Genomic DNA, 144,179 nt, shown 5'->3' with positions numbered 1-144,179 from the left:
CTACGGGACTCCTGCTTATATAGAGGCTGGGTCACATTCTGCACTGGCCAATCACAACCATGCCATTAATAGGCATGGCTGTGATGGCTTCTAAGGGCATACGAGTTAAACGCTTGTTGATTGGCTGCCCTGCAGCCTTTTAAAAAGCACCATTAAATCACCGAACCCAAACTTTTACTGAAATGTTCGGGTTCGGGTCCAGGTCCAAAAATCCAAAAGTTCAGTACGAACTTTAACCTTTAGCATTTATCAAAACTTGCATTCTCCCATAGACAGATATTAGTGTCACAATTGCTTTTTTAGCTTCTGTATGAAAACAGCAAAGAAGGCACAGGGGCACTTATCAATGAAATCATTGATTGTATTAATTAATAGTATCCCTGCAGGAAACTTATGAAGCTCACAGGCTGGCCTTGCTAACAAGCCTTTGCACAGCCTGAGAGAAGGCTAACAAGGATCGCTGAATGCAGGGGGGAGATCAAAGCAAGTACTAATTGGCTAGAGATCCAGGCTGCTCCTGATTTGCTGAATTGTGTTAACTTTATTAATAAAAAATTATATTTACTTTTGGCTGCAAAGAGTGAGATTATATAACTAATGAGCCAGGAATTCACAGAACTAATACCCACTGCTCAAATGTTTTTTTCCCCCACTTATTTTGAAACATTTTACCAATATTTTTATCATTTAATTCCTGAACTTGGATAATCAATGTATTATGTTACATCTTTATAATTAGTACGGTATCGACTGTAGCCATGACGGGGGTACTGGTTATGTTCACTCGACCCTTCCCCCCATTAACCCTAACTCACCCACCCCCTTACATTCCTAAGTTCCCACCTTAATTCAATAATGACACAGACACCACATTTTGGATTAATATGGCCACAGCAGCCTTTTATTAACAAACATCCAAAAATAACCTTTTTTTAATACTAACATTATTAACCTGTACCAAATGTTCAGTCACCGAGGGGGAGGTCCTTGAAGCCCCAAAACCACTGAATAATCATATCGGGGTGAGCCAACTTACCTCCAGCCGTTGATCGCTGGCTCGGAGGCACCCCTGCCGGCTCACCCCAACAATTCAGCCACAGCCGCCCACCAACCAATGGGAGTCCAGCCCCCACCGTGGGGCCCTCCCATCCTCATCACCTGATAAACTCACAAACTCCAAGGACCTACCACCGCCCATGCCGCCGTGACAACTACCCCCAGCATGCCCCCCAATGCAACCCTCAAAGTTGCACGTCCCCAACTGTACCCAGCAAACCCAATGCTCCCTTTCTTTCCTTTATTTTTTTTTTTTTTAGACCACTGTAGCCACCTGCCACAAAAGAAGGGGAGGGTGGGTGGGAGTTGTTTCTCCTCACAAAATGGCCCCTCTTACCGGGCACACTCCTCTCATAAACCCCATAACTCCTCCCCAATCCCCTACAAATCCACCAATCCCCACCCTGGGTCTCCTTAAACCACCCCCGTCATGGTTGCCTCCCCCTAAGGCTATAGCCCTCAGTCCGGCTTTACTTGACGGGGGTACTGGTTATGTTCACTCGACGCTTCCCCCCATTAACCCTAACTCACCCACCCCCTTACATTCCTAAGTTCCCACCTTAATTCAATAATGACACAGACACCACATTTTGGATTAATATGGCCACATCAGCCTTTTATTAACAAACACACAAAAATAACCTTTTCTTAATACTAACATTATTAACCTGTACCAAATGTTCAGTCACCGAGGGGGAGGTCCTTAAAGCCCCAAAACCACTGAATAACCATATTGGGGTGAGCCAACTTACCTCCAGCCGTTGACCACTGGCTCGGAGGCACTCCTGCCTGCTCACCCCAACAATTCAGCCACAGCCGCCCACCAACCAATGGGAGTCCAGCCCCCACCGTGGGGCCCTCCCATCCTCATCACCTGATAAACTCACCAACTCCAAGAACCTCCCACCGCTCCAGACGCACCGGCTTGACACCTTAAGCCTGTGCATCCCTCCACACACGCACAGCAATCTCCATTCCTTCCTGCAATGCTAAGCACCACATGTCCAAACCCAGAGCATTGAGATGTACCCCGTCACTACGCCAAAACCCCCCAACCCCTTTCTCAAGCTCCCTGTGTCGAATCAACAAGGTCCCATTCCTAGACATAACCCTGCTAATGGCCCTATTAACTTTCACTCTGGCCTTGTTGATACCGTCAACTGAACGTGCCCCTCGCCGCACCGTTCTCGGAACGATGTCTGACCAAACCGTTACCATTTTTGGAAACATCGCCCATAACCGCAGCAAGTCAAATTTCATGTCCCGTACTAGCTTCCTAAACGGCCGGGCAGCCAAATCATTACCTCCCACATGCAAGACTAATACATCCGGGGCCCTATCTTGCTTGACATACCTGTGAAATTCTGGTAAAACCCCGCTTCATATCATGCCGCGCCGACCTATCCATCTCACCACCGCCACCTCCTGAGCGAAACCAAGCTGCTGACCATCCTCTGCCCTGAGAGCACCCCAAAAAACATATGAGTGCCCTAGAACCCAAATCAATGCTGGCTCCGAACCTGAAATGAGAAAACACAGAAAAATACCAGGAGTAAACGCCACCACCATAGATAAATAAACATATCTGAACAACCGTAAAATCACTCCCCCACCTCACAACCACTCTGGCCGGACATACGAATGGCACCGTACAGATTCCCACCTCCCTATCCTCCTGATAACGTTGTCCCCCAAACCCCATGAGAGAAACGACCCATCCTGATGAACCAACAACGGAGACAACACCGTTCCCACGTCCGGACAATATGCCCTCATGCAACGCACCGGACACATTAAACAGTCAGGGATCTCAAACAACACTACTCTGCGACCTCCCCCTTCCACATCTGTTTTAGATCGTCTAATAACGAATTCTACCCTGTCCGAAAAAACATCAACATTATCTCTCAATAAGCCTCCCACTCTATGAACAGAAAGACAAACTAACTCCCACAACCGCAACGCCCCAAAAAACGGCAACGAGAAAGCCAAGCGAAATAAACGCGCCTCCCTCAGTGAGCTACAGACCCCGTCCAACTGCTCACCTAACTGCAACAGTAATGCGAAAGATACAGGCCGCCGATCATCACCTCCCCCCTTTTCCCGGCGCCAACCCTTCAAAGCCCTCGCTACCAAGAACGACTTAGTTAAATCCATCATCTTTCTGACCCGAAAACCAAATGCTAACCCCACCAGACAATCATTTATTTTCGCGACAGACCAACTCTCATCCCTACAGTGGCCTATAAACAACAGCAGAGCAAACTCCCAATCTCCCTCTCCAGCCCCTAAGCTACCCGTCCACTCCTCCCACCGATGCCAAGCTTTCGAATACAGCTCCCACGTACCAGGCGCCAGTGAAGACCGGATAAGACCCGTCACTGTAACTCCAGCACTTCCCAAAGACAGGTTGGACACTCCAGCCCCACTTCCGCTGGCCCTGGAGCCAGCTGACGGAAACGGTCCCACTGCGAACGAGAGAGAGCATCAGCAATGCAGTTGTCAACCCCAGGCACATGAACCGCCACTACCTATGCGTTAATTGACAAACACTCCAACACCAACTTCTGCAACAGCCGATCTACCAATGACGAAGAGGCCGACAAACCATTAATCGCCTGAACTACCCCCAGGTTGTCGCAGTGGAACCGGATTTTCTTATTCCTAAAAACCCGCCCCCACAACATCCCCGCCACCACTATCGGGAAGAGTTATAACAACGCCAAATTTTTAGGCCAACCCCTCAGAAACCAACTGTCCGGCCACCTCCCTGCACACCATTCCCCCGCACAATAAACCCCAAATCCACAACCCCCCACCGCATCTGAAAACAGGTCAAAATCGAACAAATCCACCATCTCGTCCATGAACAAGGAGCGACCATTATATTTTTCCAGAAATGCACTCCAAACCAACAAGTCATTAGCTGCAAGTACTAGCTTCAAGTACTACATTAAGTACTAGGAAAGAGATATTGCAGGAGACAAGAAGAGATTCCAGAGATACTGCAAGAGATTGGCTTAGAGTCTCCAACTGGCTCATCTGTGTTGTTTTTGCTGATCATTGCTTGAGAAGAGGTAAAGGAATTTGGTCAGCTGTTTGCTATTGTGCGTTTGCTAATGAGCCTAGCTCACTAAGGTGTTACATTTGTTGCTGGGGGAGGAGTTTGGGAAGGAGTGTGTGTATATATAGAGACAGACTCATTAGCTGGCCTAATTCATTAGCTGCAAGTACTAGCTTCAAGTACTACATTAAGTACTAGGAAAGAGATATTGCAGGAGACAAGAAGAGATTCCAGAGATACTGCAAGAGATTGGCTTAGAGTCTCCAACTGGCTCATCTGTGTTGTTTTTGCTGATCATTGCTTGAGAAGAGGTAAAGGAATTTGGTCAGCTGTTTGCTATTGTGCGTTTGCTAATGAGCCTAGCTCACTAAGGTGTTACATTTGTTGCTGGGGGAGGAGTTTGGGAAGGAGTGTGTGTATATATAGAGACAGACTCATTAGCTGGCCTAATTCATTAGCTGCAAGTACTAGCTTCAAGTACTACATTAAGTACTAGGAAAGAGATATTGCAGGAGATAGTCAGGAGGTAGGCTGGAAGGTGGAAACAATACAAAAAGGTAAGATTTGTTTGATTTAAAGTTACAAATTTATTTTTATTTTTTTATTTTTTTCTCCTCTTTAAAATGGCAGACTTGGTTCAGTGCAGGAATTGTTGTGCATTTATTTCATGTTCCACTCTTTGGAGATTCGGATGCTGTCAGATCTGTAGACAGTTCTCCTTACTGCAGCAGGAAATTGCATTTTTGAAAGCTGAAATATTTAAATTATCTGTTAAACAAACTCCAGCTAGGACCGCTGCAATGCCACTGCCACAGAGGACCCCCAGAAATGGCAGATGGGTTACTGTAGGTTCTGAAAGACTTAGAGTGGTGGATAGAAGACATGTCCCACAGTCGGTGGTTCTCCATAATTCATTTGCAGCACTCTCAGAATGTAAGGACAACATGGATATGGACTCAAGCACAGAGGGTGAGAAACCATCGACTCCTATGTCTAATGTATGCAACAAAAAAGATAAAGTGAAGTCTCAAAGGAAGCAGCTGTTGCTGGGTGATTCAATCATAAGAAGTGTGGAGCTTAAAGAAAATGGTTTTGTGAGATGTCTCCCTGGGGCTACTGCTAGAAGAGATAGAAGACGTATTATTAATATTGTTAAGCAAGCAAAGCAGGAAGGGGACGTGGATGTTCTTGTCCATCTAGGGACAAATGACCTGGCTTGCAATGAAGTGTCAGAGGTGAAAAAATCTTTTATCACACTTGGTAATGACGTACAGGATTTTGCATCCACCATTTCATTTTCTGAAGTTCTGCCTGTGCATAATGTTCAGAATGATAGGCAGAGGCGCATAAAGGAGTTCAACATATGGCTTGGTAAATGGTGTCAAGAGCAAGGATTTGGCTTTGTTTCTCATGATAGCTCTACTTGGAATAGAAAGGAACTGTACAAAAAAGATGGCTTGCATCTTTCTCTCAAAGGAACAAATGTACTTAGTGAACAACTCCAAGAATTTGCGAAAGAGTATTTAAACTAGTAAGGGGGGGCAAAAGAGTGAAAATAAAAGAGTCCAATTGCCCCCCGAAACAATGCCAGAACAGGTCAGAAGCACAGAGGTTAAGAAATGATAAGCTCAGAGTCCTGTCTACAAATGCTCGCAGTTTAGGTAAAAAAATCAATGAACTTGGGTCAATAATGGCATCTGAGAATGTAGATTTAGTGGCTGTTACGGAGACATGGTTTAATGAAAGAAATGACTGGGACATAACCATACCAGGGTACTCTTTATACAGAAGAGACAGAGAAGGCAAGAAAGGAGGAGGAGTGGCCCTGTATGTGAAAGATAGCATTAAATCTAACCTAATACAAGTTGGTGAGGCCAACATAGAGTCAGTTTGGGTTACGTTGCAGTTTGCTAACCATGCAGTAACTCGTGTAGGTGTGATATATAGACCACCTGGTCAAGTTAAAGAACTAGATGATCTACTAGTTGAAGAAATAGCTAAAATGACAATGAAAGGAGAAGTTATCATTATGGGAGATTTCAATCTTCCAGATATAAACTGGAAAACCAAAATAGCAAGTTCTACCAGGAGTACAGATATTCTAAATTCCCTACTGGGGTTATCTCTACAACAAGTGGTTGAGGAGCCAACCCGGAGGGAGGCCATTTTGGATTTGGTATTCACAAACGGGGATTCGGTATATGATGTCATTGTAGGCGAAACCTTGGGATCTAGTGATCACCAGTCAGTGTGGTTTAATATAAGAACTGTGAAAGAGTCCCACCACACAAAAACAAAAGTTTTAGATTTTAGAAAAACAGACTTTTCAAAAATGAAATTAGTCATAAATGAGTCCTTATCAGACTGGAACGGATTACATGGAGTCCAGGAGAAATGGGACTACTTAAAAGGTGCATTATTGAAGGCAACAGAAAATTGCATTAGACTTGTCAGTAAAAGCAAAAAAAGGAGGAGACCACTGTGGTACTCAGCAGAAGTGGCCCAAATCATTAAAAATAAAAAGCTAGCATTTTGTAATTATAAAAAAACCCAGAGCAATGAAGATAAGGAAATCTACAAGATTAGGCAGAGAGAGGCCAAGCAAGTTATAAGAACTTCTAAAGCGCAGGCAGAAGAAAAACTAGCTCAGTCTATGAAAAAAGAGGATAAGACATTCTTCAGATATATAAATGAAAAAAGGAAATTAAAACAAGGAATAACTAAATTAAAAACAAAGGACGGAAGGTATGTAGAAGAGAATAAAGGGCTAGCCGACTGCCTTAATGAATACTTCTGTTCAGTTTTTACAAAAGAAAAAGGAGAAGGACCTCCACTAGAAAGAATGACTAATAAATCGTTTGATGCATGTATCTTTACAGAGGAAGATGTTCTAAGTTTGCTGTCTAAGGTGAAGACAAATAAGTCACAGGGGCCTGATGAGATACACCCAAAATTATTAAAAGAGCTTAGTGGTGAGCTGGCAAAACCGTTAACAGATTTATTTAACCAATCATTAGTAACAGGAGTCGTCCCGGAAGATTGGAAATTGGCAAATGTCGTGCCCATTCACAAGAAAGGTAGTAGGGAGGAATCGAGCAACTATAGACCAGTGAGTCTGACATCAATAGTAGGCAAATTAATGGAAACCCTATTAAAGGATAGGATTGTGGAACATCTAAAATCCCATGGATTGCAAGATGAAAAACAACATGGGTTTACTTCAGGGAGATCATGTCAAACAAATCTTATAGATTTTTTTGACTGGGTGAATAAAATAATAGACGGTGGAGGTGCAGTAGACATCGCATATCTAGATTTTAGTAAGGCTTTTGACACTGTCCCACATAGAAGACTTATCAATAAACTGCAGTCATTGAGCATGGACTCCCATATTGTTGAGTGGATTAGGCAGTGGCTGAGTGACAGACAACAGAGGGTTGTAGTCAATGGAGAACATTCAAAACAAGGTCATGTTACCAGTGGGGTTCCACAGGGATCTGTACTGGGACCGATTTTGTTTAATATCTTCATAAGTGATATTGCAAAAGGCCTCGCTGGTAAGGTTTGTCTTTTTGCTGATGACACAAAGATATGTAACAGGGTTGATGTTCCTGGAGGGAAACGCCAAATGGAAAAGGATTTAGGAAAACTAGAAGAATGGTCAGAACTCTGGAAACTGAAATTTAATGTGGATAAGTGCAAGATAATGCACCTGGGGCGTAAAAACCCAAGGGCAGAATATAGAATATTTGACACAGTCCTGACCTCAGTATCTGAGGAAAGGGATTTAGGAGTAATTATTTCAGAAGACTTAAAGGTAGGAAGACAATGTAATAGAGCAGCACGAAATGCCAGCAGAATGCTTGGATGTATAGGGAGAGGTATAAGCAGTAGAAAGAGTGAAGTGCTTATGCCGCTGTACAGAACACTGGTGAGACCTCACTTGGAGTATTGTGCGCAGTACTGGAGGCCATATCTCCAGAAGGATATAGATACTCTAGAGAGAGTTCAGAGAAGAGCTACTAAACTAGTACATGGATTGCAGGATAAAACTTACCAGGAAAGGTTAAAGGACCTTAATATGTATAGCTTGGAAGAAAGAAGAGACAGAGGGGATATGATAGAAACTTTTAAATACATAAAGGGAATCAACTCGGTAAAGGAGGAGAGCATATTTAAAAGAAGAAAAACTACCACAAGAGGACACAGTTTTAAATTAGAGGGGCAAAGGTTTAAAAGTAATATAAGGAAGTATTACTTTACTGAGAGAGTAGTGGATGCATGGAATAGCCTTCCTGCAGAAGTGGTAGCTGCAAATACAGTGAAGGGGTTTAAGCATGCATGGGATAGGCATAAGGCCATCCTTCATATAAGATAGGGCCGGGGGCTATCCATAGTATTCAGTATATTGGGCAGACTAGATGGGCCAAATGGTTCTTATCTGCCGACACATTCTATGTTTCTATAAGTCCCCCTTTAGCTCCCGCCCCAGCCTAATGAAATGATGGGGCGCCTGAATCCCTGCCGTCGCCCCCGCCAACCGTCTGCTGAAAATCCTGCCTATGGGCATAATTCGACACGCAAAATTAAGCTTTCCCAGAAGCGACTGAATTTTTTGCAACCGCCCTGCCCGTGCCACTTCCTGTTTCAAGTCCACTAACTTATCCAGAGGAAGCCTACATTCCATGCGCTCAGAATCAATTTAGTCATAGGGCCACCGTCTTCTCCCTAGCTAAAGGAACCCCAAACAACCCGAACAACCCCTCTAACGTGTGCAACAACACCGAACAAACCCTTGAGTCCGTAGGGCCGACGCAAAGAAAATCGTCCAGGTAGTGGATAACAGAATTGCACCCAGACAAATCCCTAACCGCCCATTCCAAAAATGAACTAAACATCTCAAAATATGCGCAAGACAATGAACAGCCCATCGGTAAACACCGATCCACAAAAAAAAAACATTTAAAAAACAGCCCAATAGGTGCAGACTATCAGGATGTACCGGCAAAAGCCTAAACGCCGCCTCGATATCGGTCTTTGCCATTAGTGCTCCCGGAATTTATTGACCTCCTTGTTTGGGACCACCTCCAACGGGGACACACGCAAATCCAACAAGGGTGGCCCCGCAAAAGAGCCAGCCATCCTACCTAGTCTAACCTCCTTTTCCAACTTCTCCGTAACCACCCCCGGGTGCTCAATTGCCGAATGCAAATTTTATGTAACTAACCTAGCGCCAGACGGAACAAACGGGAAAACCCAACGCAAATCCCTCCCCTAGCATCTCCGCGGCCTTCCTGTCAGGATACCTATCAAGATACGGCTCCATCTTTTACAGACGATCCGACGTCTCCCCCTTTTCCAGACCCCTCCCCGCCTTTTTGCCTGCCGCTCCTAAAACACTGTGCCACCCTGTGCAAGCCCCCGCAGTTGGAGCACTCATGCTTAAACTTGCACTTGGCCCCAAACTTACATCCACCCTCATTGAACAGGAAGCACAGTCCTTTTGCGGATGCTGCCGCAAAACCCGACTGCCCTCCACCCCCGGCCTCCCCCCGAAAGGACTGCCCTGATCTAAACGGTGCCGTCACTTTTAACCACAAGGCAATATCACTAACCGCCGGGGGATAGACCGCCGCGGCCGGGATGCCGTGGGCGGAGGCAAGACAGGCACCTCCGCCGCCCCTCTCAGCAGCTCTTGCACCCGCTCCTGGAGCCATCCCTCGCCACGCTCCGCTGCTGCCGCCCGTAACTCTGCCAGCAAGGCCTCCATCTCCGGCGAGCACAGTTGTTTCTCCAGTTGTTTCTCCTCACAAAATGGCCCCTCTTACCGGCCACACTCCTCTCATAAACCCCATAACTCCTCCCCGATCCCCTACAAATCCACCAATCCCCACCCTGGGTCTCCTTAAACCATCTCCCCCGTCATGGTCGCCTCCCCCTAAGGCTATAGCCCTCAGTCCAGTTTTACTTAACTGCAGTACACTGTAACGTATTCAAGTGAAGGTGTTCACATGCAGTATTTGTTTAAATTTTTTATAAATTATGTCAATTAAAGGGGTTTTCCCATATTTTAATAGTGGTGGCGTATTCTTAGGATAAGTCATCAATATTAGATTGACAGAGGTCCTAAATCCCTTACTCCCCTGATCAGATTCCCTGTAGCAGCTGCATTATCTCTGGGGCTATTCATTCACACAAGAACTACAGCTCCGTCCATTTCTGCAGTGGATAAAGTTGGTTACTGCAGTGAAATAGAGCAGTATTGCAGTAATTAGATCTGCCCACTATAGAAATTGACAGAGCTGTGTAGTAATGATGCTTACTTCCCGCGCCAGAGCTACTGCAGCTGCTGCAGAACAGTTGATCAGTGGAGGTGCAGGGTGCCAGACCCTGCCAATCAGATACTGATGGCCAATTCTGAAGGTAGGCCATCATTATTTACTATTAACCCTTTAACCCACCATGCTGTAAATATATGGCATGGCAAGATGAACATTAGTGCACCATAATATATATTTACGGCATGAAGATGGCATTGGATCAGCGAGTGCCAGCTGTAACATGCAGCTAACACCATGCTACAAAAGCCGAGATCAGTGCTAGCACCAGTTCAAGGATGTTTAATTCCTAAGACTCGGTGGTCAGTAGTGATTGCAGCATCTAAGGGGCTTACAGGGGGAGCTGTCTCCCTCTCTCCATCTACAATGCGATTGCAGGGTCCCGATGGTTTCTATTAGAGATGAGCGAATTTCTTAAAAGTTCGATTTCGTTGATTCGCCGAATTTCACAAAAAAATTTGCTTCATGAAGCAATTTTTTTTGTAAGTAGCAGGTGCAATGGCAGGGAGCTGTGATAGTGCCGCCCCGTCACTGTACCACTCAGATGCCATGTTCATACATGATCGCGGCATCTGAGTGTAAAATTAACAATAAAAAAAACTATTAAATCAAACTTACCGCTTCCATTTTCTTGCAATGGTCCTGCTGCCGCCATCTTGCTTGAAGATCTCGGCCGAAATCCTGTGCGGCGAGAGATTACGTCATCACACAGGCTTGCGTGGTGCCGTTTGAGGTAAGTTTGAATGTATTTTTTTTTTTACTGTTTCAGGTTAAATCGATTAGCTGACAGGAAGCACGAGAAAATTCTGCTTCTAGGCGAATTAAATTTATCCTGAAATTCGGATCGAATTCCACTTCGTGGGATTCGATTCTGTCACGGACGGGGGTAGGGAAGCGTGCACCCCTGACTGCCACCCACGCCTCTGCCCCTACCTACTTGCATGATCCGTCCTAGGTAACTGGGTGCAACTGGACAGCAGTCCCTAACTTAAGTAAGTGGAGGGGAAAACAAGAGACAGGACAAAGAGAACACAAAGCAAGTCAAACCAGCAGAAGTCAAATACCAGGAAGTCAAATTAGTACAAGGGAGCAACAAGAGCGAGTCCAAACATAAGCCGAAAGTCAGTACCAGGAGATCACGACATACAACAGGGGATGAGCAGAACCAAGGTCAAACGAGCAGAGCCGAGGTCAGGATTCAGGAGCACAATGCCAGGAATATAGGAGCGTATGAAGACCTTAATCACAGGCAATCTGTGGCCAGCAGGCTGCCTGTTTAAATAAGGCTGGTGACGTGGCCAGCATGACGTGGCCAGCATCACGTGACTCACAGCAGTCCAACTCAGCCGAGCACCGATTATCATTATCGGCGCTCAACTCCCCTGTTGCTTGCCTGCTGCCATGGAGACGAGGACGCAGGCTACGTCATTGCCCCTCTCCTTGCGCAGGTTGCCGGCGGTGCTGCGAAGGAAGCATGCGCCGCCTGCCCCTCGTTACAGTACCCCCCTTCTACAAGGGGCCACCGGACCCAAAGTCATAGGATTAGGTTTCTCCGGATGAGCCAGATGGAACCTGTTCACCAGTCTGGCATCATGTAACTTACTGATCGGCACCCAAGACCTCTCTTCTGGACCGAAGAGACAAAGCTGAGGCGAAACGCACGTCGAGGTTTTCTGGCGGACCTGTACTGTTTTCTACCCCTAATCATGCCTTGTGGTATGTACTGCCTATATTTATTAGGCTTTTTGTGACTTATTTTATCATATCATTTGTGGCCTCCCTGAATTTTCTGTAGGGGATTTTTCTTTCTTTTTTTTTTACTTTTTTCTTCTTCTCTGTTTTCACTTGTTTTTGTTGTTCTCCTGGTGTCTTATCCTCTGCTCTCTCCATTTTATCATTCTCCCCATCCCATTATTATACTGTATATTAAATAATTTTTTGTTGCCCTTGCTGTACCATTGCTTGGGGTTAACATCATGTATTAGTGTTATTATTCACTCCCTAGCTTTGTATTCTGTATGGGGATATACCTATATTGTGGGACATACATAAGAGGCTGGCCACTATGTGTTATTTATGCTTTATAGTGCACATATCTATATCTTGATTACGCTGGACATGTGTAACATCTGTTTGAGGGTAGTAGCAGCATAGGTTAGGTGATTCTGACACCTTTTATACATCTGTTGTTTCCTCTTCATTCTTACTTTTATATTGTGATATGCTATGTATATGGACTTTTTATGCAATAAAATGGATTTATATTTTTTGACTATTTTGGGCATGTGTCATTGTTTGTGAGTGAACAACATTGTAGGTATATGTTGGTTATTGCAGTTATGCCCTGATTTAATTTTGGTATATTGAGGCCTGTTTTTGTTTTGTCCTTTTAAATCAATATTAGTAAACCAACAGGCCCCAAGCACCTGATTGAACAGGTCTGGAATCAATGGTAAGGAAAAACAGATTTTTAATAGTGATTTTGTTTAATTCCCTATAATCGATACAGGGTCTCAAACCTCCATCCTTTTTCTCCACAAAAAAGAACCCTGCCCCCATAGGTGAAACAGAGGGTCTGATATGACCTTTTAATAAACTTTTTTTGAGATACTCCTTCATAGAGATTCACTCAGGACCGAATAAATTCTAAATACGGCCCTTTGGAAACTTAGATCCTGCAACGCGATTAATAGCACAATCATATGGTCTGTGGGTTGGCAGCTTCTCAATATCAGATGAGGAAAAAACACATCAATAAAGTCACAAATGTGCGGAGGGAGGTTTTTAGATTCAATCTTGATTCCAGCCTGGACAACCGGTAAACAATAGGAAAAACATTTAGGACCCCACTTCTCAACTTTGCCAGTAGCCCAATTAATGACAGGGTTATGAAGTTGAAGCCATGGCATGCCCAAAACCACTTCTACAGGTAAGTTCTCTAATACAAGAAAAGAACAAATTTCGGTGTGACAAACCCCCACAGTAACCTCAAGAGTACAAAATTTGACTGTCCCACCCACCAAAGGAGTAGAGTCAATGGCAACTATGTGGATGGGGTTAGGAAGAGCCAACATGGGTATTCTCATAGAAAGAATTAATTTATAATCAACAAAACTAGAGGCGGTGTCACGAGGGTATCAAGAGCCACGTCTGACTCCGTTATACCCGGGGTCAGGAAGTCGCAGCGGGTGGCTGCGCGCTCTATAGCTAAAGATCATGGTGTTTCTTAGTTATTGTTTTCTGTGTTTGCCTTGCTATCCTTTTTGTCTCTCTCAGGGATCCGTAGCTTCTCCTCCTCAGCTGTTTCGTGTCTGCCACTCCCTACCTCCTTATATTCTCCCCTCACACTTCTCTAGTTGCCAGTTATAGAGCTTCCTGCCTGGACATCTATACTGACCCACTGGAGTGGTTAATCCTGGTTGTTGTTCCTGTGTGCTACCCTCCGGATCCCTGTTGGGCTTATTGTTGTCTCCTGTTGTCACCCACCTGGGATTATATGTTGAGTCTGTGTTGTCTGTCCTCCCCTTGGTGTTTTCCCTTAGAGCTAGTGGTGCGGACTAGTGTTCCCATCGCCCTGTTCACTACCTAGGGCTCAGCTCAGGGAAAGCCAGGGCTTTAGGCACGTGATCGGCGTACGGGTGAGGAACCCGTCTAGGGACGTCAGGGCAGCCAGGTGCCAGCCGCCAGGTGAGTCAGGGGTCACCATCTTCCCTCTCACTTGGGCAGGGCCTTCCTTGTTCCCTCCCTCTGTGTCACGTATGTGATAGCCACGCCGACCGTGATATTATAACTGGCCATTACTTTTTGAGAAAAAAAAAAAATTATATAATTTTTTATTTGTTGTTTTTTTTTCTCTACTTAGAATCCAATATGGATCCTATTGATGCCTTGGCAGAACAGCTTCAAAGCCTGTCTTTGGAGGTGGCAGGATTGAAGGCGTCTGTTCTCCAACAACAGCAGCAAATGCAGCAGACCGCACCCCCAGCGGTTGCTATGGGTAACCAGGTTGTCACTGAACCCAAGGTTGCTCTTCCCGACAGATTTTCTGGGGGAAGGGACAAATTTGCAACGTTCCGTGAGGCCTGCAAATTATATTTTAAGTTGCGCCCTTACTCCTCAGGTCATGAAGAACAGCGGGTTGGGATTGTCATTTCCCTGCTTCAGGGGGATCCGCAATCCTGGGCGTTCTCGTTACCCCCTGGTTCTCAGGCTTTTCGGTCAGTGGAGGGATTTTTTGGGGCTTTGGGTCTCATATATGATGACCCTGACCGAGTCGCCCTGGCTGAGTCAAAGTTACGGAGACTCCTACAGGGAGATCGGTCAGCAGAGGAATATTGCTCAGAGTTCCGTAGGTGGGCTACGGATACTCAGTGGAACGACCCGCCTCTCAGGAGTCAGTTCTGCTCTGGGTTATCTGAAAGGGTTAAGGATGCACTGGGGCTGTATGAGACCCCCCTTTCCCTTGATGCTGTTATGTCCCTCTCTATCAGAATAGATAGACGTCTTAGGGAGAGATCGAAAATTCCGGAGCAATTGGTTACCTCTCCCAAGCAACAGTCAGTCTGTACTGACTTAGATGAGCCTATGCAGCTAGGAGGAACTTCTCGTCAGGTCCGTCCTCCCGAGGTTCGCCGTAGGGGGGGGGCTTGTTTTTTCTGTGGGGGGAGGGGTCATTTCATTAATGTCTGTCCCTCCTTTCTCAAAAACAAAAGACCGTCGGAAAACTACTAACCCCGGGCTGTGCGGAGGATGTCAGCCGGGGGGTATACGTTTCCTCCATACGAACATCTCAATTTGTGTTACCAGCGGTCATTGTTTTTGGTGTTAAGACGGAGTCTATTTCTGTTTTTCTAGACAGTGGAGCAGGGGTAAACTTGATTGATGCCCATTTTGCCCGCACTATGGGTTTGTCTCTCTGTACGCTGCAGAGACCTATTCCCGTATTCGCTATAGATTCTGCTCCTCTGTCTCAGAGAAACCTCACCCACATTGTTCGTAATTTACACCTTCGGGTAGGGGACCACCATAATGAGTGTCTTTCATGTTACGTTCTGGAGGGCCTTCCCTCTCCGGTGGTATTGGGTCTTCCCTGGTTGGTAGCGCACAATCCAGTGGTGGATTGGCAGGCCAGGGAGATATTGGAGTGGAGTGAGCATTGCAGAGAGAATTGCTTAAATAACAATTGCTTAATCGCCTCCATAGCTTCCCTACCTACATTTATTTCGGACTTTGAGGACGTTTTTTCTGAAAAGGGTTGTCAGAAACTACCACCTCATCGTCCTTATGATTGCCCGGTTAACCTGATTCCCGGGGCAAAATTACCCAAGTCCAGGTTGTATAATCTTTCGGGTCCCGAGAGACAAGCCATGAAAGATTATATCTCCGAGAGTCTGGCTAAGGGACACATCAGACCCTCTTCTTCACCCGTGGCTGCAGGGTTTTTCTTTGTTAAAAAGAAAGATGGGGGCCTGCGTCCTTGCTTAGATTTCCGTGAGTTAAACCAGATAACCATCCGTGACCCATACCCTCTTACTCTCATTCCTGACCTTTTTAATCAGATTGCGGGTGCTAAGTGGTTCTCCAAACTTGATCTTAGGGGGGCCTACAATCTGATTCGTATCAGGGAAGGGGATGAGTGGAAGACAGCTTTTAACACCCCTGAGGGGCATTATGAAAATCTTGTTATGCCTTTCGGTCTGACCAATGCCCCTGCTGTCTTCCAACATTTCGTTAATGATATTTTTAGTCATCTCATCGGCAGGTTTGTAGTCATATACCTAGATGATATCTTAATTTATTCGGCTGATCTGAAAACACATGAGGTGCATGTCAGGCAAGTACTGCAGGTCCTACGGACGAATAAATTATATGCGAAAATTGAAAAATGTGTCTTCGCTGTTCAGGAATTACAGTTCCTGGGATATCTATTATCTGCTTCAGGTTTCCGCATGGATCCTGGGAAGGTCCAAGCAATTTTAGATTGGGATCTTCCTGAGAACCTTAAAGCCCTACAACGTTTTTTGGGTTTCGCAAATTTCTATAGAAAATTCATTAAAAATTATTCAGTGATCGTTAAACCCCTTACCGACATGACTAGGAAGGGGACGGATTTTTCCAAATGGTCTGACGCCGCTAAAGATGCATTTTCCTCTCTAAAGGAGAGGTTTACCTCGGCACCTGTTCTAATTCAACCTGATGTCTCCCAGCCTTTTATTGTCGAGGTAGATGCGTCAGAGGTGGGAGTGGGAGCTGTATTGTCTCAGGGTCCGTCTCCTGGCAAATGGCGTCCTTGCGCTTTCTTTTCCAAAAAATTATCTTCTGCAGAGAAGAATTATGATATTGGAAATAGGGAACTGTTGGCGATTAAACTGGCGCTTGAAGAGTGGCGTCACTTCTTAGAGGGAGCAGTCCACCCCGTCATGGTGATTACGGATCACAAGAACCTTCTGTACCTAGAATCGGCTAAACGTCTCACCCCTAGACAAGCTAGGTGGTCGCTATTCTTTACCAGATTTAACTTTGTAATCACCTATCGTCCTGGGGCAAAAAATACCAAGGCAGACGCATTATCTCGTAGTTTCCCTGGAGGGGGTAATGTTTGTGATCCGGTACCTATTTTACAAAGAGGAGTGGTTGTCTCTGCTGTACACTCTGTTCTAGAGGGAAAGGTGTTAGAGGCTCAGGGGGACGCCCCGGCCTCTTGCCCCTCAGAGAAATTGTTTGTACCGTTAAACCTGCGTCTTGAATTATTAAAAGAACATCATAATTCGGCACTTGCTGGACACCCGGGTAGTAAAGCAACCTTGGAGCTTTTATCTCGTCGTTTTTGGTGGCCAAGGTTGCGTCAGGATGTAATGGATTTCGTGTCTACTTGTTCTACTTGTGCACGCGCGAAAGTCTCTCATACACGTCCAGCAGGGTCTTTATTGCCACTTTTCATTCCCAATAGGCCATGGACACATCTGTCTATGGATTTCATCACTGACTTACCGTTGTCGGCGGGTAAAACAGTTATCTTGGTAGTAGTAGACAGGTTTAGCAAAATGGTACACTTTATTGCGTTACCCGCACTTCCTAATGCTAAAACTCTTGCTCAGGTGTTTATCAGTGAAATCGTGAAGCTTCACGGGGTCCCTTCCGATGTGGTTTCGGATCGGGGAACCCAGTTTATTTCTAAGTTTTGGAAAGCTTTTTGTTCCCGTTTGGGGGTTCACTTGTCCTTTTCCTCAGCTTTCCATCCTCAGTCGAATGGACAGACTGAGCGTACCAACCAAAACCTAGAAACATATTTAAGGTGTTTTGTGTCTGAAAACCAAGAGTTGTGGTCATCATACTTACCGTTAGCTGAGTTTGCCATAAATAATCATTATCAGGAGTCCACCGGCAAGTCACCATTCCTTGGTGCATACGGTTTTCATCCCCAATTTTGTACTTTCAAAGAGGGGGGGTCTTCTGGGGTTCCCGAAGAGGAAAGGTTTTCTTCATCTCTTTCATCGGTATGGCAGAAGGTGCAAGTTAACTTGAAAAAGATGAGTGGTAAATATAAATGCATGGCCGATAAGAAACGGTCGCCAGGTCCGGACCTAGGAGTGAATGACTATGTGTGGTTGTCTACTAGAAATATTAAGTTGAAGGTTCCTTCTTGGAAACTGGGTCCTAGGTTCATTGGTCCCTATAAAATAGTAACCATCATTAACCCTGTGGCTTTTCGCCTGGAGCTACCTCAGACTTTTAAGATCCATAACGTCTTCCATAAATCGTTACTCAAGAAGTATGTTCCACCTCTAGAACCATCGCCGCTGCCACCTCCTCCTGTTATTGTGGATGGTAATCTGGAGTTTCAAATAGCCAGAATTGTTGATTCTCGTTGGGTCCGCCGCTCTCTTCAGTATCTTGTGCATTGGAGGGGTTACGGTCCCGAGGAAAGAATGTGGGTTCCAGCGTCAGAGGTAAACGCCAACAGGTTAATTCAGACTTTCCATGCCTCTCATACGGAGAGACCTGGTCCTGAGTGTCCGGAGGCCCCTCGTGAAAGGGAGGGTACTGTCACGAGGGTATCAAGAGCCACGTCTGACTCCGTTATACCCGGGGTCAGGAAGTCGCAGCGGGTGGCTGCGCGCTCTATAGCTAAAGATCATGGTGTTTCTTAGTTATTGTTTTCTGTGTTTGCCTTGCTATCCTTTTTGTCTCTCTCAGGGATCCGTAGCTTCTCCTCCTCAGCTGTTTCGTGTCTGCCACTCCCTACCTCCTTATATTCTCCCCTCACACTTCTCTAGTTGCCAGTTATAGAGCTTCCTGCCTGGACATCTATACTGACCCACTGGAGTGGTTAATCCTGGTTGTTGTTCCTGTGTGCTACCCTCCGGATCCCTGTTGGGCTTATTGTTGTCTCCTGTTGTCACCCACCTGGGATTATATGTTGAGTCTGTGTTGTCTGTCCTCCCCTTGGTGTTTTCCCTTAGAGCTAGTGGTGCGGACTAGTGTTCCCATCGCCCTGTTCACTACCTAGGGCTCAGCTCAGGGAAAGCCAGGGCTTTAGGCACGTGATCGGCGTACGGGTGAGGAACCCGTCTAGGGACGTCAGGGCAGCCAGGTGCCAGCCGCCAGGTGAGTCAGGGGTCACCATCTTCCCTCTCACTTGGGCAGGGCCTTCCTTGTTCCCTCCCTCTGTGTCACGTATGTGATAGCCACGCCGACCGTGATAGGCGGAACCCAAGTCAATAAAGGCCTCCCCAGTACCCTTACTGGAACCAAAAGAAATCATCGCTGGTACTAATAGTTATTTCTTTACCACCTCTGGAAGTACCTTATCCTTGGAAACATCTGGTTTGGGTGACCTTCCAGAAGGAGGGACCTTGGGGCAATGTCGTACCCAATGGCCGAAGTTGCCACAATATAAACATGTACCGCGCTGGCGACGTTGGTCTCTCCTCATCATGCCAAGTTGCATGGGCTCATCCAAAAGAGTTTCCGCCTGGACCCCCACAGGAAAGGAGTCAGGTTTTGGTCGTAGCCTGTGGAAAGAACAGATGCTCCCACTGACGTTCCCTAATGCATCTGTCCAGTCTCACAGCAAGTCATAATTTGTTCTAACTGTGTCAGGACAGGGGTAGCTAAGTAGCATGTCTTTAAGACTTTCAGAGATTCCTGCCCTGAACTGACATTTCAGAGCGGGCTCATTCCAGCCCAAGGGAGCACACCACTTCCAAAATTGAGTGCAATATTCCTCTACAGGTCGGTTTCCCTGGGTGAGGGATTACAACTGGGACTCAGCCACGGTCGCCCTATCCGGTTCATCATAGAGGATACCCAGACCCTGAAAAAATGCTTCAACATACATAAGACACGGGGTGCCAGTGGGCAGGGAGTATGCCCATTTCTGTGGGTCACCTTGTAACAGAGAGATAACAATCCCCACTTTTTGCTGTTCGGATCCAGAAGAATAGGGGCGTAAACGGAAGTACAACTTACAGCTCTCCCTAAATGCAAGGAAACATCTGCGGTTCCCCAAAAACTGATCCGGCAACTTAACATGGGGTTCCATGTGCTGTACGGAAGGAACCCGGTACAGGTAGGGTCTGAGCAGATTCCTGTTGCTGTAATCTTTCCCCTAACTCCTGTATAATTTTGCGCAAGGTTATGGACCTGATCAGTGAGCACTCGCATCAGGTCCATAATGTAGGTGGGCCTGTGATTCTGTCACGGACGGGGGTAGGGAAGCGTGCACCCGTGACTGCCACCCATGCCTCTGCCCCTACCTACTTGCATGATCTGTCCTAGGTAACAGGGCACAACTGGACAGCAGTCCCTAACTTAAGTAAGTGCAGGGGAAAACAAGAGACAGGACAAACAGAACACAAAGCAAGTCAAACTAGCCAAAGTCAAATAACAGGAAGTCAAATCAGTGCAAGGGAGCAACAAGAGTGAGTCCAAACACAAGACGGAAGTCAGTACCAGGAGATCACGACAAACAGGGGATGAGCAGAAGCGAGGTCAAACGAGCAGAGCCGAGGTCAGGATTCAGGAACACAATGCAAGGAATAGAGGAGCGTATGAAGACCTTAATCACAGGCAATCTGTGGCCAGCAGGCTGCCTGTTTAACCACCTCCGGACCGCCTAACGCAGGATCGCGTTCCGGAGGTGGCAGCGCTGCGCACAGTCACGCATATACGCGTCATCTCGCGAGACGCGAGATTTCCTGTGAACGCGCGCACACAGGCGCGCGCGCTCACAGGAACGGAAGGTAAGAGAGTGGATCTCCAGCCTGCCAGCGGCGATCGTTCGCTGGCAGGCTGGAGATGTGTTTTTTTTAACCCCTAACAGGTATATTAGACGCTGTTTTGATAACAGCGTCTAATATACCTGCTACCTGGTCCTCTGGTGGTCCCCTATGTTTGGATCGACCACCAGAGGACACAGGTAGCTCAGTAAAGTAGCACCAAGCACCACTACACTACACTACACCCCCCCCATCACTTATTAACCCTTTATTAGCCCCTGATCACCCCTGATCACCCCATATAGACTCCCTGATCACCCCCCTGTCATTGATTACACCCCTGTCATTGATCAACCCCCTGTAAAGCTCCATTCAGATGTCCGCATGATTTTTACGGATCCACTGATAGATGGATCGGATCCGCAAAACGCATACGGACGTCTGAATGAAGCCTTACAGGGGCGTGATCAATGACTGTGGTTATCACCCCATATAGACTCCCTGATCACCCCCCTGTCATTGATTACACCCCTGTCATTGATCACCCCCCTGTAAAGCTCCATTCAGATGTCCGCATGATTTTTACGGATCCACTGATAGATGGATCGGATCCGCAAAACACATACAGGCGTCTCCCTGGAGCCTTCCAGGGGGGGTGATCACCCCATATAGACTCCCTGATCACCCCCCTGTCATTGATCACCCCCCCGCCTTGTCATGCTGCATTCAGATGTCCGTATGATTTTTACGGATCCACGGATACATGGATCGGATCCGCAAAACACATACGGACATCTGAATGTAGCCTTACAGGGGGGTGATCAATGACAGGGGGGTGATCACCCCATATAGACTCTCTGATCACCCCCCTGTCATTGATCACCCCCCCTGTCATTGATCACCCCCCCCTGTCATTGATCACCCTCTGTAAGGCTCCATTCAGACATTTTTTTGGCCCAAGTTAGCGGAATTATATTTTTTTTTTCTTACAAAGTCACATATTCCACTAACTTGTGTCAAAAAATAAAATCTCACATGAACTCACCATACCCCTCACGGAATCCAAATGCGTAAAATTTTTTAGACATTTATATTCCAGACTTCTTCTCACGCTTTAGGGCCCCTAGAGTGCCAGGGCAGTATAAATACCCCACATGTGACCCCATTTCGGAAAGAAGACACCCCCAGGTATTCCGTGAGGGGCATATTGAGTCCATGAAAGAATGAAATTTTCGTCCCAAGTTAGCGGAACGGGAGACTTTGTGAGAAAAAAAAAAAAATATCAATTTCCGCTAACTTGTGCCAAAAAAAATTTTTTTTGATGAACTCGCCATTCCCCTCATTGAATACCTTGGGGTGTCTTCTTTCCAAAATGGGGTCACATGTGGGGTATTTATACTGCCCTGGCATTCTAGGGGCCCCAAAGCGTGAGAAGAAGTCTGGTATCCAAATGTCTAAAAATGCCCTCCTAAAAGGAATTTGGGCACCTTTGCGCATCTAGGCTGCAAAAAAGTGTCACACATCTGGTATCGCCGTACTCAGGAGAAGTTGAGGAATGTGTTTTGGGGTGTCATTTTACATATACCCATGCTGGGTGAGAGAAATATCTTGGTCAAATGCCAACTTTGTATAAAAAAATGGGAAAAGTTGTCTTTTGCCAAGATATTTCTCTCACCCAGCATGGGTATATGTAAAATGACACCCCAAAACACATTCCCCAACTTCTCCTGAATACGGCGATACCACATGTGTGACACTTTTTTGCAGCCTAGGTGGGCAAAGGGGCCCATATTCCAAAGAGCACCTTTAGGATTTCACAGGTCATTTACCTACTTACCACACATTAGGGCCCCTGGAAAATGCCAGGGCAGTATAACTACCCCACAAGTGACCCCATTTTGAAAAGAAGACACCCCAAGGTATTCCGTGAGGGGCATGGCGAGTTCCTAGAATTTTTTATTTTTTGTCACAAGTTAGTGGAAAATGATGATTTTTATTTTTTATTTTTTTTTCATACAAAGTCTCATATTCCACTAACTTGTGACAAAAAATAAAAACTTCCATGAACTCACTATTCCCATCAGCGAATACCTTGGGGTGTCTTCTTTCCAAAATGGGGTCACTTGTGGGGTAGTTATACTGCCCTGGCATTCTAGGGGCCCAAATGTGTGGTAAGGAGTTTGAAATCAAATTCTGTAAAAAATGACCAGTGAAATCCGAAAGGTGCTCTTTGGAATATGGGCCCCTTTGCCCACCTAGGCTGCAAAAAAGTGTCACACATCTGGTATCTCCGTACTCAGGAGAAGTTGGGGAATGTGTTTTGGGGTGTCATTTTACATATACCCATGCTGGGTGAGAGAAATATCTTGGCAAATGACAACTTTTCCCATTTTTTTATACAAAGTTGGCATTTGACCAAGATATTTATCTCACCCAGCATGGGTATATGTAAAAAGACACCCCAAAACACATTCCTCAACTTCTCCTGAATACAGAGATACCAGATGTGTGACACTTTTTTGCAGCCTAGGTGGGCAAAGGGGCCCATATTCCAAAGAGCACCTTTCGGATTTCACTGGTCATTTTCTACAGAATTTGCTTTCAAACTCCTTACCTCACATTTGGGCCCCTAGAATGCCAGGGCAGTATAACTACCCCACAAGTGACCCCATTTTGGAAAGAAGACACCCCAAGGTATTCCGTGATGGGCATGGCGAGTTCCTAGAATTTTTTATTTTTTGTCACAAGTTAGTGGAAAATGATGATTTTTTTTTTTTTTCATACAAAGTCTCATATTCCACTAACTTGTGACAAAAAATAAAAAGTTCTATGAACTCACTATGCCCATCAGCAAATACCTTGGGGTCTCTTCTTTCCAAAATGGGGTCACTTGTGGGGTTGTTATACTGCCCTGGCATTCTAGGGGCCCAAATGTGTGGTAAGGAGTTTGAAATCAAATTCTGTAAAAAATGACCAGGGAAATCCGAAAGGTGCTCTTTGGAATATGGGCCCCTTTGCCCACCTAGGCTGCAAAAAAGTGTCACACATGTGGTATCTCCGTACTCAGGAGAAGTTGGGGAATGTGTTTTGGGGTGTCATTTTACATATACCCATGCTGGGTGAGAGAAATATCTTGGCAAAAGACAACTTTTCCCATTTTTTTATACAAAGTTGGCATTTGACCAAGATTTTTATCTCACCCAGCATGGGTATATGTAAAAAGACACCCCAAAACACATTCCTCAACTTCTCCTGAATACAGAGATACCAGATGTGTGACACTTTTTTGCAGCCTAGGTGGGCAAAGGGGCCCATATTCCAAAGAGCACCTTTCGGATTTCACTGGTCATTTTTTACAGAATTTGATTTCAAACTCCTTACCACACATTTGGGCCCCTAGAATGCCAGGGCAGTATAACTACCCCACAAGTGACCCCATTTTGGAAAGAAGAGACCCCAAGGTATTTCGTGATGGGCATAGTGAGTTCATAGAACTTTTTATTTTTTGTCACAAGTTAGTGGAATATGAGACTTTGTAAGAAAAAATAAAATAAAATAAAAAATCATCATTTTCCGCTAACTTGTGACAAAAAATAAAAAGTTCTATGAACTCACTATGCCCATCAGCGAATACCTTAGGGTGTGTACTTTCCGAAATGGGGTCATTTGTGGGGTGTTTGTACTGTCTGGGCATTGTAGAACCTCAGGAAACATGACAGGTGCTCAGAAAGTCAGAGCTGCTTCAAAAAGCGGAAATTCACATTTTTGTACCATAGTTTGTAAACGCTATAACTTTTACCCAAACCATTTTTTTTTTTACCCAAACATTTTTTTTTTTATCAAAGACATGTAGAACAATAAATTTAGAGCAAAATTTATATATGGATCTCGTTTTTTTTGCAAAATTTTACAACTGAAGTGAAAAATATCATTTTTTTGCAAAAAAATCGTTAAATTTCGATTAATAACAAAAAAAGTTAAAATGTCAGCAGCAATAAAATACCACCAAATGAAAGCTCTATTAGTGAGAAGAAAAGGAGGTAAAATTCATTTGGGTGGTAAGTTGCATGACCGAGCAATAAACGGTGAAAGTAGTGTAGGTCAGAAGTGTAAAAAGTGGCCTGGTCTTTCAGGGTGTTTAAGCACTGGGGGCTGAGGTGGTTAAATAGGCCTGGCTGGTAAGTGTGTCTGCTCATTTGCATATTATAAAAGTTATTTTTTCTCAATAACGGTGGCACACAGTGAGATGGCACTAATATAGTTATGTTCATGAGACATTAGTAAATCACTAATGTCAGGTTAATAACCATTTTCCTGCTGACAGAAACCCTTTAACAAGCTCTGTCTCTAATACTACCATATGTAAAGAAGCTATCCTATAAGTCTCAACCTTTTGAACAGGCCTTGACACATGACTTGGACAATAATTAAGCCAGCATCTCACAAACACCTGCTGAGTCAAAACCATCACTACATCCTCAACTGAACTCCTTCGGTGAGGGTACAGTTTCAAATATTGGTTTATTTCTTGGGGTTTCCACTGTACTGGTACCTCCAGGGTGTTGCAAGTTTGACATGGCACCCAAACCTATTCAAATAAACTCTGGGTTCCAAAAGTGCTTCCTCCCTTCTGAGCCTTGCTGTGTGCCCAAAAGGCAGATTACAACGATAGATAGGGTATTGTCATACTTGGAAGAAATGATGTGACAATTTGGCATTCTTTTTTTCCTGTTATCCATTGTAAAAATGAAAAAAAAAAAAAAAAAAATGAGCTAAAACTACATATTATTGTTAACATATAACTTTTGATTTTGATGTCCAAGTCCTAATAAATTCTATAAAACACTGGGGTTTAAAATGCTCACTGCATGCCTATATTATTTCCTTGAGAGATTTAGTTTATAAAACGGGACATTTTTGGGGTGTTTCTTATGTTTAGAACATCAAAACCACTGCAACCTGAAATTGTAACTGTACAACTTCCTCAAAATTCACAAGGTGCTCCTTCAATTATGAAGCTGTTTTTTTAGTCAAGTAATACTTTAGGGCCATGTAGGGTATATTTAAAAAAACTGGAGAATGAGGGTGATAAATGTGTAGTATTAGTTCTATTTTTATCACCTGTTGTGTTAAAAAAATTCTAAAAATTTAAAATCTGCAAGAAAAAAAAACAACAGCCCTGTTTAAACTTCAACTCCCTTTTTCATGAATTCCTGTGAAACACTTTTAAAAGGGTTCAGTTTTTTTTTTTCTTAACCACTTCCCATCTGGGCCCTTTGCCCCCTTCCTGACCAGGCCAAATTTTGCAAAACTGACATATCTCACTTTATGTGGTAATAACTTTGGAACGCCTTTATTTATCCAAGTCATTCAGAGATTGTTTTCTCGTGACACATTGTACTTCATGATAGTCATAAATTTGAGTCAAAATATTTCACCTTTATTTATGAAAAAATCCCAAATTTACCCAAAAATTTGAAAAATTCTCAATTTTCTAAATTTCAATTTCTCTGCTTTTAAAACAGAAAGTGATACCTCATAAAATATTTATTATTTAACATTCCCCATATGTCTACTTTATGTTGGCATCATTTTGGAAATGTCATTTTATTTTTTTAGGACGTTAGAAGGCTTAGAAGTTTAGAAGGAATTCTTCAAATTTTTAAGAAAATTGCCAAAATCCACTTTTTAAGGACCAGTTCAGGTCTGAAGTCACTTTGTGGGGCCTACATAGTGGATACCCCTATAAATGACCCCATTGTAGAAACTACACCCCTCAAGGTATTCAAAACCGATTTTACAAACTTTGTTAACCCTTTAGGCGTTCCACAAGAATTAAAGGAAAATGGAGATCAAATTTTAAAATTTCACTTTTTTGGCAGATTTTCCATTTTAATCAATTTTTTTCTTTAACACATCGATGGTTTACAGCCAAACAAAACTCAATATTTATTACCCAGATTCTGCGGTTTACAGAAACACCCCACATGTGGTCATAAACTGCTGTATGGGCACACGGCAGGGCGCAGAAGAAAAGGAACTCCACATGGTTTTTAGATGCCATGTCCCATTTGAAGCCCCCTGATGCACCCTTACAGTAGAAACTCCCAAGAAGTGACCCCATTTTGGAAACTAGGGGATAAGGTGCCAGTTTTATTAGTACTATTTTTGGGTACATATGATTTTTTGATCATTCATTATAACACTTTATGGGGCAAGGTGACCAAAAAATTGGTTGTTTTAGCACAGTTTCTATTTATTTATTTTTACAGCGTTCACCTGAGGGGTTCAGTCAAGTGACATTTTTATAGAGCAGATTGTTACGGACGTGGCGATACCTAATATGTATACTTTTTCTCATTTATTAAAGTTTTACACAATAATAGCATTTTTGAAACAAAAAAATTATGTTTTAATGTGTCCATGTTCTGAGAGCTATAGTTTTTTTATTTTTTGAGAGATTTTCTTAGGTAGGGGCTCATTTTTTGCGGGATGAGGTGACGGTTTTATTGGTACTATTTTGTGGGACATACGCATTTTTGATCACTTGGTGTTGCACCTTTTGTGATGCAAGGTGACAAAAATTGCTTGTTTTGACACAGTTTTTATTTTTTTATTTTTACGGTGTTCACCCGAGGGGTTAGGTCATCTGATATTTTTATAGAGATGGTTTTTACGGACGCGGCAATACCTAATATGTATACTTTTTTTTATTTGTTTCACTTTAACACAATAATAGCATTTTTGAAACAAAAAAATTATGTTTTAATGTGTCCATGTTCTGAGAGCTATAGTTTTTTTATTTTTTGAGAGATTTTCTTAGGTAGGGGCTCATTTTTTGCGGGATGAGGTGACGGTTTTATTGGTACTATTTTGTGGGACATACGCGTTTTTGATCACTTGGTGTTGCACCTTTTGTGATGCAAGGTGACAAAAATTGCTTGTTTTGACAATTTTTTTTTTTTTTTTTTTACGGTGTTCACCCGAGGGGTTAGGTCATGTGATACTTTTATAGAGCTGGTTTTTACGGACGCGGCGATACCTAATATGTCTATTTTATTTTATTTTTTCTATTTTTAATTTTTTTTTTTTATTCCTTACTTGGGAAATTTTTTTTTTTTACATGTGAAACTTTATTTTATTTTATTTTTTCAACCCTTTATTTTTTTTTATTTTTTTTTACACTTTTCGTCCCCCATAAGGTCATACAAGACCTCTGGGGGACATTTGCTTCACTTTTTCTTTTTTTTTTCACAGTTGATTTCTCCTGTAACTGGGGCTGACATAGTAGCCCCAGTTACAGAAGAAATTCACCCCTATAGAGGCTGTACAGCAGCAATCCTGCGCTGTACAGCCTCACAGCAGGGCTGATCGAGGTCTGTGAGAGACCTCGCACAGCTCCTGCACACTCCGGTCACGGCGGTCACATGACCGCCGGGCCGGAACAGGAAGCGCACAGCGCTTCCTTCTCTGCAGACACAGCGCTCGGTGAGCGCTGTGTCTGCAGCGATCGTGAAGGCAGGGACACCTGGGCACTGTCCCTGCCTCCTCTCTGGGTTGCCCTGCTGTCACTGACAGCGGGCAACCCGATCAGCAGCTGCACGATTAGCGTGCAGCTGCTATTTCTGACAGGACGTTCTAAAACGTGCTGTCAGAAATAGACGTCCACCCATAGGACGTTTATATCCTATGGGCGGACGTGAGGCGGTTAAAGGGGGCCATTTGTGGGGTGTTTCTAATATATAGACCTCTCAAAGCCATTTCAAACCTGATGTCACCGCCAGTTCTGAGGTCTGTTAGACGTTCTTCTCTACCTCTTGCATGAGGTTCTTTGTTTTGTTTTCACTTTGTCATCTCCTTTCCTTCTCCCAGCTGTCACTAATTTACACTAATTGTCTCCCTTTATATTCCCTCCCATACTGCCTCACTTTGCGGTTTATACTTCTTCCTGGATGAGTTGTTCACTGCTGGAGGCTCCTACTTCTGATTCCTCAGATAAGTCCTTTTCCTTTATTTGTGTTCTAGGTGACCCTGACTCCGTCCGTATTAAGTGCAGGTAGCCGGTGGTCGTGTTCCCTCACTATTATAGGGTTTTCAGGTGTCACACATTAAAAGTTACGTGGGCATGCAATCGTCTACCATAAAGACCTTTGCATGGGCATAGCAGTCAGGGAGAGCTCTAGGGGTTTTATAGGGCTCACCCATATGCTCCTTAGTTTGTGATCAAGCCAGTCGGATGTTTATTTATAAGTTCCAGTTTTCTGCATCACCATCCGTAACATTATAAACCGCCATAACCGTCTTAAGCATGGATCCGGTTTCAGCCTTGATTGACCGCATGCAAGGTCTTTCGCTGGAGGTAGCAGATCTCCGTAAAACTGTGTCTCAGTTTCAGGTGACCAGTTCTGCTGGCGTTCATGGAGTTTGGTCCGAGCCTAAGATCTCGCTTCCGGATACGTTCTCCGGGGGTAGTGAAAATTTTGTTCGCTTTAGAGAGGCTTGAAAATGAGGATGAGGAGCAGAGGGTGGGGATCATCATCTCGCTGCTCAGGGATAACGCTCAGTCTTGGGCCTTTTTGCTGCCGGTGGAAGCACGGCCCCTCCGATTGGTAGATGAATTTTTTGTAGCCCTGGGGCAGATATATGATGACCCGGATCGTATTGCTCTGGCTGAATCTAAACTGCGTCTTTTATGCCAGGGTAAACAGTTCGCAGAGATATATTGTTCAGAATTTCGGAGATGGGCAGCTGATACTAGTTGGAATGATGCTGCACTCCGAAGTCAATTTTGCCATGGTCTTTCGGATAGATTGAAAGATGCATTTGCTTTTCATGAGAGACCAGCCTCGTTAGAATATGCCATGTCTCTAGCTGTTTGTATTGACAGGCGTCTTAGAGAGAGAGAGGAGACTACTCCTTCCTGTCATATTCAGTCCAAGGACAGTTGGGCTGTCTCATTTAGTGCGCAGGGGTCTCAGTCTCTCTCAATCCCCTCTGAGGAGGAGGCCATGCAGCTGGGTTTGCTTGCCTCTGATAGTAGAGAATTCAGCTCTCAGAGGAGGGTTTGTTTCTGTTGTGGGGGTATAAATCATTTGGATAATGTTTGCCCCTCTAGGAGATTCATGGAGTTTTCTGAGGGTAATAAAAGAAAAACAAAAAGAAAAAAACCCTCTAAAAACTTTCCATTTGCTACTATTGGCAAGGTTGATGCGGAAATTGAAGGTTTGCCGTTTACTTGTAGTTCCCGTTTTCTCCTACCTGCCAGGGTGGCGCTAGACAGCAAGAACATTGTTTGTGAGATTTTTGTAGATAGTGGAGCAGCTGTCAATCTCATTGATAATCAATTTGCAATAACGCATGGTTTCCAGGTATGCACTTTGTAAAAGGATATACCTGTTATTGCTATCGATTCCGCTCCACTATCGATTCCGATCCACAAAGATCATTAAAGGGCATAGTTCACAATATCGGTTTGACTGTGGGTGACGCTCATGTTGAGGATATGTCATGTTTCGTCTTAAGTGGATTACCTACTCCTCTAGTGTTGGGGCTACCCTGGCTCACTAAACATAACCCCACCATTGATTGGCAAGCAAGGCAAATAAATGGTTGGAGTGAGTTTTGCAGAGAGAATTGCCTCACGGTGTCTCTTTTAGAGGTTTCTACCAAGACTGTGACATCTTTTCTCTCAGAATTTTCAGATGTGTTTTCCGAGAGTGGTATCCAGGAGTTGCCCCCGCACCGGGAGTACGACTGCCCTATTAATCTCATCCCAGGCGCCAAACTGCCAAAATCACGTTTATACAATCTCTCCCAACCTGAAAGAGTCGCTATGCGTACTTATATCTCTGAGAGCCTGAGAAAGGGACACATCCGACCCTCGAAGTCACCTGTTGCCGCTGTTTTTTTTTTTGTTAAGAAAAAAGATGGTTCTTTAAGACCTTGTCTGGATTTCAGGGAGCTGAACCGTATCACGATTCGTGACCCATATCCGCTTCCTCTGATCCCGGACCAGTTTAACCAGATTGTTGGGGCTAAAGTTTTTTCTAAGTTGGATTTAAGAGGGGCATACAACCTGGTCAGGGTCAGGGAAGGGGACGAATGGAAGACGGCCTTCAATACCCCTGAGGGTCATTTCGAGAATTTGGTTATGCCCTTTGGTTTGATGAATGCTCTGGCCGTCTTCCAACATTTTGTAAACAGCATTTTTTATCATTTAATGGGGAAATTTGTACTGGTGTATCTTGATGACATTTAGATTTTTTCTCCTGATTTCAAGACTCATCGAGACGTCAGGTCTTGCTGATTCTGCGGGATAATAAATTGTACGCTAAACTGGAAAAATGTGTGTTTGCGGTTTCGGAGATTCAATTTCTTGGTTTTCTTCTCTCCGCTTCTGGTTTTCGCATGGACCCTGAGAAGGTCAGAGCTGTGCTTGATTGGGAGCTTCCTGAGAATCAGAAGGTGCTGATGCGGTTTTTGGGTTTTGCCAATTATTACAGAAAGTTCATTTTGAATTATTCCTCTGTTTTTAAGCCACTCACTGATATGACTAAAAAGGGGGTAGATTTTTCTTCATGGTCGGTAGATGCGCTTAAAGCCTTTTCTACTATCAAAGAGAGTTTTGCTTTCGCTCCCATTTTGGTACAACCTGATGTCTCTCTACCGTTTATTGTTGAGGTGGACGCTTCTGAGGTGGGTGTGGGTGCGGTCTTATCTCAGGGTCCCTCTCCTGCCAAATGGTGACCGTGTGCCTTTTTCTCAAGGAAACTCTCCTCTGCAGAGAGAAATTACGATGTGTGAGATAGGGAGTTGTTGGCCATCAAATTAGCTTTTGAGGAATGGTGCCATTGGTTAGAGGGAGCCAGACACCCTATTACCGTGTTTACAGACCATAAGAATCTGGCCTACTTGGAATCGGCCAAGCGTCTGAACCCGAGACAGGCCAGTTGGTCTTTGTTCTTTTCTAGGTTTAATTTTGTTGTTATGTTCCGCCCTGGGGTTAAAAATGTGAAGGCGGATGCCCTGTCACGTTGTTTTCCGGGAGGGGGGAACTTTGAAGACCCAGGTCCCATTTTGGCTGAAGGGGTGGTCGTCTGTGCTCTTTATCCTGATTTGGAGGCAGAGGTTCAGGCAGCCCAGGCAGAGGCTCCTGATCTTTGTCCCCCTGGGAGGTTGTTTGTGCCTCTCGCTTTATGACACAAGGTTTTTAAGGAGCACCGCGATACTGTCCTTGCTGGGCACCCGGGGAGTAGAGCCACAGTGGATCTCATTGCTCTGAGAATCTGGTGGCCGGCTCTTTGTAAGACGGTTGAGGGTTTTGTGGCAGCCTGCGAGACCTGCGCTCGTGCCAAGGTCCCTCATTCACGGCCATCAGGTTCTCTCCTCCCGTTACCCATTCCTTCCCGTCCTTGGACGCATCTGTCCATGGACTTCATTACGGACCTGCCTCGTTCCTTGGGGAAGACTGTGATTCTGGTAGTAGTGAACCGTTTTAGCAAAATGGTGCATTTCATTCCCTTTCCTGGGTTACCCAATGCTAAGACGCTGGCGCAAGCGTTTGTTGATCACATTGTTAAATTGCATGGCATTCTTTCAGACATCGTTTCTGATAGGGGCACGCAATTTGTTTCCAGATTCTGGAAGGCCTTCTGTTCTCGCTTGGGGGTTCGGTTGTCGTTCTCTTCTGCTTTTCACCCGCAGTTGAATGGTCAGACCGAACGCGTCAATCAGAATCTGGAGACATATCTGCGCTGTCTTGTGGTGGAGAATCAGGAGGATTGGTGTTCTTTTTTGTCCCTTGCTGAGTTTGCTTTAAATAACCGTCGCCAGGAGTCCTCTGATAAGTCACAATTTTTTGGTGCATATGGGTTTCATCCGCAGTTTGGGACATTCTCTGGAGAGGGGTCTTCTGGTTTACCTGATGAGGAGAGATTTTCCTCGTCTTTGTCATTTATTTGGCAAAAGATTCAGGGTAATCTGAAGAGGGTGAGTGAGAGATATAAGCGTGTGGCGGATAAGAGACGTGTGCCTGGTCCGGACCTGAATGTGGGTGATCTGGTGTGGTTGTCTACAAAGAATATCAAACTGAAGGTTCCCTCCTGGAAGTTGGGTCCTAAGTTTATTGGGCCTTACAAGATCTTGTCCGTCATCAATCCCGTTGCCTTCCGTCTTGATCTTCCTCAGACTTGGAATATCCATAATGTTTTTCACAGGTCCCGATTAAAACCTTATGTCCAACCCACTGTACCCTCCTCTTTGCCTCCTCCTCCGATTGGTGTTGATGGTAATCTTAAATTTCAGGTCTCTAGGATTGTGGATTCTCGCATTATCCGTGGTTCTCTCCAGTACCTCGTTCATTGGGAGGGTTATGGTCCTGAGGAGAGGATGTGGGTCCCAGTGGCGGACATTAAGGCCACTCGTCTCATCAGGGCTTTCCATAGGTCTCATCCTGAGAAGGTGGGCTCTGGGTGTCCGGAGTCCACCCGCAGAGGGAGGGGTACTATCACCGCCAGTTCTGTGAGAAGGTCTGTTAGACGTTCTTCTCTACCTCTTGCATGAGGTTCTTTGTTTTGTTTTCACTTTGTCATCTCCTTTCCTTCTCCCAGCTGTCACCTATTTACACTAATTGTCTCCCTTTATATTCCCTCCCATACTGCCTCACTTTGTGGTTTATACTTCTTCCTGGATGAGTTGTTCACTGCTGGAGGCTCCTACTGCTGATTCCTCAGATAAGTCCTTTTCCTTTATTTGTGTTTCCTTACTGGCTTGATTCTAGGTGACCCTGACTCCGTCCGTATTAAGTGCAGGGAGCCGGTGGTCGTGTCCCCTCACTATTATAGGGTTTTCAGGTGTCACACAGTATAAGGTACGTGGGCATGCAATCGTCTACCATAAAGACCTTTGCATGGGCATAGCAGTCAGGGAGAGCTCTAGGGGTTTTATAGAGCTCACCCATATGCTCCTTAGTTTGTGATCAAGCCAGTTGGATGTTTATTTATAAGTTCCAGCTTTCTGCATCACCATCCGTGACACCTGACCAGATCCTCCACCTACAGAGCTGTGTAGGGGGCAGGGACTCATTACGGACCTGCAATCGTCTACCATAAAGACCTTTGCATGGGCATAGCAGTCAGGGAGAGCTCTAGGGGTTTTATAGAGCTCACCCATATGCTCCTTAGTTTGTGATCAAGCCAGTTGGATGTTTATTTATAAGTTCCAGCTTTCTGCATCACCATCAGTGACACCTGACCAGATCCTCCACCTACAGAGCTGTGTAGGGGGCAGGGACTCACTACACACTACAACTGGCACTTGCATATACTACACATTGGTGAGCGTTTCTGTAAGGCTGCTCAGCCATGATGACATATCATAGGCAGGATCACATCATTACCATCTATTGTAGAGCAGTATAGTGTGTAGTGAGGATCTGTCCCTTTATTGCCCAAAGCAACTCTGCAAGTGGTGGTAACCAGGCAAGTTGGACAAGTTGCTGCTGGTAGTCACTATAAATCATTCCCAGAGAACCCCCTTAAGGGGTTAAAGTACTGTAAAACCTCTTTAAATAGGAGCATTTATTAATATTTATTAATCATTTTAAACAAATATTATGTGTATGCCTTCACTTAGACATAATACAGTGCATTGCAGTTATTGCTACAAATGATGCAAGGAACACACTGAGATTTTGCATGTATGTATACAAGAAATTATCAGAGCTTTATTTTACTTTTTTCTGACGTAGTTGTACACACAACAGATGCAAAAATGACCAGGGCATAATGCTTGGATCTGAAATGGGTTTTCCGGGATTTTTATATTGATGACCTATCCGCAGGACTGGCACCTGTAACGGGGTTCCGAAGGTGCACTCGGTCCCCCATTTCCCGCAGAACTGTTGCTTAGCTTTGGGAATGAGGATCTGTGTTTGACCTCATTCCCAGGGCGGCTTTACTAGCTGGGTGGCTCCCGGCTCCTAGTCTGCCTTGAGCGCCGAGCTGATCACTCGGTGCTCGACTAGTTGGTCTGTCGGTCATGTGACGCTGGCCACGTCACATGACCATCACTCCCCACTATAAATACAGGCAGCCTGCTGGCCACAGGTTGCCTGTTAATTTAGGTTCCACCTGTGATTTGGTCTTTCCTGGCGTACTTACCTCCTGCTGAATTCCTGACGATCCTCTGCCTGCTCCTTGTGTACTTTGCTGCTCTCCTGGTATTTGACCCCGGCCTCCTCCTGACGATCCTCTGCTGACTCCTTTGGTACTTCACGTCTCTCCTGGTATTTATGACCCCGGCTTCTCCTTACAATTCTCTGCTTGCTCCATTTGTACTTTGCAGCTTTCCTGGTATTGACTCGGTCCGTTCACGTCCTGTTGTTTGTCTGGCTGTCATCCCTGCACTTATTCCAAGTTAGGGATTGCCGTCCAGTTGTCCCCTGTCATTAGGACTCGCGAGGCAAGTAGGCAGGGCCAGGGGTAAGGGTGGAGCGCAATGGTCACTTCCCTCCCCTCTGTGTGTGTGTACGCGACCGTTACAGCACCCCTGCCAATCAGCTGGTTGAAGAGAAGGCTACACTCCGTGTGAGCACAGCCTTCCCTTCATTGTTTACCTGCTCTCAGGGTTAATTACAAGCCACCCCATTCACTTTTATGGGACGGCTTGTTCTTATTCAAGTGTATAGGAACAACCTGTTCCATAGCAGTGAATGGGGGTGCTCATTTTCGTGGGCGATCTGTAGTTTTTACTGATACCATTTTAGAATGTGCGTGACTCTTTGATCACTTCTTTTAACAATATTTGGGAAGGTAAAGCAACGAAAAAGCTGAAAATTTCAGGTTATGGTGTTCACTGTATGGGGTAAATGTAGTTATATTTTAATAGTTCAGGCATTTTTAGACATGGCGGTTCATATGATCATTATTTTTTATTGTTTATTTTTATGTTTATCATGGGAAAACGGGGTGATTTCAATTATAAATTTTTAACATTTTTAAAAAAGTTTTTTTTTTTTTTTAAGTACCCTAGGGGACCTGAACATGCAATCATTAGATTGATTCTCCTTTCCACTATTGTGATTTCTTATGGTAATATAGTGTATGGTACAGTAATGTCACGAGGGTGTGACGACCTATCGCTGACCCTGTTGTGGCTGGGGTCAGAAGTTCCTCAAGAGATCCCTCCATTACCCAGTGGTGGGAATAGATTCCGGTCCAGGTTTTCCTGCTTAGGTTTGCGATCCTTTTTGTCCCGTTTAGGAATCTGTAGCTTTTCCTTTCAGCTGTTCTCTGTCACTCCTGGCTACTATATATTTTCCCTTTCTGCTTCCCTTGTTGCCAGATATAGACCTTCTTTCCAGATCTTCTATTCTGTCCTCTGGTGAAGTTGCTGTGGAGCTGTTGGAACTGGTGCTGTCAGATCTCCGGTTCTCTCCTGTTTGTCTCCCTTTGGGGATTGTTTGTGGTGTTTGTGTTGTTTGTCTTTTCCCTGTTGTTACCCTTGATACCCTAGGTGTCAGTAGTGAGGACTAGTGTCCCACCTCCCTACTCACTACCTAAGACTTATTTCAGGGTAAGCCAGGGACGAGGCACGTGATCAGCGTACGGGTGAGCAGCCCGTCTAGGGACATGAGGGCAGCCAGGTGCCAATGCTAGGTGAGTTAGCGGTCACCACTTCCTCTCCCTAGTGGTAGGGTACTCCCCTCCCCTCTGCACATCTGTTACCTGCCTAATCAGGCGTAGTATTTAAATTCAGTATAGTTCAATACAGCACTCCAGCCTATTACCACCAACTTGACTGACCTTATTAAGGGGAAGCTGCCTCAGATGAAGTGGTTATAGCTGGCCATGGCATCTGAGGGGAGAAATGTCTGCAATCGGCTATTACCCTCAGGTGTCTGCTATGTGAAACAGCAGGCACCCAGTGGCTATAGCTCCTGCTCTGGAATGGGCCCCATATTTAAAGAGACGACATCCACTGTACATGTGCGGTGCATGTTGTCAATGAGTTAACGTCTTAAATAGCAAACACTTGTACCATGGCTACATACCCTAGAAGCAGTTGTCTGCTGCCTCACATTCCCCTTCAAATAGGGCCAGACAGGGACTGTCGCACTGGCATTTTACAAACAGGAACGCCCCTCAATGTGTAGTGAATGTAAATTATGTTTGTGCGCCCCATTCCAATTCAACCTCCCACTTCTGCTCCAGTGCTAATGCCATATTTGAATGGATATTACATACAGGAGCATAACTGTTACATCGCCATGATGACTTCTTTCAGCCATGTCCTGTCTCTACAGAGTTTGCCACACTGGAATCTTAAATCCCTCACTTTTCAATCTTACTCCCTCATGCGGATCCAAAAGTATTATCCTGATGCTACCGTTAATACTGTGCCTGCTGTGTACCCAAATGGTTCCAAATACTACACTTAAAAAATAAAAATACCATACAGATAGTCCCCTACAAACTTATGGTGCCTCCAAAAGTCCCACCAATTATAATTCTTTCCCAGAATAGTGATAATGCTCCCCAAGAGTGCCTTCATTAGTAGTAATACCCCCATATTATGTTGAATATTAATAATGCCCTCAGAGAACCCCAAGTAGTAATAATGCTCCTTAGCACCCTCAGTAGTGATAAAGCTCTCAAAAGTGCCCCCAGTAGTAATGAGGCCTCTCCATAAATCCGCTTGTAGAACCCCCAGTAATAATAAGGCCCCACTATAGTGCCCCCGTGTTTATAATGCCTTATGTAGTGCCCACATAGTTATAATGCTCCCCTATAGTGATCCAATAGTTATAATGTCCCCCTGTAGAGCCCTCAGTACTTATAATATCCCCTGTAGTGCCCCCAGTAATTATAATGCCCTGTATATTGGGCCAATACTAATAATGTCCCCCTGTAGTGCTCCAGTATAGTGTCCCTAGCAGTGCCCCCAGTAGTTATAATATCCCCACCGTACTGCCCCAGTACTTTTAATTTCCCCCTGTAGTAACCCTCAACAACAAACGACACTGGCCACTTTTAGTATCATATGTATTTCAATTCATTGTCATAATATATCCTACAATCCAGAACTTGCAACATACATCTTAAAACCAATATTCCACAGTCCATAAAAAAGTGCATAGACAAAAGTGCTGTGCTATTGCCATATAAATATCAGTTCAGATGCGGTGCAGGCTGGCACAGTAGTGATAATGGGAGATTTTAACTATCCAAACATAGAATGGGAACATGGCTCTGCCTCTGCTGCAAAACTGAGAAAATCCCTCAACTTTTTGCAGGATAATTTAATGGGCCAGTTTGTAGAAGAGCCTACTAGAGGCGATGCTCTTCTGGATCTAGTAATTTCTAACAATGCAGAGCTTGTGAGAAATGTCACTGTCCATGAAAACCTTGGTAACCGTGACCACAATATAATTATATTCCAACTAAACTGTAGAAAAACAAACTTCGGTCGGTAGGACAAAAGCACTTAATTTTAAAAAGGCGAATTTCCCAGGGTTGAGTGCTGCACTTCAGGACATAGACTGGCTGCAACTATTGTCACTTAAGGACACTAATGCTAAATGGGAGTGCTTTAAATCTACTTTGTATATTGTTAAATACATTCCTAGAGGTAACAAGTACAAGCGATTAAAATTAAACCCCACATGGCTTACAAATAGTGTAAAAAGTGCAATCAATTACAAAAAGAGGGCCTTTAACAAATCTGAGGGGTCAGCTGTAACCTTTAAAAGTATAAAGAGCAAAATAAATTATGCAAGGGGGTAATAAATAGTGATGGCCGAACATCTGCCGGGACGGTTCGCGAACGCGATCAAATGTTCGCGAACCGCAAGTTCGCGGTGGGTCCCATTCATTTTAATGGCAGGCGAACCTGAAAAACCTTCAGTTCATATTTGCAGCCAAGAAATAATTTCTACAAGGGCACAAATAGTCCCACAACATGGACAGTGACATACCAGATGTATTATTCAAATTTGCGATCTTCATTCATTAATTTTTTCAATGCGAAATATCGGCAATATAATTTTTGCTTACGCGCATGCGCAAAGTCACTATACAGTACCCAAATGCACTATAAAGAAAGTATATTGTTATATAACACCCCGCTTCAATCAGTTTTTTTGGGGGACGACTGGTATATCACACCAGTAAAAATTATTTGTTCCAATAACGCTTGTCCCTCTATATACCTGCAGTATCGCAGCAGAACCGCATACAACTGCCGCACAATACAAATGCACTATAATATACTTTCTAACATAGAAAGTATATTATAACATTGTATAAGGAAAGCAATCCATTAGAATCTACATAAAGATAAAACGTAACCTTCAATAATGTTACTATGAGGGTCCATTTACACGTCCGTAAGTGTTTTGTGGATCCGCAAAACACGGACACCGGCAATGTGCATTCCGCAATTTGCAGACCGCACATCGCCGGCACTATAATAGAAAATGCCTAATCTTGTCTGCAATTGCAGACAAGAATAGGACATGTTCTATTTTTTGCGGAAACGGAAGCACGGATGCGGTAGTGCGGATCCGCAAATGCGGATGCGGATCCGCAAATGCGGATACGGACAGCACATTCCGGCCCCATTGAAAATTAATGGGTCTGCACCCGTTCCGCAAAATTGTGGAACGGATGCGGACCCATTTTGCGGACGTGTAAATGGAAAAGATATCCCTCAAAATGAAAATAAATAAAATTATTAAAGTTAAGCAAAAAGCATAGATGTGGTAGGCAATAACGGCACTAAATCAGGTGCTCGGCGGCACCAAATCAGAAACCATATGTCCTACCACAATCCGGGGGGTTCCAGTGCACATCCATGAATCCATGAGTCCATGTGCTGAAATGTCTCAATTAGCTGTCCTGTACCACCTGATGGATGTGTCATGGGTCAAAGTTCTTCACAATGTAAAAGAATATGGCGGGCGCGAATATCTCCATATGTTCGCATGTTCGGCGAATCGCGAACACGCAAAGTTCGCCGCGAAATGACCGCCGGGCGAACCGCAAGGCCATCTCTAGTAATAAAATCAGCAAAAATACACAATGAAATACAGGTTGCCAAAGAAAGTAAGAACAACTCCAAAACATTCTTCAAATACATAAATTCAAAATGTCAGAACATGTAGGACCTCTAAATGATGGTAATGAGGTGTTGGTCACTTGGGATGAAGAGAAGGCAGAGCTCCTAAATGTTTTTTTTAGCTTTGTATATACAAAAGAAGAGAGGGCATCTCATGAGGGTGGTGCCACTGGTGTAAATACCTCAAATAACATACTTACCTGGCTGACTGTAGATATGGTACTTAATATGTAAAAAAAATGTAAAGTGAACAAGGCCCCAGGTGCAGATGGATTACACCAGGAGCTCAGTTCAATTATTTCTTTGACTCTGTTTATAATATTTATAGATTCTTTAATGACAGGCATTGTACCAAGAGACTGGCGCAAGTCGAATGTGGTGCCCATTTTCAAAAAAGGTGCTAGGTCTTCCCCAGGAAATTTCAGACCGGTAAGCTTAACATCCATAGTGGAGAAAATGTTTGAGGGCCTTCTATGGGACTACATACAGGATTATGTAACTGTTAATAATACAATAAGTGATAGCCAAAATGGTTTTACTAAGAACAGAAGCTGTCAAACTAAACTGATTTGTTGTTATGAGGAAGTGAGTAGAAGCCTGACCGGAGGGATGGCTGATGATATTGGACTTTGCAAAAGAATTCAATACTGTCCGGAACAGACGACTAAAGGGTAAATTAAGATCTATTGGTTTAAAAAATATAATTTGTAATTGGATTGAAAATTGGCTTCAGGATTGTATCCAAAGAGTTGTGGTCAATGATTCCTACTCTGAATGGTCCCCGTTTATAAGTGGTGTACCCCAAGGTTCTGTGCTGGGTCCGCTATTCTTTAACTTATTCATTAATGACATAGAGGATGGGATTAATAGTTCTGTTTCTATTTATGCAGATGACACCAAACTTCGTAATTAGTGTTGATCACGAATATTAGAATTACAAATTTTTATTGCGACTATTGGCACTTTGAGAATTTGTGAATATTTAGAATATAGTGATATACAGTATATTCGTAATTTCGAATATTCGAGTTTTTTGTTTCAATCAGTACACATGATCCCTCCCTGCTTCTAGCTTGTGGGCCAATGAGAAGGCTGCAATATCTTTGACTTTAGGAGTAGTGTTGATTGTGAATTTTCGTAATGCGAATTTTCGTAATGCAAATTTAATTGTGAAAACTCATATATTCTAACCCCCAGGCATTCCCATGGTGACGGGGACGCTTGTTGGGGAGGAGTATGCCAAAGTGGAACAACTGTACAGTTAAAAAAAAAAAAAGCCGAAAATTCAAAAAAACTAATATATTAGTTTTTTAGAATATTCGTAATATTCTAAAACAAAAATATATAGCATTATAGCAAATATCAAAAAAAAAATCTCATTGATTCTCATTATGAAAATTCGCATTACGAAAATTCTCATTGCAAAAATTCACATTACGAAAATTCGTAATCAACACTGCTCCTAAAGAGTATTCCAATTTGCGAATATTCGACGAATATTCTACAAAATATTCACAAAATATCACAAATTCGAATATGACCCCTGCCGCTCATCACTATTTGTAATACAGTCAAGTCTATGGAAGATGTTGATAAGTTACAAGCTGACTTGGACAAACTTACTGTTTGGGCCTCCATTTGGCAAATGAGGGTTACTGGTTGAGAAGGATCTGGGTGTATTAGGAGATCATAGACTAAATAACAGCATGCAATGCCAGTCAGCTTCATCTAAGGCCAACAGAATTTTGTCTTATATTAAAAGAGGTATGGACTCGCAGGACAGGGATGTAATATTCCCACTATCCAAAGCATTGGTATGGCCTCACCTGGAATATCCCTTTCAGTTCTGGGCACCAGTACATAAAAAGGATGCCCTGGTGTTAGAGAAAGTGAAAACGAGAGCAACTAAACTCATAAAGGGCCTGGAAGATCTTAGCTATGAGTAAACCCCCTCAAAAAACAAGGGGTCACTCCCTACGCTTGGAGAAAAAAAGATTCAGTCATAAGAAGCGACAAGCATTCTTTAAAGTAAGGGCTGTGAATCTCCGGCGGAGCTGGTCACAGCAAATACAGGAGATGGCTTCAAAAAGGTTTAGATGACTATAATTAGGGATGAGCGAACCCGAACTGTATAACATTTTCGCAAAAGTCTGGGTTCGGGTTCGGTGTTCGGCGCTTTCTTGGCGCTTTTTGAAAGGCTGCAAAGCAGCCAATCAACAAGCGTCATACTACTTGCCCCAAGAGGACATCACAGGCATGGCTATGATTGGCCAGTGCAGCATGTGACCCAGTCTCTATTTAAGCTGTAGTCACTCTGCTCTGATCAGTGTAGGGATAGGATGCAGCTGCTGCTGTTAGGGCCAGATTAGGCAGGGATTTACTTACTGAAGTGATCGATGTACAGCTGTGTATCATTCAACCTCTGCTATTCAATTGCTCACTGTTTTAAGGCTGCCCAGAGCGTTTTTCAGTCACTTTTTTCTGGGGTGATCGGCGGCCATTTTGTGTCTTGTGGTGCGCCAGCACAATCTGCCAACAAGTCCATTTAACCATCAATAGTGTGTTTTTTTTTTTTGTTTTTTTTTTATGCTATATCCTACATCAGGGGCTTGGTTGTGCTTGCTATTTTATTGAGGGGTGAAATTATACAATTGCCAAAATAGCAGTACCCTAAATCTGGTGTTTCAGCTGTGGCTAGCCAATTGCAATACTGTCTGCTGTCTGGCAAAGGATATATTTTTTTCTGGGTTGAAATACAATTCCCAACTTAGCAATTCCCTAAATCAGTGGTTTCTGCTGTATCAGGCCAAGTTTAAATCTATCCATAAAAGGGTATATTAGATTGAAGATGCGGATAGGGTCATTCTCAATAACTTCAAACGCTACCGTGCATCTCCAATTCTAATTCTGTCCGTAAACGTATACCTGTCATCCACCGCCTAAATACTAGGCCTACAATTTATATTCAGCTAAATCTGTGGTTACTGCTGTGCCTGTATTAGTGTAATATGGTACCTAAGTAGATAGCCAGATAGTGTTAGGTGCCTGTAAAAAAACGCCTGAATTTGAATTCAATACATTGGGCCAAATAATTTTTTTCTTATTGTGGTGAACGGTAACAATGAGGAAAACATCTAGTAAGGGACGCGGACATGGTCATGGGGGTGTTAGTAGACCCTCTGGTGCTGGGAGAGGACGTGGCCGTTCTGCCACAGCCACACGTCCTAGTGTACCAACTACCTCAGGTCCCAGTAGACGCCAGAATTTACAGTCATATTTGGTGGGGCCCAATGCCGTTCTAAGGATGGTAAGGCCTGAGCAGGTACAAGCATTAGTCAATTGGGTGGCCTACAGTGGATCCAGCACGTTCACATTATCTCCCTCCCAGTCTTCTGCAGAAAGCGCACAGATGGAGCCTGAAAACCAAGCCCAACAGTCTGTCACATCACCCCCATGCATATCAGGGAAACTGTCTGAGCCTCAACTTATGCAGCAGTCTCCTATGCTGTTTGAAGACTCTGCTGGCAGGGTTTCCCAAGGGCATCCACCTAGCCCTTCCCCAGCGGTGGAAGACATAGAATGCACTGACGCACAACCACTTATGTTTCCTGATGATGAGGACATGGGAATACCACCTCAGAACGTCTCTGATGAAACACAGGTGCCAACTGCTGCGTCTTTCTGCAGTGTGCAGACTGAACAGGAGGTCAGGGAGGAAGACTGGGTGGAAGACGATGCAGGGGACGATGAGGTCCTAGACCCCACATGGAATGAAGGTCGTGCCACTGACTTTCAGAATTTGGAGGAAGAGGCAGTGGTCAGACCAAGCCAACAGCGTAGCAAAAGAGGGAGCAGTGGGCAAAAGCAGAACACCCGCCGCCAAGAGAGTCCATCTGCTACTGGCCACCGCCATCTGGGACCTAGCACCCCAAAGGCAGCTTAAAGGAGTTCCCTGGCGTGGCAGTTCTTCAAACAATGTGCTGACGACAAGACCCGAGTGGTTTGCACACTGTGCCATCAGAGCCTGAAGCGAGGTATTAATGTTCTGAACCTTAGCACAACCTGCATGACCAGGCAACTGCATGCAAAGCATGAACTGCAGTGGCGTAAACACCTTAAAAACAAGGAACTCACTCAGGCTACCCCTGCTACCTCTTTTGCTGCTGCCTCGGCTTCTTCCCCCGCCTCTGGAGGAACGTTGGCACCTGCCGCCCAGCAAACAGAGGATGTAGCACTAACACCACCACCTCCGTCACCAAGCATCTCAACCATGTCACACGGAAGCGTTCAGCTCTCCATCTCACAAACATTTGAGAGAAAGTGTAAATTCCCACCTAGCCACCCTCGATCCCTGGCCCTGAATGCCAGCATTTCTAAACTACTGGCCTATGAAATGCTGTCATTCAGGCTGGTGGACACAGACAGCTTCAAACAGTTCATGTCGCTTGCTGTCCCACAGTATGTTGTTCCCAGCCGCCACTACTTCTCCAAGAGAGCCGTGCCTTCCCTGCACAACCACGTATCCGATAAAATCAAGTGTGCACTGCGGAACGCCATCTGTGGAAAGGTCCACCTAACCACAGATACGTGGACCAGTAAGCATGGCCAGGGACGCTATATCTCCCTAACTGCACACTGGGTAAATGTAGTGGCGGCTGGGCCCCAGGCGGAGAGCAGTTTGGCGCACGTCCTTCCGCCGCCAAGGATCGCAGGGCAACATTCTTTGCCTCCTGTAGCCTCCTCCTCCTCTTCTTCCACCTGCTCATCCAGTCAGCCACACACCTTCACCACCAACTTCAGCACAGCCCGGGGTAAACGTCAGCAGGCCATTCTGAAACTCATATGTTTGGGGGACAGGCCCCACACCGCGCAGGAGTTATGGCAGGGTATTGAACAACAGACCGACGAGTGGATGCTGCCGGTGAGCCTCAAGCCCGGCCTGGTGGTGTGCGATAATGGGCGAAATCTCGTCGCTGCTCTGGGACTAGCCGGTTTGATGCACATCCCTTGCGTGGCGCATGTGCTGAATTTGGTGGTGCAGAAGTTCATTCACAACTACCCCGACATGTCAGAGCTGCTGCATAAAGTGCGGTCCGTCTGTGCGCGCTTCCGGTGTTCACATCCTGCCGCTGCTCGCCTGTCTGCGCTACAGCTTAACTTCGTCCTTCCCGCTCACCGCCTCATATGCGACGTGCCCACCAGGTGGAACTCCACCTTGCACATGCTGGACAGACTGTGCGAGCAGCAGCAGGCCATAGTGGAGTCTCAGCTGCAGCACGTACGGGTCAGTCGCACTGCGGAACAGCACCACTTTACCACCAATGACTGGGCCTCCATGCGAGACCTGTGTGCCCTGTTGCGCTGTTTCGAGTACTCCACCAACATGACCAGTGGCGATGACGCCGTTATCAGCGTTACAATACCACTTCTATGTCTCCTTGAGAAAACACTTAGGGCGATGATGGAAGAGGAGGTGGCCCAGGAGGAGAAGGAGGAGGAAGAGGGGCCATTTTTAGCACTTGCAGGCCAGTCTCTTCGAAGTGACTCAGAGGGAGGTTTTTTGCAACAGCAGAGGCCAGGTAAAAATGTGGCCAGACAGGGCCCACTACTGGAGGGCGAGGAGGAGGTGGAGGAGGATGAGGATGAAGCATGTTCACAGCGGGGTGGCACCCAACGCAGCTCGGGCCCATCACTAGTGCGTGGCTGGGGGGAAACGCAGGACGATGACGATACGCCTCCCACAGAGGACAGCTTGTCCTTACCTCTGGGCAGCCTGGCGCACATGAGCGACTACATGCTGCAGTGCCTGCGCAACGACAGCAGAGTTGCCCACATTTTAACGTGTGCGGACTACTGGGTTGCACCCTGCTGGATCCCCGGTACAAAGACAATGTGCGCACCTTACTTCCTGCACTGGAGCGTGATAGGAAGATGCGCGAGTACAAGCGCACGTTGGTAGACGCGCTACTGAGAGCATTCCCAAATGTCACAGGGGAACAAGTGGAAGCCGAAGGCAGAGGAGGAGCAAGAGGTCGCCAACGCAGCTGTGTCACGGCCAGCTCCTCTGAGGGCAGGGTTAGCATGGCAGAGATGTGGAAAAGTTTTGTCACCACGCCACAGCTAACTGCACCACCACCTGATACGGAACGTGTTAGCAGGAGGCAACATTTCACTAACATGGTGGAACAGTACGTGTGCACACCCCTCCACGTACTGACTGATGGTTCGGCCCCATTCAACTTCTGGGTCTCCAAATTGTCCACGTGGCCAGAGCTAGCCTTTTATGCCTTGGAGGTGCTGGCCTGCCCGGCGGCCAGCGTTTTGTCTGAACGTGTATTCAGCACGGCAGGGGGCATCATTACAGACAAACGCAGCCGCCTGTCTACAGCCAATGTGGACAAGCTGACGTTCATAAAAATGAACCAGGCATGGATCCCACAAGAACTGTCCATCCCTTGTGCAGATTAGACATTTATAACTACCTCCCCTTAACCATATATTATTGTACTCCAGGGCACTTCCTCATTTAATCCTCTTTTTATTTTCATTTTACCATTATATTGCGGGGCAACCCAAAGTTGAATGAACCTCTCCTCTGTCTGGGTGTCGGGGCCTAAAAATATCTGACAGTGGCCTGTTCCAGTGGTGGGTGACATGAAGCCTGATTCTCTGCTATGACATGAAGCCTGATTCTCTGCTATGGGACCTCTCTCCTCTCTCTGGGTGTCGGGGCCTAAAAATATCTGACAGTGGCCTGTTCCAGTGGTGGGTGACATGAAGCATGATTCTCTGCTATGACATGAAGCCTGATTCTCTGCTATGGGACCTCTCTCCTCTGTCTGGGTGCCGGGGCCTAACAATATCTGACAATGGCCTGTTCCAGTGGTGGGTGACATGAAGCATGATTCTCTGCTATGACATGAAGCCTGATTCTCTGCTATGGGACCTCTCTCCAATTGATATTGGTTAATTTTTATTTATTATATTTTTATTAATTTCCCTATCCACATTTGTTTGCAGGGGATTTACCTACATTTTGCTGCCTTTTGCAGCCCTCTAGCCCTTTCCTGGGCTGTTTTACAGCCTTTTTAGTGCCGAAAAGTTCGGGTCCCCATTGACTTCAATGGGGTTCGGGTTCGGGACGAAGTTTGGGTCGAGTTCGGATCCCGAACCTTTCCGGGAAGTTTGGCCGAGCTTCTCGAACCCGAACATCCAGGTGTTCGCTCAACTCCATTTATAATTCAAAATAACAGTGAGGCTTATGACAATGTATATACATCTTGCTGTACACACCCTTTCCTTTGGCCCAACTACTTTTTAAAAGGAAGATGGACATTGATCCAGGGATCTGTTCCATGGATCAATATACTGTAGCAGGATTACAGGTTGGACTTGATGGACATTTGTCTTTTTCCAACCGTAACAGCTATGTAACTATCAGTGGTGTACCGGGGGGGGGGGGGTCTGCCACCACAGGTGCCGGCTTTCAGGGGGTGCCAGAGCCTAGAAGCAATGAGCGCTTCCATCAATATAGATGGTCCTGTCACTCAGCTCCCTGCGCTATGTCTCTCCCGCACTAAATGGTGAAGCAGGAAGACTTCTCCCCGCTCCAGATCGTGCTACCGTCCTGTGTGGGCGGAGCCTGCAGCCCAGAAATCTGCATAAGCTCTGTCCACACAGTGCTGCAGAGCGATCTGTGTCTGTAGGGGAGAGAGGATTGTGAGCTTCAGGAATGGGACAAGTTGAGTAGGTACTGTTTTTTATTTATTTATCAGAGGGCATTTCTACCATGGTGGGGGCACAGAGGGTATTTCTACCATGGAGGGGGCACAGAGGGCAAAAATTACTACAAAGGGGGCACAGAGGGAATTATTACTACTACAAAGGAGGTACAGAGGGAATTATTACTTCAAAGGGGGGACAGAGGGCATTACTACTACAAAGGGGGCACAGAGGGCAATACTACTACAAAGGGGGCACAGAGGGCAATACTACTAAAAAGGGCATTACTAGTATTAGGGAGGCACAATGGGCATTACTACTATGGAGGGGGCACAATAGGCATTACTACTATAAATGGGATACAATGGGCATTAAAACTATGAAGTGGGCACAATGGGCATTATTACTATTAAGGGGTCACAATGGGCATTACTACTATGAAGGTGCACAATGGGCGTTACTACTATGAAGGGAGCACAGATTGCATTACTACTTGGGCACTGAGTGGGCATTAATACTATGAAGCATCACAGAGGGCATTATTACTGGTATGTGGGCACAATGAGGGCATAATTTCTCTGAAGGGGCACTGAGAGGGCATTACAACTGTGAAGGGGGCACAGATAGGGCATTACTACTTTTAAATGGGCACAGAGAGGGCATAACTACTGTGAGGGAGGCACAAAGAGGGCATTACAACTTTGAAGGGGGCACAATGAAGGGATAAGTACTTTAAAGGGGCACAATGTGGGCATAACTACTGTGAAAGTTGTAGAGTGAAGGCATAGCTACCTTGAAGGGGCACAATATGAGCATAACTACCATGAGAGGGCACATATCTGGACAAAACTACTGAGAAGGTTGTACAATGAGGGAAATACTACTAAAGTATTGGTGGGGTGTGCCAGAGAAAGGACCCGCCCCGGCTGCCAAACACCCTAGGCACGCCACTGGTAACTATGTAACCTGCGCTGCCTAGTGCCGTAGCCTATGTGAGTGAACTGCATGGCCAGAAATCATCAGTTCCCATGCCCTGCTGCAATATTTAACTGTATTGCCGTTCTGAGTCCGATTATACAGTTGTGCTACGGCCACTATTTTCAGGACCCTGGGCAAAATATCCAGGGCCAAATCCCCAGATGTTTTAGCATAGCCTGTGTCAGTCCACTCTGACACAGCCCCAGCTAACATTTGACAAAATTGCAAGATGGGCAGTCCAGCCCTGCCTTAAAATGCACTGCCTATCTAGCTGGCATAGGATAAAACGAGGTAGGCCACAGTCCTTTCAGGATGATATCTAAGGTCAGCACTGTTCACCTGTGTACAGTGTATACTATAGCCACAGTACATAAAGTGCTGTATGGATGTGTGCATGGAGAGAACCACAGTTCTCCATATATCATGTTCCCAAGAACTCAAATTGGCAATCATATTGCAGTGGAGTCAGGGCCGGTTTTACAGAAAATGTGGCCCTGGGCAAAATCAAAAGCGGAGCCCCAAATCTTGTAATAATGTACTAACAACACAGTTACATTCTGTTGATTCTGTCCCTCACTCACAGTTACACCCTATGAAGCTCCTCACACAGATCTGCACCCCTAAGCCACATGTCCCCTCCCCTTACAGCAATGAGTTACAGCTATACTGTAGCAACGGAGAAGGTCGTCATACAACATGTACCCCACGACTACACTGCACACAACTAGACGCCCCTCACATGGCCCCCTTCAGGCATACACAATCCCTCTCTCTCAAAGTACCTGGACAAGCTCCAGTGTCCATGCATAAAGAAAGCTCTTTCCTATACACATTTGGTCACAGCGGATCTATACGACATCCGCCGTAAATGTACAGTGCATGTCGGGTCTTTAAAGATGGTGCTCGCTCTGGAGAGGAGCAGTGGCCATAGCAGCCAGGTGCCTGCTGTTTCATACAGCAGGCACCAGCAGCCAATGTCCATGATCTGCGGTAATGCTGACTGTGGACATTTTACCACTCAATCAAATGTCTCCACGGCATCTGAGAGTGTGAAAAAACTGAAGCATAGGTTTTCTGTTCAGATCAGCCTGTACTAGGCTTCCAGGCTCATTATTAGTATATCCCAGTTCAGGCTGCTAGGTGGCAGTACTGAACTGTGATATAGTGATTTCTATACAGAATAATGGAGCAATTTCTATTATTCTGTATAAGTTGCAATCTAATGACTGCAAGCTATAGTCCACTTGGGGACCTAACAAAAACTAAAAAAAAAAAAAAAAAAGTTTTTAAAATATAAAAATTTTAATCACCCCCTTTCCTCAAAATAAAAGTAAACAAAAAAATATTGGGCATTGCCGCATGCGAAAATGTCCGTATTATTAAAATATAAAAAAGTCAGCCCATATGGTAAATGACGTAACAAAAAAAAAATTAAAAAGGCCAATTCAACGTTTTTCATCACTTTATCTCCCAAGAAAATTGAATAAAAAGTGATCAAGTTCTAAACACCCTGAAATGGCATTTTCAAAAAGGACACACCTCAGTAGACATAACTATAAAAAAGTTATGGGGGTCAGAATATAGCAATTAAAAGAAAAAATATTTTTTTCAAAAGTGAGTCTTGAATGAGGCTAAACTTGATTCAGTGAATGGGCCTATATAAGTTCTAAATGGGGGTGCTGTTAGGGTTGCCACTAGTGTTGAGCGAGAATGCTCGGCAGAATATCAGTTCGGCTCGAGCATTTCTATGCTCAGCACATGGCGGTACTCGGCCGAGTACCGCATGTGCTCGAGCGCAATCTTCGGGTCTCCTCCCTGCATGTTTCGCAGTTGCTAAGCAGCCAATAAATGTGCAGGTATGTACTGCCCTCACTGTAATGCCAGTAGCCATGTTGGCTACTGGTATTACAGAGGTTGGCTGGCCGGAACACGTCTTCGGAAGAGCTGAGGATAGGAAGGGACAGAGAGTGTAGGGAGTGTAATCGAATATTATAAGTGTACAAAAACATTTCAGAGACCCAAAAGTCCTTGCAAGGACTATTGTGTGTGACAGCAGCAATATATTTTTGTAGCACAACCTGCACTAAATTGATCAGTGTTAGGGAGAGCTGTGCAAAGAAAGGGACAGACAGTGCAGGAAGTGAAATAGGAAGGTTTTTTTATACAAAAACTTTTCAGAGACCCAAAAGTCCATTTAAGGACTATTGTGTGTGACAGCAGCAATATATATTTTTAGATATACCGTGTAATGGGCCGCTGCGAACAGTTAAATTATCCGCTCCACATCAAATGTTTAAAGTGTGCGCATCCCTAAAATGAGTGACATCCAGTGCAGTTTTTCCGTAGACGGTGTCCCCTGCGGACAGTTAAATTATCCGCACCATATCTCTTGTTTAAAGTGTACGCATCCCTAAAATATCAGTAAAATCCAGTGCACTTTTTACGTAGAAGGAGTCCCCGGGCAGACAGTTAAATTGTCCGCACCAAATCTCCTGTGTAAAGTGTGCACATCCCTAATATATCAGTGACATCCAGTGCAATTTTTCCGTAGACGGTGTACACTGCGGAAAGTTAAATTATCCACGCCACATCTGCTGTTTAAAATGTGCGCATCCCTAAAATATCAGTGACATCCAGTTCACTTTTTTCGTAGACAGTGTTCATTGCGGACAATTAAATCATCCTCGCCACATGTCCTAGTTAAAGTGTGCACATCCCTAAATTATCAGTGACATCCAGTGCAGTTTTTCCGTAGATGTGTCCGCTGCTGATAGTTAAAATATCCGCGCCACATCTGCTATGTAAAGTGTGCGCATCCCTAAAATATCAGTGTCTTCCAATGTAGTTTTTCCCATAGATGCTGTCCGCTGCGGACAGTTAAATTATCCTCGCCACATATCCTGTTTAAAGTGTGCACATCCCTAAAATATCATTGACATCCAATGCAATTTTTCCGTAGACGGTGTCCCCTGCGGACAGTTAAATTATCCGCGCCAAATCTCTTGTTTAAAGTGTGCGCATCACTAAAATATCATTGACATCCAGTGCAGTTTTTCCATAGATGTCCCCTGTGGGCAGAAAATTTGTCCGTGCCACATCTCCTTTTTAAAGTGTGTGCATCCCTAAAATATCAGTGACATCCAGTGCACTTTTTCGGTAGACGGTGTTCGCTGCGGACAGTTAAATTATCTGCGCCACATCTCCTGTTTAAAGTGTGTGCATTCCTAAAATATCAGTGTCATCCAGTGCAGTTTATTCCATAGATGCTGTCCGCTGCAGACAGTTAAATTATCCACGCCACATATCCTGTTTAAAGTGTGCGCATCCCTAAAATATCAGTGACATCCATTGCACTTTTTCCGTAGACGTGCAGCATCCCACTCAGGACACATGGGAACTGCAAAATTACTGTAAAACGACATTATCCTACTGCATGTCATTTTGTATTGCAACACCTGTTGTATCCCTGTTCATAGGCTGGTCTGGTGTAATTTATACATCCCAACACTAGATGGCGATAGCACTTAGGTCATATAAATACCTAGGTCAGGCCTAGTGAGAGGGGTCAGTTGTTGTTGAGGAGTAGTCAGTTGGTAGTAGAAGTAAAGTGAGAGTAGCAGAGGCAATGTCATGGATGAAGTTTGCAGATAGTTGGAACTTATTTATAAACGAGCGACTGGCTTGATCCCAAACTAAGGAGCTTATAGGTGAGCCCTATAAAACCCTAAGAGCTCTCCCTGACTGCTATGCACATGCAAGGGTCTCGATGGTAGAATCTCAGAGCAATGAGATCCACTGTGGCTCTACTCCCCGGGTGCCCAGCAAGGACGGTATAATGGTGCTCCTTAAAAACCTTGTGTCATAAAGCGAGAGGCACAAACAACCTCCCAGGAGGACAAAGATCAGGAGCCTATGCCTTGGCTGCCTGAACCTCTGCCTCCAAATCAGGATAAAGAGCATAGACGACCACCCCTTCAGCCAAAATGGGACCCGGGTCTTCAAAGTTCCCCCCTCCCGGAAAACAACGTGACAGGGAATCCGCCTTCACATTTTTAACCCCAGGGCGGAACATAACAACAAAATTAAACCTAGAAAAGAACCAAGACCATCTGGCCTGTCTTGGATTCAGACGCTTGACGGATTCCAAGTAGGCCAGTATCTTATGGTCGGTAAACACGGTAATAGGGTGTCTGGCTCCCTCTAACCAATGGCGCCATTCCTCAAAAGCTAATTTGAAGGCCAACAACTCCCTATCTCCCACATCGTAATTTTTCTCTGCAGAGGATAGTTTCCTTGAGAAAAAGGCACACGGTCGCCATTTGGCAGTAGAGGGACCCTGAGATAAGCCCGCACCCACACCCACCTCAGAAGCATCCACCTCAACAATAAAAGGTAGAGAGACATCAGGTTGTACCAAAATGGGAGCGGAAGCAAAACTCTCTTTAATACTAGAAAAGGCTTTAAGCGCATCTACAGACCACGAGGAAAAATCCACCCCCTTTTTAGTCATATCAGTGAGTGGCTTAACAACAGAGGAATAATTCAAAATGAACTTTCTGTAATAATTGGCAAAACCCAAAAACCGCATCAGTGCCTTCTGATTCTCAGGAAGCTCCCAATCAAGCACAGCACAGACCTTCTCAGGGTCCATCCGAAAACCAGAAGCGGAGAGAAGAAAACCAATAAATTGAATCTCCAGAACCGCAAACACACATTTTTCCAGTTTAGCGTACAATTTATTCTCCCGCAGAATCAGCAAGACCTGACATAGGTGGTCCCGGAGAGTCTTGAAATCAGGAGAAAAAATCAAAATGTCATCTAGATACACCAGTACAAATTTCCCCATTAAATGATAAAAAATGCTGTTCACAAAATGTTGGAAGACGGCCAGAGCATTCATCAAACCAAAGGGCATAACCAAATTCTCGAAATGACCCTCAGGGTTATTGAAGGACGTCTTCCATTCGTCCCCTTCCCTGACCCTGACTAGGTTGTATGCCCCTCTTAAATCCAACTTAGAAAAAACTTTAGCCCCAACAATCTGGTTAAACAGGTCCAGGATCAGAGGAAGCGGATATTGGTCACGAATCGTGATACGGTTCAGCTCCCTGAAATTAACAAAAAACAAAAAAAAACAGTGGCAACAGGTGACTTCGAGGGTCGGATGTGTCCCTTTCTCAGGCTCTCAGAGATATAAGTACGCATAGCGACCCTTTCAGGTTGGGAGAGAATGTATAGTCGTGATTTTGGCAGCTTGGCGCCTGGGATGAGATTAATAGGGCAGTCATACTCCCGGTGCAGGGGCAACTCCTGGACACCACTCTCGGAAAACACATCCGAAAATTCAGAGAGAAAAGATGGCACAGTCTTGGTAGAAACCTCTGAAAGAGATGCCGTGAAGCAATTCTCTCTGCAAAACTCACTCCAACCATTTATTTGCCTTGCTTGCCAATCAATGGTGGGGTTATGTTTAGTGAGCCAGGGTAGCCCCAACACTAGAGGAGTAGGTAATCCGCTTAAGACGAAACATGACATATCCTCAACATGAGCGTCACCCACAGTCAAACGGATATTGTGAACTATGCCCTTTAACGATCTTTGAGAAAGTGGAGCGGAATCGATAGCAAAAACAGGTATATCCTTTTCCAAAGTGCATACCTGGAAACCATGCGTTGTTGCAAATTGATTATCAATGAGATTGACAGCTGCTCCACTATCTACAAAAATCTCACAATGTTCTTGCTGTCTAGCGCCACCCTGGTAGGTAGGAGAAAACGGGAACTCCAAGCAAACGGCAAACCTTCAATTTCCGCATCAACCTTGCCAATAGTAGCAAATGGAAAGGTTTTAGAGGTTTTTTTTTTGTTTTGTTTTGTTTTTATTACCCTCAGACAACTTAATGAATCTCCTAGAGGGGCAAACATTAGCTAAATGATTTATACCCCCACAACAGAAACAAATCCTCCTCTGAGAGCTGAATCCTCTACTATCAGAGGCAAACAAACCGAGCTGCATGGCCTCCTCCTCAGAGGGGATTGAGACAGACTGAGACCCCTGCGCACTGAATGAGACACCACCACTGTCCTTGGGCTGAATATGACAGGAAAGAGTAGTTTCCTCTCTCTCTAAGACACCTGTCAATACGAACAGCTAGAGACATGACTGACTCTAACGACGCTGGTCTCTCATGAAAAGCGAATGCATCTTTCAATCTTTCCAAAAGACCATGGCAAAATTGACTTCGGAGTGCAGCATCATTCCAGCCAGTATCAGCTGCCCATCTCCGAAATTCAGAACAATATATCTCTGCGGAGTGTTTACCCTGGCATAAAAAACGCAGTTTAGATTCAGCCAGAGCAATACGATCCGGGTCATCATATATCTGCCCCAGGGCTACAAAAAATTCATCCACCGATCGGAGGGGCCGTGCCCCCACCGGCAGCTAAAAAGGCCCAAGACTGAGCGTTATCCCTGAGCAGCGAGATGATGATCCCCACCCTCTGCTCCTCATCACCAGAGGAATGGGGAAGTAGGCGAAAATGGAGTTTGCAAGCCTCTCTAAAGCGAACAAAATTCTCACTACCCCCGGAGAACGTATCCGGAAGCGAGATCTTAGGCTCGGAACAAACTCCATGAACGCCAGCAGAACCGGTCACCTGAAACTGAGACACAGTTTTACGGAGATCTGCTACCTCCAGCGAAAGACCTTGCAAGCGGTCAATCAAGGCTGAAACCAGATCCATGCTTAAGACGGTTATGTCGGTTTATAATGTCACGGATGAAGTTTGCAGATCGCTGGAACTTATGAATAAACGAGCAACTGGCTTGATCTCAAACTAAGGAGCTTATAGGTGAGCCCTATAAAACCCTAAGAGCTCTCCCTGACTGCTATGCACATGCAAGGGTCTCGATGGTAGACGATTGCATGCCCACGTACCTAAGTCTGTGTGACACCTGAAAACCCTATAATATTGAGGGGACACAATATTATAATACAGACGGAGTCAGGGTCACCTAGATTCAAGCCAGCAAGGAAACACAATAAAGTAATGGACTTATCTGAGCAAACAGCAGAAGCAGCCTCCAGCAGTGAACACTTCTCACAAGAAGTAGTATAAACCGCAAAGTGAGGCAGTATGGGAGGGAATATAAAGGAAGATGATTAGTCTAAATAAGTGACACCTGGCAGAAGGAAAGGAGATGAGAAAGTGAAACCAAAACAGAGAACATCATACAAGAGGTAGAGAAGAACGTCTGCCAGAGCTTCTCACAGAACTGGCGGTGACAGGCAATGGTTACTCTGAGGCTACACACCACACATTAGTGGGTGAAGCTAAAGGCAGAAATGAGGTAGAGCCAAGGTATGAGGCGCAGTAGAGAGCTTTCCTCCTGTGACCTTCTTAGATCCCAGAACCTACAACCAGAGGATAGCGTTTTCGTCCCTGGAGAAATTTAACCAAGCTAAGGAGAGACATCGGTGATAACAGCCATTACTAAAGGCTTAATGGTCACCTTTGCGAATGGTGGAGGACAATCTAGCTACAGGCAGCCTCACCATACTTTGAAGAATACAGATTAGCTACCTGTTTTTAACGGCTTGGAAGATACAGAGACAAAAGGACTAAGCATACCAAATACGCATTACAGGCAACCTCACCAAATAGCTCTGGTTTACTAGGGACCTAAAGCAAAGTTACCTACCAGAACTACTTCTACAAAACCTTCACGCTAAGCTAAACCCAGTCAAACCTATTAACAGTGGATGAACAGAATTCCTTAAAACTGCAAAAGACTGTATTCTGTCTGATGTATATGCTGCAACGGGAACCAACACCAGTAAAAGTTGTGAGTTGTATCCTACCACTGTCTACTTCATTCTTACCACTGGTTGTACCACCATTAACGGTACTGGCGTCACGACAAATACCATCAAGGGACTCAGCCGCAACAAGCACCCTAAGCACCCCTGACATCAAGGGCACCTCAACCTCCATCTTGGCTGATGCTCCCCTACCACAGAGTGTGCCCCTGAGGATTTCGTGCTGTCTTCCTCAACACTGTGCTGCCAGCCCAGGGAGGCTTTCTGCTAACCGTGAGTAAACTGATGAACTGTGTTGTTATTTGGCCCCTCATCGGCCCACCATGAACCTCACGTGCTGCCCCTGTGGTTCTGGCTGTCTGCAGACGTGTCAGCTGCAGACAGTTTAATTATCCGCACCACACCTCCTGTTTAAAGTGTGCGCATCCCTAAATTATCAGTGACATCCAGTGCAGTTTTTCCGTGGACGGTGTCCCCTGCGGACAGTTAAATTATCCACGCCATATCTCTTTCGTAAAGTGTGCTCATCCCTAAAATATCAGTGACATCCAGTGCACTTTTTCCGTAGACTGTGTACACTGCGGACAGTTAAATTATCCGCGCCACATCTCCTGTTTAAAGTGTTCGCATCCCTAAAATATCGGTGAAATCCAGTGCAATTTTTCAGTAGACGGTGTCCGCTACAGACAGTTAAATTATCCGTGCCACATCTGCTGTTTAAAGTGTAAGCATCCCTAAAATATCAATGACATCCAGTGCAGTTTTTCCGTAGACTGTGTCCCCTGCGGACAGTTAAATTATTCGCACCACATCTCCTGTTTAAAGTGTGCGCATCCTTAAAATATCTGACATCCAGTGCAGTTTTTCTGTATATGGTATTCTCTGCGGACAGTTAAATTATCAGCGCCAGATCTCCTGTTTAAAATGTGCGCATCCCTAAAATATTATTGACATCCATTGCACTTTCTCCTTAGACGGTGTCCGCTGCAGACAGTTAAATTTAACCGCGCCACATCTCCTGTTTAAAGTGTGTGCATCCCTAAAATATCAGTGACATCCAATGCACTTTTTCCGTAGACGGTGTGCCCTGCGGACAGTTAAATTATCCGCGCCACAACTCCTGTTTAAAGTGTGCACATCCCTAAAATATCAGTGACATCCAGTGCATTTTTTCCATAGATGGTGTCCGCTGTGGACAGGTAAATTATCTGCGCCACATATCCTTTTTAAAGTGTGTGGATCCCTAAAATATTAGTGAATTTCAGTGCAGGTATTCCTTAGATGGTGTCCCCTGTGGACCGATTAATTATCCTTGCCACATCTCCTGTTTAAAGTGTGCGCATCCCTAAAATATCAGTGACATCCAGCGCACTTTTTCCATAGACAGGGTCTGCTGCGGACAGTTAAATTATCTGTGTCACATCTCCTGTTTATAGTGTGCGCATTCCTAAAATATCAGTGACATCCAGTGCAGTTTTTCCATAGACGGTGTCAGCTGCAGACAGTTAAATTATCCGCACCACATCTCCTGTTTAAAGTGTGCACATCCTTAAAATATCAGTGACATCCAGTGTACTTTTTCCGTAGACGGTGTGCCCTGTGGACAGTTAAATTATCCGCGCCACATCTCTTTTGTAAAGTGTGCGCATCCCTAAAATGTCAGTGACATCCAGTGCATTTTTTTGGTAGGCAGTGTCCGCTGTGGACAGTTAAATTATCCGCGCCACATCTCCTTTTTAAATTGTGTGCATCCCAAAAATATCAGTGACATTCGGTGCAGTTTTTCTGTAGACTGTGTCCCCTGCAGACAGTTATATTATCTGCACCACATCTTCTGTGTAAAGTGTGCGCATCCCTAAAACAAAATTACATCCAGTACACTTTTCCATAGACGGTGTCCCTTGTGGACAGTTAAATTATCTGCACCACATCTCCAGTGTAAAATGTCCGAATCCCTAAAATATCAATGACATCCAGTGCAATTTTTCCGTAGATGTGTTCTGCTGCGTACAATTAAATTATCTGCGCCACATCTCCCATGTAAAGTGTGCGAATCCCTAATATATCAGTAACATCCAGTGCAGTTTTTCCGTAGACAGTGTCTCCTGCGGACAGTTAAATTATCAGGGCCACAACTCCTGTTTAAAGTGTGCGCATCCCTAAAATATCACTGACATCCAGTGCACTTTTTTCGTAGACAGTGTCCAATGCGGACATTTAAATTATCCACGCCACATCTCCTGTGTTAAGTGTGCGCATCCCCAAATTGTTAGTGACATCTAGTGCACTTTTTCCAAGGACAGTGTCCCCTGCGGACAGTTAAATTATCTGCGCAACATCTTCTGTGTAAAGTGTGTGCATCCCTAAAATATCTGTGGCATCCAGTGCACTTTTTCCGTAGACGGTGTCCACTGTGGACAGTTACTTTATCAGTGGCACATCTCCTGTTTAAAGCGTGTGCATCCCTAAAATATCAGTGACATCGAGTGCTCTTTTTCCGTAGACTGTGTACCATGCGGACAGTTAAATTATCCGCGCCACATCTCCTGTTTAAAGTGTGTGCATCCCTAAAATATCAGGCACTCTCCCATAAATGTCTGGTCAACACAATCCTCACTGCCGGGGATCACATAACTAATTAGCACGGAGGAGCCTCGTTGGTTATTGGAATAAACCAGACAAATCGCTCCACCAACTCGGAAACGCCATGCACCACCACCCACAGAATCGAGAAAGAGCTATCAATCTGTCAATCCTTTCCATGGCCGGGTGAGGTTTGCCGTAGTGAGTCAAATTAAGCCACAGGCTCCACTCCTGGTGGTGTCCTTCCGTCAATTAGTTTAAGTTTCAGCTTTGCAACCATACTCCCTCAGGAACCCAAAGACTTAGGTTTCCCGGAAACTGCTCGGCAGGTCATGGATATAACACCGCAGGATCGACTGTCGGATCGTTTTCAAACCTTCGAATTTCGTTGTTGATTAATGAAAACATTCTTGGCAAATGCCTTCACTGTGGTTCGTCTTGCACCGGTCCACGAATTTCACCTCTAGCTGCACAATACGGATGCCACCGGCCGTGCCTCTTAATCATGGCCCTTTTTCCGAAAATCAACAGAATTTTTGGCAGAACTTGCACTTTATATACAAGTAAACCTACAGGAAAGAATGTTTCCTATCAATTTTTCCTCTAAAATCGATTTCATCTTCGGTTTTGTGTGTATAATTGTCAGTCTGTAAAAGTGGCTAGCTAATCGGACAACGTCGCTCCCAGCAGCGACCTGGGAGTCCAAGATGCATCCAGACATCCTCCCCATGCTGTTCCCGAACCATTTCGGTGGTGTTTCCATCAATTTCTGACATTTTCCTATGAACCAGGCACCAAGGGAGTGCTTGGTTTATGCTTGGGTTCTCCCATCGACTTCCATTATACTCGGGTGCTCGGTCGAGCACCTGAACATCCCGATGTGTTCAGCCCAAGCCCCCGAGCACTATGGTGCTCAATCAACACTAGTTGCCACTAGAGTTGAGCGGACACCTGGATGTTCGGGTTCGACGGGTTCGGCCGAACTTCACAAAAAAGTTCGAGTTCGGGACCAGAACTTGACCCGAACTTGACCACGAACCCCATTGAAAGTCAATGGGGACCCGAACTTTTGAGCACTAAAATGGCTCTAAAAATGTCACGGAAAGGGCTAGAGGGCTGCAAATGCCAGCAAAATGTGGTTAAGAGCATGGCAAGTTCTCTGCAAACAAATGTGGATAGGGAAAGGACTTTAAATAACATAAAATACGTAAAAATTAAAACTAATAATCTTGATCTAGGAGGACGAGGTCCATATGGAGTAGGAGGTTGAGGAGGCGGTGGATGTGGCAGTGTAGGTGGAAGTGGCGGTGGAGGAGGTAGCCAAAACTGCTTTTTTTGTTTTAAATTTATTTTATTTTTTTAAATTAGGGTACAACCCAAAACATTGGGAAATATAACCTGTGATAACCCCCTCCAGTCGTGCAAAACACATGTTCAGAAAATACTCAGGGCAGGCCAGCACCTCCAAGGCGTAAAGGGCAAGCTAAGGCCATGTGCCCAATTTGGAGACCCAGAAGTTGCAGGGGGCAGAACCAAAAAATTGGTGAATTTCACCCGAAAACGTAAAAGACAAATTTTGTGAATTTTTTTAACCTGTCTATTAGGTATAGCAGTGGTACATCACACCCAAAAATTGGTGAATCTCATCCGAAAATGTAACAAAGTAGTGAAATGAGATAAGATAAAATAAGTACAAATAAAAAAAAAAAATTAGATTTATGAGGTGGAGGTCCATATGGAGTAGGAGTTTGAGGGGGCGGTGTAAGTGGAAGCAGCGTTGGAGGAGGACTAGGTAGCCAACACTGTTTTTTTGTTTCCATTTTTTATTTTATTAGGGTACACTCCAAAGCAGTGTGAAATATCCAAAATACAAGAATGAGCAATTGCTCTGTAGTATAACAATGGCTGGTTAAGGCCGGTATACATGTCAATTCTGCACAAGGTACGGACAAGTCCTGTGGGATCCATGCCTGGTTCATTTTAATTTGCTGTGGACAGGCGGCTGCGCTTGTCTGTGATAACGCCCCCTGCCGTGCTAAACACACGTTCAGATAATACACTGGCTGCAGGGCAGGCCAGCACCTCCAAGGCATAAAGGGCAAGCTCAGGCCATGTGCTCAATTTAGAGACCCAGAAGTTGAAGGAGGCAGACCCTTCATTCAGTACGTGTAGGCGTGTGCACATATACTGCTCCACCATGTTGGTGAAATGCTGCCTCCTGCTAAGACATTCCATATCAGCTGGTGGTGCTGGTTGTTGCGGCGTGCTGACAAAGCTTTTCCACATTTCGGCCATGCTAACCCTGCCTTCTGAGGTGCTGGCGGTGCCCCAGCTGTGTTTGCGACCTCTTCCTCCTCCTCTGATTTCGCCTTGTGCTTCCACTGTGCCCCCGCTGTCAGGTGGGAATGCCACCAGCAGCACGTCTACTAGCGTGCGCTTGTACTCGCGCATCTTACGATCACGCTCCAGTGAGGGAATTAAAGACGGTACGTTGTCCTTGTAACGGGGATCCAGCAGCATGGCCACCCAGTATTCAGCACAAGTTAGAATGTGGGCAACTCGGCGGTCGTTGCGGAGACACTGCAGCATGTAATCGCTCATGTGTGCCAGGCTGCCCAGAGGCAACGAAAAGCTGTCATCTGTGGGAGGTGTATCATCTGTGTCCTCTGTATTTCCCCCAGCCACGCACCAGTGATGGCCATGAGCTGGTCTGGGTGCCACCCTGTTGTGAACAAGTTTCCTCCTCCTCCATCTCCTCCTCCTCATCCTCCACCTCGTCATCCTCCAGAACTGTGCCCTGGCTGTACAATTGTGTACCTGGCGTTTGTGGGTGCAGCAACCCACCCTCGGAGCCACTTGTGAATGACTGTCCGGAAACCCTACGAAATGATCCCTCTTTCTCCTCCTCCTCCTGTGTTACATCCTCTTCCATCATCGTCAGCAGCGTTTTTTCAAGGAGGCATAGAAGTGGGATAGTAACGCTGAGAATAGCATTATCGGCACTGGCCATGTTGGTGGAGTACTCGAAACAGCGCAACAAAGAACACAGCTCTCGCATGGAGGCCCAGTCATTGGTGGTGAAGTGGTGCTGTTCCGCAGAGCGACTCACCCGTGCGTGCTGCAGCTGAAACTCCACTATCGCCTGCTGCTGCTCGCACAGTCTGGCCAGCATGTGCAAGGTGGAGTTCCACCTTGTGGGCACATCGCATATAAGGCGGTGAGCGGGAAGGCTGAAGTTACGCTGCAGCGCTGACAGGCGAGCAGCAGCAGGGTGAGAATGCCAAAAGTGCGCACAGACGGCCCACACTTTATGCAGCAGCTCTGACATATCAGGGTAATTTTTAAGGAATCTCTGCACCACCAAATTCAGCACATGCACCAGGCAAGGGATGTGCGTTAAACCGGCTAGTCCCAGAGCTGCTACGAGATTTCACCCATTATCGCACACTATCAGGCCGGGCTTGAGGCTCACTGGCACCAACCACTCATCCGTCTGTTGTTCAAGGCCCATCCACAGCTCCTGCGTGGTGTTGGGTTTGTCCCCCAAACAGATAAGTTTAAAAACTGCCTGCTGTCGTTTACCCCTGGCTGTGCTGAAGTTGGTGGTGAAGGTGTTGCGCTGACTGGATGAGGCGCAGGTAGAGGATGAGGAAGCGGACTAGGAGGAGGAAGCAACAGGAGGCAAACTGAAGCGCCCTGCAATCCTCGGTGGTGGAAGGACATGCGCCAAACTGCTATCCGCCTCAGACCCAGCCGCCACTGCATTTGTGCTGTTATGGAGATATAATGTCCCTGACCATGCTTACTGGTTCACGTATCTGTAGTGAGGTGCACCTTGCCACAGATGGCGTTGCGCAGTGCACACCTGATTTTGTCCCCCACTTGGTTGTGCAGCGAAGAGATGGCTCGCCTGGAAAAGTAGTGGCGGCTGGGCATGACGTACTGTGGGACAGCCACCGCCATAAGGCTTTCAAAACTCTCCGTCTCCACCAGACGGATTGACAGCATTTCAAAGGCCAGTAATTTAGAAATGCTGGCATTCAGGGCCAGGGATCGCGGGTGGGTAGGGGGGTACTTCCTCTTCCGCTCCAGTGTTTGGGAGATGGAGAGCTGAACGCTTCTGTGGGACATTGTGGAGATGCTTGGTGACCCACGTGGTGGTGTTGCTGGCAGATCCTCTGTTTGCGGGGTGGCAGGTGGCACTGACACTCCAGAGGTGGATGAAGAGGCCGAGACTGCAGCAGAAGAGGAAGCAGGAGGAGCCAGAGACATTTCTTGGTTTTTGAGGTGTCTACTCCGCTGCAGCTCGTGCTTTTGCACTAAAATGCCTGGTCAGGATGAGAATGTTTATGCCTCGCTTCAGGCTCTGATTGCACAGCGTGCAAACCACTCGTGTCTTGTCATCAGCACATTGTCTGAACTGCCACACCAGGGAACTCCTTGGAGCTGGCTTTGGTGTGCTCGGTCCTTTGCTGCGGTGGGCAGTAGCAGGCGCACTGTCTAAAGGACGGCCGCTCAACTTTTGCACCCTGCTCCCTTTTCTGCTGTGCTGGTGGCTCTGTGCGACCACGCCTCTTCCTCCGAACTTCACAGGTCATTCGCATGTCCTTGATTCCATGTGGGGTCGAGGACCTCATCGTCCTCCACATAATATTTCACCCAGTCTTCACCCCTGCCCTCCTTGTCAGTCTGCACACTTTCGAAAGCCACAGCAATTAGCACCTGTGTTTCGTCATCATCCGAGACGTGCTACGATGGTCCTCCCATGTACTCATCTTGAAGCATAAGTTGTTGGGCATTGGTGCACTCGATCTCTTCCACTTCTGGGGCAGGGATAGGTGGATGGCCCAGGGAAACCCTGCCAACAGTCATCAAAAAGCAGAAGAGACTGCTGCGTGACTTGGGGCTCAGACTGCTTGGCTGATTTGCAAGAGGGTGAGGTGAAAGACTGATGGACATGGGCTGCAGGTGCCAACTCTGATCTTTCAGCAGGAGACTGGGTGGGAGACAATGTGAAGGAACTGGAGGCACTGTAAGCAACCCAGTCTACTATCGCCTGTACTTGTTCTGGCCTCACCATTTGTAGAGCCGCATTAGGCCCGACCAAATACCACTGCAGGTTCTGTCGCCTACTCGCACCTGAGGGAGGGGTTTCACTTGTGCGTGTAGCTGGCACAGATCGACCATGTCCTCTCCCTGCAACAGGAGCTCCACCAGCAGCACCACGACCTGGCCCACGTCCCTTATTTGACGCTCTCCTCATATTTCTCAAATTTAGGATCTTGCCCTAAATGGGTGTTTAATTAATAGCAGAATAGAACGACAGTATGTAAAGGTTGTATCTCACACGTACAGATGCAGACTAGGCCGCAATTTAATTTTTCTGCCCAAAATGTCTGTTTTTCAAATAACTAAATAGAACCACAGTATGTAAAGGGTGTATCTCACACGTACAGATCCAGACTTGGCCGCAATTAAAGTTTTTTGCTCAAAATGGTTGTTTTTCAAATAACTGAATAGAACCACAGTATCTAAAGTGTGTATTTCACAATGACATATGCAGCAAAGGCTGCAAAATTAAGTTTTTTGCCCAAAATGGGTGTTTGTTTAATAACAGAATATGACAGCAGTATATAACCCTTGAATTCCACACGTGCTGAAGCAGCAAGGGCTGTAAAATTGTGTATTTAGCCCAAAAAGGGTGTTTTGTTAATAGAAGAATATAACCACAGTATCTAAAGTGTGTATCTCACACATACAGATCCAGACAAGGCCGCAATTTAAGTTTTTTGCCCAAAATAGCTGTTTTTCAAATAACTAAATAGAATTACAGTATGTAAAGGGTGTATCTCACACGTACAGATCCAGACTAGGCTGCAATTTAAAGAATAACTGTCACATTTAGACCCTAATTTCAATTTTCATATATGTAGTTGCAGCATACGGGTAGGTTACCCGACACTGCTATATTATAATGGGTATCTCCCTTTAAGAAAGTTAGGCCTGTAGCAGGCAATTCATATTCCAGCCAGCAGAGGGAGCCCCCAGTTTAGTATAAATAGGCCAGGGCCTAGCCTAGGAAGGGAGTTGGAAGTTTCTAGTTCAGAGTTACTGCTGAGAGATTCAGGACTCAGTAACTTGTGCAGAAATTGCACCACTGGTGTGGAGGATCATTCCCACCCAGTTTTCCAGGTCAAGTATACCTGAGGTACTCTAAGTATCAGCCTGTCTCTAACAAGTGGGACAGAGAGTGTAACCGGCAAGGCAGTTCGCATATCAAGTATAGAGCCTGTCACCAGGAGAGAAGGAAACCTCTACAAAACCTTTGCTCAAGGGTTATCACTGTGATTTGGGTGTCTGGACCTTGAGAGTATTGCTTACAGCCAGGAACTAAAGCAGGAGGGGAAGTAAGTGTACCCCTGCAGAGAGAGTAGTTGCCTGAAGTGTATTGCTGCATTTAGAGTAAGAGGAAAGACCTGATCCTAGGAGGCCTGTCTTGAAGATAGCCTTTTGCGACTGTGAGTAATAGCCTGAACCACTGCTATGACTGTATTGTAACGTGTGGAATATTCTGGAACTGTACTTACTGACTGTTCATCTATCTTCAAATACGTTCAGTAAAGTTATCCTGTTATTCAAATATAAGGATTACTCAATTATTCCACCTGTCACTACACGGTGTGCCACCGTTCAATTGGCACTGGCGTCACGACATTCATCACCTACCTGTTCCAGTGTTGACCCGATTGAAGACGACAGTGAGTCCCAGGTTAGTGGGTTGCCCTGCACTACAAAGCCCAGCATACCTAAAGCTACACTACTGACCCCCTGGGATACTGCATAGTTAGTAATAACATGATATTCCAGAATCAGTTACTATTAGACTGACTTACCCCATATTTAATAAGATTCAGCCCTTAGCAACCAGTCTGCATAAAACTGCAATCTCACTATTCAGTTAAGATGGCCGCCACTGCCCTCACCCTGAGGCCAATCCCGCCTGCTCTTACTAGCCAATAACAATAGCCCACCAAAAGTGTCAGTAACCAGAGCCCTCCCCCTAAAGGGTTAATCTCCTGCAGCACAAAGGGGTCCTCTTACCACATGTTGCTTTCATTTATACACTGAGCAGATGGCAGATCTCCCTTCCCTGCTCTGCTTCGACTCTACTTCTCCAGCTCTGCTGAGTGAGGGAGCGTCTGCCAAGCGCAGGGACAGGGAGAAGTGCACACAGCCTAGGCACTGTTATCAGCTGCTGGGGAGGACCTGGCTTTAATCATTTACTTACAGTCCCTGGCTGTCAGTAATCTGACCATGCACGCAGCGTGCTCGGACCATGCCTAGCAACCCTATTTTAAGCACAGGTAAAAGTAGGCAGTACAGGGAACAAAAATGTGGAATTAAGGGGTAATTGAATACACAGTGAAAAGTTGAAATAGGGCCACCAAGGTGATATTAATCACCACAATCCAATACTCCAAAAAAAAAACACGATAGTTATACTTTAAGTTTTTTGCCATAAATGGCTGTATTTCAAATAACTAAATAAAACCACAGTATGTAAAGGGTGTATCTCACACGTACAGATGTATACTAGGCCGCATTTAAAGCTTTTTGCCCAAAATGGATGTTTGTTTAATAACAGAATATGACAGCAGTATATATCCCTTGAATTTCACACGTGCTGTTGCAGAAAGGGCTGTAAAATTGTGTATTTTGCCCAAAAAGGGTGTTTTATTAATAGAAGAATATAACCACAGTATCTAAAGTGTGTATCTCACACTTACAGATCCAGACTTGGCCGCAATTTAAGTTTTTTGCCAAAATGGCTGTTTTTGAAATAACAGAATAGAGCCACAGCATCTAAAGTGTATATCTCACATGTACAGATCCAGACTAGGCCGCAATTAAAGTTTTTTGCCCAAAATGGTTGTTTTTCAAATAACTGAATAGAACCACAGTATCTAAAGTGTGTATATCACAATGACATATGCAGCAAAGGCTGCAAAATTAATTTTTTTGCCCAAAATGGGTGTTTGTTTAATAACAGAATATGACAGCAGTATATAACCCTTGAATTTCACATGTGCTGATTCAGCAAGGGCTGTAAAATTGTGTATTTAGCCCAAAAAGGGTGATTTATTAATAGAATATAACCACAGTATCTAAAGTGTGCCGCAATTTAAGTTTTTTGCCCAAAATGTTGTTTTTCAATTAACTAAATAGAACCACAGTATGTAAAGGGTGTATCTCACACATACAGATCCAGACTAGGCCGCAATTAAAGTTTTTTGCCCAAAATGGTTGTTTTTCAAATAACTGAATAGAACGACAGTATCTAAAGTGTGTATCTCACAATGACATATGCAGCAAAGGCGGCAAAATTATGTTTTTTTTGCCCAAAATGGGTGTTTGTTTAATAACAGAATATGAAAGCAGTATATAACCCTTGAATTCCACACGTGCAGATGCAGCAAGGGCTGTAAAATTGTGTATTTTGCTCAAAAATTGTGTTTTTAAAAACCCAGAAAATCATAGCTGTATTTCTAGCTTAAATTGAACACTGCGGAAAATGCTGAACACCGAACATGAACCCGAACTTTTACTGAAATGTTCGGGTTTGGGTCCGGGGTCCAAAAATCCTAAAGTTCGCTACAAGCCCTAACTTTACAGTTCAGGTTCGCTCAACCCTAGTTGCCACCTTTCCCAACAATAAATACACTGTTTACACAAGCTAAAAAGGTTGAGGTGGATTAGAACAGGTGTTATTTGATCATATTTTAAATTTTTGCTCCATTTATTTTCTAATGGGATTAGACGTAGCCTCTATGGGACGTAGCCTCTATTTTTGAAATGTTTCTAATGGGATTTGACCTCACAACCATCTACATTAAAGGCAAGAAACTTAAACACTGAGCTACAGAGCTCCATGTTAAACTATTGTAAATATATTATGGCTAAAAACCTCAGTTGTAGTTTCCCATTGTATTATGTATTCATATATATCAGAAGTATAATTTTATATTTTTATGCAGTAATTACATATTTAATTTGTGCCATACATTATTTTTACAATTGCTAAAAATATATAAATTGATACTTCTGCTGTATATAAATACCTAATACAAAAGAAACTACTATGACGGGTTTAACATTAAGCTCTATAGCTCAGTGGTTAAGGTTCTTGCCTTTAAAGAGGACCTACCACCACTCCCGACATGCCTGTTTTAATAGCTTTATGCATTCCCCATGTAATAACAATTCTGGAGCATCTATTCTTATGGCTCTGTGTTGTGCCAATCCTTTATTATTTCTACTAGAATTTATGAATGAGATGCTAGCAGTCTGCAGTAAGGGTACAGAGAGGTGTTAACAAGTTGTGTGTGTGTGTGTGTACCTTCACAGTCTGAAAATGGGAGCACTCATTGGATAGAGTCGATGCAGGTATACCCCCAACTGGTTACCTCCCCTCTGTACCCTTACTGCAGACTGCTAACAATTCATTCATAACTTCTAGTAGAAATAACAGAGGAATAATATAGCCATAATAGATTCTTCAGAATTGTTATTATATGGAGAATGCATGAAGCTATTAAAACAGGCATGTCAGGAGTGGTGACAGGTCCTTTTTAATGTAGAGAGTTGGTAGTTTGAATCCTGGCAGAAACATTTAAAAAAAATAGAAGCTAAATAAGACTTAAATACACAAAGTATCCCCAAGCATACTGGCAATGCTTTGGGATACCCCTTTCATATGTATAGCACTGACTCTTTATATGGACACGGCCATATATGGAGTTAGAGCAGGGACTCCCAGAAGCACTGACTCCATATATGGACATAGAGTAGGGACTCCCAAGCCATATATGGAGTCAGAGCAAGGACTCCTAAGCCAGGAACAGTAACATTGCTGGAGTTAGTAACACTGCCGAGTCCCAACTCTTCAGTGGTCTGCTGCCCTGACGTTCAGCAGTTCTGAAGCAGGGGGCCCTGGGAAATTGCCCAGTGTGCCCCCCCCCCCCCAATGCCAACCCTGAGTGGAGTATATGAAAGGGAAGAGCCCTATCTTTTTTTTACCACGTTTTGTATCTATAGTTATAGTGAGGCATCTTATTTGAATTTAGCCTGACCACACTTTGAAATAAAGTAATGGACCTAAGGAGTAGTATCCACAGACATAATATAATATACTGTATGCAATGTTAATTGCTGAGATATGTAATAATATTTTAAATCAGGGAAACAAACCATATGTTCATTACTCAAACCCTACAGGATTTTTGTCTTCTATCTTTTTTTCAGCATTCAACAGTATTGCCAAGTTATCTATTGCACCTCACCAGCTTAAAAAAGTGTAATCAACTAAAGTCCTAAACATTGCTATATGAGTATAATTGTGTGCATTCCTGTCGTATTACAAAAATAATAAAATAAACATTAAACACATTAAATCATTGCATCAATTCAACCATATCACTTTCAATTCTGTTTTACAATTATCATTTTGATCATGTCAAAAATTGTTAGTTTGTAGTCAAATAGTGAGAAAAAGCTGACTTTCAAAGTCTACAGAATTTCGTTCTGAGCTCCTTGCATTACTCAGTTTGTGTGTTACTATTCCTGACTGATTCAGACATGTTTTCCCACTGATGGTTTCCTGATTTGGTAACTTGCAGTTTTAGAAATACTTGTCATGTTTGAATGTCTCAAGTAACTCTATCAGCAATCTATCAGCAACTCTAATTCTCTGTAATTCCACTCATATTCATTTTATGTACACGCCTAACATTTAATGTCAATATACTTCCCCTAATTCAAATTCTTTTTATTTCAGTTTCTGGGTATTATATCTAATTATAATACTCTTTTATGAGTCTCTTCAATTGCTTCCACTTGCTCTTTATATTTCTTAATTTTCATTTAGCACTGTATCTGATTAATGTTTAGTATCTACAATTCTACATACCTCTCATTTTGATTTAATTTAAATTAATTTACTTTTTGACCATCTGCAGTTATTTTAATTCCTATTCATATTGACGTGAATCAATAAACAAATCTTTCACTCAATTCCTCTGTGGATATCTGTCACGGATGGTGTACAGGAAACAAGACAATACAATACAATATAAACAATGACTCACTGGATCCACAACTAAGGAACAAAAGGGAGACCCCTGCATGAGACCTGCCGCTCTCCCTTATTGCTCAGCCTATGCGACCACCCCAAAGGTGGATGGGCGCATATCCACGTACCTCGACTATCTTACACCTGAAGACCCTACAATAGTGAGGGGATACGACCACCGGCTCCCTACACAGACACGGAGGGAGTCAGGGTCACCTGGATCCAGAAAACAGAAAATCATAAATACATAAACAGCACTTATCTTGCAGACGACTGGGGACTGTGGACTGAGAACTAGGAACAGCATGCACACACACTCCAGGAAGTTGTATAAGCCGCACACTACTGCATTCTGGGAAGGAACTTAACCAAAACAAAGAAATTCAAGGAGGAGGATCTGAAAGGCTCCTGTCAGAGCTTCTCAGCTGTCTGGCTGTGACAGTACCCCTCCCTCTACGAGTGGACTCCGGACACTCAGAGCCCACCTTCTCAGGATGGGACCTATGGAAAGCCCTGATGAGACGAGTGGCCTTAATGTCCGTCACTGGGACCCACATCCTCTCCTCAGGACCATAACCCTCCCAATGAACGAGGTACTGGAGGGAACCGCGGACAAGACGAGAATCCACAATCCTAGAGACCTGAAATTCAAGATTTCCATCAACCATAATCGGAGGAGGAGGCAAAGGCGAGGGTACAATAGGTTGAACATAAGGTTTCAATAAGGACTTATGAAAAACATTATGGATCTTCCAAGTCTGAGGAAGATCAAGACGGTAGGCAACAGGATTGATGACAGACAGGATCTTGTAAGGCCCAATAAACCTAGGACCCAACTTCCAGGAGGGAACCTTCAATTTGATATTCTTGGTAGACAACCACACCAGATCACCAACATTCAGGTCCGGACCAGGCACACGTCTCTTATCTGCCACACGCTTATATCTCTCACTCATGCTCTTTAGATTATCCTGAATCTTTTGCCAAATAGATGACAAAGACGAGGAGAATCTGTCCTCATCAGGTAAACCAGAAGACCCCTCTCCCGAGAAAGTCCCAAACTGCGGATGAAACCCATATGCACCAAAAAATGGTGACTTATCAGAGGACTCCTGACGACGGTTATTTAAAGCAAACTCAGCAAGGGACAAAAAAGAACACCAATCCTCCTGATTCTCCACCACAAAACAGCGCAGATATGTCTCCAGATTCTGATTGACGCGCTCCGTCTGGCCATTCGACTGCGGGTGGAAAGCAGAAGAGAATGACAACCGAACCCCCAAGCGAAAACAGAAAGCCTTCCAGAATCTGGAAACAAACTGCGTGCCCCTATCAGAGACTATGTCTGAAGGAATACCATGCAATTTGACAATGTGGTCAATAAATGCCTGCGCCAGCGTCTTAGCATTAGGCAAACCAGGAAAAGGGATAAAATGCACCATTTTGCTAAAAAGGTCCACCACCACCAGAATCACAGTCTTCCCCGAGGAACGAGGCAAGTCCGTTATGAAGTCCATGGACAGATGTGTCCAAGGACGGGAAGGAATGGGCAAAGGGAGGAGAGGACCTGATGGCCGTGAATGAGGGACTTTGGCACGAGCGCAAGTCTCGCAAGCTGCCACAAAACCCTCAACTGACTTACGAAGCGCAGGCCACCAGAATCTCCGAGCGATGAGATCCAGTGTGGCTCTTGCCCCCGGGTGCCCAGCAAGGACCGTATCGTGGTGTTCTTTAAAAATCTTGTGTCTCAAAGCGAGAGGCACAAACAACCTCCCAGGAGGACAAAGATCAGGAGCTTCTGACTGGGCTGCCTGCACCTCTGCCTCCAATTCAGGAAAAAGAGCAGAGACCACCACACCTTCAGCCAAAATGGGACCCGGGTCTTCAAAATTCCCACCTCCCGGAAAACAACGTGACAGGGCATCTGCCTTCACATTCTTAACCCCAGGGCGGAACGTGACAACAAAATTAAACCTTGAAAAGAACAAAGACCATCTGGCTTGTCTCGGGTTCAGACGCTTGGCTGACTCCAAGTAGGCCAGATTTTTATGGTCAGTAAACACGGTAATAGGGTGTCTGGCTCCCTCTAGCCAATGGCGCCATTCCTCAAAAGCCAACTTGATGGCCAACAATTCCCTATCTCCCACATCATAATTTCTCTCTGCGGAGGAGAGTTTCCTTGAGAAAAAGGCACACGGTTGCCATTTGGCAGGAGAGGAACCCTGAGACAAGACCGCACCCACCCCTACCTCAGAAGCATCAACCTCAACTATGAAGGGTAACGAAATATCAGGTTGTACCAGGATGGGAGCGGAAGCAAAACTCTCCTTGATATTAGAAAAGGCCTTACGCGCCTCTACCGACCAGGAAGAAAAATCTACCCCCTTTCTGGTCATATCAGTGAGTGGTTTAACAACAGAGGAATAATTCAAAATAAATTTCCTGTAATAATTGGCAAAGCCCAAAAAACGCATCAGCGCCTTCTGATTCTCAGGAAGCTCCCACTCAAGCACAGCACGGACCTTCTCGGGGTCCATGCGAAAACCAGAAGCGGAGAGAAGAAACCCCAGAAATTGAATTTCTGGAACTGCAAACACACATTTTTCCAGTTTTGCTAAAATAATTTATTCTCCCGCAGAATGAGCAAGACCTGACGTAAGTGTTCCTTATGAGTCTTGAAATCAGGATAAAAAATCAAAATGTCATCCAATTACACTAATACAAATTTTCCCATTAAATGATAAAAAATGCTGTTCACGAAATGCTGAAAAACGGCTGGGGCATTCATCAAACCAAAAGGCATAACCAAATTCTCAAAATGGCCCTCAGGGGTATTGAAAGCCGTCTTCCATTCGTCTCCTTCTCTGACCCTGACCAGGTTGTATGCCCCTCTTAGGTCTAATTTGGAAAAGACTTTAGCCCCAACAACCTGGTTAAACAGGTCTGGGATCAGAGGAAGCGGATAAGGATCACGAATAGTGATACTGTTCAGCTCCCTGAAATCCAGACAAGGTCTTAAAGAACCATCTTTTTTCTTAACAAAGAAAAAGCCAGCGGCAACAGGTGACTTCGAGGGTCGTATGTGTCCTTTTCTCAGACTCTCAGAGATATAAGCACGCATAGCGACCCTCTCAGGTTGAGAGAGATTGTATAAACGAGATTTAGGCAGCTTGGCGCCTGGGATGAGATTAATAGGGCAATCATACTCCCTGTGCGGAGGCAAATCCTGAACTCCACTCTCAGAGAAGACATTCGAAAATTCAGAGAGGAAAGGTGGTACAGTCTTAGTAGAAACCTCAGAAACAGATGTTATGAGGCAATTCTCTCTGCAAAAGTCACTCCAACCATTTATTTGCCTCGCTTGCCAATCAATGGTGGGGTTATGTTTAGTGAGCCAGGGTAGTCCCAACACTAGAGGAGTAGGCAAACCGCTAAGGACGAAACATGACACATCCTCAACATGAGCATCACTCACAATTAAACGGATATTGTGAACTATGCCCTTTAATGATTTCTGAGAAAGTGGAGCGTAATCAATAGCAAAAACAGGAATATCCTTTCCCAAAGTGCATACCTGGAAACCATGAGTTATTGCAAATTGATTATCAATGAGATTGACAGCTGCTCCACTATCCACAAAAATCTCACAAAAAATGCTCTTGCTCTCTAGCACCACCCTAGCAGGTAGGACAAAACGGGAACTACAAGCAAACGGAAAACCTTCAATTTCCGCCTCAACCCTGCCAATAGTAACAGACGGAACATTTTTAAAAGATTTTTTCCTTTTTGTCTCTTTATTACTCCCAGAAAACTGCCTGAATCTCCTAGAGGGACAAACATTTGCCAAATGATTTATACCTCCACAACAAAAACAAACCCTCCCATGCGGTCTGAATCTTCTATTGTCTGAGGCAATCAACCCCAGCTGCATGGGTTCCTGCTCAGAAGGGGCTGACAGTGACTGAGACCCCTGCGCACAGAATGAGACCGCTGCACTGTCCCGGGACTGAGTATGACAGGAAGGAGAGATCTCTCCTCTCTCACTAAGACGCCTGTCAATACGAACGGCCTGAGACATAGCAGAGTCCAGGGAGATTGGCCTCTCATGAAAGGCAAATGCATCTTTCAATCCCTCTGAAAGACCCTGGCTAAATTGACTTCGGAGTGCAGCATCATTCCAACCAGTATCAGCTGCCCATCTCCGAAATTCTGAGCAGTATATCTCTGCGGATTGTTTACCCTGGCATAACAGACGTAGTTCAGACTCAGCCAGAGCAATACGATCCGGATCATCATATATCTGACCCAGGGCTAAAAAGAATTCATCCACTGAGCGGAGGGGCCGTGCCCCCTCCGGTAGCGAAAAGGCCCAAGACTGGGCGTTACCCCTGAGCAGCGATACAATGATCCCCACCCTCCGTTCTTCATCACCAGAGGTATGGGGAAGAAGGCGAAAATGGAGTTTGCAAGCCTCTTTAAAACGCACAAAATTCTTTCTACCCCCAGAGAACGTATCCGGGAGCGAGATCTTAGGCTCAGCACAAACTCCATGAACGCAAACTGAACCGGTCACTTGAAACTGAGAAAAAATCCTACGGAGATCAGCTACCTCCAATGAAAGACCCTGGAGGCGTTCAGCCAAAAGTGAAACCGGATCCATGCTTGAGACGGTTTTGGCAGCTTATAATGTCACGGATGGTGTACAGGAAACAAGACAATACAATATAAACAATGACTCACTGGATCCACAACTAAGGAACAAAAGGGAGACCCCTGCATGAGACCTGCCGCTCTCCCTTATTGCTCAGCCTATGCGACCACCCCAAAGGTGGATGGGCGCATATCCACGTACCTCGACTATCTTACACCTGAAGACCCTACAATAGTGAGGGGATACGACCACCGGCTCCCTACACAGACACGGAGGGAGTCAGGGTCACCTGGATCCAGAAAACAGAAAATCATAAATACATAAACAGCACTTATCTTGCAGATGACTGGGGACTGTGGACTGAGAACTAGGAACAGCATGCACACACACTCCAGGAAGTTGTATAAGCCGCACACTACTGCATTCTGGGGAGGAACTTAACCAAAACAAAGAAATTCAAGGAGGAGGATCTGGAAGGCTCCTGTCAGAGCTTCTCAGCTGTCTGGCTGTGACAATATCACAGTTGACATTTCAAGTGATTAGAGAGAACCTCATATCAAATTAGGCAAACTTATCAACAATTAACATTTTTTTCTAAGCCTAAACTTAAAGAGCTTGTGCAACCAGGACAAACTGATGACCCATCGTTAGGCCTACATTCACACTCGCTTTTTGTGCGGATCCGTCATGGATGGATCGTTCAGATAATACAACCGTCTGCATCCGTTCAGAACGGATCCGTTTGTATTATCTTTAACATAGCCAAGACGGATCCGTCTTGAACACCATTGAAAGTGAATAGAGGATGGATCCATTTTCTATTGTGCCAGATTGTGTCATAGAAAATGAATCCGTCCCCATTGACTTACTTTGTGTGCCAGGACGGATCCTTTTGGATCAGTTTCATCAGACGGACACCAAAACGCTGCAAGCAGTATTTTGATGTCCGTCTTCAAAGCGGAATGGAGACTGAACTGATGCTTTCTGAGCGGATTCTTTTCCATTCAGAATGCATTAGAATGCAAACTGATCCGTTTTGGACCGCTTGTGAGAGCCCTGAATGGATCTCACAAACGGAAAGCCAAAACGCGAGTGTGAAAGCAGCCTAAGATAGGTCATCAATATCTGATTGGTGGGGTCTGTCTCCCGGCATCCCCGCAGATTAGCTGTTTGAAGAGGAGGTGGTGCTTGTGCGAGTGCTAGTTCCTCTTCAAGATTACACTGTGCTTCATCTTGGAAGTTTGGATGGCGCAATTACAAGTGCTTGTTCCAGTCACTTGAATTGGACCAGCAATAATAACTAAACTATATTGCTGCAAGAGAGACAATGTGCAGTATAATCTTGAAGAGAAAGTAGTATTCGCGTGAGTACCACCTCCTCTTCAAAGAGCCAATCTGCACTGAGGATAGGTCATTAATATGTACTGGGTGCACAACTCTTTTAATATATGCATAGCCATAAAACTAGCCATCTCAGCCAATTATTCAGTCTGAATCATCTATATTATGTAATATTGCATGCCGCTGTTTCTCCATCTCTACTAGCCAGGATAATTTTCACATAAAATCTCAATTATCAATTATATATTTTTGAACATATATGCCTAGGACATTGTATGCTACTTAGCCCCTTCATGAAATTTTTCTTCACTGCATCCTATTCCTAGTTCCATGGACTTCTGAGCAGGCAGACTGGAACATTGGGCAGAACTGGCCCAGTATGCTATCTAACATGTCTTCTTTCTTGCGCAGCCTCCAACTGCAGGGGGAGTGGTGATCCCCAAACAGATCAAGTTGTTCTCCACCAATATGAACCAAGTCTGGATTCGGGAGTATTTTCTCGGGAGTATGTTCTCCACCAAAGAATGAACCAAGTCTGGATTCGGGAGTATTTTCACAAACCTCTGTTTGAGGCCGTGGAATAGGTTAGGCCTCGATGACAGTGCCCCATCTTGCAACTCCTGCTGTCTGCCTTACTTACTATTCAATAGTAAGTGGTGCCACAAGAAAGGACAATTTGCACTCATAGTGCTATGTAAACATAAAAGTAAAAAAGTTATGGCTTCAGGAAGGTAGGGAGTAAAAATGAAAATGTAAAAATGAAAAAATTGCAGGGTTTTGAATGGGTTAAGATACAAAGGCTCAAGCTATCTTTCTGATTCTTGACATTGCCATTCTTATTTCTATAATTTTCAAAAAGTAGAATTCCTGGAATGTGGTGGGTTCCAATAGCAAGCTCATCATAGACTGTATGTTTTTCCCTAATGTTTGCCAATAACTATTTTCTGTACCTCTTGGATTCCCCAAGGGGAAGTGTGGGGTTAGAAAGGCAGCTACTTTTTCTCTGTCCGTTCTCTGATCCTCCTGACTTTACCAACATGTCCTTATGGAGATGTCCTAGCACAGTTACTTTTGGTACTATTGTTTTTAGGAGTTATGTGAAACTTTGAGACCATAAACTTGATTATTGTTCAGTGAGTGAACTTTAATAAACTGAATTATTATTAATATCTAAGCAGGGGAATGCAAATATAAAAGCATACTGCAGTCAAAGCAGAATTACAGATAAGACAAACAGTTTTCCATACTTCATATAACATCATAGATGAAATAAATGTAACTCTTAGTTACTTTATTGACTTTTGCCCAATACATAGTGGTTAAATTCACACTCCAGTCAAAACTGATACGCTGTCTTGTTCCTAGGGCAGGGTCTTAGAGGGCAGTACATAGCTCAAGGATTCTTTCTTTGATGTTCTTTAAATCCGAGTGTCATGTCCCACCCATTCCGGCCCTGCAGAAGTAATAGCACAGTGTATCAGTTTTGCCTAGAATGTTCCTTTAGTCATAAAAGATCAGTGCTGTGTTATTATGTTTCTGTACTTGGGTACTGCACTACATACAAAGCTCTGCTTTCATCCTTGTGAATAAAGCAGTAAATAGTCACTAGACTTCTAATACTTGCTCTTTAAGATTTAGACTACAAACATTTGCTTGGAGTAAAAGATTTTTGCTAGCACTACAGCTTAGGGCTCATGCACACGACCGTATGTATTTTGCGGTCCACAAAAAAAAGGATTCGCAAAAAATACGGAAGATGTCCGTGTGCATTCCGTATTTTGCGGAACAGAACAGCTAGACCCTAATAGAACAGTCCTATCCTTGTCCGTAATGCGGACAATAATAGAACATGTTCTATTTTTTGGCGGAACGGAAATACAGACATACGGAAACGGAATGCACATGGAGTTACTTCCATTTTTTTTTGCTGACCCATTAAAAAGAATGGTTCCACATACGGTCCACAAAAAAAAAACAGAATGGACACATAAAGAAAATACGTTTGTGTGCATGAGCCCTTACAGTCATTAACACTAAGGCCCCTTGCAGACGAGCGTGTCCGGATACGTTGCGTCTGCGATCAGGGAAAATCATGCGAGTGCGTACGCAATTTCAGTCAGTTTTGACTGCGATTGCGTTGCTCAGTTTTTTCCGCGCGGGTGCAATGCGTTTTGCAAGCGTGTGAGAAAAAACTGATTGTGGTACCCAGACCCGAACCCTGACTTCTTCACTGAAGTTCGGGTTTGGGTTAGGTGTTCTGTAGATTTTATTATTTTCCCTTATAACATGGTTATAAGGGGAAATAATAGCATTCATAATACAGAATGCTTACTAAAATGGCCGGCATCCTCTTCTTTCTTCTTTCAGGACCTGCCAAAGGACCTTTGATGACGTAATCGCGCTCACTACGTGGTGAGCGCGGTGATGTCAGCGCAGGTCCTGCTGAATGAAGATAGAATCTTCTATCTTCATTCAGCAGGACCTGCGCTGACGTCACCGCGCTCACCACGTGATTACGTCATCAAATGTCCTTTGGCAGGTCCTAAAAGAAGAAGAAAGAAGAAATGACGGCTGCGCGAACAAGCGGATGAGGTGAGTTAATTATTTTTTTTTTTAACCCCTCATGCCACATTTTAGTAAGCATTCTGTATTAAGAATGCTATTATTTTCACGCATCCCCATTGATTTCTATGGGGCCTGCGTTGCGTGAAAAACGCTGAAAATAGAACATGTTGCAAGTGATGCGTGAAAATCAACGCTCATCTTAACAGCCCCATCAAAGTGAATGGGTCCGGATTCAGTGCGGGTGCAATGCGGTCACATCCCGCATTGCACCCGCATGGAAGTCTCGCCCGTGTGAAAGGGGCCTAACTAAGATGTGCTCTGGTTTTGCAAAATTGAAAAGTTTTCTTGAATCTCAAGCTCAGAAAACCCAAGCAACCGTTTGCTTTAATATTTAAAGAAGCTGTCAAATCTCCTCAGGTGGGAAAGGATGCAAGACTGTGCTATGTCCTCGGTCCTCTGAGCCATAGCACTCATCCACCACGCTGAGCTTGGACTTTTGGAAGAGCCAGACTAGTACAACCAACCTAAACAGCTGTGTGCAAGTGATTTTCTGCAGCGTGGCACAGCATGTAGAACTGGGAATCACCTTTTTTCAAGAATGCTTAGTGGGTCTGTATATTCAGCAATGTGTAACATGGAAGTTCATCTGTGCAGTTATCATTCATGTTAGGTTTTGTTCTGCTCTGGTGTGCCGGAAATACTCTTCTTTCTGCTGCCTGAATTAAATCACTCCATTTCAGCATGGAATATATTGAATGATTGCGCACAGACATTTATTCTTTTTTTTTTTTTGTTTTGCACTTGCTGTTTATTTTTCCATTGACAGCCTTTTCCTACAATAAATATTACATGCTTGAGTCTACATTACTTGCACATACCCATTTACTGATAAATTGTGCTTGCTTGCATGCCATTAGGAATTAAATATCAACATTGTGAAGGAATTGTGCAATGCCCTTTAGACGTAAAAAAAAGTCAGCAGTTTCTAGAATAAAAAATAAAAAAACATGCTGTAGCTTTGTAAATTCTACCCGAATTCATAATAAGATGATATGTACTCGTTTACATAGAAATTACCGATCCTGGTGATAAACATAATTCCCATGAATATGTAATCGGAAAATTCTGACCCATTTGCATATACTCTGGCAGTAGTTGAGATATTTTACTGTTCTTCAAAACATCAATATCATTCTGTCAATGGCAAAAGACTAGTGACAATAATGGCTGGCTATAAAGACGATTTCTGGGAACCGAATGAGTGACCTTTAAGAACTCTGTAATTTCAACTACTGGGAATATAATCTTATACAAGCTGTGTATATATATATATTGTGACAGGACCAGGGGGAAAGTGGTAGAAGGAGTCTACATTTCACCTAGGTTCCTGTCCTATACGTTCTAAAAAAGCAGCCAGGGAATTGACAGCAAGGAAAACTAGGTTTTCTCTTTGCAAGGGTTTTGTTATAAAACCTGGTTAGAAGGGCCTGGCTGCTTGGAGCAGGGAGAGTTGGGTGGGTCCCTGCTCCAATTAGCCACTCCAGGTATTCAGGGTAACTGTGGCTAATCACCTTGGAACCTGAGTGTGCTATAAAAGGGCAAACAGCTCACCAGCTGGTCTCTCTGCTCCTGGGTGAGTGAAAAAACAACAGTGTGTTTTGTTGATGGAGTTAGGGACTACTGCCTGTTTAGAAGTAGTGGCCAGACGGCCAGGTATTTCATTTGTTTTGAACTGTTTTTTGTTTAATTCTTTTTCTGCAAAAGTCAATAAAACTGGCTGAGGCCAGTTGCACCATACTTGCTTGGACTGGACTGTGTTTTATGTGCCTATAGCGCCCGTCTATCCCAGGAGACGGCGGTCCTGTGAGCTAATCCCGCTACTATATATATATATATATATATATATATATATATATATATATATTATAGTGACATAGCAAGGTGTTTTTTTGGGAAGGCAGGTATTTTCCTCCCAACATGGGCGGCTAGGCTGATTTCCAGCCAGGTGAGATCAAATACCGGACCGGAGTTTAAGTGCCGGTCTGGGTTTTGGCAGCACCTGGCTGTCCTTTATAAATAGGCAGCTGGGCTCAGAATCAAGGTTTATGTCTTAGGATCTGAGGCATGGTGCCGTACTAGAGGGCTGAGAGCCACATGCTGGGAAACAGGCCCCCTAAAGCCTGTTGTGGACGCTGAAAGAACCTGCTAACAAGGTGACTATTTTTGTGCTTTGGACTTTCCTTTGTGTGAGCAAACGCTAAGGGTCCATTCACACGTCTGTTTTTTCTTTCCTGATCTGTTCCGTTTTTTCTGGAACAGATCTGGACCCATTCATTTTCAATGGGTCCTGGAAAAAAACGGACAGCACAACGTGTGCTGTCCGTTTCCGTTGTTCCGTTCCGCATGTCCGTTTAAATATAAAACATGTCCTATTCTTTTCCTGAAAAATCGGATCCTGGTACAATACAAAGTCAATGGATCCGCAAAAAACGGATGACATACGGATGTCATTCCGTATGTCATCCGTTTTATACGGAATCCGTTCCTGGAAATTACATTTTATTATTTTTTTTTTTTTAAAGAAATCCTAACAACTTTATTTGCTTATTGAAATTTATACATGTTTCCGTTTTTTGCGGATCCGCAAAAAACGGATGACATACGGAAACATTTTCAGGAACAACGGATCCGCAAAAAACGGATGACATACGGAAACATTTTCAGGAACAACGGATCCGCAAAAAACGGACAGAAAATCGGATTATAGAAAAATACTGACGTGTGAATGTAGCCTTAGACTATCAATGTTGCTTTGTGAATAAACACTAAAGTTTTGTTTTACACACTGTTTCTTTTGCCTCTGTTCTGTGTCCGCTTACCCTGCCTACCAGGGTTAGTAAACCAGCACCTGGTGTGGCCACCATTTGCCTCATGCAGTGCAACACAACTCCGTCTTATAGAGTTGATCAGTTGTTGATTGTTGCCTGTGGAATGTTGGTCCACTCCTCTTCAATAGCTGTGCGAAGTTGCAGAATATTGGCAGGAAACTGGTACTTTGCTCGTTCGCGATTCGCCGAACATATGGCGATATTCGCACTTGCCAGATTTTTTTTGCATAGCGCCGAACTTTGACCCATATTAACACTAACAAATGGTCCTTGAGAACCTAACTATGTCTTTTTCCATGTGCTGTTTTTTGATTAATTAAAACTTCACATTTATTTATTTTCTTTAAAACAAGTTTTAAATATTTATCAAAATAGACATTATGACAGACTAAAATTTCTCAGTGTTCCGCAGGTTGGCTTCCTCTCATGATTTATAATCTCCTGCTGTTTGTTTCTTCACAGCAGTATTTTAAATACGTTCGTCTATTACTGTATGACTTCAGCCTCAGAGCGCTCTGGCTGACAGTATATATATATATATATATATATATATATATATATATATCCTTGTATTTAACAAAAATTTACTCCTATTATGGAGCTGCCTGCCTACCACTGATTCTAAAAACACACACACAAATACCTTGCATCCCGACATGTTTCGCTGGAGACCCAGCTTCTTCAGGTGTGTGTGTGTTGGGGGCGGGTACCATCTTTTAACAGTTTGGTTTCCAATGACGTATGTGTCACAGACTATCAGGCTGCTTATTCTGTGACAAGTTTCTCGCTCCTTCTTTAATCTACGGTTCTAACAGGCTTACCTACTTTCAGGTTACCGCCTTCTGGCCACGTCATGCCTGTATCATCTTGCTGTCTCAAAACACAGAGGAGTTCACACATGTGCGCCAACTTAGAAATAATTTTCTTCCTTACATCTGCACTGCGCATTATTTTGTCACTTTGTCTCAAATCTCCCTTATTTCTCCATACTGCGCATAACTTGCCACTTAGTCTCAAGTCTCCCTTCTTTTTCGGTGCCGCGTAGACTTGTCACTTAGTCTCAACTCCCCCTTACGGGCGAACATATGGCGATTAGAGATGTCCCGAACTATTCGCCGGCAAACAGTTCCTTGCGAACATAGCTTGTTCGCCGCGGCGGGCGAACATATGCGATGTTCGGTCTGCCCCCTATTCGTCAACATTGTGTAAACTTTGACCCTGTACCTCAGTCAGCAGACACATTTCAGCCAATCAGCATCATAGCCTCCCTCCCAGACCCTCCCATCTCCTGGACAGCATCCATTTAGATTAATTCGGAAGCTGCATTCTTAGTGAGAGGAGGGACAGTGTAGCTGCTGCTGATTTAATAGGGAAATCGATAGCTAGGCTAGTGTATTCAGTGTGTCCACTACAGTCCTGAAGGACTCATCTGATCTCTGCTGTAAGGACAGCACCCCAAAAAGCCCTTTTTAGGGCTAGAACCTCAGTCTGCTTTTTTTTTTTTTTTCCTGTGTAATCTAATTGCAGTTTCCTGCCAGCGTGTGTCAGGCTCACAGCGTATACTGTGCCCACTTGCCCAGTGCCACCACTCATATCTGGTGTCACAGTAGCTTGCATTTAAAAAAAAAAAAAAAACTTTTTTGACTGTAATATAATGGCAGTCAGTTGCCTGCACGCGTGTGTGTTTCATGCCCTGCAAGTGCACAGTGTCACCAGTGCAACTCATATCTGGTGTCACAGTAGATTACATTTAAAGAAAAACAACAATTTTGACTGTATAAATAGCAGTCAGTTGCATGTGTTTGTGTGTTTAAGGCCCAGCTGCAAGTGCATAGTGTCACCAGCGCAACTCATATCTGGTGTCACAGTAGCTTGCACGCATTGTACAACTAAACTAATCTAAAAAAAATTACAGAGGCAGGCCACCCCGCAGGGGCCGTCGTGGTCGTGGTGCTGTGATTCCCTTTGGCCCTAGAATAATGCCCAGTGTTCAGAGGCCACGTATCCTGAACTCAAAGTTCAGAGGACATAGTTGACTGGCTAACACAGGACACCCAATCTTCTACAGCTTCTGCTCGGAACCTTGATGCACCATCCTCCTCCAGCTCAGCTTCGGGCACCTCAAGTTACCACTCGGCCGCCTGCCGCCACCACCAACACTAGCACCACAGCCGCTTCACTTGATCTGTCAGAGGAGTTATTTACACATCAGTTGGAAGAAATGAGTGATGCGCAACCATTATTGCCAGAGGATGTAGATAACAGGGATATGTCTCAGTCAGGCAGCATTACACACATGGACGTACAGTGTGATGATGTTGTACCCGCTGCTGCTTCCTTTGCTGAGTTGTCAGATACAAGTGAAGCGGTTGATGACGATGTGTCCGTGGATGTCACATGGGCGCCCGCTCGAAGAGAAGAAGAACAAGGGGAAAGTTCAGATGGGGAGACAGAGAGGAGGAGGAGACGAGTTGGAAGCAGGGGGAGGTCAACGCAAGAATCTAGTGGCACAGTCAGACGGCATGCATCGGCACCTGGGGTCAGCCAGACAGCACACCAATCAACGCATGCTGTTGCCACCACCAGAATGCCGTCATTGCAGAGCTCAGCAGTGTGGCATTTCTTGTGTGTCTGCCTCTGACAACAGCGATGCCATTTGCAACCTGTGCCAAAAGAAACCGAGTCGTGGGAAGTCCAACACCCACCTAGGTACAACTGCTTTGCGAAGGCACATGATCGCACATCACAAACGCCTATGGGATCAACACATGAGTACAAGCAGCACACAAACTCAAAGCCGCCATCCTCCTCCTGGTCCAGCATCTTCAGCCACGTCAACCACTGCTGTCCTCCTTGCCCCCTCTCAACCATCCGCCACTCCGTCTCTCGCCTTGAGCAGTTCCTGCTCATTTGCCCACAGTCAGGTGTCTGTCAAGGACATGTTTGAGCGTAAGAAGCCAATGTCACAAAGTCACCCCCTTGCCCGGCGTCTGACCGCTGGCTTGTCTGAACTCTTAGCCCGCCAGCTTTTACCATACAAGCTGGTGGAGTCTGAGGCCTTCAAAAAATTTGTAGCTATTGAGACACCGCAGTGGAAGGTACCCGGACGAAATTTCTTTGCACAAAAGGCAATCCCCAACCTGTACTCGATAGTGCAAAAGGAAGTAATGGCATGTCTGGCACACAGTGTTGGGGCAAGGGTCCATCTGACCACTTATACCTGGTCTTCAAAGCACGGTCAGGGCAGGTAAATCACTTACACTGTGCATTGGGTAAACCTGCTGACGGCTGCCAAGCATGGAATGTGTGGCTCTGCAGAGGAGTTGGTGACACCGCCACGACTTGCAGGCAGGCCTACTGCCACCTCCTCTACTCCTCCTACTCCATCCTCTTCCATAACCTGCGTCTTGCTCCACATCAACGGCAGCTCCCCAGGGGCTATTCCACATCCCGGATACGACAGTGTCACGCCGTCTTGGGGTTGACTTGCCTGAAAGCAGAGAGTCAAACCAGACCAGCACTCCTGAACGCACAGGTGGATCAGTGGCTGACTCCGCACCAACTGGAGATCGGCAAAGTGGTGTGTGACAACGGAAGCAATTTGTTGGCGGCATTGAATTTGGGTAAGTTGACACATGTGCCGTGCATGGCACATGTGTGTAATCTGATCGTACAACGCTTTGTGCATAAGTACCCAGGCTTACAGGACGTCCTAAAGCAGGCCAGGAAGGTGTGTGGCCATTTTAGGCGTTCCTACACGGCCATGGGGCACTTTTCAGATATCCAGCGGCGAAACAACATGCCAATGAGGCGCTTAATTTGCGACAGCCCGAGTCGTCAATAAGTATTTGTATGACCGGGGTGCTAGGACAGCCTCTGCGGAGCTGGGAATTTTTTTGCCACGTTACTGGACGCTCATGCGCAATGCCTGTAGGCTCAAGCGTCCTTTGAGGACGTGACAAACCTAGTCAGTCGCACCGAAGGCACCATCAGCGACATCATCCCATTTGTTTTCTTCCTGGAGCATGCCCTGCGAAGAGTGCTGGATCAGGCCATAGATGAGCGTGAAGAGGAAGAGTTGTGGTCACCAGCACCACCAGAAACAGCCTTATTAGCATCGCTTGCCGGACCTGCGGCAACGCTGCAAGAGGAGTGTGAGGAAGAGGAGTCAGAGGAGGAATGTGGCTTGGAGGAGGAGGAAGACCAACCACAGCAAGCATCCCAGGGTGCTCATTGTTGTCACCTATCTGGTACCCGTGGTGTACGTGGCTGGGGGGGGGAAGAACAAACCTTCAGTGAGATCACTGAGGACGAGGAACGGGACATGATTAGCTCGGCATCCAACCTTGTGCAAATGGGGTCTTTCATGCTGTCGTGCCTGTTGAGGAACCCTCGTATAAAAAGGCTGAAGGAGAACGACCTGTACTGGGTGGCCACGCTACTAGACCCCCGGTATAAGCAGAAAATGCCTGAAATGTTACCGAATTACCGCAAGTCGGAAAGGATGCAGCAGTTCCAAAATAAATTAAAAAGTATGCTTTACACAGCGTATAAGGGTGATGTCACAGCACAACGGGAATCTAACTGGGGAAGGGGTGAAAGTAATCCTCCTCCTACCACGACCACGCCGGCAAGGACAGGACGCTTTATAGACGTGTTGTTGATGGAGGACATGCAGAGCTTTTTAAGTCCTACGCATCGCCACAGCCCTTCGGGGTCCACCCTCAGAGAACGACTTGACCGACAGGTAGCAGACTACCTCGCCTTAACTGCAGATATCAACACTCTGAGGAGCGATGAACCCCTTGACTACTGGGTGTGCAGGCTTGACCTGTGGCCTGAGCTATCCCAATTTGTGATAGAACTTCTGGCCTGCCCCGCTTCAAGTGTCCTGTCAGAAAGGACCTTCAGTGCAGCAGGAGGTATTGTCACTGAGAAGAGAAGTCGCCTAGGTCAAAAAAGTCTAGATTACCTCACCTTAAGATGAATGAGGCATGGATCCCGAAGGGACTGACAGTGGGCAATACATTCGAAAAATGGTCCACACACTGCTGTATTTTATCTCTGAATGCTGGATGACTTGCGTGACTTATCGGCCACCAACTAGGGTTCAAGCAATGTTTTAGTGCATTTTCTGCCTGGAAAACATCAATTGTTCTGGCCGCTGCTACAGCAGCGGCTGCAACAATATCTAATTTTTCAGGCATGTGTACATGCCTAAATTTTCTGGCCTCTGGTGCTGCACTGTGGCTGCAAAAACAAAACAAAAAAAAGGCACATACATGTGTCAATTCTAGGGTGACCACGTGTCCCGGTTTGCCCGGGATCGTCCCGTAATTTACGTTTTTGTCCCGTGTCCCGGGAGCCTTCAAACCGGGACAATAGAGAGTCCCGGAATCAACTGCCTGCCAGTCTGCAACATTCACTGCCGCTGCTGCCGCAGTGCTGTTGTAATTAATTCATCCTAAATCACTGGTTGCTACGGCTGCCCCGCTTGGCGTGTAGCAACCAGTGACGTCACCATGTCCCGCTCTCTCTGCGGCTCCGACTCCACCCCCACCTCGGAGTCCCCTCCCCAGTACTGATCTACCACCCGCTCAGCTGACGTCTCAGTGATCGGGAGGCCCCGCCCATTAGACATGGAAGCCCCGCCTCTTCCCGTGACCTCATTCCTACCAGGAACAGCACCGTACAGGACCGGAGCCCGGTGTCGGGAGCCGCAGCAATGGGGAAGGCGGATTTCCTCACACCAAAGGCGATCGCCAACTGCATCAAATCGAAAGGTCTGCAGAAGCTGAGATGCCTTGGTACTGCCAGATGTGCCAGAAGCAGTGCCGGGATGAGGTGAGCTGCCTCCTGTGGAGCCTGTGCCCTCAGCCTGGGCAATGGCCCTATGTCCGGGGCTGTGGAGATCTTCCTGGACCGCAGGCCAGGATCCCCGCTTTTATGCTGGAATTCTACCGGATCTCGCCGGTCTTCATTGCAGTCAGTGAGAATCCGGTAGGCTGCTCTGAAAGAAGCCTTAGTAACCCATAGCAACCTATCAGATTCACACTGTGAGGCTACTTTCCCACTAGCGGCAGGGGAGTCAGATCCGTGCTGCCGCTAGTGCACGTGTGCCCCCGGACTACCGCTCCGGCCCCTTTGACTATAATGGGGGCGAGCTGGAGTAGCCACGGCAAACATGGCGAGAGGCGGACGGAATAAAACTAGGATGTGTTGTAGTTTTAGGCTAGGGCTACACGACGACATGTGTCGCGCGACAAATAGGGCACAACTACACGGCAACATGTGTCACGCAACATTGATGTCGCACGACAATTTTAATAATGATAGTCAATGGTGTCTTGCACTGCGACGTGCAACATACTGCGACGCGACAGTCGCAGACAAAGCCATCCTAGATGGAGTTTTTGCTACTGTCATGTCGCAGTGCGACTAGGGTGACCACGTGTCCCACCGGCTGCCAGACGCCAGTGCCACTGCCTCCTCGAGTCCTGACTGGAAGAACACCGGCGCAAGACTGCCCTGCCCTGCTCCACCACCACCAGTGACCAGACGAGGAGACAGTCACTCCATCTCCATTATATGACTACAAAAGGTGAGCAAATAGGGGCAATTGACACTGGGTGGCAGCATCTGATGGGGCACAGTAGCGACAATCTATGGGCACACTGGCATTTGATGGCGCACAGTAGCGACAATTTATGGGCACACTGGCATTTGATGGGGCACAATAGCGACAATTCATGGGCACACTGGCAGCATCTGATGGGGCACAGTAGCGACAATTCATGGGCACACTGGCATTTGATGGACTGTGCCCCATCAAATGCCAGTGTGCCCATGAATTGTCGCTACTGTGCCCCCATCAGATGCTGCCAGTGTGCCCATGAATTGTCGCAAACTGTGCCTCATCAGATGCTGCCAGTGTGCCTATCAATTGCCGCTACTGTGCCCATCAGATCAGATGCTGCCAGTGTGTCAATTAATTGTCACTACTGTGCCCCATCAAATGCTGCCAGTGTGCTAATGAATTGTCGCTACTGTGCCCCCATCAGATGCTGCCAGTGTTCCCATGAATTGTCGCTACTGTGCCCCATCAAATGCCAGTGTGCACGTAAATTGTCACTACTGTGCCCCATCAAATGCCAGTGTGCCCATGAATTGTCGCTACTGTGCCCCCCATCAGATGCTGCCAGTGTGCTAATGAATTGTCGCTACTGTGCCCCCATCAGATGCTGCCAGTGTTCCCATGAATTGTCGCTACTGTGCCCCATCAAATGCCAGTGTGCACGTAAATTGTCACTACTGTGCCCCATCAAATGCCAGTGTGCCCATGAATTGTTGCTACTGTGCCTAGCAACAATTTATGGACACACTGGCATTTGATGGGGCACAGTAGCGACAATTCATGGGCACACTGGCAGCATCTGATGGGGGCACAGTAGCGACAATTCATTAGCACACTGGCAGCATTTGATGGGGCACAGTAGTGACAATTAATTGACACACTAGCAGCATCTGATCTGATGGGCACAGTAGCGGCAATTGATAGGCACACTGGCAGCATCTGATGAGGCACAGTTTGCGACAATTCATGGGCACACTGGCAGCATCTGATGGGGCACAGTAGCATCAATTGATCGGCACACTGGCAGCATCTGATGGGGCACAGTAGCATCAATTGATCTGTTTTAGGTAGCCAGTGACCTGTTTTAGGTAGCCAGTGACCTGTTTTAGGTAGCCAATATGACCTGTTTTAGGTAGCCAGTGATTGTGTGCAGGGCACAATCACAAATTACTGAACAATGCACAGGCAGTTATGTTTATAGCAATCTCAAGCATAACTTCGATGCAATGAACTTGCCAGCGTAAGTACAAAGTACGCCGCTGTCACTAAGTGACTTAATTTTTTTTAAAAAGTATCAAAAATCATATTTTTTGGGGAGTGGACATGGGTGCGGGGGGGCCGGGGCGGGTGTCCCTGAATGGCAGTTTGGAAATGTGGTCACCCTAGTCAATTCCCCTTCGTGATCGTTACCTTGTTGTGGTGAAGGGGCATGCGTATCACAATGAAGCGACCACCTCTATGAGTGTGTTGGCAATGGCAATGTTGGCACACCCCAGATGATAAGGTCGTTGCTTCATTGTGAACAGACCAAAAGCGATCGGCTGGATAATTTTGCATAGAAAAAACATTAATTTACTTTGTGATCGTCTAAGGTGATCATTAAAGCCTACTAGGCCAACAATGGGCCCACACTGCAGAATCATTGTTTTCTGGGTCACTTAACTGTCACTGAACTACCTCAGCACGACCATAGGCTTTGAAAAACCCCCATCGCCTGCAATCTCCCAAACGTGCGCATGAGCACAGTCATCACTACACCAAGATTGACGCATAGAGTAATAAAATTTATGTCATGAGTGTGTCAACTATTGACAACTCTTTGTGGTTGTCTAAAATCTATTCCATACACGTCCCCTGATAGGGGATGTAACAGGGATTAAACTGAAAGGAATAGTACTACTTAACACACCACTCCTATCTGGTGACACAGTACATTGCACGGCGCACACGCAGTGCCCCAAATTGGAACTAGGAGGACCAACCAAGTATCTTTTTCCATCTCCCGGTTCCTAAAATCTATTCCATACACGTCCCCTGATAGGGGACGTAACAGGGATTAAACTGATAGGAATAGTACTACTTAACACACCTTATAATAACGCAGAGAGGCAACGCAGAGAGAGAGAGGTCTGAAGAAGAGTCAGAGGAGGAAGGTGGCTTTGAGGAGGTGGAAGACCAACCACAGCAGGCGTCCCAAGGAGCTTGTTGTCACCTTTCAGGGACCCTTGGTGCTGTACGTGGCTGGGTGGAGGAAGAGAACTTTAATGACATCAGTGAGGACAAGGAACCAGTGCCATCTTAAGAGCATTATAGGCCCCCGGGCAATACAGTGCACTGGGGCCCTGTCTACACAATCACGCACTAGAATAAAAATGCAAATTATCAATAAGGCGATATTTATTGGTACTTTCAACAAAATCAGTGTTTAATATAGGAATAATATATAGGGGGGGCACAAAGATACCACAGTCAAAAATGGGGGGGCAAAAACAAAATAAGTATATATAAATAAGATTACAAAATATGAGAGAATTGCGGTATGCAGGGATACATTTATAATAAAACTATTTACTTACAAAAGAAGCTGTTCAATCGTCTGCTGTGCCGTCCTCTGCTTGCTTCCGCGGATTCTTTCCCCTTCTTTCTGTCTCTCGTCAGTGCGCAGGCGCACTGTTATGGTGGATCTGTGGAAGACACACTGTTATGGGGGCATCTGTGGATGACAGTGTTATTATGCCTCTCATTAGCCCCCATATGCTGCCTCTCATCATTAGCCCCCATATGCTGCCTCTCATCATTAGCCCCCATATGCTGCCTCTCATCATTAGCCCCCATATGCCTCATCATTAGCCCCCATATGCCTCATCATTAGCCCCCATATGCCTCACATCATTAGCCCCCATATGCCTCTCATCATTAGCCCCCATATGCCTCTCATCATTAGCCCCCATATGCCTCTCATCATTAGCCCCCATATGCCTCTCATCATTAGCCCCCATATGCCTCTCATCATTAGCCCCCATATGCTGCCTCTCATCATTAGCCCCCATATGCTGCCTCTCATCATTAGCCCACATATGCCTCTCATCATTAGCCCACATATGCCTCTCATCATTAGCCCACATATGCCCCTCATCATTAGCCCCCATATGCCTCATCATTAGCCCCCATATGCCTCTCCATTAGCCCCCATATGCCTCTCCATTAGCCCCCATATGCCTCATTAGCCCCCATATGCCTCTCCATTAGCCCCCATATGCCTCTCCATTAGCCCCCATATGCCTCTCCATTAGCCCCCATATGCCTCTCCATTAGCCCCCATATGCCTCTCCATTAGCCCCCATATGCCTCTCCATTAGCCCCCATATGCCTCTCCATTAGCCCCCATATGCCTCTCCATTAGCCCCCATATGCCTCTCCATTAGCCCCCATATGCCTCTCCATTAGCCCCCATATGCCTCTCCATTAGCCCCCATATGCCTCTCCATTAGCCCCCATATGCCTCTCCATTAGCCCCCATATGCCTCTCCATTAGCCCCCATATGCCTCTCCATTAGCCCCCATATGCCTCTCCATTAGCCCCCATATGCCTCTCCATTAGCCCCCATATGCCTCTCCATTAGCCCCCATATGCCTCTCCATTAGCCCCCATATGCCTCTCCATTAGCCCCCATATGCCTCTCCATTAGCCCCCATATGCCTCTCCATTAGCCCCCATATGCCTCTCCATTAGCCCCCATATGCCTCTCCATTAGCCCCCATATGCCTCTCCATTAGCCCCCATATGCCTCTCCATTAGCCCCCATATGCCTCTCCATTAGCCCCCATATGCCTCTCCATTAGCCCCCATATGCCTCTCCATTAGCCCCCATATGCCTCTCTCCATTAGCCCCCCATATGCCTCTCCATTAGCCCCCATATGCCTCTCCATTAGCCCCCATATGCCTCTCCATTAGCCCCCATATGCCTCTCCATTAGCCCCCATATGCCTCTCCATTAGCCCCCATATGCCTCATTAGCCCCCATATGCCTCTCCATTAGCCCCCATATGCCTCTCCATTAGCCCCCATATGCCTCTCCATTAGCCCCCATATGCCTCTCCATTAGCCCCCATATGCCTCATTAGCCCCCATATGCCTCTCCATTAGCCCCCATATGCCTCTCCATTAGCCCCCCATATGCCTCTCTCCATTAGCCCCCCATATGCCTCTCTCCATTAGCCCCCATATGCCTCTCCATTAGCCCCCATATGCCTCTCTCCATTAGCCCCCATATGCCTCTCTCCATTAGCCCCCCATATGCCTCTCTCCATTAGCCCCCCATATGCCTCTCCATTAGCCCCCCATATGCCTCTCCATTAGCCCCCATATGCCTCTCCATTAGCCCCCATATGCCTCTCCATTAGCCCCCATATGCCTCTCCATTAGCCCCCATATGCCTCTCCATTAGCCCCCATATGCCTCTCCATTAGCCCCCATATGCCTCTCCATTAGCCCCCATATGCCTCTCCATTAGCCCCCATATGCCTCTCCATTAGCCCCCATATGCCTCATTAGCCCCCCATATGCCTCTCCATTAGCCCCCCATATGCCTCTCTCCATTAGCCCCCCATATGCCTCTCCATTAGCCCCCATATGCCTCTCCATTAGCCCCCATATGCCTCTCCATTAGCCCCCATATGCCTCTCCATTAGCCCCCATATGCCTCATTAGCCCCCATATGCCTCTCCATTAGCCCCCATATGCCTCTCCATTAGCCCCCATATGCCTCTCCATTAGCCCCCATATGCCTCTCCATTAGCCCCCATATGCCTCATTAGCCCCCATATGCCTCTCCATTAGCCCCCATATGCCTCTCCATTAGCCCCCCATATGCCTCTCTCCATTAGCCCCCCATATGCCTCTCTCCATTAGCCCCCCATATGCCTCTCTCCATTAGCCCCCCATATGCCTCTCTCCATTAGCCCCCCATATGCCTCTCTCCATTAGCCCCCCATATGCCTCTCCATTAGCCCCCCATATGCCTCTCCATTAGCCCCCATATGCCTCTCCATTAGCCCCCCATATGCCTCTCCATTAGCCCCCTTATGCCCCCAGCAGCCACATTTTCTTATAAAATAAAAAATCACTTACCTCTCCTGCTCCTGGACGCCGCCTGCCTCTCCTCAGTCGACTCTGTGCTCTGAACTGGCGCGCACAGCGTGAGGTCACAGAGCGCCCTCACGCTGTGCGCAGCCCTGCACAGCCGACAGCCGAGGACCAGGAAGTGGTGAGTACAGAGCGTTCACCACTTCCTGGTCTCTCGGTTCTAATGAGCGCTTCCATAATGGAAGCGCTCATTAGTATTCAACTGGGGGATGACGGTTGGGAAGTTGGCTGGTGGGTTCACTGGGCAGGCGGGCCCCCAGGCAAGTGGGGCCCCCGGGCAACTGCCCAGCGTGCCCATTCGAAAAGACGGCCCTGCAAGGAACGGGACAAGGCTAGCTTGGTATCCAACCTTGTGCAAATGGGGAGTTTGCGGTTGTTTGTGGTGCGTTAAACGGGGATTTTGGTCTGTCACTGTGATGCGTGCGTAACACTTGCACTACCTGATCGATACAACATCATACCTGATGTTTTAAAGCACGTTATTCCAAACAATTTAGGAATGTTAGGTGATTTATGCTCTTTATGGATTAAAACCCGACTCTGCGTCAGCTACGTAATTTTCCATGGGAGTTTTGCCATGGATCCCCCTCCGGCATGACACAGTCCAGGTGTTAGTCCCCTTGAAACAACTTTTCCATCACTATTGTGGCCAGAAAGAGTCCCTGTGGGTTTTAAAATTTGCCTGCCTATTGAAGTCTATGGTGGTTCGCCCGTTCGCGAACATTTGCTAAAATTCTCGCTCTCAAATTTTATGTTCGACATCTCTAATGGCGATATCCGCTGGCGCCATATTCTTTTACATTGTGAAGAACTTTGACCCATGACACATCCATCAGATGGGACAGGACAGCCAATTGAGATGTTTCAATACATGGACACACCCCGTACCCTATAAATAAACCTAATATGGCCGCCATTTTATATTCAGTTTTTTGCCAGTGCAGGGAGAGGTTGCTTTGTGGAGCAGGACATTAAACGCTAGCTAATAGGACCACAAAAGTCCTTTTAAGGACTGGTATGGGTGTGCTATCGATGGGTGTGATATACTTATAATATACTTTCTAACATAGAAAGTATATTATAGTGCATTTGTATTGTGCAGCAGTTGTGTGCGGTTCTGCTGCCATACTGCAGCTATACAGAGAGACAAACACTATTGGAACAACTAATTGTAACTGGTGTGAAATACCAGTTGCCCCCCCAAAAAACTGATTGAGGCAGGACAGTGAAATACCTATAATATACTTCCTATAAAGTGCATTTGTATTCTGCAGCATTTGTGTGCGGTTCTGCTGAGATACCACAGCTATACAGAGGGACAAACGCTATTGGAACAACTAATTGCAACTGTTGTGATATACCAGTTGTCCCCCAAAAAAACTGATTGAGGCAGGGGTTTAATATACCTATAATATACTTTCTATATGGTGCATTTGTATTGTGCAGCATTTGTGTGTGGTTCTGCTGAGATACCTCAGCTATACAGAGGGACAAATGCAATTGGAATAACTAATTGCATCTGGTGTGATATATCTGTTGCCCCAAAATAACTGATTAAGGGGTTTGATGTACCTGATTCCAGCAAATACTCATTAAGGGGTTCTATATACCACCTTCCACAAATACTGCTCTTCTATAGGGACTTTGTCACAGGGTCATTTTGAAAATGACAGGCAGAGGAAGCAATTACGTCAAAGGATGCACCAGAGTTGGTTGAGTGGCTCACTCTGCCTTCCGCTTCTGCACCCTCCTCATCCTTTCTATCAGCACCCTCCTCACTCTCTGCTGTAAAATTGATATCCAATGACCGTCTAATATACCTCCAGCCACATAATCACTTGTTCTTTTCTGTACGTTGAATGAATAATTTTTGGGGCCTGTACTCCACTGGCCTGCAGTAAAATTGATATCCATTGAACGGCTAATATACCTCCAGCCACATAATCACTTGATCTTTTATGTACAGTAAATGCATAATTTTTGGGGCCTGTAATCTAACTGGCCAACAATAAAATTGTTATACGGTGACCGCCTAATATACCTCCAGCCACATAATCACTTGATCTTTTTTGTATGGTGAATGCATAATTTTTGGGGCCTCTAGTCTACAGGTCTGCAGTAAAATTGATATCCAATGACCGTCTAATATACTTCCAGCTACATAATCACTTGATGTTTTCTGTCCGGTGAATGCCTAATGTTTGGGGCCTGTACTCCTGTGGCCTAAAATAAAACTTTTCTAGGCTCCAGCACGGCACATTTTTTAAAGTTTCCCTTTAAGAACCATAAAAATGGCCCATGATTAAAATACATATTTTTTGTGGGAATTTTTGCTATTGATCCCCCTCTGTCACTGTACATGTTGTGGGACGATTTGTGCCCTTCTAGTAAGTGTTTGGTGGCTGCAAATATGACCTAAAGGTATTTCAGGTTCGGCTGCCATTAAAGTGAATGGGGCCCGCCACGAACTTGTGGTTTGCGAACATTTGATTGCGTACGCGAACCGTCCAGGCCAATGTTTGTCCATCACTACTGGCCATGCAAGAACTGGGAGGTTTTCAGCTTCCAGGAATTGTGTACAGATCCTTGCAATATGGGGCCTTGCATTATCATGCTGTAACATGAGGTGATGGTCGTGGATGAATGGCACAACAATGGGCCTCAGGATCTCGTTACGATATCTCTGTGCGTTCAAAATGCCATCAATATAATGCACCTGTGTTCATTGTCCATAACATATGCCTGCCCATACCATAACCCCACCGCCACCATGGGCCACTCAATTCACAACGATGCCACACACACTGTCTGCCATCTGCCCTGAACAGTGAAAACCGGGACTCATCTGTGAACAGAACGCCTCTCCAACGTGCCAGACACCATCGAATGTGAGCATTTGCCCACTCAAGTCGGTTATGACTATGAACTGCAGTCAGGTCCAGACCCCAATTAGGACGATGAACCTGAGACGGTTTCTGACAGTTTGTGCAGAAAGTCTTTGGTTATGCAAACCGATTGTTGATGGAGCTGTCTGGGTGGCTGGTCGAAGACTATCATGGAGGTGAACATGCGGGATGTGGAGGTCCTGTGTTGGTGTGGTTACACAGTTGTGAGGCCAGTTGGATTTACTGCCAAATTCCCCCGAAACGCCTTTGGAGACGGCTTATGGTAGAGAAATGAACATTCATTGCACGGGCAACAGCTCTGGTAGACATTCCTGCAATCAGCATGCCAATTGCACGCTCCCTCAATCGTTGCGATATCTGTGGCATTGCGCTGTGTGATCAAACTGCACATTTCAGAGTGGACTTTTATTGTGGGAAGTCTAAGGCACACCTGTGCAATATTCATGATGTCTAATCAGCACCTTGATATGCCACATCTGTGAGGTGGGATGGATTATCTCGGCAAAGGGGAAGTGCTCACTAACACAGATTTAGACAGATTTGTGAACAATATTTGAGAGTAATGGGTCTTTTGTGTATGTAGAAAATGTTTCAGATCTTTGAGTTCAGCTCATGAAAAATGGGAGCAAAACCGAAAGTGTTACGTGTGTGTGTGTGTGTGTGTACAAAAAATCGGACTGCACTCCAAAGCGATTCTTCTAGTGTGTTTATTCACCCATATGGTGGCAAAAAGCGACGTTTCGGTTCAAACATGAACCTTTCTCAAGCATTGGTGAAAAGTGAACCATAGATATATAAAGGTGTGCCAATACATACAATTAATAAATCAACATAATTGATACTTTAAACCATGTGCATGTGTACAATATACACACATATACAAAAATTCATAGTAATCATGATTGATAAAGTGACACGTGCATTGTATATAATATCCATAATATAACATATTACATTTCAAAACACAACATAACATATAATTGGTTACATCTGCAACACATCAATACATCATTGTTGCGTCAACTGTAATTGTGCACATGTGCATAAAGGGAAAACTAATGAATTAGTACCTGGGGGAATGATGGTGCCCACATATACCAAAGCGCCGTTCAGCGCGTCCTTAGGAGCCCAGTGCGCATGTCCCGATCATATCTCGTCATCACTGGGAGACGACGCTGGCAAGCCAATGCATAACAGTGCCGCCCACTGATAACATCAGCGGCGCACCTAGCAGTAGCTCACCGCTCCTCCCAACGATAACTACAAGAGGCAGCGCATGCGCAGTAGCAGCATCACACTACTGGCCTCCATATTAAAAGAGGGAACACTGCCGTAATATAATTGTCTTTGTAGCCAGCTGCCTTCTCCGTTCTTCAAAATCAGTCACTGCGGTTAAATACCACTTTGTAGCAGGTTGGATGAGTGACCATCTCTTCAAAGATAGGAAACTCAAATCCGATCGTTACCCCAATGTTAAGGGCACATCAGTGCCATCCACATTGTGGGTTCCTGTACTGCTACAATATGTAACTGTGAGGGTACTCTATCGCAACAGAACGGTACTAAATTAAGCGTTGGCAGCATCCGCTACAAAAAGGAGAAAAAAAAGGTAGGCATAAGGTGCAACATCTTACATAATATATAAGCGGAACATACGCATGGAGCCAAAAGAGATAAACAAAAGAATGACACAATAAAATAAATTCTTTTATGGGCTCATCATCCTCCATTCAGGTTCATCAGTTTTCTAAGGTGCCTTCCCCATTTGTGCAGGTGCTTCTGTGATGATGATAAACAAAGTGTCAGTGAATGTATATACCAATTTATCTGTTACCCATATATTAAAATCAATGTACTATTCATGGTTTTGTGGTTACAATTTTTTATCTTTATCTTTTTACCAATGAATCTGTCTACTGCAGGAGACGATATGTCACGCATATCAAGAGGATAAGGGGGAAAACTTGCCTCCTCACAACTCCACCATACCTATAATCAATATTTAATCCTTTGGGATGCAGACTTTTTAGAGTCTGGATCCAGTACATTTCTCCTTTTTTAAGTAGAGATATTTGATCTCCACCTCTCCGTGGCATTGGAATTTGATCTATAATCCAACATCTCAGGTCTTTTTCCTTGTGCTTTAGTAGCCCAAAGTGTCTTAGCACTGGCAAATCTTTGCGACCCTTTCTGATAGTGTGGCGATGGTTAATGAGCCTAGTCTTTAAATCTGTGGAAGTTTCACCTACGTATAGCAACTGGCAAGGACAGGAGAAGACATGCACTACAAATGAAGAGTCACATGTCAGATGAAATTTAATGGGGTATACTTGTCCCGTAATGGAATGTGTAAATGTCCTAGACCTGCGGATCAGGCTGCAATTGACACAATGCAGGCACGGGAAACAACCCGTGCCGGATGGTGCCAACGTTGTCTGCCTAGAAATAGATTTGGGTCCCACGTCCGCTCTCACCAGCTGGTCTCTGATATTTTTACATCTACGGTAGGCACATAAGGGTAATGTTCTAAATTCTGGTACAGTTTTGAGGCACCCACCCAATATTGACCAGAGTTTCTTCAGAATTTTGTTAATTGCGCCACTGTATTCAGAATAGGTGGACACAAACGTGATTCTATTGTGTCCTCCTATTATCACTACCCTGCAATAGGGAGTCCCTGTCTACAGCCAGAGCTTTTTGTCTTTGCTCAGTAAGCAATTTATTCGGCTAACCCCGTTGTTTAAATTTGGTAATCATACTGTCAACTGTATCTTCAAGGGTATTGCTGTCTGTAACAATCCTTCTTGCTCTAAGAAATTGTGAGTATGGTAAGTGCTTCACCATACTACGTGGATGACCGCTCTCGTACCTCAACATCATATTCCGATCAGTAGGTTTCGTATATAGTTGAGTAGAAAGCACGCCATTGGAAACCACAACATTGGTGTCAAGAAATTGGACTGAGGTGTCTGAATAGGTCACAGTGAACTGTAGCTCACTGTCCACACTATTGAGGTACCGGTGGAAGTCTAGCAGCTGCTGTTCAGTTCCTGTCCAGATGAGGAAGATGTCGTCTATGTATCTCCACCACCCCAAAACATGTTGGGCATGGTGGGAGCCATAGACAACATCCTCCTCAAACCGGTGCATAAAAATGTTGGCGTACGTTGGGGCCACATTGGACCCCATCGCCACGCCGCGTTTCTGGACATAATACGTATCCTGAAAAAGGAAGTAATTGTGTTCCAGTACAATTGTGAGAAGCAAAATGATGAAGGAGCAAGCCTCTGGTGTCATTGACGACATATCCAACATGCCTTGAACCGCAGCAATCCCCTTTTGGTGATCAATAGAAGTGTATAAGGATATGACGTCAAACGAGACCAGAGTGACAGTTGCCACCTCATCCAAATTGACCCTGCTCAACTTCATCAAAAAATCGGACGTGTCCCTGATATAAGATTGACCACCTGTGGAAAAGTCGCGTAACACCTTATCTAGAAAGATAGATTTGTTGATATTTAAGGTAGGAGCAAATTTGAGCCCTTTTTCTAACACCTCCCTTTCTGAATCAGATAACACATAGGAATTCAAATTGAAAATCCCCATTACGTTCCCCTGCTTTTTTTGGGGTTTGGGTTGATGTTTCCGTCCCCCCCTTTTTCCTCTACAGGATTCCTTTTTAATGGGGTGGTCTGCCTTTCTGTCTCCAACCTGTGCACTCCCTTCATTCCCTGGTGTGGAAAATTTTGGATCTCTGCACCCACATTTCCCTGTACCATAGGGGGTCCCCTCTCTTCCCTATTTTCCATTTGTTCTCTTCTTTGGGGTGTTCTCTCATAATTCCCTCTTATTATTGGATTCATTAGGTGTAAATCTCCCTTCATAATAGTTATTAGGCCTAGGTGGATAATAGCCTCGTTGCTGCGCAGAATAATAATTACCATTATATTGATTATTCCTATAGTTATGCGGTCTATACTGTCCATATCACTTCTGGGTTAGTGATGCATGGAGGAGGGTGGTATCAGGTATGATTGATCAGGGGTTATGATTGACTAAGGCAGGGGCGGACACAGACAGCAGAGGGCCCCTGTGCAAAGAATGTGCCTGCCCCCCCCCCCCCCCAAGCCAAATTCGCAACCTAACCTATTCCGTCCTAACATTACTTATAGCAATACAAAACATACAGGGTAAGGAAATTTTCACACCTGCGGCACTACATTCTGGCCACCTGACGGCAGAAAATGCAAGGAATCGGCCGGACACAAACCGCAGCATGCAACGGTTTGTGTCCCGCTGAGTCTCTGCATTTTTGCCAGATTGTGGCCAGATCTCTGCCGTATACCATTATAGTCAATGGGGCCGGCGGGCATTCTGTCTGCATCCAGCAGTGCCGGATACAGTAAATTCCAGCAGGCTGTTCTCTGCTGGAACAGCCAGCCAGAATCACTAACGCAGATGTGAAAGTAGCCTAATACAGTGTCACATACCTCTACCATCCAGTGACGTCTCCTTTGATGTAGATGTTCTCTGTCATCTTCTCCTTTCAGACCAGACCGCCATGATTTCTTTTAGCCATCTCTTCTCTCTGCAGAGTTTGACAGACATCTTAGTTTCCTACTTTTCAATCATCCTCCCACCTTCTGAACACCCCATCCTGCCACCCCCAATACTGTGCCCGCTGTGCTCCCTATACAAGTTACACACAGATAGTTCCCCTTCAATATTGGCACAGTGTCCTAAAAAATAACTGTGCCCAGGAAACAGCGTCCCTGACACTAATAGTGTAAACATAATGTTCCCCAAAAATTATTGTGCTAAGCTGATACTGTGCCAGGGTGCCCCCCACAGTAATACTGCTCCCCAAAGTCCCAGCAATAGAAATAATTATCTACCAGACAACACATAGTAGTAATAGTGCCCCTACAGTAATAATTTCCCACTGTGTCCCAGAAGTAATAATGCTCCTATGGTGCGTCCATTAACGGAAGCGGATCCGTTACATTGGTGGCAAGCGGTGGGATGGCTTCCCTAGTGCGAGGAGCAGTATCCTGGGAACACCAAGCAAAACTGGAGTATTGGTATAGTCACGTACGGTTTGACGCTATGCTGAAGAGGCGGTTGGCTATCTACGGGCCCCACCTAACAGAGGAAATTGTACCGGAAGTGAGGAGAGAACTGGCGGAGTATCTGCAGCAGGAAGCAGAATATCGGGCAGAGATAGCGAAGTATTCCGTCCCTGCGCCCCAGCAAAAAACGTGAGTTACAGGGGGCCAAAGGTGTCGTCCTTCCCCCCCCCCCCAGCGGCAGTGTGTACCCCAGGGGGCTGAAGGTGTCGTCCTTCCCCCCCCCCCCCCCCCCCCCAGCGGCAGTGTGTACCCCAGGGGGCCGAAGGTGACGTCCTTCCCCCCCAGCGGCAGTGTGTACCCCAGGGGGCCGAAGGTGACGTCCTTCCTCCCCAGCGGCAGAGTGTACCCCAGGGGGCCGAAGGTGTCGTCCTTCCCTCCCCAGCGGCAGTGTGAACCACAGGGAGCTGAAGATGTCGTCCTCCCCCCCCCCCCCCCCCCCCAGCGGCAGTGTGAACCCCAGGGAGCTGAAGGTGTCGTCCTTTCCCCCCCCCCCAGCGGCAGTGTGAACCCCAGGGAGCTGAAGATGTCATCCTTCCTCCCCAGCGGCAGTGTGTACCCCAGGGAGCTGAAGGTGTCGTCCTTCCTCCCCAGCGGCAGCCTGTGTTTCAGGGAGAGGAGCGCAGAACCCTCTCTCCCCAGCGGCAGCTTACCCTAACAAGGGGAGACACCAATCGCTCAGACGGCGCAGATGGAACCTTGGTCTCTGCGCCTGACCTACCGGGATGCTGGACAGCCTGTCCAGATCCCCCACTACCCTCACCAGGACAACAGGAGGAGGGGGTAAGTGCAAATTCCCCTCCCCAGTTAACTCCTAACGTGGCCTCAGGGTTAACAGAGGCGATGTTAACCCCTGCTGACTCCCATGTTCCTCTGGCTACTGAGCCGGACTATGGTCTCAGCACCCCAGCAGAAGAGCTGGCAGCTGGGCAGAGTGCAGTCGGCCTCTACCCTCCCTCAAGTCCCTACAGCATGTTGCCCCATCACCACAGCAAAATACCCAGGTGCAGTAACTGTTTCTTGTGGGTGGGTCACCCTTGTACCTGTTTGTTGTGGGTGGGCTACTCGGGCATCTGGTTACTGTGGGTTGGTGGATCGACTAACGGAGGCACTGACCGACAGAAGGTCAGGTGCCTGGTTAGTCTTCCCCCCCAAAGGGGAGATGTGTGACAAACTGCCATTTGCCACTGGGCATTGTAGAGGACTGATGGCTAGCCTCCTGCCCTACGCGGTCAGCGGTGTATACTAAAGAATCTATGGAACTGTTTTGGGCAGGAAATTGTGCTTGCGGTCGGTCATAAAGGACTTCCACTAAACTTTTGATTCGCTGGAGGGATTTGTGTGATTTTTGGAAGTGTTTATGTTTGATGTAAGCTGAGTTTAAATATGTAATTTTTATGGAGATGGAATGTATGGTTTTAAAGTTAGTGTATGTTTAAAAACTATTTTTACTGTCTGTGATAGTTATGTTAATCCATAATTATATCAGACAGAAAGGGAGGATTTTGTGTGTTTGGGTGGGGATTCCTCTCCTGTTGTCTCGCTGTGTGTATTGGCGATGTCCTTTGTCCTGAGAGATAATTGAATTACTTCTCGGTTGTCTCCAGGACAGAGGATATTATGTATTCGTCTGTCTGTGGTGATTGCATCAACCCAGTGTGAGGTAATTCTATCACGGACAGAGGGGAGGATTTTGTGGGGATGTTGTAATATATTGATTGGTTGTATTTCAAACCACTGTGGGCAGTACTATGTTTTTGGTTTGTGAATAAAAGAGGCTGTACGTTCAGTTCAGCTGAGTTCCTGTTTTAACCCTTCAAAACGCAGCCTCGTCTCGTTATTGGAGGGAATTGCTGTGTCACGCTGGGGATTGCTATGCTCTGCATATTCCCTGGAGGAGAGATCTTTCCCACACGGTCCTGAATGCTGGAGGTTCATTCAGGGGGGAAGGAAGACGCCGCGGCTCCAGTTAAGCTACGGCGGTTGTGGAGTCTGTGGTGTCCAGTGCGGTGCTTGTGGTCCTCGGCGCAAGCTAGGAAGCGTCCATTAACGGAAGCGGATCCGTTACATTGGTATTCATGTTCCTCATAGTCCCTCAACTGTAATAAAGCCCACCATAATGCCCCGGTAGTAATAATTCTCTTTATAATGTGTTACAGTAAAAATAAAAATGACCTTTTGTGTGGCAGTATAAAAAATACCTCCTCTTAGTGCGCCCTGTAGAGCCAATGTCCCCATAGTACCCTCATAATGTGTGCCCATGCCCCCTACTGTGTGCCCAAAAAAAACGTAGTGCCCCCAGTTGAGACAAGGTCCCCATAGTGCCCTATAATTTGTGCCAGTATAAAATACTCCTATATCGTGCCCCCCTTATCCCCATGGTGCCTGACAATGTGCCAGTATAAAATTCCCCCATAATGTGTGCCAGTATATGAGATAGGGTCCCCAGTAGATGCCCCCATAGTGCTCCCTCCCTCTCCATAGTGCCCCCCATGTCTGCTAGTATATAAGTTAGGGCCCTCAAAGTGCTCTTCCCCTCCATAGTGCCCCCCATGTCTGCCAGTATATAAGATAGGGTCCCCATAGTGCTCCTCCCTCTCCATAGTGCCCCCCATGTGTGCCAGTCTATTAGATAAGAACCCCTTATTGCTCCCCCCTCCATAGTGCCCCCCCATGTGTGCCAGTATACAAGATAGGGCCCCTCATAGTGCTCCTCCCCCTCCATAGTGCCCCCCATGTCTGCCAGTATATAAAATAGGCAGGCACCCCATATGTCAATTGCTCAGCCCCCCCCATATGTCACTTGCTCAGATAGGCCCCCATATCTGTTGAGGACCACCCTCCCATATCAGTTGCTTATTCAAGTCCCCCATGTTGCTCAGGCCCCCAATATCAGTTAATTATTCAGCCCCCCAATATCAGTTATTTATTTATTCAGCCACCCCCCATATGTCAGTTGCTCAGCCCTCCCTCCCCAATATCAGTTATTTATTTATTCAGCCTCAGCCCCCCCCATATGTCAGTTGCTCAGCGCCCCCCCCCATATGTTTATTTCAGCCCCCCCATGATGTTACAGACCCCAGGAGGGCCCCATGATATCAGACCTCAGATCAGAATAAAATAAATAATTGAAACTCGCCTCTCCTGCACCGCTGCTCTCTCCCTGTCCTGATGTGAGTAACTGCCTGCACGGTCTCTGACTCCAACAGCCCGCCCCGCGCTGCACACGTGACCTGACTGCGTACAGCGTCAGGTCATAGTGCGCGCTGTACCCAGTCAGGCTGGAGGAGACCAGCGCCGGAGGGGTAAGCAAGCAAGTGCCGATCTCCTGCATACTAGTGAGTGCTTCTGGATGCGCTTACTAGTATGATACTAGTGAGCGCTTCCAGAAGTGCTCACTAGTATGAATGGGCCCCCCCACACCCCGGGCCACTGTGCAGCTGAACCGGCTGCACAGGTGATATGTCCGCCCCTGGACTAAGGGAGTGGTGATGTTTCGGCTGTCCATTAATGAGAGTTTAGCCCCTAAGGTTTATTGAGTAAGGCAATATGCTTCCGTAATAGGTGGATAGTAGCGATTAGGAGAAGGCTATACAAATAGGATATAACTAATCCAGACATGGGTATGTAAGATTCTGTCTAATAACCCTCGGAGTGCTGCATGCACAGAGATGTGTATGTGGTTACTTTGTCCATTAACCCTGGGAGTGCCATGTCTATTAACCCTGGGAGTGCCGCATGCACAGAGATGTGTATGTGGTTACTTTGTCCATTAACCCTGGGAGTGCCATGGCTGAGTTTAACATCATGTTACCCAGCTATTTTGTGTGAACCTATGTATTTCTTTGCTATTCATAGGAATGCTGGTTTTAAACTGGTTTAGATTTATTTGTCTCTGTGTTAAACATGTGATCATGTATGGTGTTTTGATACTATTTTATATCTTCTTTTTTTTTTTTTTGACTGGTATGTTTAATGTCATGTGATCAGTCTGAAGCAGTTCAGATATGTTGGTAATTTATAATTCACGTTATAACCAATAATTTGGTGACCCAAAGGAGGTCTATATGTGATATTTGTATAATGAATGTATTTGATGTAGTTTTTGGATATTTGAATGTTTGTATTGAGCCCTTTGAGCTATGATGATTTTAAAAAGATGTAGCCTATCAGTGGCAGATATATAAAGACCGCCTCTTGGTAGGCGAAGTAGATACCCCTGACGAAGCTTCACAAAGCGAAACCCGGGTCGGGTGAATTGATTTGTATACACCACATGTGATTTTATCCATCTTGTAAGTATAATAAAAACCTTGCAGTTGGAACCTCGTGTGAATGTACTTCACTATTGGTGGCACCTTGATTTCTCATAAGGTTACCTGGAGGAGAGGTGTACTTAAGTGAGCTGATCGCTTACCCATATTCAAGAAATTCCTGTGAGATCTGGAAAGGAGGATTTTGTCCGGGTGCAGTGCGGTCCTTTTAAGAAAACGTGTCTATAGATGTGAACATTGCCCACTTCCCTACTGGAATTCGCGACGCACCGAAAGAAAGGCAACGTACCTAAGGCTATTTTATATATTTCATATATATTTTATTTACACGTCCTAGTGTACCAACTACCTCAGGTCCCAGTAGACGCCAGAAATTACAGCGATATTTGGTGGGGCCCAATGCCGTTCTAAGGATGGTAAGGCCTGAGCAGGTACAGGCATTAGGCTACTTTCACACCTGCGTTCAGGTGTCCGCTCGTGAGCTCCGTTTGAAGGAGCTCACGAGCGGTCCTGAACGCAGCCGCCCGGCCGCAATGCATTCTCAATGGAGGCGGATCCACTGAGAATGCATCCGCCTGCCAGCGCTCAGCCTCCGCTCCGCTCAGTGAGCGGACACCTGAACGCTGCTTGCAGCGTTCGGGTGTCCGCCTGGCCGTGCGGAGGCGAGCGGATCCGTCCAGACTTACAATGTAAGTCAATGGGGACGGATCCGCTTGAAGATGACACCAAATGGCTCAATCTTCAAGCGGATCCGTTCCCCATTGACTTACAATGTAAAGTCTGAACGGATCCGCTCAGGCTACTTTCATACTTAGAAAATTTTCTAAGTTTTAATGCAGACGGATCCGTTCTGAACGGATGCGAACGTCTGCATTATCGGAGCGGATCCGTCTGATGAAACATCAGACGGATCCGCTCCGAATGCTAGTGTGAAAGTAGCCTTAGTCAATTGGGTGGCCGACAGTGGATCCAGCACGTTCACATTATCTCCCACCCAGTTTTCTGCAGAAAGCGCACAGATGGCGCCTGAAAACCAAGTCCATCAGTCTGTCACATCACCCCCATGCATATCAGGGAAACTGTCTGAGCCTCAACTTATGCAGCAGTCTCTTATGCTGTTTGAAGACTCTGCTGGCAGGGTTTCCCAAGGGCATCCACCTAGCCCTTCCCCAGCGGTGGAAGACATAGAATGCACTGACGCACAACCACTTATGTTTCCTGATGATGAGGACATGGGAATACCACCTCAGCACGTCTCTGATGAAACACAGGTGCCAACTGCTGCGTCTTTCTGCAGTTTGCAGACTGAACAGGAGGTCAGGGAGGAAGACTGGGTGGAAGACGATGCAGGGGACGATTAGGTCCTAGACCCCACATGGAATGAAGGTCGTGCCACTGACTTTCAGAGTTCGGAGGAAGAGGCAGTGGTCAGACCGAGCCAACAGAGTAGCAAAAGAGGGAGCAGTGGGCAAAAGCAGAACACCGGCCGCCAAGAGTTCACCTGCTACTGGCCACCGCCATCTGGGACCGAGCACCCCAAAGGCAGCTTCAAGGAGTTTCCTGGCGTGGCAGTTATTCAAACAATGTGCTGACGACAAGACCCGAGTGGTTTGCACGCTGTGCCATCAGAGCCTGAAGCAAGGCATTAACGTTCTGAACCTTAGCACAACCTGCATGACCAGGCACATGCATGCAAAGCATGAACTGCAGTGGAGTAAACACCTTTAAAAACAAGGAACTCACTCAGGCTCCCCCTGCTACCTCTTCTGCTGCTGCCTCGGCCTCTTCCTCCGCCTTTGGAGGAACGTTGGCACCTGCCGCCCAGCAAACAGAGGATGTACCACCAACACCACCACCTCAGTCACCAAGCATCTCAACCATGTCACACGGCAGCGTTCAGCTCTCCATCTCACAAACATTTGAGAGAAAGCATAAATTCCCAACTAGCCACCCTCGATCCCTGGCCCTGAATGCCAGCATTTCTAAACTACTGGCCTATGAAATGCTGTCATTCAGGCTGGTGGACACAGACAGCTTCAAACAGCTCATTTCGCTTGCTGTTCCACAGTATGTTGTTCCCAGCCACCACTACTTCTCCAAGAGAGCCGTGCCTTCCCTGCACAACCAAGTATCCGATAAAATCAAGTGTGCACTGCGCAACGCCATCTGTGGCAAGGTCCACCTAACCACAGATACGTAGACCAGTAAGCACGGCCAGGGATGCTATATCTCCCTAACTGCACACTGGGTAAATGTAGTGGCGGCTGGGCCCCAGGCGGATAGCTCTTTGGCGCACGTCCTTCCGCCGCCAAGGATCGCAGGGCAACATTCTTTGCCTCCTGTAGCCTCCTCTTCCTACTTGGCTTCCTCCTCCTCTTCTTCCACCTGCTCATCCAGTCAGCCACACACCTTCAGCACAGCCCGGGGTAAACGTCCGCAGGCAATTCTGAAACTCATATGTTTGGGGGACAGGCCCCACACTGCGCAGGAGTTGTGGCAGGGTATTGAACAACAGACAGACTAGTGGCTGCTGCCGGTGAGCCTCAAGCCCGGCCTGGTGGTGTGCAATAATGGGAGAAATCTCATCACAGCCCTGGGACTAGCCGGTTTGACGCACATCCTTTGCCTGGCGCATGTGCTGAATTTGGTGGTGCAGAAGTTCATTCACAACTACCCCGACATGTCAGAGCTGCTGCATAAAGTGCGGGCCGTCTGTGCGCGCTTCCGGCGTTCACATCCTGCCGCTGCTCGTCTGTCTGCGCTACAGCGTAACTTCACCCTTCCCGCTCACTGCCTCATATGCGACGTGCCCAACAGGTGGAACTCCACCTTGCACATGCTGGACAGACTGTGCGAGCAGCAGCAGGCCATAGTGGAGTTTCAGCTGCAGCACGCACGGGTCAATCGCACTGCGGAACAGCACCACTTCACCACCAATGACTGGGCCTCCATGCGAGACCTGTGTGCCCTGTTGCGCTGTTTCGAGTACTCCACCAACATGGCCAGTGGCGATGACTCTGCTATCAGCGTTACAATACCACTTCTATGTCTCCTTGAGAAAACACTTAGGGCGATGATGGAAGAGGAGGTGGCCCAGGAGGAAGAGGGGTCATTTTTAGCACTTTCAGGCCAGTCTCTTAGAAGTGACTCAGAGGGAGTTTTTTTGCAACAGCAGAGGCCAGGTACAAATGTGGCCAGACAGGGCCCACTACTGGAGGAGGATGAAGCATGTTCACAGCGGGGTGGCACCCAACGCAGCTCTGGCCCATCATTGGTGCGTGGCTGGGGGGAAACGCAGGACGATGACGATACGCCTCCCACAGAGGACATCTTGTCCTTACCTCTGGGCAGCCTGGCACACATGAGCGACTACATGCTGCAGTGCCTGCGCAACGACAACAGAGTTGCCCACATTTTAACGTGTGCGGACTACTGGGTTGCCACCCTGCTGGATCCCCGGTACAAAGACAATGTGCCCACCTTACATCCTGCACTGGAGCGTGATAGGAAGATGCGCGAGTACAAGCGCACGTTGGTAGACGCGCTACTGAGAGCATTCCCAAATGTCACAGGGGAACAAGTGGAAGCCCAAGGCGAAGGCAGAGGAGGAGCAAGAGGTCGCCAACGCAGCTGTGTCACGCCCAGCTCCTCTGAGGGCAGGGTTAGCATGGCAGAGATGTGGAAAAGTTTTGTCACCACGCCACAGCTAACTGCACCACCACCTGATACGGAACGTGTTAGCAGGAGGCAGCATTTCACTAACATGGTGGAACAGTACGTGTGCACACCCCTTCACGTACTGACTGATGGTTCGGCCCCATTCAACTTCTGGGTCTCCAAATTGTCCACGTGGCCAGAGCTAGCCTTTTATGCCTTGGAGGTGCTGGCCTGCCCGGCGGCCAGCGTTTTGTCTGAACGTGTATTCAGCACGGCAGGGGGCGTCATTACAGACAAACGCAGCCGCCTGTCTACAGCCAATGTGGACAAGCTGACGTTCATAAAAATGAACCAGGCATGGATCCCACAGGACCTGTCCATCCCTTGTGCAGATTAGACATTTATAACTACCTCCCCTTAACCATATATTTTTGTACTCCAGGGAACTTCCTCATTCAATCCTCCTCTTTTTTTTTTTAATTTTACCATTATATTGCGGGGCAACCCAAAGTTGAATGAACCTCTCCTCTGTCTGGGTGCCGGAGCCTAAAAATATATGACAATGGCATGTTCTAGTGGTGGGTGACATGAAGCCTGAATCTCTGCTATGGGACCTCTCTCCTCTGTATGGGTGCCGGGGCCTAAATATCTGACAGTGGCCTGTTCCAGTGGTGGGTGACATGAAGCCTGATTCTCTGCTATGGGACCTCTCTCCAATTGGTATTGGTTAAATTATTTTTTTTATTTTTTTTATTCATTTTCCTATCCACATTTGTTTGCAGGGGATTTACCTACATTTTGCTGCCTTTTGCAGCCCTCTAGCCCTTTCCTTTGCTCTTTTACAGCCTTTTTAGTGCCGAAAAGTTCGGGTCCCTATTGACTTCAATGGGGTTCGGGGCAAAGTTCGGGTAGAGTTTAGATCCCGAACCCGAATATTTTCGGGAAGTTCGGCCGAACTTCTCGAACCCGAACATCCAGGTGTTCGCTCAACTCTATCCACGGTCTCTGCGCCGTGCAATTTACTGTCACACCTGATATGAGTGGTATTTTCTGTAGTACTATTCTCATCAGTTTAATCCCTGTTACGTCTCCAATCTGGGGTCCATTTATTGAATTGATTTTTCAAACGGGGAGATGGTTAAAAAAAACGCTGGCTCCCTCCCCTTTTGTTTTAATCCACGGTCACTGTGTATGCGCCGTGCAATTTACTGTCACACCCGATATGAGTGGTATTTTCTGTAGTACTATTCTCATCAGTTTAATCCCTGTTACGTCCCAGATAGTGACACAGTGACAGACCAAACTCTGATACACCAAACTGAATTGATTTTAGGAACCGGGAGATGGAAAAAGCAGCTTGGTCGGTCCTCTTACTCAGTCCCAAGTTGGGGTACTGCGCGTGCACGGAGCAATGTGCTGTGACACCCTATATAAGTGGTGTCTTAACTAGTACTATTCCTATCAGTTTAATCCCTGTTACGTCTCCTATCCGGGGACGTGTGTCGAATTGATTAATAGTGATGTCGCGAACATAAAATTTTCCGTTCGCGAACGCGAATTTCTGCAAATGTTCGCGAACCGGGCGAACCGTCAGACTTCAATAGGCAGGCGAATTTTAAAACCCACAGTGACTCTTTCTAGCCACAGTAGTGATGGAAAAGTTGTTTCAAGGGGACTAACACCTGGACTGTGGCATGCCGGAGGGGGATCCATGGCAAAACTCCCATGGAAAATTACATAGTTGATGCAGAGTTGGATTTTAATCCATAAAGGGCATAAATCGCCTAACAATCAAATTTTTTTTTTTTTTAACAACGTGGTTTAAAACATCCAGTGTGTGTGTATACGATCAGGTGTGATGTTGTATCGATCAGGTAGTGTAAGGGTTACGCCCGCTTCACAGACATTGACAGACCAAACTCCCCTTTTTAATGCACTGCAAACAACCGCAAACAGTCCATTTGCCCAACCGCAAACTCCCCATTTGTTCAAGGTTGGATACCAAGCTAGCCATGTCCCGTTGATGTCATTGAAGGTTTATTCCTCCACCCAGCCAAGTACAACACCAAGGGTCCCCGAAAGGTGAATTGAATTGATTTTTCGAACGGGGAGATGGTTAAAAAAAAAACGCTGGCTCCCTCCCCTTTGTTTGAATCCATGGTCACTGCGTCTGTGCCGTGCAATTTACTGTCCCACCCGATATGAGTGGTATTTTCTGTAGTTCTCTCTTCTCATCAGTTTAATCCCTGTTACGTCCCCAATCTGGGGTCAAATTATTAAATAGATTTTTCGAACGGGGAGATAGTTAAAAAAAAATGCTGGCTCCCTCCCCTTTGTTTGAATCCACGCCGCGGTCACTGCGTCTGCACCGTGCAATTTACTGCCCCACTGGATATGAGTGGTATTTTCTGTAGTACTATTCTCATCAGTTTAATCCCTGTTACGTCCCATATCAGGGTGGGATTGCCTTCTGTGAAAAAATTTAGGCCGGGTACCTTCGACTGCCTTCAGTGACAGACCAAACTCTGATATACCAAAATGAATGAACCGGGAGATGGAAAAAGCAGCTTGGTCGGTCCTCTTACTCAGTCCCAAGTTGGGGCACTGCGCGTGCAAGGAGCAATGTGCTGTGACACCCTATATAAGTGGTGTCTTAACTAGTACTATTCCTATCAGTTTAATCCCTGTTACGTCCCCTATCCGGGGACGTGTGTCGAATTGATTAACCATTGTCGAATTAACGAACCATTACGACATCCTGAATAATTTAGTCCTGAGCTTTGTACTTGCTTTGTATTGGAATTGATGGGGATTTTTTTAATTGTCTGTCTGCATTATTTCTAATAAATTATTAAGAGACTTTATTATGATTTTTTTTATTTTATGTATTAAAAACCAACCCATACAACTTAAAAAAGAAATAAAAATTTTTTTATGTTTTTTCTATGAAAAATTATCCAGCCGATCGCTTTTGGTCTGATCATAATGAAGCAACGGCCTTATCTGGTGTGTGGCCACATTGCCAACACACTCATAGAGGTGATGATCGCTTCATTGTGATATGCAAGCCCCTTCACCACAACAAGGTAGCGATCACGAAGGGGAATTGACACTTGTATGTGCCTTTTTTTTTTTTTTTTTTGCAGCCACAGTGCAGCACCAGAGGCCAGAAAAATTAGGCATGTACACATGCCTGAAAAATAATGATATTGTTGTAGCAGCGGCCGGAAAAATTGATGTTTTCAAGGCAGAAAGGTGACTAAAACATTGCGGCTTGAACCCTAGTTGGTGGCGGAGAATTCACGAAAGTCACCTGGTATGCAGACATTAAATACAGCAGCGTGGGGACCATTTTGAGGCCAAGGCATGTCATCAGGCCCTTTGTTAGTCAAACGTATCCCCCACTGTCAGTCCCTTCGGGATCCATGCCTCATTCATCTTAATGAAGGTGAGGTAATCAACACTTTTTTGACCGAGGCGACTTCTCTTCTCAGTGACAATGCCTCCTGCTGCACTGAAGGTCCTTTCTGACAGGACACTTGAAGCGGGGCAGGCCAGAAGTTCTATCGCAAACTGGGATAGCTCGGGTCACAGGTCAAGCTTTCACACCCAGTAGTCAAGGGGTTCATCGCTCCTCAGTGTCGATATCTGCAGTTAAGGTGAGGTAGTCTGCTACCTGTCGGTCGAGTCGTTCTCTAAGGCTGAATCCCAAAGTGCTGTGGCGATGTGTAGGACTGAAAAAGCTCCACGTGTCCTCCATCAACAACACGTCTGTAAAGCGTCCTGTCCTTGCTGGCGTGGTCGTGGGAGGAGGAGGATTACTTTCACCTCTTCTCCTGTTAGATTCCCGTTGTGCTGTGACATCCCCCTTATAAGCTGTGTAAAGCATATTTTTTAGTTTTGTTTTGAACTGCTGCATCCTTTCCGACTTTCGGTAATTTGGTAACATTTCCGCTACTTTTTGCTTATACCGGGGGTCTAGTAGCATGGCCACCCAGTACAGGTCGTTCTCCTTCATCCTTTTTATACGAGGGTCCCTCAACAGACATGACAGCATGAAAGACCCCATTTGCACAAGGTTGGATGCCGAGCTACTCCTTTCCAGTTCCTCGTCCTCACTGATGTCATTGACGGTCTGTTCTTCACCCCAGCTACGTACAACACCACAGGTCTCAGATAGGTGACAACAACGAGCACCTTGGGATGCCTACTGTGGTTGGTATTCCTCCTCCTCAAAGATACATTCATCCTCCGACTCCTCATACTCCTCTTGCAGCGTTGCCGCAGGTCCGGCAAGCGATGATGACAAGGCTGTTTCTGGTGGTGATGGTGACCACAACTCTTCCTCTTCACGCTCATCTACAGCCTGATCCAGCACTCTTCACAGGGCACGCTCCAGGAAGAAAACAAATGGGATGAGGTCGCTGATGGTGCCTTCGGTACGACTGACTAGGTTTGTCACCTCCTCAAAAGGACGCATGAGCCTACAGGCTTTGCGCATGAGCGTCCAGTAATGTGGCAAAAAAATTCCCAGCTCCGCAGAGGCTGTCTTAGCACCCCGGTCATACAAATACTCGTTGATGGCTTTTTCTTGTTGGAGAAGGCGGTCGAACATTAGGAGTGTTGAATTCCAACGTGTCCGGCTGTCGCAAATCAAGCACCTCACTGGTATGTTTCGCCGCTGGATATTTGAAAAGTGCGCCATGGCCGTGTAGGAACGCCTGAAATGGCCACACACCTTCCTGGCCTGCTTGAGGACGTCCTGTAAGCCTGGGTACTTAGACACAAAGCGTTGTACGATGAGATTCAACACATGTGCCATGCCCAAATTCAATGCCGCCAACAAATTGCTTTCGTTGTCACACACCACTTTGCCGATCTCCAGTTGGTGCGGAGTCAGCCACTGATCCACCTGTGCGTTCAGGGCGGACAGGAGTGCTGGTTCGGTTTGACTCACTGCTTTCAGGCAAGTAAACCCCAAGACGGCGTGACGCTGTCTTATCCGGGATGTGGAATAGCCCCTGGGGAGCTGCCGTCGATGTGGAGCAAGACGCAGGTTATGGAAGAGGATGGAGTAGAGGAGGTGGCAGCAGGCCTGCCTGCAAGTCGTGGCGGTGTCACCAACTCCTCTGCAGAGCCACACATTCCATGCTTGGCAGCCATCAGCAGGTTTACCCAATGCACAGTGTAGGTGATTTACCTGCCCTGACCGTGCTTTGAAGACCAGGTATCAGTGGTCAGATGCACCCTTGCCCCAACACTGTGTGCCAGAAATGGCATTACTTCCTTTTGCACAATCGAGTACAAATTGCTTCCATTGTCACACACCACTTTGCCGATCTCAAGTTGGTGCGGGGTCAGCCACTGATCCACCTGTGCGTTCAGGGCGGACAGGAGTGCTGGTCCGGTGTGGCTCTCTGCTTTAAGTAATGTAAACCCCAAGACAGCGTGACACTGTCGTATCCGGGATGTGGAATAGCCCCTGGGGAGCTGGGGGGATTCAGTTGATGTGCAGCCAGACGCCGCAGCAGAAGAGTACTCAGCCGAGGAGGTTATCGAAGAGGATGGAGTAGGAGGAGTAGAGGAGGTGGCAGTAGGCCTGCCTGCAAGTCGTGGCGGTGTCACCAACTATGCTGCAGAGCCACGCATTCCATGCTTGTCAGCCGTCAGCAGGTTGACCCAATGCACAGTGTAGGTGATATACCTGCCCTGACCGTGCTTTGCAGACCAGGTATCAGTGGTCAGATGGACCCTTGCCCCAACACAGTATGCCAGAGATGCCATGACTTCCTTTTCAATTTCAGAGTAGAGGTTTGGGATTGCCTTTTTTGAAAAAAAAATTTGTCCGGGTACCTTCCACTGTGGTGTCCCAATAGCTAAATTTTTTTTGAAGGCCTCAGACTCCACCAGCGGGTATGGTAAAAGCTGGCGGGCTAAGAGTTCCGTCAAGCCAGCTGTCAGACGCTGGGCAAGGGGGTGACTTTGTGACATTGGCTTCTTACGCTCAAACATGTCCTTGACAGACACCTGACTGTGGGCAGATGAGCAGAAACTGCTCAAGGCGAGAGACTGAGTGGCAGATGGTTGAGAGGGGGCAAGGAGGACAGCAGTGGTTGACGTGGCTGAAGATGCTGGACCAGGAGGAGGATGGCGACTTTGAGTTTGTGTGCTGCTTGTACTTATGTGGTGATCCCATAGGCGTTTGTGATGCGCGATCATGTGCCTTCGCAAAGCAGTTGTACAGAGGTGGGTGTTGGACTTCCCACGACTCAGTTTCTTTTGGCACAGGTTGCAAATGGCATTGCTGTTATCAGAGGCAGACACAAAAATTGCCACACTGCTGAGCTTTGCAATGACGGCATTCTGGTGGTGGAAACAGCATGCGTTGATTGGCGTGCTGTCTGGCTGACCCCGGGTGCCGATACATGCTGTCTGACTGTGCCACTAGCTCCTTGCGACGACCTTCCCCTGCTTCCAACTAGTCTCCTCCTTCTCCCCTTCTGAACTTCCCCCTCTTCTTCTTCTCTTCGAGCAGGCACCCACGTGGCATCCACGGACACATCGTCATCATCAACCACTTCACTTGTATCTGACACCTCAGCAAAGGAAGCAGCAGCGGGTACAACATCATCATCATCATCACCACACTGTACGTCCATGTGTGTGTAATCCTGCCTGACTGAGACATATCCCTGTTATCTACATCCTCTGGCAATAATGATTGCGCATCACTAATTTCATCCAACTGATGTGTAAATAACTCCTCTGATGGATCAAGTGAAGCGGCTGTGGTGGTGGTGGCAGCGGGTGGGAGAGTGGTAACTTGAGAGCAGGTGACCGAAGCTGAGCTGGAGGAGGATGGTGCGTCAAGGTTCTTAGCGGAAGCTGTTGAAGATTGGGTGTCCTGTGTAAGCCAGTCAACTATTTTCTCCTAATTTTTCGGGTTCAGGGTACGTGGCCTCTGAACACTGGGTATTATTCCAGGGCCAGTGGAAATCACAGCACCACGACGGCCCCTGCGGGGTGGCCTGCCTCTGGCTGTCATTTTTTTTTTAGATAAGTGGTACTATGCGTGCAAGGTACTGTGCCACCCTATATAAGTAGTGGACACAGTACAGTCTGTGAGCCTGCAGCCTCTCGCTGCCTGGTAAATGCTATTATATCACAGAGAACAAATAAATATGCTTTTTTTAATCTGCCAGGTATTGTGAGTGTGACACCCTGTAACGGTATGAGTGGTGGCCTGGCCAGTGGACACAGTACAGTCTTTGAGCCTGCAGCATCACTGTCTGGCAACTGCAATTATATCACTAAAGCAAAAATAAATTGGCTTTTTTTTATCTGCAAGGTACTGTCTGTGACACCCTGTATGAATGGTGTGCACACAGTACAGTCTGTGAGCCTGCAGCCTCTGACACACGGGCAGGCAACTGCAATATATATATATATATATATATATATATATATATATACAGTACAGACCAAAAGTTTGGACACACCTTCTCATTCAAAGAGTTTTCTTTATTTTCATGACTATGAAGGCATCAAAACTATGAATTTACACATGTGGAATTATATACATAACAAACAAGTGTAAAAACAACTGAAAATATGTCATATTCTAGGTTCTTCAAAGTAGCCACCTTTTGCTTTGATTACTGCTTTGCACACTCTTGGCATTCTCTTGATGAGCTTCAAGAGATAGTCCCCTGAAATGGTCTTCCAACAGTATTGAAGGAGTTCCCAGAGATGCTTAGCACTTGTTGGCCCTTTTGCCATCACTCTGCGGTCCAGCTCACCCCAAACCATCTCGATTGGGTTCAGGTCCGTTGACTGTGGAGGCAAGGTCATCTGGCGCAGCACCCCATCGCTCTCCTTCATGGTCAAATAGCCCTTACTTTCAAAGTTTTCCCAATTTTTCGGCTGACTGACTGACCTTAATTTCTTAAAGTAATGATGGCCACTCGTTTTTCTTTACTTAGCTGCTTTTTTCTTGCCATAATACAAATTCTAACAGTCTATTCAGTAGGACTATCAGCTGTGTATCCACCTGACTTCTCCTCAACGCCACTGATGGTCCCAACCCCATTTATAACGCAAGAAATCCCACTTATTAAACCTGACAGGGCACACCTGTGAAGTGAAAACCATTTCAGGGGACTACCTCTTGAAGCTCATCAAGAGAATGCCAAGAGTGTGCAAAGCAGTAATCAAAGCAAAAGGTGGCTACTTTGAAGAACCTAGAATATGACATATTTTCAGTTGTTTCACACTTGTTTATGTATATAATTCCACATGTGTTAATTCATAGTTTTGATGCCTTCAGTGTGAATCTACAATTTTCATAGTCATGAAAATAAAGAAAACTCTTTGAATGAGAAGGTGTGTGTGTGTGTGTGTGTGTGTATAATATATTTTTTTTAAAAAGCAGACTGATGTACCAGCCCTAATATGGGCTTTTTGGGGTGCTGTCAGGATGCTGTCTTTACAGCAGATGAGTCTGTGGACACAGAACACTGCCCTAGCTAACGCTTTCCCTATTAGCTACACTGTCCCTCCTCTCACTAAGAATGTAGCTTCCGAATGAATCTAAAATGGATGCTGTCCAGGAGGTGGGAGGGTCTGGGAGGGAGGGTCTGCTGCTGATTGGCTGGAATGTGTCTGCTGACTGTGAGGTACAGGGTCAAAGTTTACACAATGATGACAAATAGGGGGCGGACCGAACATCGCATAGGTTCACCCGCCGCGGCGAACGCGAACAAGCTCTGTTCGCCGGGAACTATTCGCCGGCGAACTATTCGTGACATCACTAAAGCAGATGAGAACAGTTTTTTTTTGTTTTTTTAAGTTGCAAAGCTTTAAGGGGAACCTCTGGGTTGGTACTATTTCTATTATGAAGACCAGTTGATGCTTGTGATGATTATTATAAGTGGCATACGAGGGCTCTCCATAATGAGAGAGTACCCCTCAGACCAGGGATGGCCAACCTGTGGCTCTCCAGATGTTGCAAAACTACAACTCCCAGCATGCCTAGAGCTATAGGCCTACAGCAGGGCATGGTGGGAATTGTAGTTTTACAACAGCTGGAGAGCCGCAGGTTGGCCAGCCCTGCCTTAGACAATGCTTATACTGTTGAGAAATGTGTGTGTGTGTGTGTGTGTGTGTGTGCGAATCTTTCTTTCTCTCTCCAAAATTCCTGCCAATTTGAACTTTTTGAAAGTCAGACTGAATTATGAACAGGTAGAACCAGATTGCTCATCCTTAGTGCTTTTCATTACATTATATTAAACCTCATCAACTTGCATCTGCCACTTCTCTGCCCATGTCTCCAATCTATCCAGATCCACCTGCAGCCGTATACTGTCCTCTTCTGTGTTAATTACTTTACACAGTTTAGTATCTTCAGCAAAAATGTATATTTTACTGTGCGAGCCTTCTACAAGATCATTTATAAATATATTGAAGAGAAGTAATCTTTTATTTTCATTATTGTGTACTGAGTTTATGCATGGGGCATTGGGGATTAATAAAACAAATATAATGGTCTGGGGATCTGCTCCTGTATGACAGATATAATACAAAATCACTATAGCTAAATGTACACTTGGGGCTAAGGTTCCATAAGGTAACCTGTAAGTTTCATTAGGCTTTCTATGATAGCTGATCAGTGGAAAATATGTTAGGTCGTGACAATTTGTGATAGTCCTATCACTGACCCTGTTGTGCCTGGGGTCAGAACGTCGCAGCGGGTGGGAATGGATTCTGGTCCAGGTTTTCCTGCTTAGGTTTGCAATCCTTTTTGTCCTATTTAGGAATCTGCAGCTTTTCCTTTCAGCTGTTCTCTGTCAGCCACTCCTAGCTACTATATAGTCTCCCTTTCTGCTTCCCTTCTTGCCAAATAGACCTTCCTTCCAGATCTTTTATTCTGACCTCTGGTGGAGTTGGAGTTGCTGTGGAGTTGTTGGAACTGGAGCTGTTGGATCTCCGGTTCACTCCTGTTGTTGTCTCCCTTCGGGGATTGTTTGTGGTGTTTGTGTTGTTGTCCATTCCCTGTTGTTACCCTAGGTGTCAGTGGTGAGGACTAGTGCTCCCATCGCCCTACTCACTACCTAGGGCTTCTTTCAGGGTAAGCCAGGGACAAGGCACGTGATCGGCGTATGGGTGAGCAGCCCGTCTAGGGACATCAGGGCAGCCAGGTGCCAGTGATAGGTGAGTTAGGGGTCACCACTCCCTCTTCCTAGTGGTAGGGTACTCCCCTTCCCTCCCCTCTGCACCACACGTCTGTTACCTGCCATATCAGACGTGATACAAATGTAATGTAATTTCCCTATCTCTCAACCTTGCATTACCATGGAGCACTAGCTAAATACATTTAGGGCACTTTATTTTTGTGAGAAAACAATAGATATTAGTGCCTGTTTTTCAGATATTTCCTCTAGATTAATAGCAGACACAATGTGCTATCGAGTCATACAACATTAAATGTTAAGAAAATCTGTAAAAAAACAAAACAAGCGCTGTTGTCCTTCTGTCTTCACATATTATTCATTGTTTGCTGAAACCAAGCTTCAGATATCCAAGAGCTATTTCAAGCAAAGTAATGAATGTCAGCTTACTGCCCTGATGTACTTGGATGCATGTGTTCCGCCAGTATGTTTGGTGCATGGACCACGAGAATGCAGAGAAAAAGATGTCTAACACCAAAATATAGAAAATTAAAACTCCAATTTAACCTCCCTGGCGGTATGATTATGTCAGGAATTTTGTACCAAAAGTGGTACAATTTTTTGCATGGAAATTTGGTGTTATGTATTGTAGGCCTGAAATTCTTAGTAATTACTTACTGAACTAATTACTTACCTACTAAAGTTTGAAACACAAAAGCATGAATTATAATCTAATTAATATAATTTTATTCAATAATGTGATAAAGAATAATGAAATTTGTCAAACAAAGAAAATTCAATAAACATCCTGAGTGTGATACATTTTGAAACATGGGACTGCACGAAGTCCGACGTCACAATCAGGACAATGGAACCTGGTTTCTTTTCGGACTTTCTTTCCATTGCCATCTCTCTTTGAGCAGCAAACCACGCACATCCTGGTAGGTGCTGCCTTTTTTGGCGTTGGCGGGATGTAGTCCATAAAGTGGCGACCAGTCAGGCATTCTGGGTTGACAACGTCAACCGCACGACGTCCAGGTCTGTTGACAGATATTGATGGCGTCTGGTGGTTGACAAAAATCCGCTCAACCACCTTCCATATAAAGTCAGAATGAACAAGAGGCTTGTCACTCTTTGCTCTGTACAATATATATGCATTCCAAAGGCATTGTTCCAGAGGATGCCTGAAGATCTTCTTATAATATATTTTTTTGCTGTTTGCGCATAGCCGGATAAAATGTCATTGCCTGATCGGCTCTGTCGACACCTCCCATGGTGTAATTATAGTCTATCATGGCTTGCGGCTTCAGCACATCTTTCCCACCTTTTGTGTGGACTATGGCAGTAGAGGTATTGTGCACAGTACTCATGAGACACACGTCCTTCTTGTCTCGCCATCGCATTGCCATCATCTTACCCTCCTGCCAGGCAACTATTTCTCTGATTTTGAGTTTATTCTTGGCAAACATAGATGGCATATCACGTCGGTTAGGCCTAACGGTACCATATTCATCAGTCTTGTTTTGTAGCGGAGACTTGTAGAAATTGTCAGTGGTCACACAATATCCCTGGTTCAGCAATGGCTCCAGCAGTGTAAGGACAGATGATGTGGCCATCCCATAGCCGCTGTACCTGGGGTTGAACTTTGTGCCTTTACCGTTGTAAATGACTGATTCCAGATGTACCCAGTGGATGACTCGCAGAGCATGTAGGATTTGATTCCAAACTGCGCTCTTTTGGATGCAATGTACTGTATCCAGCTTAGGCGTCCCTTGTAGGCCATCAAACTTTCGTCGACGCTGACATCCATTTCTGGCATGTAGGTCCACTGAAAATTGGTCACAATCATTTGCCATACCTCCCAGTTTTTTTTAGTTTGGGCGCAGGATGCGTTGCCTCATCAAATTCTTTGTTGTTCGTGAAGTGGAAATACTTCATGATGAGGGAAAACCGGTATTCTGACATCACGGTACCAAAAAATTGAGTGGCCAGTAACTTATTGGTGGTCCAGTACCATTTCTGGAGAGGTTTCCCAATCACCCCCTGAAGAATGATGAGTCCCAGAAACTGCCACCAGTCACCGGTTCCCACTTTCTGCTTCTGGAAAACATGGCATGCTGCGTAGTGGATTGCTGCTGTTGGTAGCGATTTGTCTCCATGACAATTTTTTCAATTACCTCCTCAGTGAGGAATAATTGCAGGTATGCCAGAGGGTTGTCACGCTCAACATCTGCCTTCATCCCAGGTGATCCAGTGAACGGGAATCTTGGGGGCACTACCTGGTCCGTATCGCAGTCAATAGGGCACCAAGTGCGCACATGGCTGAGGTCAGGTGCAGGATCATCGCCGTTGTCACTTTCCAGATCAGTGTCAGACGACAAATCTCCCCACGACTCACTATCGCTCAGTTCTGCGAGCACCTCCATGTCACTGTCGCTGTCACTCAACTGGTCCAAACACTTTTGTAGTACAGTGGCGCTTTTTTGAAGCCATGTTATAAATAAGCAAAAATGGCAGTCAGATGCCGGCCGGCACTCTCGCCTGCGATCACAGCGGAGAAGGTAAGGGGACTCCGCTGTCAACTTTTCAATGTTACCCCGAGCAAGACTCGGGATTACCGCTCCTGGCAGCGAAAATTAACCCCGAGTCACGCTCGGGAATACCGCTAGGAAGGTTAATGGAATATGCAGGCCCCATAGAAATGTATGGGTCCGCAATTCCATTACGCAAAATGCGGAATGGAATTGCGGATGTGTGAATGGAGCCTTAGATGCATTCTTCATCATTGAATCTGTGTAAGCATTTTTTCATCCTCTATCTCAGGCATCCTCAAACTGCGGCCCTCCAGCTGTTGTAAAACTACAACTTCCAATGCCCTGCTGTAGGCTGATACCTGTAGGCTGTTCGGGCATGCTGGGAGTTGTAGTTTTGCAACAGCTGGAGGGCCCCAATTTGAGGATGCCTGCTCTATCTAGTAGCTGCACACCACATATGTATTAAATTTGGATTTTTATTTTTGATACTGCTGGACATGGTATTTTTCTCTGCATCCAGAAGCTATACATGCTAATTTAGCTTAGGCTACTTTCACACCAGCGTTTTTGCTGGATCCAGCAGGGATCAGCAAAAACACTTCCACTACTGATAATACAACCATCTGCATCCGTTATGAACGGATCCGGTTGTATTATCTTTAACATTGCCAAGACAAATCCGTCATGAACACCATTGAAAGTCAATGTTGGACGGATCAGTTTTTTGTGTCAGAGAAAACGGATCCATCCCCTTTGACTTGCATTGTGGGTCATGACAGATCCGTCTTGCTCCCCATTTCATGACGGAAAGCAAACCACAGCATGCTGCGGTTTGCTCTCCGATATGAGAATGCAACCAAACGGAACAGAAGGCATTTTGGAGCATTCTGTTCTGTTCAGTTACGTTTTGTCCCCATTGACAATGAATGGGGACAAAACGGAAGAGTTTTTTTCCGGTATTGAAACCCTATGACGTATCAATACCGTAAAATATTAACGCTAGTGTGAAAGTAGCCTTTAGCACATGTGCCGTAAATTGTTATTACTATCGAGTGAAATCGTTTTAAAACTAGACAAAATATTAATTGTTACACAACCAATTGTAGTCGGTCAAACTATAGTTAAATAATGGGCTAGACCCTTAAATTAGTAATAGAAATCACAGTGAATGGGTAGCTTATAGAGTTTTAAAACATAACATTTATTTATGTATGTAGATAAAATAATGGGCCCTACTATACTTGACAATATTAAACGGTTGCCACTAGTTACACTAATCTCCTGTAAAAAATGGGCAGAGATGGGAAGGGACCATAAAGGGATAGTAATAATGTAAGGAGATAGGGTGAAGGGTAACCAGGTACCAAGGCAGAAAGACAGTGCTGGGTCAAAAAGCCCTAAGTCGCCCTGTCTCTCTATATCCTTCCTATCTACCACCGTATCCCTATCATCACCCTTCCTAATTGTGGACTGCCCAGCTTTGCCCGATAGCCAGAAAATGGTCTTATAGATGGTATCCCTAACAATGGAAAAAAGGGAGAAAGGAACAAGCTGGCAAGGGTGAAAATGATGAATCAAGAACAGGTAAACCCACAGCTGGTTTGAAATCACCTGTAGTACCTGAACTGGTTCATACACGAATTATGTATATAATCAAAAAATCATGATGTCACAAGAATGTAGATATTCAAGCGGTAATAAAGTCCCGACGCGTTTCCTCAGTGTTGCCTGATTCGTCAGGGGACCAGATTATATCTAGAGAGCCCCTCAACTGGGCTCAATTATCCAACAAAATGGAGGGGTCACAGAGGGCACACTGGTGTATCATACCCAATAAGCTTTTACAGTCTCACTTGTGGTAGGTAACTGTGCAGCAGATGAGGTGTAAAAGTGAGTTATTATGTGGCCTCCAATCAGCCAAACAATGTCGAGTTAAAGGCCAAATCACCCTCCATTTCGCATGGCCTGTGGTAATTCCTGGTACTTAAACTCTATCCATATGGAAAAAATAGAGATATAGGGTGTTCAGTGTTTGATGCACACCTATATCCAGGTATGGGTGTCAAAACCTGAGAAATAAATCAGGAATAATCAGAGGTCACTAGTCTTAACTAAACCGCATTGTACTTTTCAGTCAGACTTCAGTCCAAACCTAGTGGACCAATGATAATATATTCATAAAAATATCACATTAGCTGGAAGTATCTATTCAGTATACTTTCAATAATAAATGCATTGTGTCAATTGATAGTATCTATTTGATATACATTGTACCCGATCTCCCACTAGTGATGTCTCTAGTGGATGTTTAAAGATCAGTGCAACGTTGCTTATCTAATGCTGGTCACAATCTGATATACAAGCATAAATAAATAAGTGGCTTATCTGTCCAGTCGTTGATAATAACTGTTCCCAGATAGGGATGGATGGAGGGTGCTCCCTGGCGTCCCGCGTGTAGCAGTGGCAATGAAGCCATATTCGCGGGTCATTTAAAAAGCCGAGAAGCCCCGCCTCCCTCCAACACCCACCTCATTGTCATACAGCGTCATAGTCACGTGATACGTCCGCTGTTCCGCCTATGGTCATGTGCTTCTGTCTCTTTCTATGACGCTTGTCGTGGAGGCAGATTCCTGCTGCCAGGCAACCAAGACGCCGCTCCGCTTTGATAATAGAGTCAAGGACAGTACATTTAAGTTGACCTGCGGGAACGCAGCCTTCCCTTATTAGGTTTCGGATGCCGTAAAGTCTCCACTGCACATGCTTGAGGGGGGTGTTTTTAGTGAGGTGCAGAGATGAAGTCAAAGGGCAAGTAAGCTCAATTTCTGCTCCCACCAAGATCTAAAGTGTTTTCCATTGGTCCGCCTGGTCTGCCGTACACCTAATGGAATATTAGAGTTTATAAGGTGATTCTTCAAGTAACTGTTGCCAATTAATTGCTACAATGCAACCATATTTTAAAGTGCCTTACTTAATCAGATCCCCATAGGGGGTATAGTGACATAGTACAATATGTCACTCCAACAGAGTCAATTTTTATTTATTGTTTTTATATTTTGTTCTTGCAGTCCTGCCAATATTTTCTAAGGGTAACTGAGGGGGCGACCGGACAGTATTGTTGACATGCAGAGGTGTTAAGGTACAATGTAGCAGCCAAATGACAATTGCTCATTAAGACCTCTAGGGGCTACAGTTTGAAGGTGGAATATCCACCAAGTTTCTCTCTGCAATATTATCCGATCCCAATCCCCTCCCCTTTTTGGTCTCGCGACCACTTCAATGCCCATAAATCTCAGCTCCGATGCATCACCACCATGTACCATGTTAATATGTTTGGCTATAGGTGTATCTCTGTCGTTCCTAATGTCACCCAAATGTTCACCTATCCGGCGTCGCAACTCACGGGTGGTTTTCCCAATATATTCAAGATCGCATATGCAATTGGCCCCATAAATCACTCCCCTGGTGCGACAATTGATGAACTGTCTAATTTGGTGACACTTGCCAGTGACATTGGCGTAGAACGACCGTCCCTTTAGGATGTGTCCACACGCCACACAACCACTACAGCGAAAACAAACGATTGGACGTTGAAGCCATGTCTCTTTGGAATCACGTGTATCGCTGTAGTGGCTGTGTACAAGCCGATCCCTAAGACTGAGCCCCCTACGGTAGGTGACCTGTGCTGTTTCTGGGATGACCTCCTTGATGTCTGGGTCAATGAGGAGAACCTCCCAGTGTTTCTTCAATATCTGTTTAACCTCCGCCGAACAGTCATCAAAGGTACCTATAAGGCGTATCAAACCAGTCTCCGGTTTTTTGGGTTTGGGGTAGAGGAGGTCATCTCTCTTACTCCCACAGGCTCTTTGAAAGGCACTTCTTAGGACTGCATCGGGGTACCCCCTTTCCCGAAAACGACTTCTAAGGTCGTCAGCCTGTGTTTTAAATGTATCCCAGGTGGAACAGTTCCTCCTGATGCGCAGGTACTGTCCCACTGGTATTCCCCTTTTCAAGGGAAAGGGATGGTGGCTGCTCCAATGTAGGAGTGAATTTGTGGAGGTGGGTTTCCTAAAGATGTCTGTTTGGATCAGGTCATCCTTGCCCCTTGAGATGGAAATATCAAGGAAAGGCAAGGTGTTTGCTTCAAAGACCGAGGTAAACTTCATGTTTGTCATTGATATTGAGATACTTGACAAAATCTGAGAATTGTATTTCTCCCCCTTTCCAGATAACAAAGACATCGTCAATGAATCTTGCCCAAGTGACGATGCATGAGATATGTCTGTTGGGTGCGTCGCCAAAGACCAGCGTCCTCTCCCACCAGCCCAGGAACAGATTTGCATACCCGGGGGCACATGAACTCCCCATCGCAGTGCCCCTGAGCTGGTGGTAGAGGACACCATCGAACAGAAAATAATTCCTTGTAAGGACAAAGTTGAGTAATTGCAGGACAAAAACATTATGTGGATAAAACTGTTGGCCCCTAGTATATAGGAATGATTCCTCTGCTCTCATACCCAGATGATGAGGTATGGACGAATAGAGGGCCTCAACGTCAATAGAGGCTAGGGATGTCCCCTCCTCCAAGCTGATACCCTCCAGGCGACAAAGGAGGTCACTTGTATCTCTCAGGTATGAGGGCAGTGTTTTAACAAATGGTGCCAATGTGGTCCAGGTAGATCCCCAAGTTTTGGGTCAAGCTGTTCACCCCCGAAACAATCGGGCGTCCCTTAACAGGGAAGCCACCCTTATGCACCTTAGGTAGGCTATAAAAGGTGGCTATTGTGGGATGTTTCTTATACAAGTACTCCAATTCATCACCAGAAATAAGGTCATTAGTTTTTGCCTCTGTTTGGAGTGACATATTGTACTATGTCACTATACCCCCTATGGGGATCTGATTAAGTAAGGCACTTTAAAATATGGTTGCATTGTAGCAATTAATTGACAATGACAGTTATTTGAAGAATCACCTTATAAACTCTAATATTCCATTAGGTGTACGGCAGACCAGGCGGACCAATGGAAAACACTTTAGATCTTGGTGGGAGCAGAAATTGAGCTTACTTGCCCTTTGACTTCATCTCTGCACCTCACTAAAAACACCCCCCTCAAGCATGTGCAGTGGAGACTTTACGGCATCCGAAACCTAATAAGGGAAGGCGGTGTTCCGGCAGGTCAACTTAAATGTACTGACCTTGACTCTATTATCAAAGCGGAGCGGCGTCTTGGTTGCCTGGCAGCAGGAATCTGCCTCCACGACAAGCGTCATAGAAAGAGACAGAAGCACATGACCATAGGTGGAACAGCGGACGTATCACGTGACTATGACGCTGTATGACAATGAGATGGGTGTTGGAGGGAGGCAGGGCTTCTCGACTTTTTAAATGACCCGCGAATATGGCTTCATTGTCACTGCTACACGCGGGACGCCATGGAGCACCCTCCATCCATCCCTATCTGGGAACAGTTATTATCAACGACTGGACAGATAAGCCGCTTATTTATTTATGCTTGTATATCAGATTGTGACCAGCATTAGATAAGCAACGTTGCACTGATCTTTAAACATCCACTAGAGACATCACTAGTGGGAGATCGGGTACAATGTATATCAAATAGATACTATCAATTGACACAATGCATTTATTATTGAAAGTATACTGAATAGATACTTCCAGCTAATGTGATATTTTTATGAATATATTATCATTGGTCCACTAGGTTTGGACTGAAGTCTGACTGAAAAGTACAATGCGGTTTAGTTAAGACTAGTGACCTCTGATTATTCCTGGTTTATTTCTCAGGTTTAGACACCCATACCTGAATATAGGTGTGCATCAAACACTGAACACCCTATATCTCTATTTTTTCCATATGGATAGAGTTTAAGTACCAGGAATTACCACAGGCCATGCGAAATGGAGGGTGATTTGGCCTTTAACTCGACATTGTTTGGCTGATTGGAGGCCACATAATAACTCACTTTTACACCTCATCTGCTGCACAGTTACCTACCACAAGTGAGACTGTAAAAGCTTATTGGGTATGATACACCAGTGTGCCCTCTGACCCCTCCATTTTGTTGGATAATTGAGCCCAGTTGAGGGGCTCTCTAGATATAATCTGGTCCCCTGACGAATCAGGCAACACTGAGGAAATGCGTCGGGACTTTATTACCGCTTGAATATCTACATTCTTGTGACATCATGATTTTTTGATTATATACATAATTCGTGTATGAACCAGTTCAGGTACTACAGGTGATTTCAAACCAGCTGTGGGTTTACCTGTTCTTGATTCATCATTTTCACCCTTGCCAGCTTGTCCCTTTCTCCCTTTTTTCCCTTGTTGTTAGGGATACCATCTATAGGACCATTTTCTGGCTATCGGGCAAAGCTGGGCAGTCCACAATTAGAAAGGGTGATGATAGGGATACGGTGGTAGATAGGAAGAAGGATATAGAGAGACCGGGGCGACTTAGGGCTTTTTGACCCAGCACTGTGTCTTTCTGCCTTGGTACCTGGTTACCCTTCACCCTATCTCCTTACATTATTACTATCCCTTTATGGTCCCTTCCCATCTCCGCCCATTTTTTACAGGAGATTAGTGTAACTAGTGGCAACCGTTTAATATTGTCAAGTATAGTAGGGCCCATTATTTTATCTACATACATAAATAAATGTTATGTTTTAAAACTCTATAAGCTAGACAAAATATTACAATAATGCAATCATTAAAGAACAGATATTTCATAAAAATGTTTAATGCACTCAAAATCCATATTCAGTGTTCAAGTGAAGAAATAAATGATTATTTAATAGTTTCAAGCACACAATAGAGCTGTGTCCACAGAGCCTATAGGGTGACTCACAGATTTCCTGTGGCACTGTACAACCGAGCCACATGGACACATGCAAGTACAGCACCATATTATGGAGATAATTACCCCCGTAGGTAATGCTTCCATATGTATCTGATAGAATGTGGGATGATTTTTCTCCATATTAAATCATATGTATCTGTCAGAAAATATAGTCATATGAACAAACTTCTTTGGGTGCCATATAAAGGCTTCGTACAACTTAGACATGAATGGATAAAGTACAAATTGGTGTTGTAATGAAAAGCAGGAAGTGCTCAACCCCATATGCAGTGGTGCATCTATGGCGGGGGGGGGAGGGGAGGGCAGATCCTGCACTTGTGGTCCGCTGCTAATGGCAATCCCCAGCAAAAATGCATACAATGGAGGATGCCTGCAGCGGATCACAAGTACCACGACAGACATCCTAAACAGGATAGCAAATGTGTGGATGTGATAAACAATAAAACAAAATAACAATATTTTTTACAAAGACGGGTGCACTCTGCGGTCTTACTAAACCCTCATACTGATGTAAAATCGTGAGATTAGCCAACAGATCCACCTGTGGAGGACGTCTGAGCCCGAGCACCGCCCAAAGTTTCTCAAGTAGCTCTGAACCTAACGCTAAACCTACCTGTGCCGATACCAGGAGCCAGTGGGCAAATTTCAGGAGTGCAAGGTCTGAATGGATAAAGCTATAATGTGACTGAGTGTATGTGTCCTAAGTGAAAATGTCATTTTATAAACCGAGAAACAGAGAACGTATTAATATTTCAGTATTAATATCAGTATGATATTTATTTTAGAAAGCAGCTGGTTTTGTCGGCAGCATTGGATACTGCTTTGTCTATTTTATTTCAACTGAATGAGTTAATATAATTAAATAAGGCAATTTCTTCTAAACAAAATGTAGGAGCTGAGGGTAGGATGTGAGAAGCAGCCAGAGAGAACAGATACTTGCTAATTAATTAGGGACCTTTTAACGATCTTTGCGAACAAACAAGTTGTACTTTTCATTATGACTGCATGGCATATGTTGCTCTTCATGTGACTAAATTGTGGCAAAGTGTTTTTTCTGCTTTTCGTACTTATGAACTTGTAGGTTCTCTGGTGGCAGCAGCTGGGACTATTTCAGTTTAAGGAGGCATTTTATATCCTTTCAAGGTCACCGTCAAATTCACTAAAGAAAATACTTTTTAAACTTTTCTAACAGAAATTAACAAATAACGAAAGCATTTGCAATGAGACATTGTCACCTTCTATTACTTCAATTAACAAATGATCAGAAGGCTGACAAAGAAAAGAGATTCTTGAAAGGTTCACTATACACCATTTCAATAGTGCCAAATCTCAGATGTCTGTTACAATTCAGTTGGAAAAGCAGGCTTTCAATGGAACGTGACAGCGGTACAGTATTTGGACTCTCAGATGCCCCATATACCTACTCTCAGGTAACACAATTTCACACCTCAATCATCATGGCTAATCAGTTTGATCTACTTACACAACCTCCAGGTGTTTCATTCAGGCAGAGATGACCTGATGGCCCAGAGGGACTGGATTCTTCAAACATTGCTAAACACCGACTTTGCTTTCGCTGTCGGAAAATTTGTACTTTTTACTACAAAAATACCTTATTTCCTTATGGTTCTCATCGAACCTTGTCATTTAACCCTTATGATGCTACAATCAACAGTAGCCTGAAAACTAGCTGACATAATATGGTGAACAGGGGCTGTTGCTGGCATGGGGTTTGGCTGGTTAGGTGGGGGCACAATATGCGCATTATTGCTGTTCTGGCCAGCAATCTCCTGCAGGTTATTTGACAGTCAACACAGAATACTGATCAGCTCTGGCATACCGACTTCTCCAACCCTGGGACTCTTCTGTCCTACAGGTGTGAGCCCTTTTCCCCCTTTTCCCCCTTTTCCCCCTTTTCCCCCTTTTCCCCCTTTTCCCCCATCATCTAATATCGATGAGAATATGTCATCATGAACATCCAGCTCCCCCTCTCTCTGCATCTCGTTGACTTTTTTAGGACATAGAGACCAAGAAGGATGATTTGGAAGAAGTAACAGAGATAAATTGTAAAGGAAATATTTGCATCTCTTCTGTGTTTTGGACTAGAGATGGCCTTGCGGTTCACCCGGCGGTCATTTCGCGGCGAACTTTGCTTTTTGCGTTTCTACTGGTGTGATTTGCCAGTTGCTCTCCCAAAAAACTGAATGAAGCAGGGGTGTTATATACCAATAATATACTTTCTATATAGTGCATTTAGGTAGTGCAGCATTTGTTTGCAGATTTGCTGCATTACCGCATCTACACAGAGTGACAAACACTATAGGAACAAATAATTTCTACTAGTGTGATATACCAGTTGCCCCCCCCAAATTTTTTATTGAAGCAGGGGTGTTATTTACGCTAAAATCATTTGCAGTCATTTGTTGTGAAAGAGCATAGGGCAGTATTTCAGTGATACACGAAACATTTAAACGCACTGCACGGTTGCATTCATTTCTGGTGAAAGAGTATAGGGGCTTATTTCATAAAAAAAATAAAATACATACGCACTGCTGGTGAAAGCGTATAGTGGCTTATTTGAGTCCAACAAGAAATATATATTCTCAGGTCACTTCTGCAGTTATTTCTGGTGAAAGCGTATAGGGGTGTATTTCAGTACTACAAGAAAAATATATTGACAGTTCACTGTTGCAGTTATATCTGGTAAAGCCTTTATTGGCGCATAGCAGTACAAAAAGAAATATACATACGCCATTCGCTGCTGCACTTATATCTTGAAAAACATTTATTGACGTATATCAGTGGAAAAATAAAAATATATTCAGCTTTCACTGTTGCAGTTATGAGGTAAAGCCTTTAGTGGCGTATTTCTGAACAAAAATCAAGATATATTCATCGTTCAGCGCTACAGTTACTGTATATGTGGGAAAGTCCTTTTTGCAGTATTGACTGAATTATGTTTTGTTAAAATTCTGTATTTACGTTTCACACACTGCCCACTTACGTTATGACGTCCATAAGAGCGGCGCACCAATACAGGTTAATACACTATGCACTAACCCTGCACAAAAATGTGAAATAATTCACACCAGCCAGCATCTATCTACGGTATTGCTAACTGGACACTGCGGGGACTTTTCTGCAACACAGAAACCGCACGAGGTCCGCATCTCGCTCTTCCAGCGCGGACCAACTTCCTCCGCTACGTCAAGGTCGCTTCAGAAAAAATCTTGTATTCTGCGTTAAGCGCTGCACTGATATGCGCTAAAATTTATTTTGAAATATTTGGGTTAAATTTTTTTTTATATTTGGCATTAACCGCTGCACTGATATGCGCTAAAATCTCTTTTGCAATATTTGGGTGGCAAAAAATCTTGTATTCAGTGTTAAGCGCTGCACTTATATGCGCTAAAATCTTTTGTAATTTTTTTCGGTGGAGATAAAAATTTCCACCTCCTCCATTAACTTCCTCATTTCTTTATTAACATCGGACACACTAACTTTACCCCCCCCCCCCCCCCCCCGCTATATATCTAAGTGGTTCCTGCACCACCTAGGAGCGAATAAAGGTAAATCATACTGCCTACCTGTTAAAGGGAATTACAGCATGATACCACAATACATTTGATATGACATTTTGCAAGAGTTTAAAGTGCCCACATATAGCACTTAGTGGGCCACTGCATCAAGATGGATCAGGCGTGGATCAGCCAGGATTTCAACACACCAATGCCCGATGCCTCAGACTAGATCATCCATGGTGCCACACCAACATTTTGACAAAAGAGACCGTTTTCTTCTGGCTACCTGCCTCAGCTACTATTCTGATGCCAAGAGCTCCTTCTTTCACCCACCATCTTCAGCGAGTACTAGTATTGCCACCCACCTCCACACTGTCACCTTGCCACTCTGTGGCCTACTGATGCTGCCCTGTCTACACTTTGTCACCGTGCCACTCTGTTGTATCATGCTGCTGCTGCCATCTCCATTCTCCACACTATGTCACCTGGCCACTCTCTGACCTCCTCATACTGCTGCCACCTCCACACTGTCATTGTGCTACTCTGTGACCTTCTGATGCTGCCGCCGCCTCCAGACTTTGTCATTGGGCCACTGTGTGTTCTCCTCAAGCTACTTCCACCTCACCACTCTGTCATAGGGACACTCTGTGGACTTCACATGCTGTTCACACCCTCCCCACTTCATGACTGGACCACTATTTTTGCTTTCGGCCTGGCTGACATCATCATTTATTTGACCTTTCTTCTGATCTGTCAGAAGGAAGGAAAAATGAGACGCACAACAGATCCTGTCTGTGTAGCAGCTGTAAGGCCTGTATGGTCCCATCAGAATTAGCTTGATTTGGTAGACAAAAGCAAGAGTGGTTACAAAACACAGAAGACATGCAAATATTCCATTCACGTGTCATCTCTGTTTCAGATCCACTCTTGTTTTTATTGGCATTAGCAATACTGAGCAAATGCTGACCGAGTGAAGGCGTATGCTCCAAAGACCAAGATCTGTTTTTTGGGGGTTATTGTTCTGACGGGTAAGAGGAAGGGCAAATTAATGAGTGACGTCAACACAAACTTACTGCTGACATCCTCTCCACTCTGTCAGGGGGGCTCTACTTGTATAAGTGTGTAATAGAACAGGTTCTGTAGACATCTATGTGAAATCAGCTGACTGGGTGTAAAAGGAGTGCACTTCTTCTTGACACTAACATTGACCTATAAGGCAGAGTTCATACTTGAGTTATTGGGCCAGGTTTGGCAAATTTAAGTATACTTTCACATAATTTTAATCAAGTTTTGATTTAATAAAATTAATGTTAAAATATTTAATAAATTTAAAAATAAAAATTTTAAGTTGCGTAAGACAGGAGAGAATCGGAGAGGCTTTATTCAACGACCTGGTGTTGCGATGGAGAAAGCATTAAAAAAAACAAAATTACTCTCCACCTGGAGCCGAATCCTGTCAAGATTGATGCAAGTGCGGTATTGGCTGCTCATCCAGCCAGATACTTCTGGGGGAACCAGGCCTCTACTAGTGACAGACAATGAGAAGAAAACAAAGCTTTAAGATTGCTTGGAGCCCGGAGGAGTTGCCAATTTAATCACGATTCAAGCCAACCAGGGCCCAGTCTCTTTGTCAGAGGTTCGCAGTCCTCATGGAATGGAAAAGAGGGCATCCTTATTTTATTTAATACATTTAATAATAAAATGTTTAATACATTTTATAGTAAAAATTAAATTTTTCCTAATACAGAAGGAGGAGGACATCCTGTGGTGCACGGAGATGGTGTTCGGATTCCCACACAGACGTCTCAGAAATGAACCTCGGCTTCCAAAAGCCGAAGAAGATCATGGAGCGTCCTGATCATCCGTCATCTATTCGCCCCACTTTATTTTGGAAGTGTGTAGAACCCATGTGTGGGACCCCAACGCTGCAGATTGATCATGGAGACACAGAATTTTATAATATATATGGAATACATTTCATAATAAAATGTTTAATAAATTTTATAATAACATTTACTTTTTTTCTTAGGAGAGAATCCACCAGTCTTCAGCTTATTCAACGACGTGGAGGGTGTTGCGATGGAGAAAGCATTCCAAAAATACAATTCCTCTACACCTGGAGCCGAATGCTGTCAAGATTGATGCAAGTGCAGTATTGGCTGCTCATCCAGCAAGATACTTCTGGGGGAACCTGCCTGGAATGCTTAGGCCTCTACTAGCAACAGACAATGAGATGAAGACAAAGCTTGTTCTTTTCTCATTGAATGAATAATTTTTGGAGCCTGTACTCCGCTGGCCTGCAGTAAAATTGATATCTAATGACTGTCTAAAATACCTCTAGCCACATAATCACTTGATGTTTTCTGTCCGGTGAATGCCTAATGTTCGGGGCCTAAACTCCCATGGCCTGTAATAAAAATTTACAAGGCTCCAGCATGGCACATTTTTGAGAGTTTCAATTTAAGATGCATAAAAATGGCCCCTGTTTCAAATACATATTTTTTGTGGGAATTTTTGCCATTGATCCCTCTCTGGTATGTCACTGTCCATGTTGTGGGATGATTTGTTCACCTCTTGTAATTATTTGGTGGCTGCAAATATGAGCTGAAGGTTGTTCAGGTTCGCCTGCCATTAAAAAGAATGGGGCCCACCGCAAACTTACAGTTCGCGAACATTTGATCGTGTTCGCGAACCGTCCCGGCCGATGTTTGTCCATCACTATTTTGGACCCACTCCTGCTTTTGGCTTACAAATACTGATCAAGTACTGACTGTGTGAAACAGGCCTTACGGATGCTAAAATCCAGGATCTTTTTTTTCTGTCCTGTTGGATCAGAAAAATGGAAAAATGAACAGTGATGTAAACATGGCCAAACAGGGACAATAGTGGCCTCATAATAGAGAGGGGAGGGGGTCAGCAGAAGTGGCAATAACTGACAATAGTGACCCCATGACAGAGTGGGGATGGTGGCAGCAGCAGTGGCATGAAGCTCTGGATGGTGGTAGATTACAGTAGTAGCAGAACCCAACAACAGCAGTGTGATAGTAAGGGCCAGTGACCAGTGATGGCCAGTTCGCAGTGTTCGCCGATGAACACATGCGATCTGCCATCTTTATTCCCAAGCCCAGCCTTCATCAGGCTGTTCTCGGAACTGCCTGCTCCCGGTGACCGCATGTGTTTCAGAGCGGCTCGTGGCGCAGGCACAGGTAAGGACTTACCTCTGCATCGCCGGGATTGGGAATAAAGATGGCAGATCGCATGTGTTCGTCGGCGAACACTGCGAACTGGCCATCACTGCCAGTGACATATACTTGTACTAATATAACATGTACATATCAGTAGGCCAAGATGCCCCTTCAGAATGGTGGCAGCAACACGTGGCCAGAAGCAACGGCCAATTTTGCACAATATTCCAGTTTGACAGCACAATACCGTATGATCATTAGTGGCAGAATGATCTATTCTGTTGCATCAGGCACTGGTGTCTGGAAATCCTGATTGATCCACACCTGATTCATATTTATGAAGGTTAGTCTCTCAACATCTTGGGAGGAAAGGCGAGTTCTCTTAGGGGAACATCTGCTCTGATGCCACACTACTGGCTGGGCAGGAAAGCATGCCCATGGCAAACTCGGCCAGTTGCAGCCACACTTCAAGTTTGCATGTCCAGTAGTCCAGGGGATGTTAGATCATGGGTGACAGGGTGCAGTCCAAGTATGCCACCACCTGCTGGTTAAGGTTCTGCTGGATGTCCCGCAGCTGCTGCTGTGTGGTCTCTTCAGAAGCCGGCTGAAAAAAACTGCTCATCAGAGACTCCAGACTTCAATTGCTGCTTATGAAGCTGGTGCTGCTCCTACTCCCCTCCAGTCATGGCAGTGGAGTGTGAGTGCAGAGGATCCCCTGGTCAAACCTTTGTGAGGACTGCAGATGTCACTTGGAGGCAGCAACCAACCGACTACATAGCATGTCTCTATAGTAGTCCATTTTTGCATCCCTCACAGTAGGTCTAAACAAATTCCCCCATTTTTGACCGGTAGCGAGGGTCTAACAATGTAGATAACTAATAGTCATCCCTCTGCAGAATTCTGACAATGCAGCTGTCACTACACAGACTAGAAAGCATTCATCTGGCCATTTGTACAATGGACTCGGAGGACCTGCCTGCCTCCATCTCAACTGCATACTGTCAAAGTCTGTCGGGATCATCTGCATCATTTTCGTCGTTGCCCTCCAGCTGCTCGTGCTTATCCTAGTCCTCCTTCTCCTTTCCTGTTACTTGTGTAGATAAACCACTTTGTTGTGTAGGAGTGTAATTACTCCTCATCATCATCCTCCTCCTCTGCCAGTTCATCCTCCTCAGGGCTCAGGTGGCAGTGAGATGTAGGTGCCATGTCTCCTGTCCCCTTGCCAATCAGATTTCTCAGTATCCCCTCCAGGATGTAAAGGAGTGGACTGACAAATAAAGTGGCCTCCTCAAAGGGCCTGAGCAAACGGCATGTTTAACCCATGAATTGCCACTGGCTAACATGGAAGTTACACTGGGGAGTAGACCTGTCCATCTGCAGCATTAAGAAATTGTCTAAGTATATGGAGCATGGAGTTCCAACAAGTGGACAGGCGATGTTGGTGAAGAGCATTTTGCCTTTGCAGCTTTGCATGGTAGAAGTGGCTCAAAGGCATGCACAAGTTTACTGGACATTTTTAAAAGCTCTTGCATTACAGTGGAAGACTTGAGGAACCTTGTGTATAGGCCCGAAACGGGATTGAAGATGTGCATCATCCAGGGTGCATGGGTCAACCCTGACTGACGCATCACAGACAAAATGTTCTTCCTGTTATCAGTAACCATGGTTCCTATCTCCAGTTGGCGAGGAGACAGCCAGTGTTCGATTTCTTTGTTCATCACACCGAGCAGTTCCTTCCTGGTATGGCTCCGTTCCCAAAGGCTGATGAGGTGCAGAACCGCGTGACAACGCCTAGCGTTGCATAGGTGATATGCTTGAAGACCACTGTGAACTGTGCTTGGAGGGGAGGGTGAGGACAAGGTGGAGGATGAGGAGGCGATGAGGAAATTGGGGCAGACATCCCAGCTTTACAACGCAGAGGAGGCACTGCCATCACCTGGCCAAGTTGCTTGTGTGCCTAAGCCAGAACGACACTTACCCAGTGGGCTGTGAACGACCATAGTTACCATAGTTACAACGTCAGCACTGGCATGAACTCTACCAAGAGACTCCAAGAGGCCCAAGGATTGTCCCACGTTCTGCTCAAGGTACATGTGTGAGGCTGGTACAGCTTTTTTGGAAAAGTAATGTCAGCTTGGGACTCTCCACCTTGGGTGGGCACAAGCCATCAGTACCTTTTAATATTGATGCACACTAACTGTATCACTAAAATAACAGATTAACTCTGAATGTCAGTGCACTGCACAGTGATGCACATAGTAATATATGAAACCTGCCTTTATTACTTAGGCACGCTAACTGTATCACTAAAATAACAGATTAATGCTGAACGTCGGTTTAAGGGCTCATGCACACGACCGTATGCCCTCCGAGACATACGGTCCATGAGCGGGCCATATGTCCCAGAGCGGCATACATCGTGCACACGGGAGCGCACAGCATCATAGGTTACTATGATACTGTGCGCATCAGGCTGCCTGCGGGACTACTGTCCTGCATTCATATGACTGTCCTGCCGCCTGATTTGTTTTTATGAGGAGGTGAGTAGAAGCCTGGACAGAGGGGCGGCTGTGGATGTAGTGTTTCTGGATTTTGCAAAGGCTTTTGATACTGTCCCTCATAGACGTTTAATAGGTAAACAAATACCTATAAAGACGACCTATCAGGGCCACATATAAATATACACATCATAAATCTACAAGCAATATGAGCATACCCAGGTCACAGAAACACAACCAACCATATAATAAGCCAATTGGAAATACACAATAAAACACATGTAAATGGAGTCTACAAAATTCCATGGGGTAAAACATACATAAGAGAGGGACTACTGGGAAAGTGGGAGAGGGCCAATAGTTAGTGGTATACATGGGAGTAGCAGCAAATACCATAAGTGTGGTTTACATCAAAGTATATACAAGGTAATCACCTCAAAGTTACTCTCAAAAAAAAAGGGGAAACCACAGAAAAGGTTTCCACATAATGGCCACTAGCCAAGTAAAGTGCATAACAATAGTGCCAAGGAAAACCCAAGAACTCACACAGCTCCTCACCAAATCATGAAAACATTATAACAGCCCCATCACCCATCCCAGTGTCCCTCACTTACCCTACGTATTTCGCCTGATTGGCCCACTCCCCCTTTCCCAGTAGTCCCTCTCTTATGTATGTTTTACCTACCCCCATGGAATTTTGTAGACTCCATTTACATGTGTTTTATTGAGTATTTCCAATAAAGATTTTTTTTTTTTTGCATATTATATGGTTGCTTGTGTTTCTGTGACCTGGGTATGCACATATTGCTTGTAGGTTTATGATGTTTAATAGGTAAAGTAAAATATATAGGCTTGGAAAGTATAGTTTGCAATTGGATTGAAAACTGGCTGAAGGACAGTGTCCAGAGAGTTGTGGTCAATGATTCCTATTCAGAATGGTCCCGGGTTATACGTGGTGTACCCCAAGGTTCAGTGCTGGGCCCTCTATTTAATTTATTTATTAATGATATTGAGGATGGAATTAATAGCACCATTTATTTTTTTGCAGATGACACTAAGCTGTGTAGTACTGTACAGTCTATGGAAGATGTCCATATAGTACAAGCTGATTATTATCTTGGTAGTAATAATCTCTGTGCTTCATATGTCCTAGGGGATGTAACACTGGGGGAGTCACTTATAGAGAAGGATTTGGGTGTCATTGTAGATTGCATATTAACTAACAGCAAACAATGTCAATCAGCTGCTTCTAAGGCCACCAGGATATTGTCATGCATTAAACGAGGCATGGACTCGCGGGCCATGGATGTAATATTACCACTTTACAAAGCGTTGGTGCGGCCTCATCTGGAATGTTCAGATCTGAGCATCAGTCCATAGAAAGGACGCACTGCAGCTGGAAAAAGTACAGAGGAGAGTGACTAAACTGATCAGGGGCATGGAGGGTCTTAATTATGAAGAAAGATTAAAAGAATTGAATTTATTTAGTCTTGAGAATAGACGTCTAAGGGGGGACATGATTAACCTTTACAATTATATAAATGGGCCATACAAAATACGGTTAAAAACTGTTGTATGTTAAATGCCCTCAAAATACAAGGGGGCACTGCCTCCGACTGGAGAAGAAAAAGTTCAGTCTCCAGAAGCGTAAAAGATTCTTTACTGTAAGAACTGTGAATCTGTGGAATAGACTTCCTCAGGACATGGTCACAGCAGGAACAGTGAACAGTTTTAGAAATGGTTTACAGGGATTCTTAAAAGTAAATGACATTAATGTTTATGAAAATGTATAGAAACCTATCCCTTGGTTGAACTTGATAGGCTTATGTCTTTTTTCAACCGTATTAACTATGTAACTATGTAAGCAGTGTCAAGTACTTTATTTTCTACAGTTTAGACAATCTGTATAATACTTCTTCAAATGAAATGTATATATCAGCATTGGAACTATGCCCTGCACTAGATTTTTTAGTATTCAGGAGAATTCTAATTAACATTACTTGACCTCTCATGAGAAAACCTTGCAGTAGGCATACTCTGAAGGACAGAAGAGCCATATCTACAGCAAATAATAAAAAAAAATGACATGAACTGTAGAGACAATAAAATACAAAATCATGCCCTATGTCAGCAGACAATATAATTCTGTTAATCATGGTAATGTTAATTCAGCTAAAACTTAAAGCCCTATTTGTTAGTAAAAAAAAATATTTTAAAAAAATTATAGGAGCTTTTCTGACTTAAAAAATAAATAAAAATATTGTTCTTGCTCTACTGACCTTGCCCTGAGTTTCTGAGAATCAGTCTATATTGTGTTGTTTCTGATGTTACAATTGCAAAATTGCCACCACAACTACACAAATAAAAAATGGCAATATACACTACATGGACAAAAGGATTAGGACATAGCTCGTAATCTCTGAATTCAGGTGTTTTATTCATCCCATTGCTACAGGTGTGTCAATTCCAGCCTCTAGCAATGCAGTCTGTCTTTACAAACATTTGTAAAAGAATAGGTACAAACTCACTGAATTCCAGCATAGTACTGTACATCCTCTGCCATTAACATCAGAACAAGAAATGTGCGGCAGAAGCTTCATGTCATGGGTTTCCATGGCCAGACAGCTGCATACAAGCCTTACATCATCAAGCACAACACCAAGTATCAGAGTGGTGTAAAGCACTGGACTCAGTGGACACATATTCTATGGAGTGACAAATCACACTTCTCTATCTGGCAGTCTGATGAACAAGTCTATGTTTGGCAAATGCCAGGAGAACATTACCTGCCTGAGTGTATTGTGCCAACTGTAAAGTTTGATTGAGGAGAGATAATGCAATGAGGATTTTTCTCAGGGGTTGGGCTAAGCTCCGTAGTTCCACTGAAGGGAAATCTTAATGCTTCAGCATACCAACATATTTTGGACAATTGTATGCTTCCAACTCTGTGGAAACAGTTTGGGGAAGCCCATTTTGTGTTCCTATATGACTGTGCTCAGGGCGCAAAGCATAGTTGTGTGGATTTGGTGTGGAAGAACTTGACTAATCTGTAAAGAAATTTGAAGAACACCTTTGGTATGAACTAGAACAGATATTGTGAGTAGAGATGACCTTGCGGTTCACCTAGCTGTCATTTCACAGCGAACTTTGCTCGTTTGCGATTCGCGGAACATGCGAACATATGGTGATGTCCGTCAGCGCCATATTTATTTGCATTGCGCCAAACTTTGACCCCTGACACATCCATCAGGTGGGACAGGACAGCCAATTGAGATGTTTCAGCACATGGACACACCCCCACCCTATCACAAAACCCAATCTGGCAGCCATTTTACATTCTGTGTTTTGCCAGTGTAGGGAGAGGTTGCTTTGTGGAGCAGAGACAGACTGTTAGGGACACCAAATGCTAGCTAATAGGGCCGCAAAAGTCCTTTTAAGGACTGGTATAGGTGTGCTATCGATAGGTGTGATATACTGAGGGGAGTGATATACTTATAATATACTTTCTAACATAGAAAATATATTATAGTGCATTTGTATTGTGCAGCAGTTGTGTGCAGTTCTGCTGCGATACTGCAGCTATACAGAGGGACAAATGCTATTGGAATAACTAATTGCAACTGGTGTGATATACCTGTTGCCCCCCAAAAAAAAGATTTAGGGGTGTTAAATACCTATAATATACTTTCTAACATAGAAAATATATTATAGTGCATTTGGATTGTCAGCAGTTGTGTGCGGTTCTGCTGCAATACCGCAGGTATATAGAGGGACAAGCGTTGTTGGAACAACTATTTGGAACAGGTGTGATATACCTGTAGCCCCCCAAAAAACTGATTGAGGGTTGCGATATACCTGCTTCCACCAAATATTGATTTAGGGGTTCTATATACCTGTTTCCACAAAATACTGATTGAGGGGTGCGATATATCCTGCTTCTACAAAATACTAATTAAGGGGTTCTATATGCCTGCTTCCAGAAAATACTGATTGAGGGGTGTGATATACCTGCTTACACCAAATATTGATTCAGCGAAAATGAAAGGGAGGTGCGCTCACCTGGCTGTAATTGATCAGGTAAGCACGGAGAACACAAAAACAAAATTGCACAAAGAGTCAATAATGAAGAATCAAGTCATGTCTGCGGTTTAATCCCTTAGGAATACAGGTACCCATACTAAAGATCCAAAAAGATTCCCTGTTCAACAATTTCCTTCTGTAGTCATCTCCTCGAGCTGGAGGACTAACTCTTTAAAGTCCCTGAACCTGCATCCCTGCAACATCACCTCTATGAACAGCCGCATAGTGTGAACTGACAGCAGACACATTTCTCAATCTAAAATGTGGAATGTCCAAAATGTGTCTGCAAATTCTAACCTTTAGGGGTTTGATATACCTGCTTCTACAAAATATTGATTAAGGGGTTCTTTATACCTGCTTCCACAAAATACTGATTGAGGGGTGAGATATACCTGCTTCCACCAAATATTGATTGAGGCCTGCGATACACCGGCTTCCACAAAATACGGATTGAGGGGTGCGATATACCTGATTCCACCAAATATTGATTAAGGGGTTCTATATACCTGCTTCCACAAAGTACTGATTAAGGGGTTTGATATACCTGCTTCCACAAAATACTGATCAAGGGGTGCGATATACCAGCTTCCACCAAATACTGATTGAGGCCTGCGATAAACCTGCTTCCACAAATACTGCTCTTCATTAGGGACTTTGGTACAGGGTCCTTTTGAAAATGACATGCAGAGGAAGAGGCAGGCCGTTCCACAGGGGTGGTAGAAGTCGGGCAGGTGCACCAGGCCAGAGCCTAAGTGGGAAGTTGGAGAAGGTGTGTGCGAGATTACGTCCAAAGGACGCACCAGAGTTGGTTGAGTTGATTACTCAGCCTTCCTCTTCTGGACCCTCCTCATCCTCTGTATTTGCCCCCTCCTCACTCTCTGCTGTGTGCACCCCCAAAGACACCACAACCACCACCACCATGGCCCCTCCACTGGAGTCAGAGGAAATATTTTCCCATCCATTCCCAGACCTTACCGATGTGCAGCCATTCTTGGCATCGGATGAGGGAGGAAGAGGAGGAAGCAACGGCGGCCACCCAGCGGTCTGATGACAGTACCCAGATCAGCCCATGGACGTCACGTGGGTACCCACAAGAGAGGAAGAGGAGGGGAGTTCAGAGGGAGAGACAGAGCAGCAGATAGGGAAGAGAAGGAGGAGAAGCAGGCAGAACTCGCAGTGCACAGGAGGCAAAAAGCAGACTGCAAATGTATCTGTGGTGAGCCGTCCACCATATACGGTCACATCTTGCGCTCCCAGGACTCCGGCACATGGCTCCGCAGTGTGGGCTTTTTTTAACGTGTCAGCTGTTGACAATGGTGTTGCCATCTGCAGCCTGTGCTGTCAACACATAAGTCGTGGTAAGCCCAACACTCACCTAGGGACAACTGCCTTAAGAAGGATCCTGGTCTTCCATCACCGAGCCCAGTGGGAGCAACGCCATCAGAACCCACAAAGCCACACTCACTGCGTTCCACGTCCTGCCTCTTCTCCATCTCCTCTCTCCTCCCATTTGTCCTCCACTCCACCTTCCACAGTGCCGTCGTCGTGTTCATCTGGTAAAAGGCAGGCTTCCGTGGCCCAAATGTTCGAGTGTAAAAAGATAATGATGCCGGATAACCCTCTTGCCCAACGGCTGACTGCCGGCTTGACGGAACTGCTAGACAGCCAACTACTGCCATATAAACTGGTGGACTCTGAGGCCTTTAGAAAATGTGTGGCCATTGGCACACCGCAATTGAAGGTCCCCGGAAGGAAAGCATTTGCCATGCTGTGTTGCGGCTATTGTGCCTGGAAGCCAAGAGCCACACCGGTCCTGCACTGCTTTCAGCTCTGCGGTCACAGGCCTATAAGTCGCTAACCCCCACTCAATTTGACAGTTGTTAAAGTGGTGTGCAACAACGGTGCCAATCTGCTGAGCGTGCTGAAACAGGGCAAAATGACACACATCCTTAACATAGTCATGCAGCGATTCATTGCCAAATACCCCGGGGACCAGGACGTCTTGCGGCAGGTCAGGGAAATCTATGGCCATTATAGAAGATCTTACACGGCCATGGCTCGCCTTGCTGACGTTCAGCGGCGACACCACCTTACCT

This window comes from Bufo bufo, chromosome 1 (assembly GCF_905171765.1).
Source record: "Bufo bufo chromosome 1, aBufBuf1.1, whole genome shotgun sequence".
Lineage (NCBI taxonomy): Eukaryota > Metazoa > Chordata > Amphibia > Anura > Bufonidae > Bufo > Bufo bufo.
The sequence above is the reverse complement of the archived record's forward strand: the minus strand, read 5'-3'. Positions refer to the sequence as shown.